This window comes from Lonchura striata, chromosome 2 (assembly GCF_050655825.1).
Source record: "Lonchura striata isolate lonStrDom1 chromosome 2, ASM5065582v1, whole genome shotgun sequence".
Classification (NCBI taxonomy): Eukaryota; Metazoa; Chordata; class Aves; order Passeriformes; family Estrildidae; genus Lonchura; species Lonchura striata.
In genome coordinates, this window is record NC_140704.1 from 87810951 (window position 1) to 87955129 (window position 144179).

Genomic DNA, 144179 nt, shown 5'->3' on the forward strand with positions numbered 1-144179 from the left:
TTGCTTTGTATGGGGGAGTCACAGAATGTTAAGCAAAGAGGCCATGATTATATAATAAAACATATCTAATAAGACATAATGGCAATGTTAGTCTATTTAGCAGCTATTACACAACAAGGAAGCTGAAAGAAATTCATAAGAATCAAAGTGGTAACAAATTCTTTTTGAGTTTAAGAATATTGCTTATTCTGTAAAATCAAATTTTATTTAGTGATGCTGAATAGTAACTGTAAAGTAGAAGACTTTTCAGCAAGAGAGGATGAATAGTACAGCTTCAAGAAGGTATTGATTACTTCAGTGACAGGAGAGGTTGTACCAGTGCAACTGTGATATGTTTATTCTTCTGAATCCAAATAATGGGATTGTGTGGGATAGCCTCTCTGGGAGGCTATTTGAGCCCAAGTAACATTTTCTAATGTGTCTGGATCATCTTCAAACATGTATGGCATAAATAAACAGTTTCCCTATGCTGTACATATAGAATTAAAAGGCAGGCTAGATTAAGAGTTTTGCTCAAGAGCATAGAGGAAGACCAAATCCAACCATTGTTCTTGTCAACTGGTGCAGCATTTATGAGGTTGTTGATTAAGTGGAGGGTCCTACATTTTATTATTGGTGATGCTGGTCTGACAAGGAGTCCTGGTAAGGTGGCATACAAATGAACCTTGTTAATTTACATACCATTAGAAACACAAGACAGAAGGAAGAAAATCAATTCTTTGTTTTATAGTAAAGAAAAAATCAATGAGGAAAGAAATGGTGATTCCTAGGATTTCAGGAAATGTTTTGGGCTATGGGGAGTAGTTAGAGGGAATTAAAACCATTTAATACAAGTTGCCAATGTCCTTTTTGAGAACAATGATCTAGAGCTATCATTTTGTAACAAAAACATGAGTAAAACCCAGAAGTTCAAAATTGTGAAAATGAAGAAATATCGAAAAGATATTTCTGTTGTTCTTTTTAAATTTTAAAATAAACTGGCAGCCAGCTGCATTGAATACATGAAAACTGACTAAAATGTCTTATAAATAAAATTTTAAAACAAATCTGTGCAGCAAATGAGAGGCTACATGTAATCACAAAACCCACAAGACAAGTTTACCTAAGAGAACTGCCAGAGATCCATTTCTAGTTTTGTTTTTCTGTCTCTTACAGTAGCATATAAAGGATTGCTAGGGGAAAAATGTGAAAACAGGCCAAAAATTGAATAAAGTTTTCATGGTGTTGACTCTTGCTCTTGGCAGTCTTCAGTTTAGAGACACCCTGAACCAGAAGTTGCATCAGGACCATCCTATTTAATAGTCTCTGACATTACTTTTATAATTTTTAACTGTTCTTTAAATATAATACTCTGATAAAAAAAAAAGTCAAAACAGAAAACCACCATTTAAGTATGTATAATATTAAAAATCAGTAGGTTTGTTTTGCTTTAAACTTGTTTATTTTCCATTGGGTATCCTTGCTTCCTATAGCACAACAAATGCTGAAAAATTGTTCCCCTAACCCTTTCCTCAGTTATTTTTGCAGTTCACAGATACACAGAATCACAGAACTACAGAATTACAGAATAAGCTGAGTTGAAAGGGACCCACAAGGGTCATTGAAGTCCAACTCCTGGCCCTGTGTTGTTCAAACACTTCTTGGGCTCTGTCAGGCTGGTGCTGTGACCACTTCCAGTGCCCAGACATTCTCCGGGTGAAGAACCTTTGTTTAATATCCTCCCCTGGCACAACTTTGAGCCATTCCCTCAGGTCACCACCACCAGAGAAGAGATCAGTGCCTGCCCCTCCTCCTCCCTCACAAGGTAGGCTGCAGTGAGGTCTCCCCTCAGTCTCCTCCAGGCTGAACAGACCAAGTGACCTCAGCCACTCCTCATACAGCTTCCTCTCCAGTCCCTTCATCATCTTCGTAGCCCTCCTTTGGATATTCTCCAACAGTTTAATGCCTATTGTGGCACCTAAAACTGCCCCCAGCACTCGAGATGAGGCCTCCCCAGCTCAGAGCAGAGCAGGACAATCTCTTCCCTTGCCTGGCTGGTGATGCTGTGCCTGATGCTCCCTGGACACACCTGGGTCCTCCTGGCTGCCAGGGCACTGCTGGCTCAGGGTCAACTTGCCACCAACCAGACCCCCTGGTCCCTTTCCCTGGCACTGCTTTCCAACATCTCATTCCCCAGCCTGTACATTCATCCAGGGCTGTTCCATGCCAGGTGTAGAATACACACCCTTATCAAATATGGTTGCTGATTGCCCAGATCTCTGATTTTTCTAGTTTATCCAACAGATTTCTGTTTCCTCTTGCTCCCTGTGCCCAAAAGCAATTTCTCTCTTAAACTGTTTTGGCCTTTGATATTTATTTTATCTGAAATACAAATAATTTAATAACTAAAAAATTTGTGCTGTTATGATTATCATTATAGGTACATTTTGTACCATAATGATATTTGAGGTATGAATTTATGCCGTGTCATAAGGATGGTCTCTCTTTGTTTTCTCTTTCTTCCTAACAGTTCTTAATAGTTCTCTTTTCCTTTTTACTTCCAGTGAGATTTGTAGAGTAGATTTTGAATGCCTACCAACAGTGCCTCAGGAATCTGTCCTAAGTGATAATATGCACCAAGATGAGACCGTCAGTTGTTTGCCTTTTTTTTTTAATGTTGCTTGTCACATTATATGAAATTTTGTCACTTCTTTTTTCACCTCTTCTCCAAATCTCTCATATTATGGTGAAAAAGAGAAATTAGTTGGCCCTAGGGAATGTTTCCACTCCTGTCTATGTTGCTCCCTGCCTTTTAGCTAATTTCCTGTACACAAGCAGATCTTTCTCCTGTACCGCACTTTATTTTTTGGCACCTTCTGGTAAAGAACTTTGTCTAAGTTTTTATGGAAAACTGTAATTTAGTATACTTCACCAGCTAGATTATTCTTTATAATGTTTCTATTGACTTTTTTTTTAATTTTAAGAAATTTGTGAGGCATGATTTATTCCTCATTAGAATATATCTGTTTGTACATCCATAAATGCATTAAGATCTCACATGATTTAAGCATTGGAAATAACAAAAGTGATTATCCATAAGTACTTTTGGATACCTTTTAAAAATAATGTAACTGGCATTCTAAAATATCTTTTATTTCTCTGACAACAAGACCAACAGAAGTGGTATACTGAACACAGTACTTAACTTCTAGTAACTTCACATTTAAATTCTCTTACAATTCATGGAATTCCACTGGAAATCTTAGAACCCTGTTCTGATTTTTTTTTTTTTAATTTTATTTATTCATTTCCAAGGCTGTTTTGCTGGTGTTTCAGTTTGGGCCATAGTATCACAAATTAGCATCCTGTAAAGAAGGATTCTGGTACAGGAATCTACCTAAGTCATTTGCCCCCTAACTACTGCCATTGTATCTCATTATCTGTTTGGCATGTTAATAGTTTTTCTTTTTCCTAATGTTTTGAAAAACATCCTTCAAGATTTGAATTTTTTATCAAGTGTTCCTCAAAAAATATTTTTTAATCTGTCCTGTTCTAGGTTTACATTTAACATGATGGCTTTGTATTTTTGTATTTCATAACACCTCTGTGTATGTATATTATATAAATATATTTTGTTCATATATCCCTATAAAACATTCTGTGTTGCATAGAACTTATTTTAGATTTTATTGAAGTTCTATATTTATACCATCAGTTTCATAGTCCCTCCATCTGAGCACATTTTCAGATATTGAAGAATCTACTGTCAACCTTCTGTACTGTACTATTAAAAGTATGCCATCTTTTTCTTGTCCTTCTAGCAATTTCTTCTCAAGATGTAATCTTGACTTAGTCTGGCCCATCAAAAAGGGGTCTCTAAACAGTTATCCTGACAACAAAAAGTATTTTAGCCTTTTCTGTCCAATAGCTATTTACTTAATTCTCTTTTTTGAACCTGAATGATATGTAGGGAATATTTTAGGCTTTTAACTATGGCAACAAGGTGGATCATTGTCAGATACACATTTACCAGGTTCTTTGTTGCTTGGGATTAAATTTTGCATTTGTAAATTCTTATTGTTCCAACAATAATGTCTAACATAATGCCATTGTAATGTTAAAAATTTAAGTATTTTCATCACTTTTTCTTTTAAAATATAACCAAATAATTACCACTGAGAATAAGTGAGTTCTACTACTATTAAATATTTTATGTTACAATATATGTAATTGCTTTCAGTACTACAGTCTTTATCATTGTCCTGGTTGAGCGGTCAATTATACCTTATGTAACACCTTTAATATATATTGATTACATCTAGGGAATTTTAATATGCAATAATTCTGTATTATCAAAGTCCCCTGACTCTTTAATGTTTTAACTGTATTCTTTTGTTCCATTGCACTGTGGGATTTTTTTTTTTCTTTTCCTATATTTAAGAAAACCAGTCCTAAAAGGCATATCATTCTTCTTCTTGGAGATCTATCACAATCTCTCTCCAGATTTACCTAGGCTAAAGTTGGTCAGAAGCAGTAGTCAAGCTTTCAAAAATAGCTTGAAAAATTGCAAAAGGTGTGAACTGACACATCCAGGTACCCAAGCATGGCTGAAATGTAAACAGTAGATTTATCTGGTGACCTCACTAACAACGCTGGGCGGCACAGGGACACGGGCTTTGCTTGGCTTAGCTCATCCTACAGAGGCAGGGGGTTCACTGCCTGCCTCACTGGAACAAAAGGCTTTGGGCATGCCTGAGAGTGTTTTGTGTTATGTGTTATGAGTGTGTGTTATGAGTGTGTTATGTGTTATCTCTCCATGGGAATTCTTCTAAAAACAGGCAACACGAGGCATAATAAATGGAATTTTCCCATACTGACATTTTCAGCATTCCCAGCTGCGAGGTCACTTTGAATTAATGTATTCTCTGCTCCTTGACAAATCTTTCAGTTTTCACCCTTTTCTCCCAGCACAATGACAGACATTACTACATGGCTGAATGCTGTAAGCCTGTCTGAGACAATCCTAAAATCATTGATCATGGGAAATATGACAAGACCGTATATTGAAGAAAATTGTAGATGAAGTACTGCAATTTGCCAGAAATTGCATTGAAACCAGAAGTCACCCAACACTCAACACAAGATTAACTTCTGAGGAACTAGATACTTTTGGGGCAAAAAGTTCAAAATATGTAGAATGATTCTTGGGCCACTTCATTGGTCTTCTGAAGGAGATGAGGACACACAACCCGTGAAGAATGCATTAAAAATTTGCAAAACCAGCTGTTATATGATAGATTAAAATTCCAAAGTTGGTTATTTTCCCTCTGAAAGGGGACAGCAGTTAGCAACAAGGAGACAATAGAGCCAACACACATTATAGTTGTGCATCTGTCTAAGTGAATTTGCTTCCTGAACCCATTTCCATCAGCAAGGTCTTTTAACAATCAATTTCACTGTTCATTATGGAAAGTATGGTCAAAATATGTGTTCATCTGCTTCCTTCCAGTTCTGATATTATGACAAAATTGAAACATCATTCTATATTCAACTTCTTTATTTCTCTCCTGACTATCATATTTTCATAGAGTCATGTCTTTTATAAATTGCAGTGTATGTAGAGCATCTCCTTGTTGGTTGAGCAGATGGTTCCTGCTTGTCCTGTTCCTTTTCTCAGTCAACCACATTCATTAGGAGATGATGGGGATCCAAACTGTGTGTATGGCAGGTCTCTATGTTTTTGAAGAGGATGCCTAACATCCTAGTCCCTGTTTGATTAGCCTCAACCTGATATTGCCTTAGGTCTATTGATTATAACTCCAAAATCTCTTTCCTGAGCGGTAGCAGCTGCTTTACAGCTCATCATTAGGGACCTCCTGGGATTTTTTTTCCCCTCACTACTTTCCTTTACTAATGCAGAATTTATTCTGCTTTTTTATTGGTGATCTTTTTTATTACAAGAAATCCTCTGCAATGGTTTTCAATCAGCTTCTCTTTTTACACTTCACACCATTTTCTTTGTATCCAATCACTTTCTAGATCACTTTTGAATGCACTAGAGTCAAGATATCCCAGCATAAATATCTACTTCTTTCATTTTGAAAACTAATGCTTTTTTCATTCCTTTTTGTTTTGTCCTATGCTTTAGTCCATTATTAGTTCATGAGAAAGCCTTCCTTTTTACCCATGTCAATTCAAGTCTTTTGGAAAAGACTTTTAAAGCCTTCACCCCTGTAGATTAGTGTCATTAGCTGGATCATATTCATCTACACCCTTCTCAGTTTCCTCCAACAGATTTGTGGGGCACAAATATCTTGCTTGACTCTCCCATAGTGTATTATTTTTCTTATATGCCTATTATTTTTGTTCTTCAGTATTGGTTTAGCCAGTATATTATTCCGTTTTTCTTTTACAGACTTTCACATCATGTCAGGCTTTTCTGGTAAGTCATATCTCTGGGACTCCATGCAAACCTTAGAGTTAGAATTACAATCTTCTGATAGTGAGAAACTGCACATTGCTGTTAAAGTTCAGTATTAGGCTAAAACTTGTGGCTGAATGAAAAATGGTTGCTGTACTTCTTATCAACTTTGTTCTGAAAAAAGGATATGTTTGAGATACAACCTCTGATGTGCCCCTGTAAAAAAAAAATTCTTTCACAGTGAACAGACACAAAAAAAATTAAATTAACTTCTCTGTTATGGCCTCATTTCCTCCAAGAGCTTCTGATGTAGTTTATTTCAAAAAGATGCCAAGGCTTCTATTTCCACTGCAAAAATAAAATATATCATTTTGGAGCGAGGGGAATCAAGAAATAGAATATACTGGGGGGTCAGTAACTTTTGTATATATATTTTGTATATTTTGTATATATTTTTGTATATTCTGTTCAAGAAATAGAATATACAAAGTTGGTCAGTACCAAGAACATACATGCACTCTTGGCTACCTACATTTGGGACAATGTGCAGGAGAAGGCTGTGGGCATAAAATGGGAAAGATAGGAAGTTTCCTTCTATTCTTGCTTTATACACACACTGCTCAAGCAGTCAAATAAAATCAGTATTACAGCTAAATCCAGACACTCAGAGAAAAACACCCAGTGAAGGAGAAAAAGTCTATCTTGAGCAAGAAACTGAGGAAATTCTTTTCTGCCTTGCAATAGAGTTCTGCACTCTGCCAGATGAAGACTTTTTAATGAGATGTTTTGTCAAACAGTTCTGATTGATTGAGTCAGACTGAATACAGCCATGGAATTGCAGCTGCTTCACTGAGATTTTCATCAGAAGGTATTTGAGTGGCACTAAAATAACTTTCACTCAAGGGTTGTAGCAATTGCACAGGATGCAGGAAATCTTCATGTTTATTCTTTATTGTCCATACAAGTTGCAAGTGAGTCCGTCCCATTAGGTTAACTTTTATTCATGAAGTTCTCTCTCCACACTTAAGTAAATAACCCTTGATAGGGAGAGAGAATGTTTATGTCTATAAATCAGAGATGTGGGTTTGGACAACATGAAAATGCAGCACTGAGAGTGTTACTGAATTGTGGCTTTTGAGAATGAAAACCAGATAATCTGGAGTGCTATGTAGCTCTTTGCCATCAAACAAAATTTAATATGAATTATTTAATTTGATCACAGTCCAAGTTCCTACTTCTTAAAAAGAATTAGAAAATCACTTTACTCTTTATACATCAGTGATCCAGAAACACCACAGAAATATTTCTCAGATGTATTCTCCTTCTTGAACACATGCTTCCATATTCTGCCTTTCATGGTGTGATGGTCTCAAAGAAAACTTTAAATAGAGACAGGAAACCAGAAGATTGGGATAGTTCATTAAACTTTCTAACCATACTTTTATCCGAATTCACATACCTATCAAAAGATTTTTCAAACAGAGTGTGATGATATTCAAGCCCAACCCTTCCAGTTAAACCTGCGCTCTGGTCCTCTGCTGTCTTCTCACTTCCCTGTCTTCCTCTCAGGCAGGCCACTTGCTGCATTGCCAGAGCAATTCTACAGGCTGGGTTGAGACATCTTTTATTTTCCTCTCCAGTGAGGCTTTGCTGTGCAGGGAGGAAGAAGATCAGAGGAAGGCAGAAGATTTATTTATTTTGGCTTTTTTGGGGGCTTGTGAGACTTGATTTAGTTTTAACGTTTAAAATATACAATTCTGGGATGAAATTTTCATGTCTATTTTACAAATTCCTCTTAGATGACTCGAGGTAAAATAATTAGTAATTTCTTTATGCTAGTTCTACTCTGAGTACAAAAAAATCCAAGTTGTGATGCTTTGCCTTTATTACTGCTTCTTTCCCACCATGATGAAGTGTCAATGCAACTGACAAAATATGGCATGTATCTGTGCTGAGAGATTTGACCTGAGGCTTGTCACCAGGTTCCTGCAGGCTTGATGCAATTGACTGTTTGGCTTTGACAAACCTTTCCAGCAATTGTATCAATTGACCCTGGAGACTGAGGCTTCCCCACACCAGCACAATGCTAAATTTCTCCCCTTAGGCAAGAATTTAGTGCATAATCTGAAGCAGGTTTCTTCCCAAATCACCTACTGAAACCTCTGTTTAAGATGAAGAAGCATTGGGGGATCCATGTGCCATAGATCAACACAAATAACAAAACATTTCTAACAATTTTAAGAGCCCTTGACTGTCCAGATGCCAGCTAGCAAGTGAAAAGACGAACAGCTATCCATGCATTTTCTTTTATCATGTGGTGTGTCCAGCAGTCTTGAGTTGCTAAGAATAAGGGCAAAAAGTTATTCCTTAATTTGAACCTGACTTACTGGTAAATTAATCTCTGTCAGATACATATCAAAACAGAGTAATTTTCTCTTTTCTGTTTTTCTCTGGGCACTGCAGCACAAAAAAACCCAGAGAAATTAAATTCCAGATGTGATCTGTGCAATGCAGACTCTAAAAGCAATGTAAATACTAAACCTGGAAACCAAATATATGAACTAAGGCAGCAAAGGAAGTTGTGAATATTTTTGTACTAAATCTTGCCTCTATCAAAAGCCTGAGTCAACATATCAAAGAAATCCCAAAGCAAGAGCCCAGATACAGATCCAGTGAACTACTACTGGATTTTTTGCCTCTGCTTCACAGATTTTTCTTCCATCTACAAATCACTGTGGATTTGTTTAACAGCAGGAACTGTTTGTTTAAAACCACAGGTGTACTTGATATTTTCTTTTTCCAAAATCAATTATAACCTCTATCTTTCTAAAGTAAAATTAATCCCAAGTGAAAAAAAAAAAAGCATTGGAGATAGAAGGTTGCTTTTCCCCCATTTATCTCATTCCATTCTGTTTAATCAAAAAACTAGAAAAGCTCTGGGAGCCTACTCTTATGTTTACTTCTTACTTAAGGCTTGACTTGAAAAAAAAAATTTAAAAATAAACTCAGGCAAAAACTTTTGAGGAGAGTTGAGTTTGTACCATACTCAACCATCTCACTTCTCTTTAAAGAACAAAAGTGTTTTTCACCAGGCTTTCAGCCAAAGATAGCTAGCTCTTATTAATAACATATTCGTACTCTGGGAGAAATCCAGCCTAAGGGTCTGAGCTATAGAGGCACCGGTCACCTGCAGCTCTCATCAGCTTCAATGGGAAGTAGATGTCTCTGTAGATCAGAATTTACTGGAACAGAATTCCAGCCTCAGGATAAAATGAGACTTTTTAAAGAAATTTAATTTGCAGAGAGAAATATGACTGCTTGGGGTGGTTGCAAGCTGCTATGTAAGGATCTCTCTGAAGACCCAGGCTAGAGTTTGATGGAGTTAATGGCAAGGGCATCTCCTTTTGTGGCTTCAACTCATATCGATTGTTGCTCTCCTCAATTTAAAAAAACAACCATCCAACCAAATAAACCCCAAAACAAAACACCCTCACAACTGGAAGTAATTGATTCCAAAAGATACAGGAGGAAAATGAAAACTCCAATGGACTGTCAGGCATAATATTAATAGTATGACAGCTTTAGCACTCCGGAATAACCTAGGCTACAAGTTTCTTGAATGATATTTATGTAGTAGTTACTGGTGTAAAACAAAAATTCTTTTTTGAATGAAATATATAGAATTCATTCCAATAGTAAAAGAAAATTGTATATGTGCACATAAATACCTGTTCTTAAATCTGTCAGGGAAAAGGAACTTAAGTGGAATAAAAGAAAGGCAAAAGATGACATGAAGCAAAATGAACCTAACTTTCAGAAATCAAACAGCTAGCAAAATGAAGTTCATTTCAATGTCAACACCTAGATTACCTTTTCTGAAGATAGCTATTTTGGGGACAACGATGATGGGGGCTCACCGGTGGTTAGAAACTGAGTTTAAAAACAAGGCAGTGCTTATAGGGCATGCTAAATACTAGATTTTCAGAAGTCCCGGACATTCATTTGTTTCTACTGTAAAACTAATCTCCACTCTACTTCTGATTTCTCAAGAGGGTATGGACATACTGTTTTCCACTATTTATATCCTGACTGTTTTTTCTGTCATGTGCCAAGTTATTCACCTTGACTACTTGCAAAATTAACATATAATATCAGTTAAACTACTATTAAGCAAAAATGTTTTGGAAGTATTTTTACATGGACTTTGGAGACTGTTTTCTTTCCCCTGGAACAGATGTCCCTGCTCACAGCAGGGGTGTTGGAACTAGATGATCTTTAAGGTCCGGTCCAAGGTGAGGCTGTTTTCTGATTCCATGATTCTTCAGAGCAGGCTGCTGCCTGGTGGGCTGAGGACCTTTGGCAATCAGGCTTCTTGTTTTTGTAGCTATTTGCTTGGCCTGTCAAAAGTCCTAGCCAGCTAAGTCCTTCCTGAGTCTTGAAGGTACCAGAAGCATTGATCTTCCTTCTCTTCTGTTACTGCTGCTGATCTTAGGCAGAAGCTGATGTATAGCTTTGTATGGAATTACTGCATTGGGTCAGCACCCTGAATTTGCTTTAGAAATCAGTAATTGTGTCAAATCTGCATTAATTTTAATAATGGAGGAAGGAAAGATGCATTTTAAAAGCCTTCAAAGGCAAGAGTTTAACACTGTGAGGATTATCAAGTTAGGGATGGTTGATTCAGGCAAACCAATTCATGGCTGATTTAATATCCTTGTATTTCTCCAACAACCATTTTACCCCTAGAGCAAGATTAAACATCCTTTTTTTTAGCCAAATTTTTTTTGTCAGGTTTTGGTCTATAGCTTCTGCTCTAAAACCAAGTTGAAGAAAAGGCAATGCCAATGTAGGGACTGACAAAATAGAGCACAAGGCCTGTTCACATGAAAATTTATTTGGGTCATGCTTACAGAATATTTTCTGATTAGGATTAGAATTATTAGAAGAAAAAAACATAGACTTACAGAATTACTAAGTTTGGAAAGGCCTCTAGGATCACATGTTGAATCCATCTGTCTCTAAACTCTGAGCAGAGCTGCAGATAGGCATTAAATGAGGTTTGCTCACCTTCTCGTGCTGAAGTTGGTTACCTTGACAGTGGGGATGACTGAGTCCTGGTCAGTCTTTCTCCAAGAGGGATAGAAGAAACTTGTGGTTCTATCTGGTTTTTGGTCCAAATTCACTGTCATTATTGTCACAGGGGATATTTTGTGGGCATTTAGACTGTCAGCTTCTTCACTGAATTGGCAAAGACCTTATTGGAAAAGTCAGTTACTTATCAAGTCCTGTCTGTAATAACTCTCAAGCAGTAATATGAGTAGCAAGGGACATTGTGTTTTCCCCTGTTATCTTCTTCCAACAAATAGTAAACATAACCAGCACAACAAGCTTGCATTCATTATTGCAATTACAAAATACCTCCATTTATTTCATATTAAACTTTGTACCATGGTGCTAGACTACCTTCCTTGCTACACTTGACCTGAAGACATCAGTACATCAAGGCCTGGTGGTAACAACCAAACAAAGCACCAAGATTTTTTGCACAAATGAACTAAATTTTTGTACATATATAAGGGATGTAGTACACCAGCTATGCAGCAGTGCAGTCAATATTCTACTAGGGAAGAGACGCAACATGGACTGGTAAAGATGAAATGGAAAGAGCAGATGAGAGAGAAGAAGGAGTTTTATATAAACTTAGCCCACACCTGCTGTATGAATTCAGGCCATTCATTTCTGTCCTTTTCCTTCTTTCTTGGTCATAGAAGTATAGATAATTCTAGAGATCCCAACCAATTTTTTAGCATTTTTTCAGTGCCTAGATATGGGCACCTAATTTGCATCTGGAGTGTCCCAGTTCTTAGTGAAAACACAATAATTAATGTGCCTTCTGTTTGTTTGCTAATTCAAGTTCTAGCCCAAAGATTGTCTAATCTGACCTTTTTTGCTCTGCTCTGTCAGCTTGAAGCCTAAATCATGAATTTTGAGCCATGTAACTTCTCTCATTAGAGAGAAAACTATCACCAGTCCCTGTGATTTCAGAAGGTCCTGAATGTAATAATCTCCAGTAATTAGATCTAAGGACAGAACACTTGGGAATCTGCAATTCATGAAACATTCAATATGTTACAAATCATAATTTACCCAGCTTTTAAAATGATGACATTATCAAATGTATATGTATTAACTTAAAGGCCTCATTGGGCCTGTAATTTAAGAAAAGCAGCAAAATAATCCATTGCTCACATGGTGCCATATCACAGTAACTTGCTAAGGGACACAGGGACTTCTACAGTAACATAGGGAAGGATAATGACAGGAAAGCAAAAGCATTTGAACATAGTAATTAGCAGAATTTTGTTATAGATTGGTAACTTTAAATCCATTAACTCCAGCATCCAAGGTGCAAACTCAGCATGCCTAATGTGGCCTGGGCACTTCTGTGGGTACTGCTTCCTGTGAAGTCACCAGTGGATATAACAAGGCACATCTTTGGGGACAACCAGTGTAATGTTGTTCCCTGCTATCAATTCACCTCTTTTTGTGAAACTTTGAGAAAGCTCTTCCTTCTACAAGTTTGATTGAGCTTAGAAGCAGGTTCAAAAAAAAGGGAGGACAGTAGGATGTGTATGCATTATGTGAAGTGTCATTGCAAAAGCTTCCATTTTTACAAACTGGGTAGTAATAATGAGGAAAAAAAAGAAGGTAAAGAATGCGAAAAGTCTAAAGATTCTTCTGGAAAGCATATCTCTGAGGCCTCTGTGTCTAGGGGTTTATGCTAAATAAATTTTGGAGAATATCTCTTAAGCTCCATGATGGTTCTCTGAGTCTGCAGACTGTTAAGATATTGGATTCTCTTTTATACTACAGGATCAAGCACCTGTAGGTTGTATTCTAATCCTATAAACTATGGGGAGAAGGGAGGCTTTTGAATAGATATTGTGAATTCCTTATCTTTCCAGTTCTTGATATAGGAAAAAAATTCATTTTTTTAAGGCTTTGTCTTGGTAGGACACAAGAGTTTATAAAAAACAACCTTATAATGAATGGTTTTCCTTTACACTAACAATATTAACAGAGTATTTAAATAAGAGAAATGTGTTTAAACATATTTTTATTTTACATACATACATATTCCAGAAAACACTTATGTTGTTTTTCAAATAGTTAAAGAGAAAGCAAATCTTCCTGTAAGATACATAAGGTGGTTTTTTTTGTTTGTTTGTTTTTGTTTTTTGGTTTGTTTTTTTTTTCCAATTCCATTTGTTCATTAAATTTAGGTCAATGTTTAATACAATAAAAGTCAAGAAATCCTGAGAGAACTGGAGAGAGAACAAAGCTGGTTTTTTGATTTTAGGGGGTTGGTTTTTTTCCAATAAAACTAAAGAGTAATGGAAGGATGAGATCTATTAACTTAAAATGTGGAACAATATAGGAAACAAATTATTTTATAAACCTTATGATTACTGATACTGCCTTTATTGAAGAAATTTACTGTGAACAAAAATGTATCTAGAGAAACTTAAATATTCTAAATAAACAAACCAAGAATTTAACCATAAATAATAAAGGGAAAAGTAATAATGATCTGTAATTTTAGCTAAATTTTAGATTATCTGTGAAGAAACCTAAACACAAGCCTAGGAAACACTTTGTTCACTTTTCCAAAACAATGGCAATGTAAAAACTAAAAACATTGGTAGTGGATTCTTTGGCTTTGCAAAATAAAAGAACAAGGTAAAGTATTAAGACTTCTTTATACAAAAGATTGTGTATTTAAATGTTTCATATTATTTTGTGCATGTCCATGTGTACGTACATGCAAAAATATCTCTCTTTGAGCAAAATGATACAAATACAAAAAAGTCTTCTGAGCCATGATTAACATCCATTTAACCTAGACTACTGAAATTATGGTGAAAATAGTGGCATCAAAATGCATTTAACAATGTTTCTTATGTCCTGTAATTACAAGTACAAAATACTGCACTTTGAATACAAATTTTTTTTTCTCAGAATTAGCCCATATGCACAGGTCCTGAATTGAATTCTCCTTGTTCTCCTAAGGTTTCACTATGCAACTTGAAACATTAGGTAACTATTCTGATTAACATGGTAATAACACTTTTCTGAAGTTTATATTGCCAGAACCTTATTAGAGATGCAACAGTCAAGTAAAAATAGAAAAATTATTAAAAGTAGTGGAACTTGTAGACATCTCATATACAAAAAGGCAGCCGCTAGTTCCCTTGAAGGTGAAATATGTGCATCCAGATCTCTGCAGAGCTTGTAGGACAAAGAAATTGACATTTTCAAAGAGAGATTTTTTTAAACAAAAAAACCAGTCTTCTTTCCAACATTTTGCTTGCATTACAGATACCTTTCATTAGGATATTTTACATTAAATTAAGTATTTTGTTTCTATTTGTCATGGTTTAACTCCAGATGTAATCTCAGCCCTGTGCAGTTGTTTCTTCACTCATTGGTGGGGTGGTGAGGAGAATTGGAAGAGTGAAAGTGATAAAATTAATGAGTTAAGACAAAGACAGTTTAATAGGTAAAGCAAAAGCAGCACATATGCAAAGCAAAGCAATGAATTCACTCACCCCTTCCCATGGGCAGACAGGTGCTCAGCCATTTAAATGGAAGCATGGCTCCATCACACATAATTCTGACTTGGGAAGACAAACACCATCACTTTGGACTTATTCTTCATCACTCTTCATTTTCTTCCCCCAGCTTTACACCCTAGCCATGAAGCCATACAGGATGGTATGGGGTCAGTTGGGATCAGCTGATCTGGCTGCGTCCCCTCCCCGGCCTCCTTGCTGGTGGGATGGGGTGAGAGCCAGAAAAGGTCTTGGCTCTGTGCAAGCACTGCTCAGCTACAATGAAAACTTCCCTGAGTTATCAACAGTTCTCAGTATAATTCAAAACCACTTACTGTGAAGCAAATTAACTGCACCGCAGTTGAAATCAGCACAGCATTAGATTTATATTTTTCCTAATAATGAGACAAATCATAAGCTAAAGGGGAGTTACTAGAACATAAACCAGTAGCAGCAAAAATATTGTTTAAAAGATGTTTTCTAAACCTATGAGCTTTTTTTTTTTTTTATTGCAGGTAATAAGTAAACATAAACCAAAAGTTCAGTATTATTTATTTCCCAGCATGCAAACTGTGACTTACAGAAGTGTAGAAGAGTAGTGAAGATCCTAAACTCTAAATGACAGAGGGGGATTTTAGGTTTTCATGAACACAAAGCAGAAAAAATATTATATCAATATTTGTGAAAAACTAATGAAGACAATTGTAAGTGCAACCTGTGCAATACTGTGTAATACTTCTTCAGTAATTACTTATCAGAACTAAAGAGGCATCAGAAAAGTGAAAAAAGAATGAAGAGGAATGTATCTTGAGTCCTTTGACAAGTGGCATAAAGAAAACAAGAAATAAAAATGAAAAGAAGAAAGCTAACCTACTTTAAAAATAGTTATGAAAGCTTACTCTCCTTTATTTATTTTTTAAGAGTTGTTTAAACTGCTTATTTATAATTGAGCCTTTTAAATATACAACTTGTTAGAGTAATATGTACTTCAGTTTTGTCTCTCTCTGTCTTCAGATTGACTGCTATTTGAAGGCCTTATTTTATATGGCTGGACTAATGCTATTGCACAAATTGCCACCTTTTCAAGGCTGTGATTTCAACCTGCCTGAACAACTGCCACTTTAGCGCCGCAATAAAAAATACCTTTCATATAACAACTCTCTTCCTTTTAGGAAGAATAACAAAACAAACCAAAATAAAAAGGCACAACCATCCCTTTTCCCAGAGGAGTCATGCTTTGGGGACATCTCCTCCCCTCTCACCTTCCAGAGTTCCAGAGCTGCTGCACCGGCAGGGCACTGCAGCACACAGCTGCTGCAGGACTGCTTCCCCCAGCACATCCTGTCCTCCCCCTGGGCTCTGCAGACAGCTGTCACGAAAGCCAACCTCGCCTAAGTCTGGGGTTTTCCAACACCCACTCCCCACTTGCACTGGGGCTCCTTTTCTGCTTCCCCTGCCCAGCTTTTCAGGGTCCCATGGAGCGTCCTCCTCTTTTCTCTCCCCATCTCCTCATGGGAGGCAGGTGACACTTCAGGTGTCAGGTGATGTTCCAGGCGATTCCCTGGAGTGCAGGGTTGCACGTTGCTGGGGTATGTGAATATCCCAGATTTTATCTATATATTAGTCTAAAAGTGGTTGTGTCCAGTACTCTCAGATGTCCAGATCATGTCTGCCTACCTGTGAGGTTTTATGCTGTAATTATCCAGTCAGAGAACTAATTTTAACTTGGCAAAAGATCCTACATTTAAATTCTTGTTGTTCATACAAAAGTCACTCTTAAAAATATCCATCAAAATTTCAGTCCTCCTGACCTACAGGAGTAGATGTTCAATTAAGTATTTTTGAGTAATAGCTAGCTATCTTCAGCATGGATGTCCACTCTCACTATCTTGACTCTGGTCTAAATGAGATGGTCAGCTTAAGTTACTCCTTGCCAGAACAATTTTTATTTCAGCTACTGAGTTCCCTTTTTCTTCCCATTCAATTGCATCCTATAAAATTAGGCTAATTCTTAGTAAAACTAAGCTAAAACAGAGAGAAATGTTTTCTGCACATGACAGCTCTTATTTAAATAATAAGCTATTACAAAGTTCTCATCATGCAGACAAGACCCAAAGAAAAGGAAAGTTTTGAATGGGATGTCGATTTTGATCGTCTTCCAGATACAGAGTTGTCCTTGCTACTGTTGACTTGGGGAGATCAGAGTAGGGAAACTTGGAGGTGTATTTTTATGCTGAGTTTGTTCTGTGAATAAACTGGATTTCAGTCTCCAGGATCTTACATGATACAGCACAAGTATACAATTTCTCATTTAAATACTGTTAGAAGCTGCCTTCAGATGACAGATTTTAATTATTCTCTCTCCCAGTTTAGACTTCACTTCACTGAAGAAAACATCAAACATTTCTTACTTATCTGCTATTTAACCATTTGGACTATAACATATTGCAATTTGATTCCATGACATTAGTGAAGTGGTCAGGTATCAGTTCTGCAAGGGTCCTAATGTCACATACAATTAATCACTTAATATAACTACGAATCTGAATAAACAGAGACTGAAGTCCAATGAGAAATCCTTAAGAAAAATAAAGATGTTTACTTCTTACTTTGCCCAGTAGGCTAGGATGAGCTGCAGTTTGTTGTTACAAAAGTGCTCTGAGGCTTTGCCCTTCTTGCTACAGAGCAGTGTCTTGAACCATCGGCTCCAGCTGATGATACGTGTTCTATGTAAACAGGGCTGGGAGAGGCAGAGCTCCAACAAAGAGAGCCCTGGATGCTGAAGATCTCAGATTTTGTTCCAAAGTTTCACCTGGGAACACATGAAAATGTCAGAAGCATAAATTGCCTTCTCTCTGCTCTTTATCACAGACATAGCATTGCCTTCCCAAGGCCCTTATTTTCTTCTGCCTTGCTCTAGCCACAAGCAGCTGCTGCTGAACAGCAATGCTCACAGCAATGCTCGCCTCCTGAACTCAAAGGTAGGTCCATCATTCAAGTTGCTCTTCTGCAATCAGCAATGGGGTGTATTGGTTGCTCACCCCAAGTAAGGGTTTAAACTACATAAGGTATGAAATGTAGCTTTAGACATGGCAAAGATTAAGTTCTTTACTCAGATGTAATGAGATGGTAGTTTGAAAGGAAGTACTTAATTATTATTAATCAGATAATGAGAAAAGTCTATCTTAACTCCTTAGGAATTTGTCTAGAATTCTAGAATTCTCCTAGCAATTTCGATGACTTCTTCATAGCCTCCAAAACTTAAGTCATGTATTTTGAAGTTTCAGAGCATTATTTAGCTGATGAACATCTGACTGGAAGATATGAGGATTTCAAGAGAAATATTTTTTTTTTTTTTATTAGACAGGAGTCAATATTTTAATAGCAACAACCCAGCAGCCAAGAGTTTAGCACCTGCATCCTCCTGGGGAGCAATTTAGTATCTGGGTTCCCACACTTAACAGGCGCTCATGAAGGTACTTAACTATGAAACATTAGTATCCAGCAGATTTTCATTGCTCTCTTGAGTATTGATATTGCAGTACTACCATTTCAATGGGGAAAAAAAAAAACAAACCAAAACAAACCTGAAAATTATACCTAGCCTAAAAATTTCAGATACAGTGCCAAATACATTGGGACATCCAGCCCTAGTCACGAGTAGGGCACAGCGGATGTTAAAGTGCTACTGTGGCAGAGGGTTAGTGCAGCTGGGACTGTTCTGGAACATCTGTAAAGCAAAATTCAGAAAAGAAGTTTATACTGATATGTGATCTAATGCAGTTTAAAAATAAATAACTACATAAATAAATAACATTTTAGGCTCCAAGCCTTTGCTTAGATCCTGAACAAAAGTAGCTCTAGCTTTTCTTGTGCATTTCTGTCCCAATACTCCTTCAGCAGTCATTTCATAACAGACCGCTCTGTCCTTTTTTCCTTTATGTATCAAAAAAGTATAAAGGAGAAAAACGCAACTACATTTAACTTCAGAACTGTGCATCAGCCGTGCAAAAGCATAAGTAGGTATTTCAACTAGTAAACCACGTACCACTTCGCTGCTAGAGCAGGCTGGCAGGGGAGCGCTAACGCACAGTACTGCGTGATGCTGCGGCTCGGGCAGCATCAGACGGGCACAGCCCGCCGGCTCCGAATAAACGCTGCTCAGCCGCCCCTGCCCGCGCCCGGGGCGGCTCCGCCACCGGCTCCGCAGGTTTGCGCAGCGGTGCCCGCCCGGCCCCGGCGGCGGGGGCACGTCCCGCACCGCGGGGAGAGCCCCATCGCCGCACCGGCCGCAGCGCGCAGCTCGCGTCCCGAGCCGACGCCCCTACCACCGCCGAAAGTTTCGGCCGCCGGCGGGCGGGGCCGGCCCCAACGCGCCCGCCTTGCCCCGCTTTCCCTCCCGGCGGCCGCTCGCCGCTCCCGGAGCGCGGCGCGGCGGAGCCCTGCGGCAGCAGCGGGCTGCCCCCGCCCCGCACACCCTCCGGCGGCGGCAGGGCGGGCAGGGCCGCTGCACTGCCGCCCCCCGGCGGGCACCGAGTCCCCTCCCCGCCGCGCCCTGCCCGGCCCGCACCCGCACCCGCGGCGCGGAGCGAGGCAGGGAGCGAGGCAGGGAGCGCCCGTCCTGCCCCGCCGCCCCCGGGGACGGGGGGCCCGGCCGCCATGTGAGAGCAGCGGGGCCCGTGGCGGAGCCCGTCCCCGGGGCGGCGGGGCCGCACCGGCTGCGGCCGCCGCGCCGCGCTGCGGGCTCGGCGGGTCTGCGGAGCCGAGCGGGCAGAACAAGCGCCGCCGGCCGCCCGCCCGCGGCCCCGCCATGGGAGCCGGACGCGGGGCGACGCTCGCCGCCCCGAGCCGCCGCCGGGGCTGAGCGCGGCGCCAGCGCAGGTACGGCGGGAGGGAGCCGCGGAGGCATCGCGCCGGGCCACGGGGGAGCCGGCCGGGCCGGGGAACGGCTCCCTCACAGTTCCACCGGGAGGGGGTCGGGCGGCGCAGCCCGGCCCTCCGGAAAGTTTGGGCGGGCGGCGCGGAGCCCCGGCTTCCCCGCGGCGGCCGGGCCGGGCAGCGCTGCCGGGCGGGCGGAGCGCGGTGCCCCGCGGTACCAACGCCGAGAGCCGGGCAGGCGAGCGGGCAGAGAGACAGGCTTTCAAATGGCTTTGGGGAGCGGTACCGCGGAGGTGGGTTCGTGCCGGGAGGCTGCAGCGGTATTGCTTGTCGTGGCCGGAGTAGTGTACGTATTTTGGTTTGGGTCTGGTTTGTTGGTGGTTTTTTTCCCCCGATTTGGCGTGCAGTGTTTCAGGGAGAGGAGCCGGGAGCGCTGCCGAACTCCTGAAGGATGTGGGTTAAATGTGCCTCGGCTGCGGAAACTCGGAGCGGCTCTACCTTGTCTTTCGAGCACGGGCGAGGAAGAGGTGGTCTTGTGTGCTGTTTTGGGTAGTTCGGAAGGGAGGTAGTTTGTCTTTGCTCGCCTTAGGGTGCTTGGTTTTACTTGTCTGTTACAGAAACGTGCTCGCTGGTAGGTATTTAAACAGAACCCAAAACAGCGTACTTCAGACTGAATAAGAGGTTAATGAAAATCGTCGTGTATACAGACAGTGAATATCACTCAACTGGATAATTTCTATTCCGGACCCTGCTGGATTTTGGGGAGCTCCATTTAATTCATCGGGCGTCCGTCCTCTTCACATGTTGTCATTCGAAAGTTAAAAATAACCCCCCAAGCGCTCTGAGTTTTGCCTGCACCTGCCTTTGCAAACGCTGACTCCCAGGAGTTTTGCGTGGTGCTCTCTTGGAGCCGACGACGCCCGGTCCGTGTCCAGAGCCCTGCTATTTATAAGACTTGTCAGAGCGGGGGAGGAGGAGGAGGGATGCAGCAGCAGGCTGTTTGCCTTTTGCATAAACTACCAAGGCAGGTTGCATATTGTTTGAGATGTTGCATCGGTGGAGGCGAGGCGGGGTGCGGGGGGGGGGTGCGGGGGGGGGGGGGGGAAAGAAGTACAGAAGCTGAAGTATTCCTAATCCTTCTTTTCCTAGGGACTGTGGCTTTATGAAGCGCTTCCCTCTGATGTGAATGCAGTGTCCCCTGTGGGATGCAGTAGGTGATGCCCAGCTCTACTGCAATGGCAATTGGAGCTTTCTCTAGTTCTCTTCTCGTAACCTGCTGCCTCATGGTTGCCCTCTGTAGCTCCACCGTTCCCGTACAAAAACTGGCCAAGGCTCAAGACAAACAGGAGATAAAGGCGAGCCAGGAAAAGAGGGATCACACGTCTACAAGGGACGGTCAGACAGGTCCAGGGAAAATGAATGAGATCGGCAGGAGCGGGAGGGAGGAGGGTAGCAGAGACTGGAAGAGCAAAGGAAGCAGGAACTACTCGAACAAGGAGTCTTGGACTAAGCAAAAGCAGGCTTGGAGCAGCCAGGGGACAAGCAGTAAATCTGGGAGCATTCAAGTGCAAGAGCAAAGGGATGCTGCCCCTGAGGAACCTCAGGTGGCTGAAGCTTCATCTCTCCCAGCATCTGTTGCGAGCGTCACTCCCGAGCCTCCGGAGGAGTACGCCTACCCGGACTACCGCGGGAAAGGCTGCGTGGACGAGAGCGGCTTCGTCTATGCCATCGGGGAGAAGTTTGCGCCGGGCCCCTCTGCCTGCCCCTGCCTCTGCACCGAGGAGGGCCCGCTATGTATCCAGCCCGAGTGCCCCAGGCTCCACCCTCGCTGCATCCATGTGGACACCACGCAGTGCTGCCCACAGTGCAAGGAGAGGAAGAACTACTGCGAGTTCCGAGGGAAAACCTACCAGACCCTAGAGGAGTTCATGGTAAGGAATTGAGCCAAAAGTCTTTCTGTGGGTTATTCTCTTGTTTAAAGTGGTATTATGATCTTTAACTGTTTTCTCAGAGGGTGTTCTGTGTCTCCCCCTCCTCTTCACATTTTTGTGTTATTATTATTTCTGCAGTCCTGTAAAATATTCCCCTTAAACATGACCTTTCTTGCTGTATGGTACTCTAACATTTTTAAGTGAGGTTGCTGATCTTTATCAATTCCTTTGGTATTTACAGTAAAAAATGCTACTTTGAAGGATGCTACTCAGTGCTGTTACGGATTTTGTGAAAATTTTCAGCAATATATTTGTTTCCTTTTTTAACTATTAACTGTTAAACTTCTGCCTTGCAGGGCTCAAGCAGGGTTTTGTGGGCTGACTTCTATTGTTAGTAATCAGTATGTGATGATCCCTTCTTTTGTAACAGTCATTTCTTTTTTCTTAGTAACTATTTAAGTAGTGCTGCCAAGGTTGAATAATGTTTGCTTTCTGTGAATGACTATAGGTCTACTGTTTAATAATAGCATAGTTTGCAGTCTTGATTGCTGTGATACCTAAAGAAAGGACTTGAAAAGCTTCATGTTCAGGCAAACCCTTTCAGACTAGGGTCTTTTTAGCATTATTGTGCAAGGTTGTTATCATTGAAAATGCAAGATGTTACAGCAGCAGCGCTCAAAAGTTTTGGAGTTGGGGCCAGTTTTCTGGTTGTTTACCTTGTCTTTTTCCATTTAATATTTTATTGCGGTTGAGACCTGTGAGCAGGCTCTAAGAATGGCTTGTGAAATTTCTTGTGAGTGACTCTTAGATACAGGGTTGTTTCAAAACCCATTTCTGAATACACTGGAGAATTTAATGCTGAATATATTGAGGGGAATATGAAATATAATTCAAGATTCTGGAAGGTGAGCCCTTCTCAGAGTGGAGAAATAGAAAGTGTGTTTTTGAAGACTCAAAGTAAGTGGTCACCTTTGCTCTCTGGTATTTGCATGTTGCTGAAAACTTAGCTTTGGTTTATAATGATTTTCCATGTTCTTCAATTTCAGGGAAAATAAATAACAGAGCAGAACTACTTTATCCATAATTAGTTGTCCTTTGCTCTTCTCAGGCAGTAATGTGCAGAGACCACTGGTAAATTGCAAGGTATGGCAGAAAACATTGTATCATCCTCCCTTTTTTCATGTCACCCTCAAGGGCTGCATTCAACTTCAGGGTGGCAATTTTCTACTTAAGAGGAAGCAGCTACCTTAACAACAGCTGGTTGGTGTGATCTTTTCAGAGATGGCCTGTGAGATCCTTTTTTTCCCAGCAAACTTAGTTCTTGAGGGGTGGCCGAAAGATGAAGCTTCTCCTCACTTTCTCCATAGGACAGTGTTTTCAAGGCTTCTCCCTGCTTTTCATTCACACTCTTCTAGAGAGTTCCATTTCTTAGCCTTTTCTTCTGTAGTGGTGTTGTATTAGTGGCTGTAAAGCAAGCCTAAAATACTGTGTTAAATGTGTAGTAAGTGTGGAACCTTAATGTTCCCTGTTACATCTGAATATGGCTGACAGCCTTGGTAAAAATACAGTGTTGAACAGTGACATTTATAGAAATATCCCAAAAAGATTTTGAGTTTCAGCTTTCTTTTTGACTCCATTCAGCTTTTAGCCTTTGTCTTCATATTATCCTCTAATGAAACATTACTGCTTTGTTTTACCCAGCTTTAAAAACACAAGTGAGAAGGGGTGCCTTCTCAGTACAAGCAAGGAAAGTTATTGATGCAATTAGGCAGTGGAACTGCAGCCTGATTATTTTCCTATGTGAGAACTTGTTTTTTAGTTGAGATTCAGTGTTGGTTCCAACATTGGGAGCACAAGCTATAAATGCAGCTGTTTGCCCAGGCCACTGCAATCAGTGGAGTTGTCTGGCAACACAAAGTGCACGTGTAGTCAGGTTGCTGCTGCTCAGTGGAAGCAATTGCAAAGTGCAAGCAACTGCACAATTTCAAAGGTAACTTTGTGAGTTTAAACTTGATGGTCTTAGGTTACTAACATGCTATCTCTTGATTAAGGTCAGGCAAGGAGTTATAAATGGATAGTAATGTGATTTTTCTCTGCATATGCTCCTGCTATTTGTTGCAAAGAGTACCAGACATCACTGAAGGAAGAAAAAGGTGACCTCCTAACATTTAAGTGACATTTTTTGTACAAACATTTATGTATAGATGTGTAATTATGCATGCATGTTTGTAAGTCTGCTTATATAAAATTCCTATGTGGCTTGGCATGCAAAGAATTGCCCTGACTGGAGCCAGAAGTTGAGTGTGCCAGGGAATTTGAGGTTGGATGTGTTTCTTCTTTGAATTGCAGTCCATCCTTCAGGCTTTGCTTGCATGTGAGTGTATGCATGCATTTTTGTGTTTTCAAAAAAGGACATGGATGTCGGCACAAAACACAACTTGGATATAGAGAAAGGATGAAGTCTCATAAAGCTGTGTCCATCAGGACCACTCTGGTCACCTGTAGATAATGTGGGCCAGAATAGCAGTGTGATCACAGCATCCATATTAGTGGGACTGGTAGCAAAATCTTTATTTGGTGAAATGGGTATTAAAATTCTGTACTGAAGCTGGAGATTTCTAAAGTGCATGGTCCAAATCTTCCAAGTAAAATTTGGAAATGAAGGCTGATGTCTTACAAGAATCAGGAATTATCTTCAGAAGTGCAATGTTTTGAAAAAGACCTATAATTTTGAAACCTGTTGCTTTGTGTCTTTTAAAATTTCCTTGCTACCACAAATGGTATTTGTTTTGTGGGTAAGTTATTTGGAAATCTGTAGTCAGCAAATCCAAATGAGTTTTGGAAGATCAGTGGTAATTTGAAGGCACAGAGGAGTAAAAGCACAGCTGTATGTTTATTATTGTCAGTGTAACCCCATTCATGTTCTCCTCAGTTGTGTTGGTGGCAAGAAAATACCAGTAAAAATTACAGCACAAAATAAATAATTTTTGGATTATGATTGATTTTTTTTTTTTATGTAGGTGTTTTCAAGGCTTAAGGAACAAAATGTAGACTGTATATCTGTTATTAATCCATCTTTTTGTTGGTTTTGTTTTAATGTCTTTTTGGTTTGTAATTAAAGGTTGACATGTGGGTGGGGAAAGCTCAAATTACTTTGGACTACAAGTGATGTGTCACTTCTTAATTATGACAATTTACATTAACCTGCTGGATAGACCTACTGCCTTTATTAAGCTACACTTTTCTTCATACCTCACTAGTGGAAAACTTAGCAGTTTACATAGTAGTGCGTTGCCTGCAACTCCTATACCTCTGCTCATAAACTTCCCTTTAAACACTTGTAAAGAACTAGGGGTTTTTTTGCCATCTGTAGTCTATTTTCTACAGGTTTTATGGCTGCCTGGTGAATACACAGGAATTCTGTTGCCTCTTGTTGTCTTCCTGCATTTCTTTTTCATAGGCAGACAGAACTGCTGCTGCTACAGAGTTAACACCATCATCCATGGAGACATGGTATCAATAGTTGTCAGAGAGAAACTGATATTATTTCCAGTCCAGCCTGGTTATGTCAGAAGTGCTGAGTGTGAGCGTTGCTGGGCTGGTCATTCCCCACAGGATCAAGTGGGATGTTCCTTGCAATGACTGCCACTGGGAACGGCACTGCAGGGAATGCACTTGCATTACATAAGTAGAAAGGCGAAATGAAGGACCAAATGTGTCTTTTCATTCTGATTTATTAAGCTGCTGTTACATACAGGCACTGTCTTATTATCTCTCTCTGTAGAGATAATTATGTCTCCAAGTATTAAGTTCCAATAAGGTGCATAAAGTGGGAGATTTCTACAGTTCCTGCTGTATCCTGATGATCAGTAAAAAGCAATGTGCTATTGTTTAGTCCAAGGATGAACAGACTGTGGCTGACACTGATACCATTTTAGCAGCCACTGTGGTTTACTTACATGCCTGAAAAAAGCTTTGTAGAAATAAGCTCATGGAGACCCTTCTTGCTGCTGCCATTGCTCAGGTTGGTGGGTTGTAGAGGTGACAGTACTTACCAAGGGTGTACTGTAAGTATTCCCCTGAAATCCCATGATCTATTACACTAGAAGTGTCTTCATTACTGCCGTATCACATTAACAGTGCACTCTCTTCATGAAAGATGTAGTCTTCAGGTGTATGTGCTGTATAGGACGGAAAACTCTATAATGAATCATCATTATTAGATAAGAATTAGACCAGTTTTGTTTCTCAATCAATAGTAAATGGCTTATTTTTCTGAGAATTTCAGCCTTTGTCAAATTTGGAAATCTAGTAAAACTATATCATTAGAATATGCTTAAATTTTACAGAGGAGAGACTTAGGAACAATATCTATGTGTTGCCTTGTTTTCTGATTGTCATAAGATACTCTAGTTTTTACACCATTTACAATGTTGAATGACACGGCTACTAAGCAGTGTCCTGGACTAAGCAGTGTCTCTGTTGTGGTAACTACTGATCTCATTCAACTTTGATGGTTGGCAAATTTGCATCTTTTCCAAGTCATGGCAAAAAGTATTAAATTTGATTGAAAGCTGTAGGTTTGCCTTCTTGATCCTGATCCTTGGAACTGATTGCTGGTATTATTTTTCAAGTAGGATTATATATTGTATAATATTTTTATATTAAAATTATATTAAAATATCAGTCTTCCTTAAAAAAATATGTTTTTATAATTTAGTAAGTATTATTTCTAAATATAACTCTAGAAGGAAGGATTGTTGTTATTGACTTAATACTTAGGAGCACAGGTTTGCTGACACTCAAAACTTCATGTGTGGTTCAAGTGATTACTTGAAATACCTGAGCCTTTCAACTCTGAGCACTGGATCAGAACCCTCCTCATCTGCTGACACTCCAGCTCTGGAAGTGAATGTGACAGCCTAAAACCAATTACAGAACAAAGCTGTCCCAAAGTCTGCAATAAAAATCTTCTGCCCTGGACTGTCAGCCTCCGTGTGGGATTTCCTAAACATATGTGTGGTGTTATCCTTGATAGAGTGTAAAAACAAAGAGAAAATGCAAAGTGAGTAGCTAGGAAAGGAAACCTGAAATAAATAATAGTAATAAAAGCAGAAAGCAACACAGCAGGAGACCCTGTTTAGGCTTTCTAAGCAGAGGGGAGGGTGTGAAAGATATCTGAGTGCATAAGTGAAAAGCAGCCTTGGCAGGTGGGAAGGGAAGTAGCAAAGCATGAATGAGCATTTAGTTGGAGATGATGCTTTGCAAGCATCAGCATGTTTGAACTTTGGAAGTGAGAAGGATGTGAGAGGCAAGCAAGCAGAGAATGGATTTGAGGAAAAAATGTGATAGGCTGCCTGAAAAATAGGGAGAAGAAGTAGATGATCTGCAAGTTAGACATCTGGGTGATTCTTCAAAGAGAATAATTATTTTCTTTCTTAGATTTTACTTTTTTCTACTCTTGTTGGAGAAGTGAAATGGGGGATTGTCTGCATCAGCTGGGATCTAGAATGAAAAATGGTCCATAAAAAGAAGAGCCTTCTCATTAAGTAAATCAGTAATCTGCACAGATTATATATTTAGAGGATCACTAATAACAACATTCAGCTGCATTTTCATTCTGTGTTCTGAGCATGGGTACCCATGTGGTTTTTTGGAGTGCAGCAATGACATTTACAGTGTAGCATTTATTGCTCTTCAGATCCTTGCTTCCCTCTAGCTTGTCTGGTATGAGGATGTCAGCAATGCAAGTGGAGAACAGCTGGAATTGTACATGTGGCAAGTGCAGACATTTCAAAATCCATTTTTTACTGAAGATAGTCTTGCTACTCTTTTGTTGAGAATTAATTTCTTTGAAGTAGATCTTTCAAGTAACTATCTCATGGTATTCCTATTCTGTAAGAGTTCTTCAAACCCAGTAACATTTCACTAGGTATAAAGGATTACCTCTGTTTTCCTTCACCCCTTTCTTTGAATTTCAATTTCCTTTCAGAAAGCTACGAGTATTAGAAGAATTGTCCAAAAACAATTAACCTATGGGAAATACCTGAATTCAAATGGATGTGGTTTTTTCCTGACTTCTCTTTGAAAAATAAAAATGTAACTTCCTGCTACCAAAATACTTTCAAACCTGAAAAAAATCACAGTAAGGATTTCCATTAAAAGAAGTTTCAAAATTCATTTAGCAAAACTTCTTAAAAAACATTTGTTTTCTCTAAATTATTTTTGAACCCCTAGTAGAACTAAACTAGATTATGACTTAATTTTCAGGAAGTTCGTTAGAAATCTTTGGGTTATTTTTATTAAAATTCTTCACTGTTGTTGTTTTCAACATCCCCCTGACGTTCCCATTTGGTGTATAGGTTCAGAGAAGAACCTGTTTCGTTTTGGCTTTCTTTTCCCTCTGTGGTTCTATAATCTTGCAGGAGTCCAATCTTGCTCTCTGCATTATTTAGGCCAGAAAACCCATTTGTTTGAGAGTGGGCAGGAGAAAGGTGTGAAGAAAAGAACATTTCAGATGAGAAGGGGGCACTGCAGACTCCAGGAGTGCATTAAGTGGAGGAGTTAAAGGGTGACTGGGTTTGTGTTTCAGGTTTCCCCGTGTGAGAGGTGTCGCTGTGAAGCCAATGGCGAGGTGCTGTGCACGGTCTCAGCCTGTCCCCAGACCGAGTGCGTGGATCCCGTCTATGAGCCTGACCAGTGCTGTCCCATCTGCAAAAATGGTGAGTGATGGCTGAAAACTAGGAGGAGGCCTCTGTCAGAGAGATCCATGGTGCTCTGTTCTGCTTCTGGAAAAGGATTCAGATATTTGTCTTTTTCCTCGAATGGAGATGGAGTTGTGTATAGGTGGTGTAATCCTGTTGTGAGGTTCAGATCTCCCTTGATTGGGGTGGACTCAATTATGACCTATGTGGATTTTTGTTACCCAGGAGACAATTAGGATGTTAATACCAGCTGTTCATGTGTGTCTTGGATAGATAATTTGCATGAACTCATTGTGGCTGTGTTTTATCTGAGCACACAAAATGGAACTCAGACTCTTCATATTGTCCACCTTTCAACAGGAGGAGGAAAAGCTACTTTTGTTCTCCATTCATATTTGTTTCCCTTTCAGAAATTCTTCTCCTTTTTTTGGTCTGGAGTTTTTTTTTTTCCTTAAGGCAAATCAAATGTACCTTATTGAGCTCATCTAATTTTCCTAACTAAATGAATTAAACTCCCAAATTTAATTGAATATTTTTTGTAACTAAATTAGACAGAAACTCTCTCTACTCCCAGCAAAGGCTTGCATTAGATCAAAATCTTAGTCTATTTAAACGAAAGAAATTACATGACATACTAGCTCATCACTTATAAAGAAGAAATGATAATTTATTAATAGAAATGAAAGCTGCAAAATCTCAAATGAAATTATATTTAAAATTGAAAAAGACATTTAAAAATACTCAGATAATGTGCACACATCTATTATTTTTCTTGAATAGGTAGGTTTCATTGCATTAACTAAAACAAACTCCTTAAAACTGTGGGAAAGTTGGAGGAGGAAAGAGTGTACAGCATATGGTTTCCACAAATTCAACAGTAGATGATAAGAGATTGTTAATTGCATTGGAGGAGTTTCATTTGTATGGATATAAAAGTAATTGCTTCACATCCCTTAATTGGTTGTTACAACCCTGAAGGAATTTTTTCTCGGCTGTACAGCTAAAGGGCACTGTTGTTTCTGGAGATGAGGACAGGCATTTTTCAAGGCATTTAGGGACAGTTCCTGAGAAGGTCTGAATTTGGAAGCTGGTGATGTCATAGCTTGCTAGTCTGAAGGATCCTTTAGCATTTGTTTGATGGCAAGAACATCTCTGACATTGTGTGTGCCATGCTCTGCTGCAGTTCCCCAGATCAAAGTGACTTTAGCTGGCAAATGGTCTGTTTTCAGTGTCAGGGATGGAGTTACAAGCAGAATAGTTAAGACTCTATAGTCTTTCTCACTGAGTTTGTCTGGTGATTTTAACAGTGTTTGGAGCTGGGTTGACCTTCCATCAGCACACATTCTTCCACAAGCAGCAACATAATTCACAGTGGTAGCAATCTCCCATTGATGGCTCTCTTTTGGATTAAGGTGGTGTAGCAGTTCAGGGCTTGGCTTGGATGTTCACACAGATTCCCTGACACTTTTCCCAGAAGTGAGGAAAAGTTACCAAAAACTGTACATGAAACATACCTTTTGTTGTGAGGAAGCTGCCTTTTCAGAGCTGCTAAAGCTGCATTAGCTGAGTTCTACCAGCAAGAAAAAGATGATCCTGTCCTCAGCCACTGAATCCCCAATATTACTTGTGTATTTCTCCCATATAACTGTGAGCTGGCATCTCTGACCCAGTTTCAGACCAAGGTGACCACAGCTGCCTGTTTCTAGTGAGCTGTACTGTCACTTCTCTGCATGTCAGAGAACCAGCAGTGGCCTTCCTTGTTAGCTTTTAGATGAAGAAGACAACCATTAGCAATAACAACAAGACCAAGAAAGCGCAGAAGCAGCTCAACGTTTCTGGTTCAGCAGTTTCAGTATAATGTCACAAAGAAACTTCTTAGGAAACCTCTCCATCTGGGGAGTGCATTTAAAAAAAAAAAAAAAAAAAAAAAGGACTGTTTGCTTTTAGAACCTATTCTCAAGTGTGTTACACGTGCAGTTCTCTAGGAACTTCAGTGAATTGCTAAATGTTTTTAATTAGATTGGAGCAAAAACCTACTGAGCAGGAAAACCTAGCCTGCCTTATCCTCTCATTTTCAAGCCTGCTGGAACAAATGTGCTGTGGATGTGAGTTGGAGAAGCAATCATTGGGTTGTGCTTCAGGGTTGAACATTACAGTCATGACATCAATGACATCATGTAAGTGACACTAAAGAGCTTTGGGTGATGTACAGGGAGCTCAGCCATTTAACCTGAATGGTGGGAAAGGTGGAGAGCAGTAGAAAGCATCCAAGTGAGGTAACTGTCATCACAACCTGCAGTAGAACAAGAAGGGGTGGGAGGTGAAGTTTGGGTTCTCTGCATTTACTAGCATTTGTGCATTGAAAATGCACACAACCCAACTGATTTCCCTTCCTTTCCTGCCACTTCTTAACATACAACACCTTCCCAACTTCCTGGTGGAAGATTGCTGCCAGTGACCCAGCAGTGAGAGCTAAGTGACTACCTCTGTCACTGGTAAGAACATACACAACTGCCTGATTAAGAAGTATGGAGACCTACTGAAAGCTTGTGATTATTAGAAACTAATTAATTCAGTCTTGACAGGTGTGATACCCTGTGCCTTGTCTCTTGTAGGAACGCAGGTATGTAGCCGACTTCTCTATTTTCACAAATTTGCTGGCACCTCTTATGAGTGTAACTGCACATTGGACTTAGACAACTGCGCATATGTGGAGGTGCAGACCTGCTTTGGATGTAAGCAGAGGTGAATGGAAACTTATGGAATTAAATAGTAGTTGTATGTGTAGTATTTAACAATCTTCTATATCACACCCTGGGTTTCAAAAAGGAGCCTAGATACTTCCACAGCTGAAGACATTATTTTCTCCTTTGTGGGCAGGAACAGAGAGTGTTTTAAAAGAACATTTGCTCTGAAAAGTAGTGTATAGATGAGACAAAAGATAACACCTCACTGAGAAGATCTTGGGATTAGGGGAACCCTCCTGTTTTTTATATCTCAAGTCACTGCAACTGAGGGAGCTGTTTTGTGTTTATCTTATATAAATGGCCTGAAAGGAAGCACGGTGAGGACAGAATAGGATGGAGGAGAGGCTTCATTTTCCTGTGGATTGACATGTTAAGCTTCATGCTTTTGGTAACCATCCACACCAGCCACAAAATAAAAAATAAAAAAAATCCAGAAAGTTGCATTAAGTAAGAGGTGCCTAGTTTGGATCTCCATCCTGCTATACAATATTAGCATTGTGATTACTTTTGTGGAAGACATCCCTGTTCACAGCGATACTTTAGATTCAGGTACAGTCATTTCTACAGTTTGTGCAGAATTAAGGGTAAAGATAATGGGCATACAGTCACCCTTTCATTGGGAAAAATCTGGCTACTTGTCATTGATGCATTTGGGGTGTGAGGGGTAATACTGGTAGTGAATTATCCTTCTCTAGATTAAGTTACCTTGGTTGTGTGTTCCATTTCTATTCCCAGCATTAGATCCCTAGTAGGCATACACAGCTAAATTCTGCTTTGCCTAAGCCTGCAGCTGTGGAGCAGCTGATGGAGTCAAGGGTGGCCCTATTCCTGCTGGTGTGCTTGCTGGAAGATGAGATTAAACCTGTAACCCACGTGGAGCCTGAGGGCGAGTTGTGGTTGCTAGACCAAAAAACATTTTGATCTAAGGTCCCCAAGAGATTTTTATTTCATTATATGGCTGAAAGATTGCCCCAGATAAAATGAAGTGGATCCTGTTGCTCTCCTAGCATTCATCTGTCTGTGTGTCAGTGTTGTTTCTCTGTCTACAGCAGGAAGAGCTGAGCTTCTTCTTTCAGCAAAGGCTCACAGCTGTACAGTCAAAAATAAAAACACTGATGCCTGGACAACCAAGTGTGTTCTCAGGGCTGTAACATTTGCAGGAGATGTCTGTTCTTACTGGCTGTGCAATAGGGAGACTTCACTGATTGCAATCCTTTCAGGTGCCTTAGGTTATTTCAGGACCTTATTTGATATTGTGTTCATAGTTACGGTTGAAATACATGCATCTTTTGGTTGAAATGATTGCTGCTAGTGAGGGGCAGGTGGAATGTGCCACGGAGAGCCTGTGGTGGTGGTTTGGTATCCCTGTGCTGAGGCTGACTCACTGAAACTTGCTTTAGTACTTTTCCATACAATTGCAGTGTTTAGGCCCAAGGTAACTTAAAAGTGCTTCTGAATGGCAACTGGGGACCTCCATCTGAGAGAATGATCTCTCAAGGGAGCAAAACCCTGGTAACAGCTGCCAGAGCTGCTGGCCCCTTTTGCTACCATTGGTAAAATAGGACTTTGTCTCACCTCAGGACTCAGATCTGTTAAACAATGGTGCTGGCTGATGCAGTACTGTTGCCCCTGTCATCCCTCTAAGATCCAGGTGGGGAGAGGTTATGTCTGGCCATAAGAAAGATGAGGATGTTTATTCTGGACCCATGAAGGGAAGTTGCATCTTGGCAGCTCTCATGTGAGCTGGCTGTTTGCTCTGCCCGGCAGCCCCAGCTTTGCTCAAGTACCATGGTGAATCTGACCTGTAACATTTAATGTCCTTCTGCAGTGTGTTTAAATAAAATATAATATGACCTTGACCATAGATGCCTTTATTTCCACAATGAAGAAAGTATCATCATGTTGGTGTCCAAGCAGAGGTCAAGGCAGGATTACTGCAAACATCAGAAATGTAATTGCTGTAAAATTTAAGTAAACAGTGCTTTTGCTTGTCCTCCCTTCCTTTTTCTATTGTCACTTTAAATACTTTTTTCAGTGATGCTTTGGCAGCTGATTTATATATAGCAAATGCGATCCAGAAGTTTTAAAGCCTGAGAGTGGTTTCTTTAATCTACATTACAAGGAGGGGATCAAATGAGGTGGTTATGGAGGCCTCTTCTAGATGTAAAATATAGGTACCATAAAATTATTGTAAATTCTAGATTATAAGATTTAAACAGTATTTCATTTTTTAAAAAATTGAATTAATATTAAAAAGTAATAATCTAATGAACAAAAAATCATTTCAAACTAATCCCAGTTCCACACACACAGTCACCAATGTGATTTGTTCCTTTCTAATGTGTTTACTTGAGGCATTTGAATGCTTGTGTATGCAGGGTAACATTTGCTCCATGTTTCTGTGTTCATGAGTCACTTAGAAAAACTTCTGCATGGACTCTCCACTTTAATAGAGTGTATTTTACAAAATGATTTATAATATGGGACTCCTAACCAAGAAATATTAATGATCTAGGGGGAATGAATGTCTCAGGGAGAAAAACATTATTTAAGTTGCACAAACAGCTGTGTCTGATTAAAATTGCCTACAGATTATGCAGGTAGGTTGAAAAAATGTAGCAGATATTTTGGCAGCCATGTATTGAAGCCATAATTTCATCTCTCCACTTACTTTCTCTCCCCTGTGGGAAAGTCAGTGGCTGCATAGGCCATGTGTGCTTCCTGTGGAGAAATCACAGAATTTTATTCTTGTGCCATTTTTTAGATCCAAAGCTGTTTGAATGGGCATGGATCAGCACTGCAAAGTGGGCTGACCAAAACCTTATGCCAAAACCACGCAGGCCTTGTTGTTTCCAGCTCACATCCATGTGCCTGCATACACATGGATATACAATCCGCTGTTGGCATCACTCAGTGTTCAGCTGGCTAAGTCGTGGTAGATGTGTTGTCTCCTCCAAGGGTGTTTATTTAGCATACAAATAATGTTGAATTCCAGGGTATACATGTTTTCCTAAGTATAGAAACCCATCAGCCCATGAAAAGGATCTGTCTGAAGATATGGCAGAAGTATCCAGTTATACTGAGCCTAGATCAGTTTCAAGGATAAATCAGTTTATATAGTGTCTATGTATTTATTGCAAATAAATACTGTGTGCATTTTTTTCTTTCCAAAGGCCAGGAAGTTCTGCTGTCAAGAGGCAGCTGTAACTCCCCTGAATATATAATGTCCCATCATTTTGCTAAGACACATGAGGACAATCAGAAATTATACTAACCTTGGTATTTAATGTGACACTTTATACTTAAGTAGAAGATTGTAGAAAAGCCTATGAAACTATAAAAGCAGTGTATCCTATAAAGTTTTCAGAACTCACTTTGCAATATTTTTTCATTACAGGCTGTTAAAGTGAGCCTGAAAAGCATTCAGATTTTTGCCTCTTAGTTGATACTGCAGGTTTAAATCATATATCAAAGCTAAATTCTGCTGTATCTGTCCACTTTCATGGCAGCTGCTTGCAGGGATTGTCATTTTACTGTAAGTTGAATCAAAAGTCAATGATGATGTGCCCCAAACTGTTGTTTAGTGGTGGTGGTCCCAGGGGAGTGTGGGAAACAAGCTGCCAGTTCCCCATGGTGGTCAGAACTTCCATGTGTTGCAGCTACCTGGCTTCTTAAAGTGTATTTTGTGTCAGCCTCAGGAGCAGCAAAATAAACATGCTTACTGTGCTGATACAAAAAGAGCAGATGCTGAAATCCAGGGAGGAGACAATTTTCTAGCAACTTCCATGTATTTGGTGTAGCTTACAGTGCTTGTCATGGCAGTTTCACATATCTGCCATCCTGTGTAGTTCTGGATGCTGGTTAGGGTTCAGAGAGGAAGCTGCCTTCGTGCCAGTACCCATCAGAGTATTGGAGTAAACAGTGTGCTCTTTCTTGATTTGTCTTTCCTGACACTTTCTCTGTTACATAAAGGCACATTTGGGCATTTGCTCGGTTTCTAGCAGAGCAGCTAGCCCATACTCCCCAAAATGAAGTCATCAATTGCTTTGGGGTTTTGTTTACTTGTTTGTTTTGTATTTTTAAGTTCTTCATATAAGAATTTTCTGAGTTCATATTGCAGCTTTATTTCCATACACATGGAGATAGGCAAGATGTAAAAAGAGAAAAATGGATCCCAGATCTTACATCATGGGCTCCCCCTGCTCCATACACTTCCCCCGGTGTTAGTTAACATTAAGGGAGTTGCCTTGTCTCCTACATCCAGTATTTCTTTATATGCTTTTCATTAGAGAAAATATTCCCACTGCTAATTTTGCTCCCCCATTCTACAATAGGTTGTCTATTTTTATTTTATATATTCTCTAGCTGAAATTGTGGCAAACATCTGGAGGCCATGTAGGCTTCCATGGTCTGAAACACTTGTGTGCATCTTGCTGTATGCTACATCCTTGGAGTAATATTCCCTATGAAAAGAACACTACACTATTTGATTAAATTGTGAGCTCTTAGGTTCTGAAACCCTGTCTTAGTCCAGATTGAGTTACCACAGGTTAATTCATTATCCAGTGTCAGCTGAGCTACTGTCCATGTGAGCTCTTAGTTGTGTTCTTTGCAGATAATCCTGTTTGTAAATAGAAGCTATTTGCTAGCTAGGTGCTACAGTAATTGGTCTACATGGCTGATTAGTATTCTGTGGTGTGATCAAAAGGAGCAATGAAGAAAGATACACACCTTGTGCATTTTGCTTTATGTTTGCATTTTTTTCATTACTCTTTCATTATGTTCAATGAGGCATCCAAGAGTTTGCTTGACTTTGAGGGGAAATGAAGGCTTATATTAAAGTGCTGTGGTATGTTGGTATATCTCTCATATAAGAACATTTCCTCTCTGATGATCAATGATATAATCAAAGTCTCCTATAGATCTAAATGCAGTGTAATTTTCTCTGCTTTTTTTTTCATAGGAAGTTGAGATTTAGGCATTAAGAAAGATGTGAATTGATCTAAGTGGTTTACTGGTTGATGGAAACAGGGAATTAGCTGATTTAATTAGATTTCATTTCCTTACCACTTTGCTTTTCTGTGGCTGAGCTTTGCAATCACAATAGCCTTTCCACACAGTGTAGGATTGCTAATGCCAGGTTTGTCTTAGCTTGGCATAACTCCTCTCTCTTTTGAGTTTGTTGAAGGTTTACCATGGGCATGACAGTGGTCTCAGAGGTTTTCTTCTAGTCCTTCTGGAACTGTACTTGTAAATGAAGTAAAAATTTGATCAACAACAGGAAATTCTGTTTGCTTTCCTGACATGAGCTTGGCCAGGGGCTGACTGGGACACCTCTGCCAGTGTTTGTAAAAGGGTTCTGAAGGAAAAGGAATGATGAATTCTTAGGAAAAAGGCTAAAAGCTTCTCTTATTTTTTATTAATATTTGTAAAATTGCAGTGCTTGTTTTTCTTGTTGCTTTAAGTAGCATCTTACTGCTTCAAAGTACTGCACTGGGGATCCCTCCCCCGTGTTGTGCACTGTGAGAGTCCTGAATTAAGTCTCTGGCGATTACCTTTGCCCAGCAGGTCAAACATCTTTATCAGCTGGAGACATAAGTACTTTCCTAATTTAAAACTTTGATCTTTAAGATGGAAGGAGCTTTTACTTTGTGAACCTTTGGATTACTTACATAGGGGTAATTATCCATACAGTTTTGTTTCCCTGAGCATGTGCAGCTATAGAGCAGCAGTGATTAAAAAAACCCAAAAACCTAAAAAAAGAAAATAACACACTTTAAGTAATTCCTTACCTCACCAACAGTTACCATAATGATTAGCGTTTCGAAGCTGATAGGCAATCAAAAACTTTGATTGCTATTTTCATTTAGTAATTTTTTTTTTTTTGCTGCCTATGCTAGTGCTTGTTAAATTTTCATTAGAGGAATGGCTTCCTACTGGTAAACATGACTTTGTTCTACATGCCCTGTTCTTTTGCTGAGTCTTCAGCTCTGTTGGGTTATTTCTGTGCTGCTAGCCCTTGGATAGGGGCCCATTAAAGAACTGCATGCATAAATTCTACTCACCTTACCGTGTTGTAGGTGATGAGTGCTTTTTTTCCTGCATCCTTTCTTCTCGCTATTGCACACTGGTTACTGACCACTATTCTTTGAAGTACTTGAGAGCAGCAAGTCACATACTCTTTGTTAGCCATGGAAAAGATAATATATCTTCACTGTGTGCTCACCCAACATGTTATATATGTATTTTTTTTTCCTTTTCAAGTGGAATTGATCAGATGGGACAATGGCAAGAAGAAAACAAGCAATGCATTGTAACAAGATTCAAAATACTATTTGGTGAATAGCATTGAATAAAGAAGATCCCTATCCAAACAATTGTATTTGGGCCTCCTGTGTTTCAAATACTTGCAATGTTGTCTCCTTTCTCAGAGGTAGTTTCACTGAAATGTGATGCTAATTGCTTTTTCCAGAAAAAGTAACTTGTTATGCTCCAAAATTGTTCCTATTCTTTTCTGCTAATAAAATGTCAGACCTTCTTCAACATTTTGAATTCAGAAGGGAAATCACCGATTAAGCTGGACAATTTTGGGGGAGATACACAAATACAAGTCCTGTTAAAGACAGAAAAGGAAGGAGTAGTGACCATTAATAATATCTCATGAAGCCAAACAACAAGGCAGCACAGTGGTAAATGAAATTCAATAAAGCCATAAGTTAAGTAGTGAAATAAATTTATACCAAGTAGTTTTATTTACATAAAATATTGTGAAAATGGTGTAAAATATTGTATATAAACATCTGTCAGGCTTCATTAAAAAAGGCTCATATTTATTAGAAGTACACTATTATTTGAAGACTAGTTCCTCCCACCTGGTTTGTATCATCTTCCACGTTTGCTGAACACTCAGCAAGAAGAGGTTGCAGAAGTACAGAGAAGAGCAGTAAGAAATTGCCCTGAATATTCCCCTGTGAGAACAGATGAGGGCTCTGGTAGTGATACCACATGAATTAAAAATCATGTGATAAAGTATGGTACCAGGGGAGAGGGATAGTACCAATTAAAATCTTCCCTGTGCTCACAAATCAAGGGAGAAGCAAGAAAATAAAAAGGCATCATACATGAGGTCCTTAAAGCACCATGTAATTAACCCATGAACTCACTGCAGGAGATAGAGCTGAAATGCATTTTCCTAGGAGTAGAGTAAAGATCATGTCTTTGATAGAAGAAATAAAATACTTTAACCTAGCAGCCATAATACTGGCTAGGGTGGCATGCTGTAGAGCCTCCCAGAAAACTGCTCATTTTCATGTGAACAGAAATAGAACATTGTTTTCTACTGTCCACATCTTACAATTTCCTTTTTGAACTGGTTTTCTTTTTTTTTTTTTTTAATTACTTTGCAGAAAAAGGGTTGGGCTGTCTTGGCTTTAGCCCAGCCGAACCCATCCTGGATGGGTACTTTCTTGTGAAGGCAAGAAGACAGAGCTAATGAAGACATGTTAAAAACAGCAGCAGTCCTTTTCCTGCACAGCCATTGCACAATCCTTGTGTTGTTTGCTGCGCCACAATAGTGCCTTACTCAGTACTTGTAGATGATGGAGATGAGATCTAATGAGGATGCCTTTTTGGCATGGGCTGCTGTCAGCTATTCCATCAAAATTTCTTTCAATTACCTAAAGGCAAGTCACCCATGAACTGCTTGTGTAATAGCAATCCAGGCTATTAGTCTAAGACTTCTGAGAGTGGTCAAAGGACTCTATTTAATATAGTTTGTGAGTGTTTAATAATCTGCCAAAGAACTAATGGGGGAAAAAAAGGCTCAGAAATAAATAAATTATAACAGTTTATGGAGTTATTATATCAATGTTATCCAGAATGTGCCACCCCACAATGAAAACTAATTATCTTCTGGCCACAGAAGCTTGCTAACCTGATATTTTGTTAATGAATGGATTAGATGGAGCTTTGACAGCCACTAACATGTCTGAGTGATTGTTTTTAAGACCACTTTGTGCTGATGTCCAAGCTGGGTGATGTTTATTACAGTTTAGAGTCAATTCTGTATTCATTATTAAGCCCCTGCCCCCTCTTGCTCTGTCCCCTCCACTCTTCCCTGCCAACCCTCTTAGATAATTAAGTCAAATTATATGTGTACATCTTTGAGCACTTCTACATGCAGCTGGCATACATGAAGAATCTTCATTTACCTACTTTGTAGCCTAGACATTAGATCTGCAATTTGGAGTTTGATTTCCGTGTGTTTAAATAAAGTATGCTTTCCTTCCCACATGACTGTTCTGTGGTGCTGTGATTAGATAAGCTGCTAAGACACTGGAAGAATCATCAAGTCCAAGTGTTGGGGGAAGGAAGATCCAGGTTTGCTGCCAAAGGCTGCCTGGCTTGCTGTCAAGCAGGTGTACCACAGTTTATATGCCTGTGGTACTGAAAAATAAACACTTCCTTGGATTTTCTTGCCTGCAGCTTGTTCAGCAAAGATATTTTAACCATTGTGCGGCCTTCATCATGAGAAGGTGATGTATTTGTCAGTATGAGTGGACTTTTTAATTTCACATCAGCTGAGTGTTTAATCTCCAGTCTTCCTGAAGTTAAGTTTGTTGTGACAGCTGATTCTTTCCAGTCAGAGTGACTGAAGAGTCAAGTCAATTATCTTGATATACATGGGCTTGTGCCTAGGTATGACTGATTAGTTTGGCTCCACACTCTGTTGTGGTGCACGCTTCCTCAGGGCCCTGGGGCTCTCTCCCTGACTGTGCTGCTGTCTGTGCTGTCACCTGGCCATGGTTGTGCACCAGAAGATGCTTCCATAAAAATCCGTGTTATCAGCTAAGTCCAGGTGCAGTCTGGAAACTTTTACAGTCCTTTAAGCAAGCTTTTAGGAAGGCAGAAGTTTTCTAGATTCTGATTTTGAGGACTATACCAGAGACAAATATCTGGGGTAGACACTTGACTGAATGTGAAAATCCCCTGATGCCAGTCATGTAAATGATATACACAGGTTACAACATCTGGACAATGCAAAAGGGAACATTAGAGATTCAGATAATACAAAACCCATTTAAATTTACCCTAAGCTAGAACCACCTCCAAAGGAGGTTCTCACCCTCTGAGGTCCAGCTGGCAGATTTCCAGCCTCCTGGCTAAGTATGTTCTTTCAATGTGTGTGTCTGTACACAGGTGTATATAGACACACAAATACATGGTACAAGGGTGAAAATATTTCCCACTTTGGAAACCCTCTTGAAACAGTTGCCTGCAGTGGTCCATGGCCATCACCCTTTTACTTTGCCTCCCAGACACTGGGGCAAAATTTTGGTTTGGTCTCTTGTGCTAGGACAAAGGGTAAAATGGTTTTCAACTAAAAGGAGATAGATTTAGACTTGATACAAGGAAGAAATTTTTTATGGTGCAGATGTTGTTGATGCTCCATCACTGGAAGCATTCAAGGCTGCATTCTGGAGCAGCTGCTGTCATTTCCTCCCTACTTAAATGAGACGAGGTGGTTGGTGACTTGCTGTAACCTGTGTATCCTTCCATCTGGACTATGTTGCAGTGGGTGTGTGGGGGAAATATTTGCCCCCAAGGGCCTATCACACTTGTCTTGCAGAGAAAGCTGCAGGAGTATTGCTTAAGCTGCAGGGCTGCTTTTGCTGTAGAGCTCTATAGGACAAGTGGTTGCCTTGTTATTATGGTCCCGGAGATGAAAATGACATTTTGGTTATCATCCTGAAGATGTGGGCAGTTGTCTGTCATTAGTTCTGCATAGCTGATTCTGTAATTCATTTGTTACAGCTGTGAGGCTCAAAATCTAGTGTTTCTATTTTGTTGCCATTTCCTCTTTTTAAGAAGTGAAAACAGAGGTTTGGATTTAATCATAATGTTTCTACAGACTGTGGTGAATCACCTTTAATTCACCTGTGACTGTGATAAATGTGAGTTCAGGGTTTCTCCTTGGCTGCACATTCCTTGCAGTGGGGGTAGCTGTGAGTTGGAGCAAGCTCTTCAATTACAGAGAAGCTCAAAGATGTATTCCCAAATGGGCAGGCCCATAAAAAGGTAAATTCCCATGTGTTGTCACTAGAGGTCAGCATTAATTTTAAGATCAAATCTCTTAAAACAGTGAATTCTCTGTAGATTCGAGCTGTGGGTGGTTGTGGCACAGGTGGGACTTGCATAAAATGAATGAAATAGAAAGCTTAAATATTGGGTTGAGTAATTTCATACATTCTTGTTATCTCTCGTTTTGATGGAGTGACTGCTGCTTTCGAGATAAGTAACAAGATTATTTGACTTATCTTCTCTTTTCCCCTCCCTGCTTACTTGCCTACTTTATAATTAAAAATCTGTGTTAAAAATATTTTTAAATTTGTGGGGTAGTTTTTTAGGAGAGTTTGAACTGAATAGCTGTTAACATAATTTTCAGTTAGGGGTTGGGATCAGAAGTTAAATGTACAGACACTCTTATGATTCTGTTGCAATTCACTTTTTTGCAGGACAGAGCTGGATATATAGGAAGTGGTGTCCATGTGTATGAGTGCATCTTGAGTGGAATCAAAGACCTAAAACTTTTTCACCAAAGCCCTGACTCTAAACTTTAGTTTAGATACCTTCAATCTCCTCTGAATACTCCAGCTAAAGAAGCCCTGTTTGTGAAAGGCAGGTATTGCTCTAAATTAAATTAGAATATTTAGTTAGTTTGATTTTTTGAATATGTGTTGTAATAAAATGATTACTATCCCTTGATGCCTAGTTTTTCCTTGTGGAAATTATATAGATCTAAGTCTCAAATAGCAAGATGGATCCATCTGTGCCAGGGCATCCAGTGCATGGCCAAGTGGAGCTGCCTGTCTGTGCTGGGGACGTATTCTTAGTCTGTGTTCATAGAAAGCTTCTGTATACATTAAATTTTTGGCTGCCTGAGAATGTCAGGCCATGTGTGTACAAGAAAAGATGCTGCCAGTTGCTGCAGCTCACTGAGCCAGCCTAATCTCCATGGGAGTGATGAGCCTCTTGAAAAGTTGCAGTTATCTTCTGCCTGTGAACTTGCAAAATTGCTTGTCTTTGGGATTGTGGTGTGTGCTTTGTTCGTAGCAGATTGTGCTTAGCAATAATTGACACTGTGTCTAATTCCTTCTGGTTTAGGAGATGGAAGAGAATTATATGATGTGACAATGCCTGTAAAATAGCAGAGTGAGCCTTGTGTGAATGTGGTTATTCATCAACAAGGGTTTAAACATTATGGTATTCATCAAGGAAGGAAAAACAGAATTGATGGGGAAAGGGTGGAAACCTCCCTGATTTCAGGGAGATCATGGTGTCTCATATGGCCTCAAAACTCTAAAATAATTAATTTATTTTCAAGCACCAGATTATTTGATAATATTTACATTTCTAATTCCAGATAAAATTATGTTATTTAAATGGGTGCCAGCCTTCCATTTATGGAAGGTTAAATTGCATTTGCATTTTCTGATGTTTGAAAGACTCGAGTTCTCCAAAATTGTTTTAGTGTGAGGAACCAGCTTCAGTGATAATTATAGAAAGAATCGCTTAGCATAAATGCATATATATGTGCTTTCATCATTTTCATAGAAAGACAACTGAGTAGCTCCCAGCAGTGAAATCCCAGTGCCTGTTTTCCACAAAGAAAATTGAAGAAATACTGAAAAATGCCCCAAACCAAGTGATTTTTGCCCTCACAAGATGCAGCTGTAGGAACACCAAGCTACTGGGTGAGTCAGTATAGATGGCTTTCCATCTGTACTGACTGTTTAGGAGTTTGGTAAAATGACACAGATTTCTTCAGTCAACCTCTATTTCTGGGTTATTTTTATTAGGAAGGTCAGTGATCTGTCTGAGCCTAATTATCCCATCTGGTGAGTGTGCTTGAGGCACACAAGTTTCCTGCAGTTTGTTTGCATAAAGAAATTATGTGGTTACCACATTATTTAGTCAGCTTTGACTCCTTGGCTGCACAGGAAGGTGTCTGCTGGGAACTGCCTTGCCTGGGATAGCTTTATATGTGATTCTGGAAAAGAGTTGGCCTCTCCAGTTTTATAGGGAGAGCTTGCTCTACTGCTGTGCTATTGGGATTTGCATTTTTACCCCGTAATTTTTCTTTTTACATATTTTTTATTGGTCTCTATTAAAAGCGGTGTGTTGGTTCAGAATTTCTCTTCAGTTTTTCAGAAATTTCTTCCATTCTTCTTGCACCACGGAGCAATTAGGTGGGCATTTCAGAAAGACCTCCAGGTCTTCCAGCTGCATCATCTTACAGCTAGCATTTTCTATTTTAAGTGTTTGTGCAGACTTCCACGAGCACACTATGTAGTCAACCCAACCATCTCCCTTGCAGTTCAGCTACACAATGCCTCTGTAACACACAGAACTAGTGTTGGAGAAGAATCTTGATGGGCCAAGTATCCCACCATGTGCATGAGACATGGACAGAAAAGGAAATTGCTTGTTAACTCTTGGGTTATATCTTAGCCTATGAAATACTAAATCCCTCTGTTCTTTCCTAGGGCATCCATTCAAAATGCAGGCTGAAAGGAATATAGATTGCTGACATGTACTGTCACTGTATTTAAACCTTCACCAAGATTACGCACAAACCCAAAGTCTTTAGAGACATCTTTATTAATGAAGTTTCTCGGTCACAGGCAATGATATAGATATATATTTTAAGACATTAATTTCCATGCTTTTTAATCCTATTTCAGTTCTGAAAAGAATGTAATATAATTCTGGCTGGAAAGTGTTTTAGATAAATCTATTAATTCAGTCAAAACTGTGTGTTCTTCATCTGCTGCTAATCTCTTTCATTAGTGGCTCTTGACAAAACAGTACTATATAGAAGGTGACAGTGAAACTGATAAAAATCCAATTTTCTTTGTTTAACCAGAAACCAGCGTGCTGTCTGTGTATTTTCACTGTCAGCTTAGAGACTGCTGGTGGGATTGAGATAGGTCAGTAGCTATGAGGTTTGAACCTTCAATTCTGTCACTGGCTGTTTTCCCACTGGTATGAGCTATACCTATTTGCAGAGGCACAGAGCAAAGCCATGCCAAACTGTGATAAAGATTATGTGCACGGGAATGAGAAAAGGATAAAAAACCCACACTGATATGAAAAGAACGTGCTGATATGAGGAGATTTCAAAATATGTAATAAGGAGGGGAAAGCTTACATTTTTATTCTTTTCCCCACCTCTGCCTAGAATAATTTCAAACAAGAGTGTGCTAGCCCTTGTACTCTCTGTACCTACTCTCTGTACAAGTCTGCATGTGTACAGGAAGTAAGTAAATGCCTCTCTTCTGGTGTTACAATGAAAATGTGGGCACTTTTTCTTATATCATAATTGAAATGTGAATATTTAAACAAAAGTCATTTTGGTCATTTGTTTGGAATATAGCTCAGAAAAAGTATGGGATATGGAACAAAATGGTATTTTTTTCCTTTCCTGATAAAATTTGATTTGGTGCACTTGTCTGATGTGAATATTTCTTGGTCATCTAAGCTGATCTTTAATTCTGCCAACATCTCAGTTCAAATATCACTTCAGTGAATTAAGGAAAGGAGATGGAAGGTATGAGAATGAGGAAAAAATGAGAGAGAAGGATGAAGAGGAAGAAAGAGAGAAGGAGTTGAAGAAGATGGCAGAGGATGAATTAGAGACACACACTTCAAAAAAAGATTGTATCCTCATAGTGAGGTACACAAGAAGTGCTTTTATTGTAAGTCTGATTCATCTTGTTATCTGTGTTTGGAGGAGAACATACCCAGCCATAGGGCCAAGTCAAAATGTTTGTCCAGTGTAGAATTAGGGAGTGGGAGGCATGGAAAGCAGAGCTATGGTGGCCATATATTCTACACAGACCCAGCGTGCTTGGCTGGCCATAACCCTGAAAGGCAAATGGGCACAAACTGTGTGGTGCATGTGTCTCTGTCTTCCCTGAATCTGTCCTGCCCCAGCTCCAGATGTATTTAATTGTTTAATCATCTTCAACAAAGTCATCCATCACCATCTTAAAACTTTCCTCCAAGCATCATAGGAGCTAAGCAGCCATTATACTGATGAGATTATTGGGATTTTGTATGTGTCTGACAGTGTGACTTTCATCAAACCACAGATCTACTGCTTTGGCAGGAGATTTTTTTATTATTTTTTATGTATGAAACACAGCAGGATTCTTGCACAGCTAAATGTTTATTTTAAAAAAGGAATGTGGTGGTAGGGATCTGTAGTCACACATCCATAGAGGCACTGAGGTATTCAAGAAAATTGATTGGATTTTTTTGTTGGTGATGTGATTTTTTTGATTAGTTATTGCCTTTGGTCATAATAGATTTATCATGACCTTAAAAGTAATTGTGAACAACACAGGAACTTACGAAAAGATTGAGTGATTTCACTTCTGAGTTGTTTTTTTCTGGGTGAACAGACATGATGCTTTTCCTTGTTGGCAAAAGTTTTCCACGATGCATGTTGTAAGATACTATTTCATCTTTTGTAAGTATAAAAATCACAAGGAAATTGTTTTGTGTTTTTAAGAGAGTGTAGCAAAGAGGAGAAAGACTCCCTGTGTTATGAGGTCAATATCATATCCAAATTCTGGGTTAGATATTTTAGGGACTCACTGATTTTTTCAGTTTCTAGGGGAAGCATCCTGAGCATGAAAAACTCAGACTAGGGACCACATGGCTTCACATCCAGTATGAATCCATTATATCCTTATGCTATGTTGTTTGAGGGAAACCCATGATGCCCAATTCTGCTTGTAGCCATCAAAGCTGGCATTGGCTGGGAAAAGGTATTTCAGGTTTTGTGATTTATTTGCTTTTTCTTCCTCTTTCCTTTTAAGGACATGCTATCCATTTCAAACAAGAAGTTCTGAAATCAGCATTTCTGATGTATGGTGGCACCTGTAGCTCATGTGACTTTTTTGGCAATAGTAATGAATTCATTGCTTGCATAAAATTACTCCCTCTTAGCTGCTTTTGGGTGGTTTTATGTTTATTTGCATAACTCAGAAAGGATTTCAAGCACAGATTTATTGACCAGATCAAGCAATGTATTTCAGCATCGCAATGCCTCCTTCCTCACATCACATTGTCAGAAAAGTCTCTTGCTTCGAAAAGCTTCTAGTCTTCGGGAGGCTTTCACTACATTTGCAATTGGTTTGTATTGGCAATAGCACTACAGTTTCTAAATCCATGAGCATTTGTATGAAGAATAAAAAGTAAATCCCTGATTTAACCAATATACAGTCTAAATGCACATTTCTTATAAGGAGTATGTTGTTATTTTCATTATTACGATTCTTAATGTCATAGTCCCCACACTATCATTACTTAAAATATCAATTGCCTATCCTATGCACAGGGTTGTTTTCTCAGTCTGACATGTCATCTTCTATAGCCACAAAACATAGGAGATTTGGATAACACTAAAGGATGTGTATCAAGTATGGAGGGGAAAAATTCCAATCGTTTTTATTACTCATGACCAAAACAGTTCAGTACATTACACTGATAATCCTGTGCCAGTGTAAAGTTTGAAAATATGATAAAAATAGAGAATGGTGTCAATCATTGATCTTGAAGCTTGGCCAGTGAAGGAAGCAAGAAACCTTCAGGAATCTTTTAAAAGTAATTATTATTCATAAACATGCTTGTTCCAGGTTAATAAGCTTGTTTGTTTAACCCTGACTTCAGTTTCTTTAATTGCTTTTATTAAACCACAAAGAAGGTGTACATGTCTAAGTAAATGGGGAACTTTCCACTTCCACACTCAAACCATTTCTTATGAATAAATGTACTCAGGTGTTTATTAGTGCCATCAATACTGCCATGTTGCCCAGTTCCTTTGGAAAAAAAAAAAGTATAAGGACTTATATCTGAATGAAGGTGTAGTGTTTCTCAGGTAGTTTTCTTGGGTTGGTATCATTTTAATTGCCAGCTTTCAAACTATGGTTTGGACCATAGCCAGGTTACATCTGGGTCTTTGCCTATTTATAGTGTTTTCAGAATAGACAGTGCAGGTGTTGATTTATGTGCACTCATAAATTGTTTCCTATGTGCTTCTGCTGTTTGCAGTTGTGCAGAGCAGGAGAATGCAAATTGCCATTGCAACAATTTTACAGACTTTATTTAGCAAAACTGCAAGGAAGGTGTGCCTAGTCCTGGATATAGACATTTAGATACAGCAGCTGAGCTTTTTGGGTTACCCAGTCAGATTTGACTGTGTTGCACAGTTGTGATCTTAACAGACTGAAACTATGATACACTGGAGAAAAGGAAACAAACAAATAAACAAAACATAAAATCCAAAGAAGAAAATAACAAGACAACAGCACTTCAGCAGGATCCTGATCTAGGACAAGGTCTTTTGTTGCTACCTGTAATAAACACCAACAGTTGAATTTCGCCACAGGAAAAAAAAAAAACATTAAGTGGCCCACATATCCATATTGTATGTGTTTTACAGTAAAGACAGAGTTTGGTTATTTTGTATTTTTTAATAACAGAAGAGCATCTGTGAGGTGAGAAAGCAAATGGTCCTTCCTCTGAACAACTCACATCTTAAATAAATAATTGTGCAAGCATGAAGAAAATGGGAAAAAGAACAGAGTGAGTTTGTGCACACATTGTCATAGTGTGTGAAGATGCTGTATAGCACAGTAGTTCTCAGTGCTGAGTGTTCAAGGTGTTGAACTATTCAGATCTCCTTTCCCCTCTGCAGCCTGTGAGTTTAACTCTCTACTGCACTGTTGACCTCTGTGTCAACAGATGACTTGGACTGTGTCTGAGCACAGGAAATTTTCCACAGCAGTCCTGTGTCTCGCAAGCTGTCATGTGGATGGCTTGGAAAGGTTTGACTCAGGAGAGCTCTCTCCACACTTCCTTTGATCAAGGTTTCATGTTACCTGCAGTACTACTTAGTCTTCTCCGAGATCCTTAGACTTCTCTGTTTTTCATATCTTTGGCCAGCAGTTTTCTGCACTTTTCAAGTTCCTGCTCACCCACAAAGGGGCAGGAACGCCTTCCCCCCTCAGCTCTTCACATGTGGATTGTTGCTACTTCCCCTTCTGGCTTGCAGGTGTCCCAGCAAGCAAAACAGAGTTAAACCTTAGTCTCAGTAGTTCATGTAGCATCAAACAACTGGCAGTGGAGAAACCAAGAGATTATCTGATGTGACTGCACAGGGAGTTTGCTGATATGGCTGGAGCTGAAGGAATGAGTGCTGCAGTGCCTCAGGAAGCCGAGCCAGCAGTGCTTGCCAAGGGGCCTCTGTGGCACCAGGAAGCTCTGTAGAGCAGGGTAGAAGCAAATCATCTCTAAACTACCTTGTGGTTTAAAGGATATACATTAGTATGTGGCAGTGTCATAGTCAGGTGTTCCCAGACGAGGCCAGGGAAACTCTGATAAGCAGTGGAAATCAGAACAAAAGCAGCCGCAGAGTTGGAGCATTAGAGTTGTCATTCATTATCTCTTCAAGTCATCTTTGGATTACTGATAATTAGAGGATATGTTGACTCATTTGCTTGTGCTGTGAAGCTGACATTTATTTGAAAAGGAAATAAAGTGACCTCTGAGAGAGGTGGTGCTGGCTGCTCTCAACTGGGGGTTGCCACTGTGAGAATCACGTACCCAGGCATTGCACATCTGTTCTTTGCTGTAGGTTTAATGTGATTTTAAATAAATGGGAAAATTGAAAGGCATGAGACAAAAAGGAAAGTGAAGAGGAAAACTGGATGTCATTTAACTTAAAAAAAACCCCAAACTGTTAGAAAATGCTAGTCTTTGATGTCTTGGTTGTTTAGATCACATAGCATTAAAAATGAGATTAAAAACAAGATTAAAAACATGCTCATTTTATACACCATATCTCCACCATTGTGAGTACTTTCAAGTTGCAGACAGTTGAGCTTTTAATGATAATGATCTAATTATTTTTAAGACTTGGTTGTAAATACATCATGTTGATATTTTAAGGGTTTAAAATAATTATTTCAGTTTTACAACTTGGTAAAAACTACTGTAAGAAATAGTCACGCCATATGAAACTCCATTGGTCAGGCACCCTTAAATCATATCCTATTCCTGGTACATTACAAAACATAAATCAAAATTAGAAGCCTGTGAGTAATTATTTATTTACTTGCTGTTTTTTTTGGAATGGCATTATTATGTTCAAACCCCAGATGGAGGTGGTGGCTGAGGTGTTTTCAACAGCAGTAAATAGTTTGAGTCTTTCAGAGGTGACAATCCACTAACTGGTATTTTCCTATACAGTATGCTGTCACACTTGCACAATTCTTTGTTTTCCTTAATTTTATTATTAGAGTTTTTAAATACTTCCTTAAAAGTGGAGGAGAGAATTAAAATGAATATAATATAATTAGTGGATGATGAACACAGACAATTGTAATTATCTTTGGGGGATGACAGTGATTCTGAAGAAGGGATATTACAGATATTGCCTCTGTAATAATTGCCCATAATTACATGCCTAATAGTAAAAATACTCTGAAGCAGTTTATCCATGTTTTTGAGCTTTGTGGAGAATCCAGCTCTATGCATTGCGGAGATCAGACTCCACTGCTGCCCTTGGCTTCCTGGAACAACAGCCCAAGTTCTGAGCCTCGATCAGACCTTTAAGTTACTTTCTTGAACCAGCTCCTCCAAACAGTTGCAGTTTCTTCTTTAGGCAAAGATTCAAGAGAAGTGGCTTATGACTTAAAGAGTTCATCTGAATTTTCCTCCTGTTTCTTGTGTGCTGTTGTCTTTTGTTCCAGCACAGCACTGTCAAAACAGAGGCACCTATCAGAATGTGGATGAGAGAGGAGTGTGCTAGCTGTGTGGAGAAAGAAGTCTGTGCTTGTGTGCTCATTTATTTTATTTGGTAAGGGAGACTGAGCTCTGTTTTTGTATTTTTTGGATAGCATTATATTGGTTCTAAAAAACAAGCAATAGTTCACAATTAAGCCTATAATTTCAAGTTTCATCTTGCAGAACAAAGACTTTGCCAGTCTTTTTGTGCTTTCCTTTGCTCTGAGTTTGAACCAAGGCTGTTTGCTTCCAGGATCAAGTATTCATCTTGCACTGTGGGCAGGTGAACACTGGTAGAGCTGAGCTCTCTTCAGTAACAGCTTTAAATGACTCATACTGAGCCAGTGGCCTCAACACACTTCCCACAGAGTCTGGTGTTCCTCTTCTGGAGCCGGTTAACAGGCAGCTAGAGTATGTCTTTATCCCTGCAACCTGTATACTGCTTTAGTGTTAGAAAAAAAAAAAATTGTTTCTAAAGCAGCATGGTACAGGAAATATTTCTTACCAAAGAAGAAAATATTGTCACTGACAGGCTCGTGTTTGCTGCTATATTTCAATATTTTAACCAAATATATGTGGGTTTTTTCCTCTCATTTATAATACTAAGTAGAATACTATCTTTCATTTTACACCTTACATGATGCATACAGATGGTGTAGTACATAATAATTGTATATACAATACATTCTATAATAATGTACTATTTAATGCGCACAGTATATAGTTAGTTATGTGTGTGTGTGTGTGTGTGTATGTGTGTGTGTGTGTGTATACACAGGTGTATATGTGCACAGGCATATTCTTTATTTTGAAAACCCTACTCCTGCAAGGGTAGTAGGTTTAGGTGTAATTACAACATCTCATTGACCAGGAGAGAGTGTAAGCTGTGTATAAAATCATCTACTTATAATAAGTTAATAGCAGGATCACAGCTTAGTTCCATTAGTAAATGTCCCTTGGTACATATTCTGTAATTGCTTTAATTGGTCTCTCTCCTAGCTCCCCTGAGCAGAAAATGCCACTGAAAGGCTGCCATAATACATGGAAAATATAACTCAGTCCATGCTTCTAATAGAGCAGGTGTCTCCCCCAGTCTGTTTTAGTCATTGAGTTTCACTGAGAAACTTCAGCTTTATACAGCCTAGGATGATAAATTTTGGGGTTTTCTATTGAATTGTACCTGTCTGTGGATTCTGATTTGGCCCTAATGACCACCTCTTAGTGGTAGCCGGGGAGTAATGAATACATTCTTATTGATGGCTTATGTATACGTATATATATATGTACATATATGTACATATATATATATATATGTATGTGTACATATATAGAGAGAGCATATGCTCTTTCTATATATATAGCATTGCTATATATATAAGCATATATCTACAAGCATATGCTTGCTAGAGACAACCTTACTTAAATTAATTATAAAGAAAAAGTTTAGTACAAGCATCTGCTGATAACATTGAAATACCACAGGAGAACAAAATTATTTCTGTGACTGATTTGGTAAGAAAGGATGGAAATTAATTTCAAAAACCCTGGGCTCCATACATATACTTTGTTGGTCCTGTCAGGAGGTTTTTGCCTTGCAGGAGCTGTCTCCAGCTGCTACTTTGTTCTCCTATTTGCTGGTCCAGTAGATAGTGAGTCAGGTTTTCTTTTGGCAGGGGAGTTTGCAGCGGTGTTAATCGGTAACAGTCATTGTTCTCTTAGGGATGTGGAGGTGGCACATGAATTGCTGGTTTCTTCAAGAGAACAGTGGAAGCACTGTTCATGGATAGGAACTTCTCACAAATACAGAAAGGAGTATATTCCCCAATAAATATTTGTCCAGCTGTGTAGATTTCCCTGTTTTCTTTGCCTGCAAGTGCACTAATTGATTATCACACCAAAAAGACATTTTGAGCTGTTAGTGCTGTGAGGATTTTGAGTCCGTGTATTAACAACATGATTAATCTATGGTTAATTTGTGTTGCATGTTCTAAATTACTGGTGTTCTGGACATGTTAGATCACCAAAAGCCCAAGCACTGTGTGTGCTAACATGGGGACTGGACTGGGTCTGCTAGGTAGGATGAACCACAAGCAAAGTGATTTGTGGTATAAAGGGATTTTGAGAAGGATTTTTTGTCATTGATTAGCTGGAAGAAGAACTCAAAGATGTGGATAAACTTGTTTTGGATCTCCTTTTTGTTATTAGATAAGTTGAGCTAACTTTCCTTGACCCACAGGTTCATGAGCCTTCAAATGCTGATAGTTTTTGACCTCTGTTACTGTAAGCTGCAGATGTTTGCTTCTGTTGTGGTTTAACCCCAGCTGGTAGTGGGGAAGTATCATGCAGCTGCTCACTGACTTCCCTCCCTGCCCCCCACTGGGATGGGGAGGAGAATCAGAAAAAAGCTAAAACCTATAGGTTGAGATTAAAAGAGTTTAATAACTGAAATAAAGTAAAACAATAAGAATAAGTAATAATAGTAATGAAAAGCAATATCTCAGATATTTTCAGATATTAAATATGGGGCCAACATACATCTGTGCTCTGGGATTGTTCAGTACAACATGTCCCACAGGAGTCTTCGACAAGTTCTTTGACAGCCAAAAATCTATGGTATATCTGTGTAAATTCTCAAAGTGAGTATTCTTAAGAGTATTCTTATTCAATAGTATCTCACCTTAATTCAAAGTATTGTCAGAACCTGAAATTGCACTTTGGATACAGATCTGTGCAACTTAAGAATATTCCATGAATTTATGTCCTGTGATGATCTGAAACTTGGATCTTCTGTAGTGTGACTAAGTAGTGTCCCACATGTTTGGAAAACTTTGTTAAGAATGTAGCCGTGCAATAATATGTGACATACTTCAAGCTGCTTTTTTTCTTTTTTTACTTTATGGCAGAAAATCTTTCTTTTTGAGCCAAGTCCCTAGCTGTCAGTAGGAGAGCATGAGGCTGAAGGACACTGGCTCTCAGTACAATTTTTTTTTCCATTGCAAGGAATTCCATTTGTCTGTTGTTGTGAGAGCATGATCAGCACAGAGCAGCAATTTGAGGAGTTACAAGCTGGGACATTTTGGAGACCCAAGAGTGCCAGCTGGGCCTGAGGAGCAGAGTGATCCCTGGTTGTGTTTTCCTGAAAGCGCTTGGACAAGTTCCATGTTGAGAGCAAGATGGACGAAATTCATACATCCAAGAGCAGTCCTTGGGGCACTTTTTAAGTGTGCTCTCCAGCTGTGTTTAATTACACCTCTAGCTGGGTAAAATTTCCCACAAGTTTTAAAAGTCCCTGGCCTGTACCTGGACTCATGCAGCTTAAGGTATGTGATACTGTTTCAGACTTCCTACTATTTGTCTTTTAATCCTTAAAATAATCCTTCTCTTTTAATCCTTCAAACAAACATATTTTCAAAAGCCTTTGTTTTGTTTGTTTATAGTCAGCTGCTAAAGTATTTTGGCATCTTTGCCTTCTTGCATCAGCTATTGAGGGGGCAGGAGCTGAGAAACAAATGCTAGCCCAGCATGTCCAATGATGAGTTCTGAATGATGACTGCTTTTCCACTAAACTCTTGTCTTTGTAGAATGAATGTAATTTCTGCAGTCAGTGTAAAGTTCCAATTGGGGGAGAGGAGTAATTTTTGGGGAAGTTTCTTAAAAAATCATATGGTACATGTTTGGGAGGTTTAGCAGAATATTATTCAAATAATAAAACCAGGGCCTCAGGGGTTTACTATTTCAACACATATGTGCTGGTGAGACAGATATCTCAGATGAGAATTGTCAGCTGTAGATGGTAGAAGAATTATCTGAAAAACCTTTCTGCAGCTGCTGAGGACAGAGCTGAGGTTAGTCAGCCTGCAAGCCGTGCTTGTTTCTGTGTGTGTTCCAAATTGTCCAAATGCTTCCCCACCACTAGGATGCTTTGGAAGGCTCAGTGCTTATCCTGCACTGTTCTGGGCTGTGCAGAAAGATGATAGGGTGCAGAGCTGTTCTCTTGTTTAGTCCCCTTTGCCCTGGGGAATCTCTCTGAGGCCCCTACATGTTTCCCTGCTTTAGTTCAGCTTCCTCTAGCTGTTTGTCTGCCATGAGTTCCACTCTGGCTCTTCCCTTTCGGGAGTGCTGACCACTGGGAAGGACTGGGGGACATTCTTGGCACACAGGGGTCTCTGAAGAGCTTGCAGGCTGGGTCTGGTGCAGATTTATGTTTGAGACAGTTTCAGAAGATGTTCCAGAAACGCTTTTAATCACAGACTTGGTCATCACATGTGTTACCCTGATCCATTTCAAAGGCTCATCCAGTTGTTCTCCCCAAGTTCTAATACAAAAAAGTCTCTCTGCATGAGACATTTCCTGCTGTGCCGGGCTGTGTGTCTGTGCCACACTCCCTGTACTAGTTAGGCATCACTGCACCTAGCAGGCTTATCTCCCTCAGGCTGGACACAGCTTTGCTTCATTGCCATTTGCAAAGGTGTTGGCTATATGCTGAAACATTAGTCTTGCCTTAAAAAAATGCTTACATTATTGCCCCTCATTGATGATGTTATATTTAACTACTTTACAGCAAAGTAGCACTGGTCTGCACTGCCAGCAAGGCCCTATCAATACAAGTCATTCAAGCTTATACTTTCAAGCCCATGGAGCTAATCTGGTGTATTACAGCCATGGATCTGGCTCATTTTTCACATGCTGTGACCACCACTGAACATATTGATAGAAACCTTTGCTTTGCCACAGTTTCCTTGTGACCTTGAAAAAGAGATTTTAGAACTTTCTTATGTTTAAAATTATGAGTATGAAAATCTCTCTTGCCTCTCTTGCCATGTTTTTTTCTTGCTTGAATGTGAATTACAGCAGAACAAGTTTTATTATACAGTAGTGCATTGTATAATGATTAAGGTCTCAGCTGGAGCATTAAATATTACTATTCTACATAATTTTTATTTAGGCAATTGTTCTTGCTCTTCAATTGCCTTCCATGCTGCTCCTCTGTTTATGTGTGTGTGCATAGGTGCTTCATTTCATATTGCAGAGGCAGGTAATACTAAATTTCATAGAAATTTGAGTATGTGTGTCTGTGTGTGTGGCACCCGAACAAAGAATCAACAACAGAAGTTATGTGCATTATCTAAGACCAATCTATTTATTTAACAGATGTTGGGAGAGAGGAAAGTAGTCTTTCTTCAGAGTGGCACTTTTAATTGTGACTCCAATATATTCTTAATTTACAAAGCCTTGGTAGAATTTTATCGACTTGATATATTCTTGCCAAATGAAAGTTTCAAATGCATATGGAAATTATCATAACAAGCACCAGTGTGTGTTCCTATTTTAAATTGATCAGGTTTCTAATGATCTTAGCCATATATAACATTTCTTCTTAGTGAAGATATTTTCATGGTGTGAGTTTGAGAAGCCAGTTTATTCTATTCTCCCATCTTCCCAAGCTCTTTAAAAGAAACACCTTCCCTCTATTTGTCCTGGGTCTTATTTGGCTGAATGTGTAGATTTGTTCTAATTGTGGCATCTCATGTGGTCTTTGGAAAGATCAGCACTGCCCATGCTGCACCAGGGGTCTGCAGAAGGACAGGCTGCTTTACCCACGTGGTGCTGGGGCTCTGACTGATCATATATTTTGATTTCTTATGTGCATTCAATATATATCAAAATAACCTTGAAATATCTCTATTAGAAGTATCTCTATTAGAAGATGACAGGTGTCTGTTTGTCCCTGCCTTGAAAGTTCACAGGCTGCTATTAATTCTCTGAAAGGTGCTTTGGAGTCTGCTTGGCCTGTGATTTCTGCAAGTACCATTATTCTAAAAGCATGAATTAGGGAACATCCAAATAAATATATCTATAATATACTAAAAGCATAGGTTGTAAGTGCCCAAGTGCCCATAATTATTCACTGTGTCTCATGGTTTCATTATTTTTGGGAAAGGAGATTTGATTCTTCCTCAATTCACTGAACTACTTTGGAGTTAATAGTTTATATGAGTGTGTGCACAGGTGCATGAAGACAGCAGTTTCCAGCAATATGACATCAGAGTTTTGGGTTGGAATTGCATATGTAACTTTTTTTTTTCTTAAAACCTGTAGAGAATCTTTAGGTTTTGGATGGTTTAGAAAATTCTGTCAAATGCAGAGGGAAAAAATGAGCAAACATGTGGATGGTCAGCAGCATTCCATGCCTAAATTAGCAGCTCAATCTGTGTAATAACTATAGGGCAAAAAGTCACACAGCAAGGGACCCCCACAACTGTGAAGCAACACAGCATATTGGATGGAGAAAAAGAAACCATTTAAACTTTATTAAGGTATTCAGTATGCTACATATTGGGTAAATCCTTAAAAGAAAAGGTTACTGATTGAAAACAAATTATATGAAGAAGCTCTGCGTTACCCCAGTGCTCTCAATTTAAGTCAATGACTAGCCTGTATTAGAAACATGGAAATTTTCAAGAACCTGAACCTGTCATTAAAAAAAAAAAAAAAAAAAAAAAAAAAAAAAAACCACCAAAAAAACAAGAAGCAATTATTTTTCTAGATTTCTGCTGGGATCTTAATAAGGCTCTTTGATTTCTGCTGGGAAAAAAAAAATGCCCCTCTGAGAGATGCAAACTTATAGCAGCTGTTCAAAAGCACCAAAGTGGTTGCAGTGTTTTTGATCTGCCTCTGCCTTGAATATACCTTAGAATGTTAGGGATAGACAAGATGGTAGGACCAGCTCTTTTATCCATGTTCTGCAGGAGTTCAGGAGATACATGGGTGAATTCATGCAACATGCACTTCTATAATTAAAGCAGTAGCATTCATGAGGAGAAAACAAATCCCTCACCAGGGTGTGGAATTCCTGAAGTGAATGTGCAGCTGGGAATACTTGTGGTGCCTGTCTGAGAGAATGTGATGCTGTGCACCTTTCTGCTCAGGTCTGCTGTCTCTGCTTGAACAGGCAGCATGAAGTGGTGCTGCTGCACAGCAGATGGGATCCTGCGGCTGTCCAGAAATCAGGAGGAGTTTAGGGCAAGAAAGGAAACAAGGTAAATCTGACTGGAGCAGAAGGAGATAGAAAGACTAGAGGTGAAGACAGAAAGGTAAATGGAATGAGAACTGGGAGATCTTTGCTTACCATAATTGTAGCAACTTTAAACTTTGTTAAAAGCTAAGAAAATTGCTTACAGATTGTACTTATCTGTACATGGCAGGTGAGGGACTTAGTAAGAAAAGTAGCGTGCTAAGGGAATGCTGGGGACTGCAGCACATAAAGATTGGCAGTGGGGTGCATTTGAGAAAACTTGTTTAGATGTGATGTGCTCATGCCATGATAGCTGAAGGAAGAGAAAGTGCTTTTAAGTTTCATTTATATTGCATGACCTCTTTTGAAATATTTTTAGTGCCTTGGGCCTGATTTCCTTAACATGGAGTCTTGCACATTTCTGCATGGGAACCTTGCAGATTCTTTCATTTCCTTACTTTCTTATTTTTCCACTATTTTTTGTTATCATTCCCTATTACTCTCTACTACAGTATGGCTAAGTTGCTCTGTTCTCTTAAGTCAATATGCTTAAATGCCCTCTACAGTCTTCCTACAATCCTTTCACACAGCTCACATATGGAAATTGAACACAGAGCAGGACTGTACCTCAAGGGGGAAAAGTAAATGTGGCGAGGGTTGAATCTTTTATTAAAATCTTTCTCTAAACTCTAAGCAAATGAATAAGAAACAAAGCCATAAGTGTTCTGTCTGTGATGGAGTCAAATGTGGTCAAATATGGCTACGTAGGCTGGCTCTCACCTTTAGACATTTTTTCTCACTTTTTAACAGCCTGGAAGTGGAATCTGTCTTTTAACCAGAAACCTGTGTTAGAAATGATCTTTTAAAAGCAATGTCATCTGCAGGAAGAACCCATAACAGATTAGTTATTGGGGAAAAATAAGCAACTGAGTGCTGCTTTTAGGAGTTCCACTTTGAAGAGAAGTGAGAACTAATGAGGGGAAGTACCAAAAAGCAAAGTTTTTCTTCCTATCTTCCATTATAGCTGCCATTTTATCCTATTTTAAGAGTTTACAGCTGTATTCAGTCATTACTTGACAACATGATTATTTTATTTTTATTATTAAGAACAAATATGCCATAATTAGCTGAAATATCAGTCTCATAATTACAGGTATAGAGATGTTTTATTTGATAAGACTTTGTGCCCAGAGGAAAAAAATTACATAATGTGCCAAGAAGGCTTAAAATCTGAAATCTAAATGTATCCATCCGATTATTTAACCATGATGAGGATATTTTTACTTAGTTTCAGTATCCCTTGACAGTTCTGGTGTTTGCAGCACTAGCCAAAGATTAAGATGTATTTAACCAAGGTTTTTATTGCTGGCATTTTGTAGAGATTTTTGAAGGAGATCTGTTTGTGTGATTCCCTCATGGAATCTCGTGTTTGCTACTGTATTATTTTGCTTTGCTGCTAGATGTTTTTACCTGGAGCAGTGTTCCTAATACAGTAGAAATTAACTTAAGGAAACAGACTCCTTGATGTATTCTATTCCTTGTTGTAATGTGCCTGCAATGATACATATTTTGTATGGAAGTTTCCATTCCCAAGTGTTTTAGTCTATTTTGAAGCATTCACATGGTCTTATTCACAGTGTTGTGGTCAAGATTTCCTGTAAAAACTTGTGGAATTTTGGTTTTGTTTTTTGGCTTGGTGACTTTTGGTGACTTTTCTCCTGTTCTGACCAATTTTCTTTCCTCTCTTGAAAGCCCATTCACAGCTTTTGTTCCACAAAGATTCCTTACAGAATTCATTTTTATAGATGTTAATACATGGATTTCAATTGCACATGCATAAATTATATATACACTTGGAATACAGAATCAGAAAATAAATTACTAATGCAGTAATGGTTGCAGACTTTAAAAGTACATATAGTGCTATTAATGGTTATGGTATCAAGTGCAAAGGGGGTAATTGCAAATTAAACCCTAGAGCAAGACAGGAATGAACATCACCTTGCAAAAGGGAATGAATTAGAAGATCTGCTGGTTTCTTCCACTTGGGCTGATATCCCCCTTTGCTAGGACATCAGTTCTTCTGCAGGAAGCATCTCCTTTCCACGTCTCTTAATCTCACGTTTTGCAGCATTCCCATCTATTCTGTAACTAAATTCTGTAATTTAGTTTTGTCTTCTAGGGAGGTTCTTGAAAATAATAACTTCTACTCGGCACAAACTTCTCAAGTCTTCTTGACACTTATGATGTGTATGCAGCAGGTGAGCAGTGATCATTTTTATCACCAGAGAATAGAACAATATCCCCAAAACAGATTGAGTAGCTATCACTGTAATTATACACCAAGTCTTTAATTGTTGGTTGTAGGACATTATGGAATAATAACTTCATTTGAAAAGTAAAATCTAATTTTTAGTTTTACCACTTTTGTATTATTTTATTACTCTTTTTCTAGTGCACTAATCTGAGTTTCAAAAAAATCAGTTCAGAATGCCTTGGGAATAATTTACAGTTTCATAATGCTTTGGTTTTGCCTAGGAAAAAACAAACATAGCTTTCAGATAAACATAAAAGCACCAGCTGTTTTCCTCCAGAACTTTTATTTCCATAATAATTGCCTTTGGAGGTAATTTTACAAGAAGAAGCATATAATATGTGGAAATATTTAAGAATAGGTTTACAATAATTCTATTACTGTAAATACAAAGACTGGTTTTCATGCCTTGGTAACTGCAGAGGTCTTACATGTTAGGGAAAAAAAAGGAAAAGAAAGTTCTAGGAAGCAGCCCAGCTTCCCACTGCCAACTTGGCCATCTTGGGGGCCATTTCTGGAATCCAGTTTTATTTTTTTCAGAGTTTTCTGGGCTATTAATTTAATGAAAGTCCTGATCCGATTTCTTATTTTTCCCTGAGCATCTTTGCAGGAGCTTGATGGCTACTTCTGCGAACAGGAGTCCCAGTAATACTGGTAGTGCTTGCCTCCTCTTGGGCTTAGTGCCTCGACTTAGTGGTTGGGCATTTAAATTGTTCAGTCCCTCGCTGGGAATATCTTGTCTCTCCTTAGAAGAGCAGACGTCTTTGCAATCTGCATTATATGAATTTTTTACTTCTTAGATTGTGAGTTTGCATTGGCTAAAACCAGAGGGCTCTACGTGAACCCTGGTGTTATTTGAAGGTGTCTGTATCCTGCTGTGTGACAGGGATTAGCTGTTGAATCTGCCTAGCCAAAATAGCCCACCCAGTGATGTTAGTGTTGGTGGCTGGGGTTGATACCCCTTAACAAGTCCATGGGAATGTTGAAGGGAGCTTTGAGCTTATCATCCTCACTCTGTGTTTCTTTCACTGTCCAGGAAGCCAGAGATCTGTCTGCTCCAAGGGGGTTTTGCTCTCTGCTGGGCTCTGCCCAATTTCTCACACCTGCGTAATAGGAAGAGCCTGTGCTAACAACATCATGGGAAAAGAGCACTGCACTACCAAATGGTGTTCTTGGCTTTGCAGCACGTGGAAAAATAAATGCTGTTTAAGACTGTAAAAGTGAAGAAGTTGGGTGATGTTACATGGAAGATTTTTTTTTTGGGTAATGTGTGTCCTTTTATGTGTGCCCCTGTGAGTGACATAAAATTTCTGTAGTGCTGCACTTTTCTTGGATGAAAGATTTGTATAACCCACAGAGGCAATCCTTACATTTAACAAAGATGGTTCTCGTATCTTTCATGATTCATGTCTCTCACTTCAAACATCTGTCTTTCCATCTCAACAAAAAAATGATTCCTTAAAATAATTTTGCCAGTCACCCTGCCTGCTTTCTTCCTTTTTCCTTCCTGCTTGAAATCACGCTGATTTGGTTTCTTCCAACACCAGTAGCTTCCTAATCTCTTGCTTTTGCAATGAATCACCCTTCCATCTTCTGGTTTCCCACTCTTCCTACTCCAAAGCATCCCTGTTAGCTAGTTTTTCATTCCTGAGTTGTGTGAGAGTGATGCAAATGGAAATAAGAGGAAATTAACTTCAGGTAGTGATGGATTTTCATGTTACAACTTAATATATTTAGATTTTCATAATACCTGGTTGTATTTCTTAGAAGCTGGCTTTAGATATGGACCTGAGAGGAGTGTGTGAATTCTCCTCAGGAGTGGTATCTCAAATTTTCAGCTCTGACTTGTTGACAGTTTCTAATCGACAGAATAACTGATATTTGACACACCCCTTCCTATCCTATTTCTTCCATCCAAATGATGTTGTTTTAGCATCTCACTCAGTTTTCTGTACAAGACCTTGACAAGATAAGGGAGTGATGCAAGAAAGAGATGTGATGTGAGAATCAGGGCTGAAATGTGAGGAGGATGCTTGTGTGCTGGTGCAGGGCTCAACTGCAGACCAGACTAGTGAACAGCTGGGGCAGCACCTGTCTGCAGGATGTTCAAGGACTTGGCCCCAGAGGTGCCTCTTCCTTTCCCTCTGTATATGGAGTCCGTGGGTGGCTGGCTTAGACCAAATCCCTCGTTTTTAGGTGACAAACTGGGTGCCTATCCCTAGAAATGTGTCTGGCCAGAAGCAGTGTGCTGGAACAGGGATTGATGCCAGACTTTTCCCAGACTGCATCCTGGCCTGCCATGGGAGTAGGGCTGTCAGGGAACACTGCTTGGGGTACCAGGGGCAGGAAAAGCATGCTTTCACAGAGGCATTTTTCTGTGATTTTATATTCAGCTTCCTCCACAGGTACAAAATGCAGTCTTTCCAAAGCAAGCTGTGTCAGGGCTATGTTTCATAACCACCAGGGGAAAATCATTAAAGGGGATGAAAAGCTGGAAGTATTGATTGAGTAGCATAGAGCGCAGAGCATAACCTCTCTTTTGCTCCTAAAAATACTGTGGTTTTTCTCAATTGTGGAGTAACTTAGGTGCATCTTAAAGCTAGCTGATAAGGAATCTTTTCCTTAGGAAACTTAGCTACTCTTTTTTTTTTTTTTACAGGTATATTCACATAGTAATAGTATGACATTAAAATGATTAGCAATTACAACTGTATATTTTGTAAATTTTCACACCTATGGAATGAATATATTAAGACTGTGACTCAACAGGTTCTTAATTTTCCTGTTCTGGTTCCCCTGTATTACACCTGTTTTTCACAATGACAGCTTTTTATTTCAGTCAGTGAAGCTAACAATGTACAGCAAAGGATGTTGTTAGAATAAATTGTATTATAAAACGATGCATGACATGCTGACAGGTGCAGTTCATTCTTTGTCACAGATCCCTGGCACTTATATTCCAGTAAGAAGGGGTACTATTTTTCTGATTTTAGGAGGAAGATTACTGGAAACATTCTAAATGAGAAAGGTAGAAGAGGGAAAGAAGGTGATCGGTCTTCAGTATATATTGAAGAATATTCTTTGTGGAAGTGTTTGGATTTTTTAAATATTTTAAATAAAAGTTATGCTGGTACTGGTCTTGGCTAGATACTTACCTTTTGTAACTCAAAGGAAATGGATAAAATAAGCACAAAATCACAGATACAATCAAGAAAATGCCACAAGGGCCAAAGTATTCAAGTACAAAGCTGAGCAGTTCAGATGTGACAGACCACTTATTTCTGTTACTGCAGAAACTTTATTGCCTTTAAGAGTCTTAACCTCTGTTTCCTTTTTCTGCAGCTGTCAGCTTTGCTTACAGCTGCTGTGTATGAGAGCATTACACAGGTGTCTGAGATCCCAAACTGCAGCTCCTTCAGTGATGACACATTTTTCTTGTTGGTGTGTATCACTTCAGCAGCAAATTACCTAGAGAGAGGCATGTTAGAGACATCTGCACACCTACAACCAGAACAAATTTACTCTAGTGAAGAATGGATAGAAATCTGTCTGTTTATGCAAGCCCCTAAGATCATAATTTAAAAAATAAAAACCCAAAGGATCAGTAATGATAGCACAAAATAGGAAATAACAAGAAGTCAAACCAAGTCTTTATAAAATACCTAAACTTGCAAGGGGACTATGTAATTGGGAGAGTTGTCACTGTCTGCTGTGACAATCTATCAGTACTTGAGTGATACTACATTTAGGATTTTTGTATAAATCATTCTCAATAAGAAAGATAACCTCTGGTTTAACTATATTCAGTGTCTATCTTTGTATTCAGTGTCTGTTCTAAAATGTGGTGAAAAAATGGTTGATGCTTGACTGATGATATTTTATTGGTTCAACTGACTAATTCCTTGTACTAGTAGGTAGCTGCTGGCCATCCTCACATATTGTATTCTCAATACCCAGTGATTTATAGTGACTGGAAAAATACACTGATTTAGATTCTGCTTCATTGGTAAAGCAGAATTATTCTGTATTTTGATACCACTTTAGCTTTTGATTTAGTTGAAATCTTTAGGGATTTTCCCAAAATAATTCTCTAAATCTTATCCTTCATTAGTATCCTGCATTTAGCCTGTGTTTCAGGATATATAAAATCCTGACTGTATGTGCATTTTTGCCTAAATTGCTGACCACTTCTCAGCGACCTAACTAGTCTAACTGATAGACACCACCGCCCACCAGTCCTGAAGTGTTTTGGCTAATCAAAATGTGCTTTTAGTTACAGTGTTTGCAGCAAATCTCTGAAGCCTGTATCATGTGCTTCTGGAAGAGCATAATCTTTTTAAACTTGCATAACAGTTTTTAGGACAACTCGTTGAGAATCTTTCGACAAAGGCATTTCACATGGCTTGTTTAATCTGAAGAGTAAGCTGATGTTTCCCAGCACAAAGAAGATGTCTTAGTGCTGAGCAGATCTTTCACCAGGCCCTCAGTTATCCTGCCAAGCCCAGCAGGGTCACTGGGATGAATAAACAGCTTAAGAAAGGGAAGGATTAGCCCCGTTAACCTCAACAGCAGGGCTTTTAAACTCCCATGCTACAAGGGCTGGGCACAGGCATTTTACTCCACTGCAGCCCACAGACTGCCCCATCACTGCTGCCAGTCCTTGCAATGTCTGGCAATGCTTCTGCAGCTTCTGTAGCAGTGGGAAAAATTAGCAATGACTCAATTTGTTTTCTTAGACATGAATGCCCTCTCTGGGCTTCAGAAGTAATTTCCAAGTAGCCAGTGCTACTCCCACACACTCCCTGGGCTCCACTCCATTGCAAGCATCTCTGCAGAATGCTGCACTGCAGCTTGTGTCCCAGACCAAACCACCCTCCTCTCTTCCAGGCTGACTTTAGCCCGGGCTGGTTCACAGTCCAGTCTGGGTGGTGCAGGGGGAAGCAGCGAGAGAGCTAAGGGAGTGCAGGCATGCCTGGGCCCAGCAGGCAGGGACAATGGTAAGCAGGGTAAAGAGCACCAGCCCCCAGGAGTTCCTGTTTCTCCCACAGCATTCTCCTGGAAAAATTAGCTGCTCATGGCTTGGACTGGTTCACTTGGTAAAAAAACAGCTGGATGACCAGACCCAGTGAGTAGTGGTGAATGGAGCTGCATCCAGCTGGCAGCTGGTCATTGCTGGTGTTCCCAGGGCTCAGCACTGGGGCCACACCTTGAATCCTGTGTCCAGTTCTGGGTCCCTCACTAGAAGGACATTGATGTGCTGGAGCATCAGAGAGGAGCAGTGGAGCTGATGTAGGGAATGCAAGTCCCATGAAGACTGGCTGAGGGAACTGGGGTTGTTTAGCCTGGGGAAAAGGAAGCCTAAGGGGAGACCTTATTGCTCTCTAAAACTACCTGGAAGGAGGTTGCAGCCAGGTGCAGGTCACTTCTCCCAAGTAACAAGTGACAGGATGAGACAAAGTGGCCTCAAGTTGTGTCAGGGGAGATTTAGACTGGATATTTGAAAAACATTCTTTATAGAAAGGGTGGTCAGGCTGCCCAGGGAAACAGTAGAGTCACCATGCCTGAAAGCATTCATCAGGTATGTGGATTCTTGGGGACATGGTTTAGTGGTAGACTTGGTAGTGCTTTGTTAACATATGGACCCAATGAGCTTAGAAATCTTTTCCAACATAAATGTTTCTGTGATTCTTTTTTCTCTCAGGTATCTGACATGATTTTTCTCCATACATTCAAACCTGATGTTTTTAGTTTCTCAATCATCTGCGTTGTGACAGACCTGTAAGCTGAGCCTAAAATCGATATGCAGCTTGCTGGCTTCTAAGTGTTTATATAATTTTCTGTGAGATACCCACAACGTTCAGCTCATGTCTAATTGATGCTGTTCCTGGGTGGAATATAATGTCCTTTTACAAGTAATGAAATAATTTTAAGTAGCCTGTTCAGGTCTTTCTGTATGTTCTCTGTAAAGGAAGTTGTTTGGTGCAGTATATTTTTATGGCAGTCAAACCTTATGTTTAATTTGGCCCTTCTATGCTTCAAGGATTTCTATTTGGCTCATATGGTATTGGATTGTGTGGAGTTCAATGCTTCTTTGCTTCTTTGTATTCAGTACACAAAAAGCTGAAGTGCTGCTCACTGGATACCCCTGAAAATCTAAGGAGACAGCAGCAGTGGCAGGTTAGGCAGAATGTTCCCTTCCTGCAAGCCATTTCTATCTGTGCAAAACTGTGCAGCCCTTTTTGGTACTGGTACAATTGGCATTGTCATTCCAGGGATCACCACCAAGTTCAAGGTGATGGAGAATCAGAGCTGGGAAGAAGCAGTGGTGAAAAGGATCAGTCCAGTGGTTGTGGTGGCATTGTTTCATGTTCATTGGGTCTTTTTGGACACTATTGAAATTTCTAGAATTGGAGCAGAGTAAAATGTTCATCAATAGTGCTGTCACATGTGATAAATGAAATAGTGAAATAATGGAACATGGCCATAAACAGAGCTTGTGAGTCTCATCAGCAGAACATTAAAACCCAACTCTTAAATAGATTATAACTGGTTTATCTTCTGGATTAAAGCACATACACACACACAAGCACACGTAGGCTACAGCAAGTGCCAGAGCTTTGGTACCCACTTTGTCACAGCAGTGCCACTGATAACATGGTCATCCTGTTTAGTTACAGAAGAGCTTCCTTGAACTCTCTTCTATCTGTCCACTCACAGCAGACATTTCTGTACACATCCTTCTAAATAAGTTGGAAAAATGTTATTTTAAATAATTTCTCCTAATCTGTTGTTTCCTTATGCATCTAACAAAAAATGGCCGTAACAGAAGGAGGGGTTCTATTACTCTTAAAATCACCAAAGCTTTCTCTAGCATGAAAAAAATTATGCTTTCATAGAGGGTTGCATATTGCACCCACTGCTTTTTTGTTACTTCCCATAGCAGGTAGGAAAGATCACAAAATGGATATACTTTTATTTTGCTTTTCCTTATCATACATGTATATACACACATTTGCAGGAAGTCTGTTAGGATATCTGCCATGGTTCTCTGGCTATTCTCTGGCTGCCAGTATCCTAAAGCATTGATAAGCTATGGAATTAGTGCTTGATTTTTCAGAGTCTCAAATTGCTTTTAAACTTGGATTCACCTGAATCCTTCTTTTGTTGAAAGCTCTCTTTTGGGCTTGGTTCAGTTGTGTCCAGAGGTACTGAAGCAAGTTAAAGATTTTGATGGATTGGGAGAAGTCAGAATCATGACAGTGACAGGGGTGATGAACTTATTTTTGTGAGAGAATGAGAGTCTGCTGTAATCCTGGTCACAGACTCCTTTTGCCAGCTGCTTTTTGTGCTTTATCTTCTGAGCTGACATTTCACAGGAGACAGATGTATTATATATATACGCACACATCCACATGAGAGGGAAACAAAATCAAGTCAGGGAGATACAGACTCCTTAGAAGAGATTAAAGATTGGAAGGACACAAAGTAGGCACCGATACCATCTCTGGGGAAAGTGATTAGACTTGAGAGGGATGAGGGAGGTAATGCCTGTGTCTCAGTAATCTTTCTGTTGCGGACCTACGTGGCACAGCAGCCTTATTTTGATATCTCACCATGCCACATTAGCACATTTCAAAACTCATCTCAAATAGCTAAGCAGGTGAGAAGGGACTTTGTGCTCCTGTGCACTGTGAGGCAGGCACAGCCAGCATCTGCCTGTGGTTTGGTCCTCAGTTGTCCTAGCTCCTCAGTGTAACATCCAGAACATCCTTGGCTTTGTATTGTGGCATCAGAGGCCATCTATAGCAGTAGACAGCTTGAAATGCAGGTAGGTGGTTGTCTACATTTACCTTAGTCTCCCTGGTATCTGCAATGGAGAAAATCTCAAAATGTCAGAAAGAAGAAAGATCTGAGAGGTGAGAGGGAAGGCTTTGCTTTCTCCAGCATGTTCCTGAAACTACTGGGAAACAAAAACACTTCTGTACATAGAAGACTGTCAAGTAGCATTTCTGGACAGCGAAACTTTCACGTAACACAGGCAGCAGCATATTTTACTTGAGTGGAACAGTACATTTGTTTCTGTAAGATTTCTATCTGATGTAAAATTTGTAAGTGTAATGAAAACATCAGCTCAACTTTTTGATCAGTAATCACAGCAGAAAGGCAAATGTCAGAAAGTAGGAGGAAAATAGGAAACAAAACAGTGAATATCACTGTGCTACTGTACAGGTCCATGGTGTTTGTACAATTTGTGTGCAGTACACAGGCCTGATCCTCACAGCCCCAAAAAGAGGCAGCAGAACTGGGGAATGTGTGGGGAGGTCAGCAGGGACAGTGATGGTGCAGAGCTGGCCTCTTCAACCTGCAGGTGAGGTAATGGGATAGAAGGGAAGCATGATACAGGTCAATAAGATCATGAACAGCATGACAGAAATGGAGATGGTTGTTACCACCTCTTCTGCTAGAGGATTTTGAAATACCAAGTTGAGGTAGTGGGTGGGCAACAAAAGAAAATGGTTCTACCCTGTGCACAGTATCTGTGGACCTCCTTACAACCAAATTCTGTTTATCAGAATTTGGTTCAGCAGGATATTGGAGAGCTTAATCATAAAGTAACCTTTTAACTCCATCCATTAACTCCACTAACACAGCAAGGAGGAGCCATTAACCAAATATCCAGTGCAGACAGTGCTGGAAGCTGGATATGTGTGCTTTCTCTGTCCCTGTTACCTCCCCATGCATCTCCTTCTGCCTCCTGCTGGTGCAGGTGGACCTCTGATCTCACTCAGTCCTGTTCGTTCTTGTATATTGTCATGGTTCTCAACATTACAGGGCAAAGTGTAGGACCTCTCTTCCCATGTTGGAACTGTCTTCATGAAAAAAGAAAAAAAGACTAAATAAAACCAAGGGGGTAAGCCAAATACTGATGTTATATAATTTACAAAGTGCTCTAATACGACATGAATGATTCCAGAATGAATGATGCCAGTAATGAATGCCAGAAAACTGTCAGAGTTTGCTGTCAGGTGCCTTGGAAGTGGCCTGTTTGACTGCTGCAAGGAGCTATTAGAGAGGCAGTTGTGAGAAAGTTTAGTACAAACCAGAGCCCAAAGCAGTCTTACATCAAAGTGTTGCATTACAGTGAGGTTGTCACTGTAGTTTTAATTAGCAAAAATCTGCTGTGACTTATTCTCCAGGCAAGCACATTAACTTTCAGTTGAACAGATTTCTTTGTCCATGATTCGGTTTAACACATGATGAAAACGGTTGATTAAATTGTGATTTACCAAATTGCTGTATCTCATATTTTGTAACTGATTGGAACATGTGCCCATACAAAAGCAAGGACAGGAGGAAGAGGAAACAGGAATAGCTCTGTGACATACAGCTGTGGTTTTGTGGACAGAGGGGAGGAGTAGTTTCAGAGAGGCACTTCTGAGGTTGTCAAGGTTACAGGTACTTCTGTAGGTGAGTGGCTGGGGCATTCTCTGCTGAGAACTGGCATCAGCTGTTTCCATCTGAGATAAAAAATTTGGATTTTAATTAGATTATTGCCTTTGTCAACACTGAAGCATAGCGTGTAAGTAGTTGGAAACTTTCCACAGGACCAGTGGAATTATTTTTTTAAATTACAATAGCAGGATTTACCCCAATAATATTTTGAAACTTTATTAGTTTTTAAGTGTTTCCAAGATGAGGATCTCTTTACAATCACTCAATGAATTAACCACACAGATCTGTCTTCTTAGTTCTTTAGATCCCAGTAAAAATGTTTCTTTGGAAGCTAGGATTCACTGTTTCAGATGCAGGGAAGCCAAGACCTGCATGCCAGTCTGGTGCTCAGTGTGAGAACTGAGGATTTGCACTGAACTTGCTGCTTTGAGACATCGCTGCAATGGCAGCAACAGTGCCTTAGCCCTGGGAAAGAAATCTGTGCTGATACCAGCATGGTATGGCTCGATGGAGTCTGACAGCACCAGTTGTATACTTTAGGAAAACAAACAACGTCGTGGTAGATTTCAAGCTGCGCTCAGAATTGATACAATATGTCATAATGAATTTTCTGCCAGATTTAAGAGTGATATGGCAAGATCTTCATCTGCTGTGAGGAAGTGCAGTACCACTGACTGCCTTAGTGCTATATAAGTGTACGCAGCTGGGGATGGAGCCAGGAGGTTTATATTGCAGAGCAAACAAGCCAGCGCTGCACTGAGCATCTGCCAGGTGCTGAACTTGTGCAGAGTAGTGGTGTAGCCAAAAAGGAGCTCAAAAAGCAGGAAGCCTCCTTTGTAGACCAAGAAGAACAAATTCACTGCTCCTGCAGCAGCAGCATCTAGTGAGAAATACCTCCACTGCTGTGGGGTTGAAACAGCCCCAATTTACTTGGAAATGCTTTTCATGTGCTAAGTCAGGTAATTTTGCAAATTTAAAAACTCAAAATCAGCTTACCTTTTGAAAATTTTGCTAAATCAATGTGAACTGCCCAGTTTTAAGTAAAGCAGTAGTTTTAGCAAGTGCCTTGCCATTGGGGCAGCTTGTCCGCTCTGAATGTGAAGGATCTCCCTCTTCAAAGGAAGACTGAGAAAAGGCATTCAAGCTTTTAAAACTAGCATTTGTGTGCCTACTGCACCTCCAGGCCTTCCCATTGTCAGTTCAACATCTTCTATTCCTCAGTTTCCCTACTGTCCTTTTAGACAAATAGAGAATCCTTAGTGGCTTCATCACTGCTATCCCTTCAAGTGAACTTGATCTTTGTGGGTCTCTTCCATCTTAGACTATTCTGTGATTGTGTGACAGGCAGGGAAGGGCTGCTGGAGGCACAGGAGCAGCCAGAGCAGCCCTTCAGCAAGGGTCCCACCAGTGCTGTTCCGTGTATACCCCATCACTGCAGGTGGGTCTGATCAGTGCAGCCGCGTAAGTCTGTGTTCTGTGTCTGCTCCTCAGAGGAAGAGGAAAGGGATGAGCATTCCCTGCTTGGTGGGAAGGTAGCCACAGGACACCAAGAACCAGGACAAGCTCATACAGCTTCAAAATTGAATGAGGGTTTGGGGTGAAGCTCAGAGTTATTTTCCATAGAAGTCTGAGACTTTGGAGAAATAATAAAAGAAGAGTTGTGAAATTATTTTCCCTTGTTTGGACAGTATATTGCACTGACATTTATGTGCATGATGTTGCAGTAATCCAGTCAGTTCAGCCTGTTCATTCATGACCTTTTCTGTAACATTACCCACAATGTTGTGTGCAATATTGCAGAGAAAAAGGTGAGGGCAAGGATGCCAGCTGACTGCTGATATCAGATTTGCACTTAAAGTAATGATGGGTGCAAATGCAGAACCAGAAAAAGGGCAATTTTCTAAGGAAGAGTTCCATGGTACTAAAACAACATTTGTTGCTGCCATTTATTTTTTTCAAGTCCCTTTCTCAGGTAGATGATTATTGCTTTTCTGTAGATTTACCAAAGCAATGACTTACCCCCATATAAAATAGTTTACTAGTTGAGGTCTAACTTGTTCAGTCTTTACATTAAATAACTTTCTGGTCTAAAAAGGACTCGTCACACATGACCTTAAAGTGTTGCTAATTGTGACTGTAGGCATTTACATTCTGAATCCAAGTGAATTATATTAGATGTGGTGCACCATTTTTACTTTATTCCCCAGTTGTTTTTATAACTAAGTACAACCTATAACATTTGCTTTTCCAGAATAAAATAAATCCTGTACAAGGGATTGACATCACTTTTTTTCCTATGGTGCCTTTTAAGCAGTGTTTAAATTTCAAGTGGTCTTGTAGGTTTCATACAAATTCTCCATGGAAAGTAGATTCTGCTTTTAATATTTTAACTCTTTATATCATATAGCTTTGTAAATTATGCAAAACATTCAGGTATCTTTATGTAATGTGTAGGTGAATTTATTTTTGGATTAAACTTTATTAGTTGCAAGAAGAATACGGTATTTTAGAGAAACAGAATTATACAGATCAGCATTCAAATATTTTAAACAAAGTTCCAACAAGGACAACATGGTTAATTCTGCTTTACTTTTGTTGAAACCCAGGACCCCTCCCAGCATGTAGTGGGGACCCAGGAGCATTTCTTCCACCCCAAAAGTCCTCCCTACAGTGTTTCCAGCTCAGTAATACTTCACATGTACAGATAGAGGGACTGAAAACACAGAAGTATCACAGTAACATTAGGATAGTAAAGCAGGTGATTTTAGATGAGATATGCTGTATTTTGCTACAGTTTCTGTATCCAAATGGGCAGGAAGTTACCCCAAATTGAAGCCACGTTATAGCTAATTGTCAACAGTCAGTTCCATATCTAGAATAGGCTGCCCAGAGAAGTGATGGAAGTGTTCAAAAGGTATGTGGATGTGGCACCAGGGTACATGGTTTAATGGGGAGCACAGTGATGCTGGGTTAACAGCTGGACTCAGTGACCTTAGAGGTGTTTTCCAAGCTTAATGATTCTTTGAAAAAAGTTTGTGATCCTATGAAAACAAAGTATGGGCTTAAATATTCAGAGCATTAAGAAGGAGTACAGCTTGGGGAAGCATATTTCTGCAGGTCTTGCAGGTCTCTTACAAGAGGAAGGAGGCCAGTTTGGCATCTAGTTGTCAGGCTGTTGTGTGCACACGAAGACATAACCTGTTTCAATGAGTTAACTGTTAAAACTGATTTGTGAACTATTAGGCTTGTGCTTTGAAATGCACAGCCCAGGAGGTGGGCTACATTTCTGTAGAAGAAGAAGAAGCCTCTTTGGTGCAGGTCTTGGAGTAAGCCCTCAGCAATGGAAGACTGAGCCCATCTGGGATATATTTACTGGTATGGCAAGCAGGCTGGCAGTCAGCAAGTGTTTTGTACATCCATAGCCTTCAAGAATTTCAGCAGTATCAGGTCAGTGTATCCTGGCCCCTCCTACAAATCCTGCCCTGATGTCAGTGGTGCCAAAGTGCTATGAAGTGGCCAGGCTGTGCCTGAGCAGCTGCTGTGTGTGCTCATTAAATGGAAGAGCTGGTTCCACTGTGGGCATGACAGTGGATAGATACATGGCTGGAGAGTTTAATGCTGCTTTGCAAGAGCATGTGGATTTTCACAGCAGAAATAGACTTTTTTTTGACAGAAATATAGATAATACAGCCTTCTGCTTTTTGAGAGAACCAGATTGGTCTTCTGAACAGTCTGTTGGTGGCTTTTTCTCCTGCCTCATCCTTGGAAATGAAGTTATTTCAGTGTACTATGAAAAGAGGTGTTTGGAGACTTACTGACTTACATAAAATGGAATATTTCATTTTATACATGTAAAGTGTCCTCATTCAGAAGAGGCTGAAGCTATTCCACTCTGCTGGAAATAGACTATTTTCTCATGAAAGGGAAGATAAACTAATTTGATACTGTGATTACTACAGAAACTAAAATGCTTGCTTCCAGTGGGAAAAAATAACAAAATATATAAGCAGCTTAGTTAGCTTACAGTAGCACTGTTGAATTATCAACAGCTGGCATTTTCTGTCTCTTCAGTCTGTGTTCAACTGCACCATCAGGGTGTGCCCAGGCTTCTGGCACAGCTGCATGTTGCACAGGAAGGTTTTATTGCACTTTCCTGCGCAGGGGGCAGGGACAGTCCTCACCAGAAACATCCAGCCACTTTGGCGGGTGGGCTCCTTGTGTTCTTTGCTGGTTTTATGCCTTGTGAGTGATGCCCATGTTTGTTTAATGCACCCAGTGTTACTCACTTTACTGTATGTTTTCTGTGCCCAGGTCTAGGACCGTGCTAGGCTGGATTGCAGTGTGCTGTTGGTGTCATATAATGCTCTCTCTCCTTCTTTCAGGCCCAAACTGCTTTGCAGAAACCCTTGTCATTCCAGCAGGCCGGGAGGTGAAAACTGATGAATGCACTATATGTCACTGTACTTACGAAGAAGGCACTTGGAGGATTGAACGGCAAGCGATGTGCACTAGACATGAATGCAAGCAAATATAGGAGATCTACAAATCTACAGACTTTTTGTGGTTTTTATAAAATATCCCACAGCAGTGAGCACCCGAGATGACCCAGGGAAATTTGAATGAGAAGATTCTGGCGAGGAGCAAGGAATAAAATACTGATATTTTGTTTTTCAGAGTAACATAATACTGCAAGGCAAAGAAGTGCATATATTTAAAACATTTGGACATAAGAATACCTGTCTTAAATGTGTTATTTTCACAGTGAGTACACTTAAATACACTATAAAATATTCTATGTATTTCTATAATACCATTATAGAGCTTAAAAATAAATGTTTTATATAGACAATATGGATTGAAGTACTGTAGCATTGCCTCTCCTCTTGTATACATGCGCCATGGCTAAAACTATGCATTTCTGTTCCAGTTTCACTATATGAAGATTTTCTTGTGTGTTTTTTGGTTTTGTTTTGGGTTTGGAGTTTTTTCCTGTTGCTTATTTTGATTTTGTTGGGGCAGGCAAGAGATAGCACATGACAAAACTGACATTCTCAGTTTTGGAAAAAAGAGGAGAAGAACAGGTTTTCAGAGAGCATGTGTTCATTTATGAACATAAATGGGCTGTAATGTAGAGGTGAGTCAGCTCCATATCTTAGTTTTACTTGTGCTCCTGTCTCCTAATCCACTGCCAAGATAACTTGGAGCAGTGGGTAATGTGAAACTGGTCTCTCATAGCTGCTGCTAAAAATTTATTCATATGAATTCAGTTCTTAATATTAATTTCAGACATAAAATTTATCAGCAGGACAGATATTGCTGTGACATAATATGGCACGCCAAGCTGATGGAAGTGATGGTAAGTAACCACAGGGCATCACTGATGTGATGCATAATGGATATGGAGAAGTGCAACTTGGAAGGACTACAACAGCCAAAAACATGCCTTCACTGATGTGCCTCCACATTGCTAAGCTGTGGGCAGGAGAGCTGGTTAGTAGTGACACCATTCCCTAGCCCTGCTCTTGCCACCTTTTTGGAACCTGGTTTAACATGTTTGGCAGAGTGTACAGAATCTATACACATTCTGTATTAAAGTGGAAGGTTTAACACTCTGTAGTTGAATCCACGAGAGGATTTCTAGCACATACTGACTGCATGGGGGGTGAATTACATCTCCCTGCTTCAGCCACCAACAGCCTTTGCTTAATCATTTCAGTTTTAGTTTAGTTTGTCACCAAATCCAACAATATGTCTGCTGTGGATACCTGTTAAGGCAGTGACTCAAGAAATACAGATTTATTTTTAAGCTTTTGCTGGAGGGAAGATTTAATGAATAAATGTCTGAAACCAGAAGATTATTGTTTAAATTCCCACTTTATCTTTGCTAATTTCTCCTATGGTGTAACTTGGTTACCACATTTGCATTCATACAAAGTATGACTTTCTGCTACTTCTGAACTGTTGCCAGAGACTTCAGTGGATCCCAGTTATCACCTCATGTCATTATTTTGATCATATTTCTATCACCGTGAGTTATTTGGGAGTAAAGGATTGTATGGTTTGTGTAAAACTTCTGACAAAGTATACTGATCCATTTCATAAGAATCAGTAGTCATATGACAGAGAGCTAGCTCCTAAGCCAGTCAGACCCAAGCCTCATGGCTATTGGGCTTCTGCTTACTGAAATCAAGTGTCAGCACAGCTCTGAGAGAGTTCCATGAGTGCCAGTGGTCTTCAGTGTATGACTTCTCAAGACAAGTGGAAGTACCCATGTAGGAAGCAGCCATGAAACTTAAGCAGAGAAGGTGAACGTGCAACTCAGTGTGGGATTGCCAAGGCTGCTTGGTGACTCTAAGAGATGCATGTGTTTCCAGTAAACTGTGAGAAACTCAAAGTTTGTGTCTTTCAATGTATGGCCATAATGAGTAAGTTTTTGGAATTCTCACCTCAGACTGGTCACACTTTGCTGCTTCACTGAAGGTTCTCGTTAAGCCTTGTATCATTTCCAAGGCACATTTCAGTTCTTTTAGGCAGTTCTGTTTGCTGAAGTGGTGAGTACAAAGTTAAAGAATTAGTTTCTAGTGTGCAATATTTTCTATTGCACACTTTTTCAAAAATATTTTTCTGTCTTTCAGTACTACTACCAATATATTAATGTCATTTTAACTGCAGTAATAGGATGGTCCTTTCAGTTGCATGTGTTTGTCTTGACATCCAGCACTGTGAGTGGTTTCTTGAAGGGATTGTATTTTGAATTATATTTTTGTTTGTTTGTTTGTTTTTTGAGAAGCAAATTTCACATATTTTTAGATTTTTTGTTCTTTTTATGGAGTGATGTAAAAGTTGTACTGAGTTTTTGACCTTCTTAATGCTTAGATCACTGGCCACATCCAGTTTTAACCTGTAGTATTACCACAAGAGATCTCTTTGGTTATCCCTGAGATTGGGAAATGGGCTGAGCGACTCTTTCAAGGCAGATCTCACCAGTCTTGCCCATCTGCCACACACTGTGCTGTAGGATAACCCCAGTAGAGAGCTAAGCACCACAAAGCCACTCACACCCCACCTGCCCACCCAGGTGGAATGGTGGAAAATAAAGGAAGAGTAAAAGCAGAAGAACTCATGGGTCAAGGTGAAAATAACTCAATAAAGAGAGAAAGGAGAGAAGAAAGAAGCAACAAAAAAAGCATGGCAATTGCAATCACTCAGCACCTCCGATGGGCAGGCCAGTGGCCTGAGCAAAAGATAGCCAACTTTACCTCAACCTCACTCTCCTTGTTTTACTGCTGAGCAGAGCACTATATGGCATGGAACATCTCTTTGGTTACTTAGTTCAGGTCACCTGCTGGTTGTGAGCCCTCCCAAGCTCTTGTGCTTCTACTCGCAGGGGACGAGTGAGATGCAGAGAAGACCTTGGCACTGTGCACATCCTGTTCAGCAATAGCCAAAACACTCATGTGTTTCAGCATTGCTTTGGTCACAAGCCTAAACCACAGCACCCTACTGCCTGTTATGGAGATTAACTCCATCCCAGCATGTGGTGATTCCACCAGCAACCCCACAGAGGCACAGAGGCAAACACACCAAAAGATCCCAAAACCCAGTGACTGCACCAAGCAGCCATGTGGGCCTTTGGCAAAAGAGTTGGGGAGCTGAGATTTGCAGCCTGATGTATAATGTCACTTCACAGAGCCAGGTTTAAAATTTTCTTGTTATTTGAGTTGATAATGAAAATAGGAAAAAGTAAAATATTTTAAGTTAGCCATTATGGAATGCATTTGGGAACCATTTGCCTTTAAACTAATTTAATCTCAAGGCAATAAAATAACAACCCCAGAACTGCTGTGGTGGCCACATGTACTAATCTAAATGTTATGCTTTGGTTATGTAATATACCTGTTCATGTGTAACCTTAAAAAATAAGAGAAAAGTCATCTGCATCATTTCCAGTGAACTAAACTCCAGAGAATATTGCCTTCCCTACTGAAGCCTAGATACTCAGCTGGGTTTTGCTTCAGTGCAAACAGGATTATGCATCCTGCACATGAGGAGTTCTTCAGCTTTGCAGGTGGGTTGTGCCTATTAAAGCTGAATTTCCAGACACACTAATAACTCATGAATAATTTTGTATTTGAAGGTCTGTTGCTTGGCTAATGAATATTCTTCTCAGATGTTCTCGTGTAGCTGCATTGGCATTAACATGAGATTTCTGCTTCTGCTTCACTGGCTTCTGCTTCACTGGCTTCTGCTTATTTCCCAGTTGAAATCAAGACAATCCATTTCTGTAGAAGTGTATTATACATGAATTTGTCTTCCAACATGTGCAAGCAGGTGCCTGAAGAGATTACATTCTAGATGGTTTCAGGTTATTATAAAATTACACAGTTAGTGTGCAGTAGGATTCTCTATACTACTCATTTAAGCCACAAAAATGGAAGAGCTGATACTCAAATGTTATGTGAGATTTAAAAGGTGAAAGGGGGAAAAGAGAATGTAAGAGAGACAGATGAGCTGGGCATTACAATAAGAATGGCCAAAAAAAAAAAAAAAAAAAATTATATATTTTCAAAGAATATGATAAGAAAAGTAAATGAGAAATGTAAATGAGGAAAGTAAATGAGAAAAGTATTTGGGCACAAATTGAAATACAAAAAATTCTAGTTGGCAATGAAAAAAAAGCCACACAGTAAAGGTGAATGAATACTGGAGGATGCTGCCCAGAGATGTTTTGGAGTCTCCATTTCTGAGGATGGCCAAATTCCTACTAGGCACGGTCCTGAACAGCCTGCTATAGCTGAACCTGCATTCAGCAAGGTATTGGATAGGATGATCTCTAGAGGTGCAAAATTAAAAACCAGGTTCTACGGACACTGAAGTCTTTAATACGTACAAGAAAGAAAAAGATATGATGAAAGATTCCCTCACTTTAAAAAACAGCTGTTCTGTTTCCATAGGTGAAACTGTGCTGTTGTGCTTGTAAAGTATTTCATGTTACTTTTGACAGTAACTTTAATACCTACCTTATCGTAGCTCCATGATTCATGGAAGGCTTTTAAAGGCACACATTATTTAAGAATCTAATGTAATCCAATTAAATACTCCATTTATTCCACTTATCAGGCCATGAGTTTTCTTCAGAGCCTGTGTTAACATGGGTTCCCTCTCTGGAAAAATACAGCTCCCTGCTGCGTTAAAAACCAAACTCAAACTGGTGTGACAGCACTGAATATCACAGACTATTTTCCTGACTATCCAAGAATTCAAAATTTTCATCACTTTTTGGTTAAGGTAAGTACTACTTTAGAAAGTACATAACTTGTTCAGTTTTGACAGCCACTCCTTCCCAGATTTCTCTTTCCTTTGAAAATATATTTAGGCTCAACCACAATGAAAATGAAAATTTGTAGTCTCTTGAAATGTCACATTAAATAACTTCCATAGCAGGCAAAAATAAACAAAATCTAGGATGTTATTTATCTATTTATTTAATATACCTGTAAAAGAAATACAGAAGAACTCCAAACTAGTGTGTCACTCAGTAGTTACAGAGAAGTGGAAATAATTATACAGAATATTAAATTATCAGTAATAGGAAAAAATTATTTTCTGGGCTAAATCAGCATAAAACAAGGGTTTTTCAGAAGCCCCGGTTAACCCTGTTGAAACTGAGATAAGTATTTCTTCCACAGGTAGAAATAATAAAGTCCCTGTATTTGACTACAGTCAGTGAATGAGAGGGAACATTCACAAACCCTGGTGTAAAGTGCCTTTGTTCATAGTAGGTAGAATTAAAGACAAACCTTTATTTATAATAATTTACTTTGCTTTTTCCAGAAAGTCTTAAAGGTTGTGCAAACCTTTGAAAGAAGGTGAATTTCACCTATCAGGAGGACCAATTCCCACTATTTCTGTAGTCTGCTAAAATCCGTAAGCGCGTGCATGGAGAAGAAATCCAGTATTCCAGTGTGTATAATATCCCAGTGAAAAATACATCAGCTTTATTATTCTCTCTCAAAGTATCAATGCAAATCTATGAATGCCTTTAATTGATGAAAGCATCTGCCAACCAGAGCTTTCCATTTCTGATAAAAAGGAAGACAAATTATAAAAATGTCAAAGTGCTGTTTAACCTAAATGGCTGTTTCCATAAATAGCTGCATCCATTTCAGGAGGTAGCTCTCAAATTAGTTTGCTCTCTATACCTCAGTAAGATCCATGTGCTGTATTACTTGTTACGGTTTTGTTTAACAAATCCAGTCTGTATTTTCACAAAAGCAATATTGTATATGATGCTCTCTTGTTAGTCACTGCTAATTCAAATGAATGCTAAGTAATTTAGCACACAAGTGAGTGAGAAATCATGTAAATAACACAGACATGCAGTGCTTCTGCCAAATGTAACAACCCAGTGGTCTGTTCAATTCTGGTTACCACAAGAGAATAGGGAATAGGTGGCCTTTAGTCATTCCAAGTGTTACAGTAAGAGTGAGTTCAGTTTCTTAACTGTCAAACATTTTGTAGTGTTCTTCCCCAGCTATTTATTTTCAAATGGCATTTAATAAAAAGAGCTATTTTATATATTCTGCTAGATATGCCATTTTTACTAATATTTGAGCAGTTAACCGTGTAATTCTGTAGAATGCTAAAAATGTGTTCTTTCCATTTCCTTCCAAGCACCTTAGCTGCCTATGTTTTATACAAAATACTTCATATATACTTAATTCAAACCAGAAATGCAAGTAATAGAGTCTTAGTAGTTGCTTTCAAATGTACTGTTTTCACTTTGGTGCCCTTGAAATCAAAATATAATATATTTAGACCTTCAGGCTCTGTCATGTTAGCAAGATATTAGTGGGAATCTTATAGTATCTTAAGATAATACATCCTATTGAGAAATTATTTCTTAGATGTAGAACCATATTTCTTTTTAGTCCTTTGTTTTTTTCAGAATAGAGTTTTTGAAGACATATTTACCTCTGTGGTCCATATTTGTGCTTGAAAAAACAAATACCTGCAAACCTCATTTTCCAGATATGACAAAGAGGTGAAAATGGTGTCATGGTTTCACCCCAGGCAGCTACCAAGGTCTGTGCATCCATTTGTTCACTGCCCCACCAGCAGGATGAGGGAGAGAATCAGAAGCGTAAAAGCTGGAAAACACATGGGTTGAGATAAAGGCAGTTTAATAGGGAAATCAAAAGCCACACACAAAAGCAAAGCAAAGCAAGGAATTCATTCACTGCTTCCCATGGGCAGGCAAGTGTTCAGCCACCTCCAGGAGAGCAGGGCCACTTCACACAGAAAGGTTACTTGGGAAGACAAACGCCATCACTCCAGATGTTCTGACTTCTTCCTTCTTTCCCCCATCTTTATATACTGAGCATGATGTCAGATGATCTGGATGATCTGGAATATCCCTTTGGTCATCTGGGATCACCTGTCCTGCTTGTGTCTCCTCCCAGCTTCCCAAGCATCCCCCACTTTCTCACCAGCATGGCAGTGTGAGAAGCAGAAAAGGCCCTAGCTCTGTATAAGCCCTGCTCAGCAATAACAAAAGCATCTCCTTATTATCAACCCTTCAGCACAAGTCTAAAACATAGGCCCGTAACAGCCACTGTGAAGAAAATAAATTCTACCCCAGCCAAAACCAGCACAAATGACTTTCACATCTAGCTGATTGTAATACATGAATTAGATGGAAAAGAACTGGAAGAAGATTATAAACTCTGTAATTCTTATGAAAAACAAAGCAATTTGAAAATACAAAACAAATAGTATTTTAAACAGGAGTCCACTAGTGAATACCAACTTAAACAAGGCACTTGGTGAATGATGATTACGAGGAATGCATTGAGTCAACCACTTAATAATTCTGAGCAGCCTGACAAAAGTAAAGAAGATGAGTGTCAAGAAAAGTATCATAGTACTTCATGTAGCTGTTTGTTTTCTCTGGGTAAGAGCAAAAGTCTTGTGCTCAACATGGTCTCTTAAAGCTGCACAGATGACTGACCCAAGTGGATATGTTACATCCTTTGGGAAGAAGTAACCAATGGGTCAGTAGTGATAGTATAATTAACCCTGAAAGAAAGACTTTGGGATGTTTTTGCATCAGAGGCTACATGGCATCATTTATCACTTTTCACATATGCCATGGGCTTCTGACTCTAATCCTCTAAACCAACAACTGAATGGGCAGGGAGTTGAAAACTACAGTACAGACTCCTTACATCAGCCCATCTTTGTTTGAAATAGGTTTCTTAAGCATTCTGAATTGACGATTTAAAAATTGTATATATTTTATACATCATCTATTTCTTAAACCATATTTTCTTCACTTTCTACTCCATTTACATATGGGGGATATGTCCATCAATTGCATTTTAACATGGCCTATATGCAGTAATAGTTTAAATGCACTTCTATAGCTCCTTGTTTAAGTACTACAAGACAAAGCTGAAATTTACACTCTGGTAATTATTAAGAAGCAGTGCAAAAGTAATACATCAAATTAGAAATTGATATATGATGCAGAACAAGTGTTATGAATGATATCTTTTTTTCCTGTTGGCTCATGTTATGTTATAGATAAAGTCTGCACAGTCACCTGCAGAATGACTTCACTGCAGAAGACTAGCTCAGCATTGTGCTCTTGGCAGAAGAAAGGAGGATTTGAGCTATTTGTTTATGACTGTCCTGAATCACACCTTGATTTGTCAATAGTAGCCTTTCTTTGGGATATTTTAATTAACAGCATTAGCATTCAGTATGCAATGAAAATTAAGGCCTTCTTCCCTTTTGCAGAGATGGCGTTTCACTTGTTACGGGTTCTGCCTGTCTCAATGTTGACATCACAGTCACTGCTGAACAAACCTCCAGCAGGATTTTCAGTATTGGTTTGATTTATCTTTGTTTGTTGAGGCTGGCAGGATTCTCTGGATCTCCAGTGGCTGTTATCAACTCACCAAGCATTTTTTTGCCACTCCTGTTGATGGAAGGGGTTTTAGAAGTTATGAAATGTAACAGAGGAGTCCTCTCCAGGTGATGTCAGAACCTTGTCTTTTACTGTACATTATTACAGGCAGACCAAGATGGCTTCATTGGAAAGAGAAAGCTTTACAGGTGCTTAAGGTATTTTCAAACCTTTCTGTCTGGAAAATCCATCATCTTGTGCACCAGAGAGATAATTCCTCTCTTTTTATTGAAGGTTATAGGGATATAACTAGCAAGTCCTTCAGAATTTTCAGTATATTTAATTGTAGGAAGGTGGACTTCTCTTACAATAAAATAAAAAGTTTATTTCTCAGAAGTGTCATCTGCTTGCTATCTATGAGAAAGCATGAAAAACAGAAAGGTGTCAGAATCTGAGGTAAGGACCAGTAGCATACTTAGCCAGCTGCTGGAAACTTTTAACTATTGGGAAACCCCTATTTCTCTATATTTGCTTTGAAAGCATAAAAATCTTTAAAAAAATACCCTTTACAGTGTATTTTACATATTTGCCGCATCACAAACCAAAATGGACACACCCTAATCTGTTCTTGTATCCTATAAACTAAATAGTATTATGCACTTTCTTCTGATTTTTAGGACTGTCTCAATGTTCTTTGTATAATGCTTTTCCTTTTGAACTTTCAAGTTACTATATTTCTGCAATAAATGATCACCATACTGTGAGAAAGAGCTGAAGAAAACCAAATTAGAACTGACTATTCAGTATCCAGTCTACTAAAAATAACACAGAAATCAAGCTCTGCAGCATAAAAATATTTCATTAAGTTACTACAGCATCTCATATCAAATTGTCTCTCCAGAGAAGACCTAAGAAACATATGACATTTTGTACTGTATTAATCCCACAGCTGCATATTATTTATATATATATATTTATAAAGCATACTAATTATGTTTGAAAGTTTTGATGACATGAAAGTGACTCCACTTTTACTTTTAGTAAAATTTAATGTTGGATCAAGCATGTTACCAAAATGTTTAATTAACTCATACTGAAATAACATTATTTAACATAAAACAGGATTTTAAATATAGACAAATGTTAAAATTAATACAAAATTATATTAAGTAATTTGTCAGATGTTTGTGCTTATCAATTCTGTTTATTCAAGACTGATTTACAGAAGCAGAACACTAAATTAAATTACTAATCATTATTAACTCTACATCTTTAAGACATTGCCTCTACAAAACTGCTCAGTAAAGGGTTAGCCTGAGGCTTATCTAGTACTGGATGAACAAAATTTTGATATGTTTTATCACTTGTGTTTTCTGCCAAAAAGATTTCTCAGTAGATACGTATAGCCCACAATGACTAACTGAGATAACACATTTATTAATTCAGAAAGAGATTTAGACTAGAAAACAGGAGTAGAAGTTGAGACAACAGCTCAATGTTTCCAGCCATGTTAGTAGAAAAGTAGAGGTGGAAAACCAAATCAGGTTATTGTTTGATACTGAAGAGCATGAGGCTGATGCATGGAGAAGAAGATGAATGCAAGTTCTGATACAAAGATTTGGATTGGCAGATGATGCAGTAAGTAAAAGGGGTTTGTGTTAGTGCACAGATTGTTTGATGGCAGTGTGAAATAAATGATGCATTGCACAACACTATGCAGGAGCAGAACTACTGAAACACCACGTGGAAAGAGATATTCTAAAAATAATAGAGGAAAGAGAACAGGTGTAACTGAACATCAAGCTATTTTGCTGTATTAAGAAATAAAAATAGAGCAGCCTTGGTTATGAAACCTGCAGAGACTATGCATAGGTTTTTTAATTTTTCCATGCTCTTGGGCCTACTCCATAATCTCTTTCATTCTGTCAGATCCTTATCAAGACATGGAGACTAGAAACAGATGCATTATTCAAAGTTTAATGTACTTTATAAAGTCTGAGTGACATCTGTTTGCATGTTCCAAAGTAGGACTGACCCACAGATGATAATAAGAGGTTTTCAATGTGTCTGTGATGATAGCTTATGACTGGTAAGAAATGTACCATAAACTCTTCAGAAAAGGGAAAAATAAGAAAATAAGAAGTCACAGACCGGCTGATCAGACTTATGCAATATGTAAAGACTTCATGAATGAATGCTGAAAACCTTGCAGGTAAGTGTAAAGCAATGCAATCTGATGTATTTTTTAAATTAAGATAAATATGTAATTAATTTGAAGGCACCTGATATGGCAGTAAATACAAATGTAATTCACTAAAAAAAGACGATGTTTAGAATGAAATTTTAAAAAAAGATTACTGAATGATCCTAAAAGGAAAATGAATGTTAAAGAGAAATTGCTAAAGGGGTTACTCAGGAACTTGCATTTAGACAGACTTACTAACAAAGTCCCAATGGACAACGCTAACAATAAAAGTGTGAGAATCCATGAATAAAGGCAGTGTGTAAGTAGGCAGGAAGAAACAGAATAATTAGAGTGGCCTGTATACTTGTTTGATTAAAGAGGACTGCAGGCACAAACAGTCACAATGGAAAGGGGAAGCGTGTGCTGTTGACATCTTTAGCGAAAGAGGTTTTGTGGACCAAGAGAAAAATACTAATGATGTAAAAGGCACTGGTAAGAGCTCATAAGAAATACCATTTTATAATCTAGTGACCCCTGTGTAAGGATATTAAAATCAAATATGACATGTAGGATACAGGTTGGCTTTCCAGTGGTGAGGATGTGCAGTACAGAGTTTTATTTCCTTGGGAGTCTGTGTAGACTTCTGGAGTTTTTAAAGCTTATGAAGGCTACATCTCTCAGGTATAAATGAAGCTCATATCTTGTCCTGAGGTGGAATGATAAGCAGAGTATGATAAGCAATGTGATTTGGATTCTGGAGAAGGAAATTCCTGATTTTACCAAGACATCAACCAGGGAAACTGGTGTATTTTTGAGCATGCTGACACTCAAAGTATGGGACATCCTCAGCCATGGGAAATAGTAGCAGTCAGGTTTCAGGACTGGCAGTTTCAGATTCTTGGGTTCTTCAGATATGAAAACTTGCCGAAGATGTGTCTGTTGCAATCCCTGCTGAACAGGGATCAGCTCCTTGGTTTGAGGCTGGGGTAGGGCTGTGTAATGTTTCTGTTTAGTGCAGGAGGTAATGCAGCATGGAAGCTAAGAAAACAGTGTTTCTTTTTTGCTACTTATATTAAACAGCCACCAGAGCTAATATGAAAGTTGCGTTTTGAAGAAAAAAGGAATGTAAATTAGCTTAGTCACAAGTGTAATATTCTGAGGGAAAGCCCAAAACTGCAATCCATGCAAAGCAAGTGATCCTAGAAAAACCCTGCTTTTCTAAATTTGATTTTCAAATTTAGATTTATTTTGTAAATTTATACAGAGCAATTATTGTACCTATTATCCTTACTCTATTTAGGTTTGAAGTGGGGCATTTGAATTTGTAACTAGATGAAAGCATTGCATTCTCATGACCCCCTTTATAAATTTAAGAACAAAAATAATTATCTTGTTTGTCTCACTGTAAAAGAGCCCTTGAAGCATACCTTGTCAGATTATAGATTTTATATCCTAATTACAAAAAAACACCATTTCTACTTAGAGGTTTGAACTCAATCTGATTGCTTTTAATTTTAATCAGGCCATAGAAATTTAGGGTCTGTGAAATCTAAATCAACAAGGTCTTATTAAAATTCTAGCTAAGTACTAACCTGATCTAGTGCTTGTTATCTTGACAGGCTTGTCCCCAAACAGTCTGCTATAATAATCTTATGAAGTTAAATACCACAGTACAGAGTCCAATGAGAAAAAAAGCATTACAGTATTTAGTACTTCACATGATAAATTAATTTGGCACTTAAGACAATGGTATGGATGTATTAGAGCATTCATTCCATGGTTATCCCCTAGATACTCCTGGGACAGTAGCAATCAACTCCTGCCATTTGCAGAGTATATTCAGTGTGGTGTATTACAGAGAATAAATCAGGATTTCTCTTCTGACTTCAGGCAGTTCCACAATGAAAAGTTAATCTGTGGCAAGATCTGAAGCCCACCCTCAGAAGACTTGGAGCTTTCCATCTGCATAAATACTATAGTTTATGTCCACTTATATTTCTGAAATACTTGCCACCTTTATTTACTATTTCTGTTCAATAAAGAAAAATGCCAGAAGTCTCTTGAAGCCAAGTTAAATATAGATGATGATGATGGTGATGATATTGATGATAAGGATTAATCAATTAAATATAATAATGGAAGACTAATGCCCTTAGTAAACAATATTTGTACAAATACAAACCTAGATAGGGAAAACATTAATTTCAATCAGATTAGGATCTGCAGCACAGAATCACAGAAATGTTAGGATGTAACCTATTTCATCTATTCCCTCATGCCCATTCTATCTCCCTAGCCAAAGACAATGTTTTAAAAATGCTTTGTTTTCTTATGAATTTTGGACTATTTTTATACACTATTTTCCATTTGAATATTAAAGGTTTAAAGTCATAGCAGTTAAATTTGAAGATGTGACTTCTAACTGGCTAAAATACATGGAAGAGAACAAAAAAAAATTAGCAATCTGACAAAAAATAGCATTAAAATTTGTCAGTGCTTCATATGCACAAAATGTTTTATTTGCATGAAGGGTCTAGTTATATAGAGAGAAAGCTAAGAGGAAAAAGCAAAAAAAAATGCTTTATAAAGCTTACAAGGTTCAGTACACACACAAATTGGCAAAAACAAATTTATTCATGCCCTCTTAACTTCATCCCTTTGTATCAAAAAGTTTCACTTTGGTCATGAGCTTTCCCTACAAATATAGGCTTTTTTCAGTGGATGAAATAGAAGCTGCTTAATGGCTACAATGTAATTTTAGACTCCCTCACCCCTCTGTTGAAATCCCAAAGCACAATAGGTGCTTCTTTTAGGTGTACTTCTTTCTTGCTATTCCCCCATACTTCCCTTCCCTTTTGTACTTTCCCCTCTAAGAATCTTTGAATTATCACTTGGTAAGCAGGACTCTGGCTTCTGGTTCTTCAGTGTAACAGCCAAATGCCCTCAAGCAGCTAAAATTCTGCCCAATCAATAATAAAATTACTTTGAACGTGTGCTATCTTATAAATAACTACCATGCTGTTCTGCAGTGGGAGTGCCTTTCCATCACTTCAAAGTTTCCTGGTTGGCTTGCCACTTTTCAGCCTCTTGATATATATTGATAGTGTGGATCTGCCTTACCCATAATAGCAGTAGAATATTAGCTATTGTAACTGATAAAATTCTGTATCTACTAGGACTTTTCTATCAATTTATTAATTTATAAGCACAGTTTCTTTTTTTTAGCTATTATTCTTTATTGTGAGAGTAGCTTATTATGTTAGGTGCTGTTTTTTTTCTTCCATCTACAGTACCTTGCTTAGTCTCTGAGGTGCATCACAAGCATTCTGCTGAAAAAGGCTGATTTTTTCTCTGTCTAAGGAAACAATTGTAACAAAACATAATCTGATTATAGAAGAACAAAGTCAAATAATTTTTTAATTTACTTGTTTAAGATTCTAGTCAGCTTTGATACAACTATTTAGGAAATCTATCCCTCTAATAAATATCACACATCTACGCCTAATTTTCAGTATACTTAAATATTTAATGGGAACTGTCATTTATTTGCAAATTCTCACGGCAAGGAACTGCATAATTCTGGACTCTCCCCAGATTTATAGAATCAGAATTGCTTAAAAAATAAACTACAGCCTCTCAACTTCCCTGCTATTATGGTTTTATGAAGATTCAGCTTTATGTAACAGTCATACAGGAACCATAACAGTTCCAGCTCCTGGCTGTTTCTGTTGTAGACTTGAGTTTTCCCTCAAGAGCAATCAATCAGGTTACTATCTAGTGCTTTTAAAGACTTTCACTTCTCCAGCCCCCTACACAAATATATCAGTTCTTGAGCCTCCTGCACATCAACCCTGGAATGTCTCTGACACATAAGAACAAAGGGAGATTTCAAGTACAGACTGAAGAAGAAGCATAATTACATTTTAGTTATTCATTTGAATGGCTCCACACTCCTTATCAGCTGGCTGGTACCATCATGTTGTGGTCAAGACCTGGGGAATTATTAACTAAGCTGCTGGACTGCTCTCCAGGACTGACATTAGAGTAAGCTGCCATATTAAGAATTAAATAAATTCTTAGCATTTGAATTTAACTCTTTATATTACAAGCTTTACCTACTTCTGTCATGGAAGTTTTTCTGAAATACCAAATGCTATGTAGAAATCAAAAAGTATTTTCTAAGACTTGGAGTTAGTAAGACCATATAGTTTATGACTGGCTCATATCAAAGTTTGCATTAATCAAAATCTCTCACTGAAGAATTTCTTCTACTAACATTCCAATATTCTATAAAGCCTTCACATTGGCCAAATCTCATTTATATACTCTCAAAAACCTTAGCATTAATCTTAACTATTTATGAGAGGAAGAAGATTTTTCAGGTACATCACTACAATTACAGTTTTCAGAGAAACACAACAGGCTAAATATTTCATTGCTTTAATGAAAAAAAAATGAAGCATAATTGGTGCACTTTGTTCAGAAAGAGATCTTTTCAAATCATATGTCTTAATACATAGTGACTAATCTAATACAACATAGGGAAACAATGGCCTTTTTAGAACCAAAATAATTAGAAACAGTAAGTCCAAGAAAATACTGCAGATATTCTAATGTGCATTCATTCAGCTCAACAATTATAAGTAGCACCTCCTTGGGGTTTAGATATCTCTTAATAACAAAGCACTTAAATGAACTGATTGTGCATTGGAACTCTGTTATAGGTTCCTCCAGAAATCACAGTATAAATGAAAGTTAGTTTTTTTCATGTGATTTCAGTGCTTAGAATAAGGGTTTAAGAACAAATCTCAGGGAGAAAAAACTCTTTTGGATTCACATGGCACTGAGATTTCTGACTTCCACATTTAATGCCTTTAGTGAAAATCTGATAATGAAAATATTTTATAAAAGCAAATTCATGTTGAAGCAATAATGTATTCTTAACAACTTTATCAAAGGAGAATGAGTAACTAAGACACCAAAGGGTCTTCATTTAGGCATAATCTCATTCATATTCAACCACATATATAAATACCTGGATATCAAATATAAAATTTTATAATTATTAAAAAACACAACCACACTCATTAAGAGTCCTTAAATATCCTGTCATTTGCTGACATATTCCCAAGACATCTAATTGCTTGCCATCAAGTCAACTCAATATTTCTGGCAACTCAGTTTTACCCAAGTCTCCTTTAGGCTCCTTTTTTTTTTAAAGAAATGTGAAATTATAACAACTCTCTCTTTGGCTGGTGCCACTTAAAGAAGGAAAAGTATTTAGGTTCATCTTATTCAACTTTAGTTCCTGAAAATCAGACATCCAGGCTTAGTCTGTCATTGGAAAGCTGTTTATAAAGACCAAGGAATATCCATGGAGTGATTCATGCACCTGCTGTCCATGGCTGGATAAAGGTCATCAGGACAATTAAAGAATGCACTGTATCATTTTCCTTCCTGTGTTACTGTGCAACAAAGGACATTATAATGGTTTATGATATAAAATTAAAAAGCATCTTGATCTATTCACAGCTATAAGTTCTAAAGCTATTTGAAATAATATCAAATATGCACTTTTGAGTAGATCAACTATCCTTTTGCTATTGACGCAAATTTTCACATTCAATATTTGGAAGTACTTTTGCAATTGAGAAACTTTATTATTAAATCTTTACAATATTTTCTGCATGGAAGCAGTAAATACTGTTAAAAAGAAAAATTCTAATGATGCTTGTAAAGTAAGGCAGATTTTTACCTGAAGATGTAAAATTCTGTAGACCTCCTTGCATTTTTACATGATAGCAAGTTGACTTAATTAATGGCTACTCACAAAGATGAGAAATGACTTTCCTTAGTACAAGAAGCAATACTTCCTCAAAAGTGTTATGGAAACTCTTGCAGGGGGTTGTTTGATACCAGGCTATGAACTCATGGTAATTTTTAGATTCAAGAAAAATAGGGGAAGATGATGAGGAACAGATATAAAATCAAAAGAAGAAAAGTATTTGCATATTTGAAGATAAAATTTCCAGTTTTAATCCTCAATGTATAAACAAAACTTATTTTGCATCCATACAGAATTTTAAATGATTAAATAGCATATGCTGGGCCAGTTGGAAACACTAAAGAGATTTTTACAATTCAACATTCTTGTTTACATCCATAAGTCTTACTCTTTGTTATTTTAATTTTTTTTTTAAGGTTTTAAACTAACAGAAGATTACAATCAGGAATATGAATTCTAAGATTAGGAAGCATAGAAAATACACTTCAGTATGTGGCACAATATTTAATCTCATATTTTGGCCAGTTATAATACATATTTTTAGTCAACTATCAAACTATTTTCAAGGGCATAAAAAACTGAATCCTCTTCCTAAGAAAGCAGGAAGATGAGCTACTAGATGAACTAATAGATGAACAGAAATTCCTTCTCCATGAGCAACTGAAAGAGTTTCTGTACAGGTAAGAAATTTACTTCTATGGATTGATAGGCTATTTCACATGTACTGTGAAGCTAAATGCACAGCTGAGCATATTTTACAAATAATCCTATGTACATGTATATTTTTTTAATTATTTCACGATACTTATCCAAAGTCTCTACTTATCCAAAACTGAAGACCAACAGAATGTTGGATAGAAAATAGGAATAAAGAAATGAAGAAGAGGTATCGTGGTGTGGGTACAGTCATAAAAATGAGAAGAGGTAGAAAAGAAGAAAGAAGGAATAGAAACAAATAAGCTAAAAGGAGAAATAGAACACCAAAAATATAGTACCAAATTAAGGCAGTTTATCAGCATATTTCAGACTATTTTTTTTTTTTTTAATATAGGTGAACTGTAACTTTTCTATCAAAACTGTTTCAAATAAACCTTTTTCCTATCCTGTTCTGTCAAGGAAGCCAGGTGCTAAAATCATGATTATTCTGAATGAAGGCTACATTACTAAATTTTGAACTTCCTCAGAGGTTCACTGAAGTTATTGGGCTGTACTGTGTTTCTAAATGACCACTGGTATGCATTGTAAATTCAAGAAAATATATAGTTCCTCTTGAGGGCAATAGGAGCTCTTGCCTACATCTCCCCAAGAACAAAATATCCTTTAAAGAAGAAAATAAGAGCTAGTAATTAATAAATAATGTTACCTTTACAGTCTTCCATTTTATCAGAACTTTTTACATGCTGACAGAAGAAAATGTAATCAGAGCAGGAAAAAATAAGAGACTAATATTACCTAATTAAATTATATGTTCTTTAGAAACACAATCAGATAATAATCAAGGCATTAACATGTCTGAAATGAATTCATATGGCTGTGCTAAAATGAATCTCCTAAAGAGTAACTGTTTAAAATTATAGTATTTTAATGTTATTAAGGATTACTGCCTATTCAATTTGTTACATTTAATGTTTTATTTTTCTATTTTTAGGCAAGACCTGTATCATAAGTTTCTAAGTCAGCCACAGAGCTTCACTTAAGGCTCTGTAAATGGCATTAAATGAACTGCCTGAAAATGACTAATATTAAAAACTATTTCCCAGAGAAACAGAATGTTCTTATCTCTCTGTATAAAGTGCTAAATAAGTCCATTTATTTTAAATTAGCAAGACATTTTAAAAAGTAAAACTTCTTCAAGGCAAGACCACCCCACTTACTGGACTGATAATTCAGTATCAGTAAAGTAGTTTATTATGAGGGTTGTATAAGTTTTCACTGGTCTGGGTTGACACTGGGTTGTCCATGCATGTGGGTCACTTGGTGACATTTGATGGGTCCTTTCCTCAAAAGTCTTCAGGCAGTAAGTTACAATAAAGGGTTAATAATAATGATATTCAGCCCATCTTGCTGTTGAAAAAAGCTTGTATTAGTCTATATTAGAATCAAATGTAATAGTTTTCAAGGTAAAATTCTCACTTTCATAAAATATTTTGAAAAAAATATTTTGTTTCCATTTTCAGACCAAAACGCCCCCAAGACTTTTAACAATCTAAATAATTTAGACCTTTTATGTAGACACTGCAAGCTCAGACAGCTAGTGTAGTGCAAAAGCAGTGTATTTTTAGACTGAAAAATAATCAATATCTGTATTACACATATCTTAGGGCTTTTACTTCAGACTAGTCCTAATCTACTTCAGACCAGCTTTACAGGCTGAGCACATATTTTTTGAAGCAAACCTCTCCAATAAGCTTCTTCCAAAATGGTTCCAGTTTGTGCACACAAGAAACCAGACAATGATCCATACAAAGTGTGGTAAGTGGGTACAATAAAGCAATTCTCTTCAAAGTCACACTCCTATTCAACACAACATGTTACTGTAGACACATGCTGGTTTTCTTGGTTTGTGATTGTAAGAAAGATATTGAGGAATAAAAATAACACAATTGAAGTGCATCTCTTGACATACTTTGCAGGAGGATATAGGACAACTTTGTTCCACTATGATTTTGTTTTGTTATATAGATGATTGTGTTTTAAAAATTTTAAGTGCTAGTAAAAAGGAGCACTATTAAGAAAATGCAAGTTCTTTGGCAAGAATGGTTTGGGATACCACATTTGCCTAGGCTCTTACAATAATGGTGCATTGTCCCTCATTTTTTGGATGATGGTTTGGTTCTTAGCCTGGGAACTAGACATCATTTTCTCTTGTGTGCTGCAACAGCTAAGAGACAGATTCTCATTGTCAGAAAAACAGTGCACATTTAAGAACTACATGTAGTTCTTATCTTTGACATATGCAACTGTTCTGTGTGGGCCAAAAGCAAGAACACTGTTAGTTGACTGATGGCTGGAACACCTGAAAGATGTGTCAAGGACAGCTTTGCTATACTTATGTTGCTGAACTGCAAAAATGGCAAGTCTGCAAAAGACAAAGCTTGGAAATCCAGTGAAGGGATGAGAAATATTTTTTAAAAGTACATCAGCAGCAATGGAAAAGTAAAGTGTTCTTCTGATGGACTGAGTCCCTGAGTTTATCGCAGAGTTTTTATCCTACCTAGAACAGTGAATGCTTCATATACCAGAAAAGATCAGAATTTCTACATGGGAACCATTAATTATTTTAATGGTATGTCTGAGTGTAAGGGATCTCCTTTCAGATCATGCAATTGTGAGCCTGTTATATTGTTGGTTTATGTGTTTTTTTCCCCCCCAGTTCTATAAAAGAAACCAGACCTAAAATGCCTTACTCCATGGGATTATTTAAATGAATATTACTTACTGAGCTGAATTTGGGTTCACATACAGAGAGTTATTTTTAAATCAAATTTTTTTAAGTGACTAAGGTATCTTCCCTTCCCTGAAATCTAGCATTTCTTTCATCTTACTTCTCTGCAATAGGTTCAGTAAGACAAGTGAGCAGATTTGTGATGTGAATATTGATTAATCAATATGTTTGATGGCAAGTTGAACATGAGCCAGCAATGCCCTGGCAGCCAGAAGGATCCAGGTGTGTCCTGGGGTGCATCAGGCACAGCATCACACTGGGCAAGGGAGGGGATTGTCCTGCTCTGCTCTGCATGAGGGTGGTCTCACCTCAGGTCCTGTGTGCAGTTTTGGGTGACACAATATAAAAAAGACATTGAGCTATTAGAGAGTGTCCAAAGGAGAGGAGCAAAGGTCATGAAAGGCCTTGAGGCAAAGCCTTATGAGGAGCAGCTGCGGTCATTTGGTCTGTTCAGCCTGGAGGAGACTGAAGGGAGATCTCATTGCAGTTACAGCTTCCTCATGAGGGGAAGAGGAAGGACAGGCACTAATCTCTTCTATGTGGTGACCAGTGACAGGACCTGAGGGGATGGTTTGAAGCTGAGTATAGGAGGTTTAGGCTGGATATTGGAGAAAAGTTCTTCACCCAGAAGTGGCTGGGCACTGGAACAGGCTGCCCAGGGCAGTGGCTGATGCACCAGCCTGACAGAGTTCAAGAAGCATTTGGACAAAGCTCTCAGGAACGTGGCATGACTCTTGGGGATCATGCTGTGCAGAACCAGGAGCTGGACTTTATTATCCTTGGGGGTCAGTTCCAACTGACTTATTCTGAGATTCTGTGATGCTGTTAAATGTAAAATTAATGAAGAAGGGAGTTAAGTAAACAAATTTTCAGCATTTATTTTGCTATAGAAAACAGGGGTACCCACTGAAAAGTAAACAAAGCTAAAGCAAACCAAACCCACTGTTGTTTAGTATTATACAATTGTGAGAGGTTTGTTTTGTTAGTTTGGTTTGTTTGGGTTTTTTGGTTGGTTGGTTCTTGTTGTTTTGTTGTTATTTTTGTTAGAGTTTTGTATTTAAAAACAGTTAAAAATTATAAAAGTAATGTCAGAGACTAATGTCACAGACTTTGGTTCAGGTTTGCCTCTAAACTGCAGACTGCCAAGAGCAAGAACCAACACTATGAAAACTTTATTCCATTTTTGGTCTGTTGTTACATTTTCCCCCTAGCAATTCTTTATGTACTACTCTAAGTGACAGAAAAACAAAACTAGAAATGGACCTCTGGCAGTTGTCTTAGGTAAACCTGTCTTGTGGATTTTGGGGTTACATGTAGCCTCTCATTTGCTGTAGATGTCAGGAAAAGGTTCTTCACCTGGAGAATGGTCAGGCACTGGAACAGGCTCCCCAGGGAAGTGGTCACAGCACCGGGCATGACAGAGCTCAAGAAACATTTGGACAATGGTGTCAGGCACACGGTGTGATTCTTGTCAAAGAATCACATCAAAGATGGACCTGGTGATCCTTGTGGGTCCCTTCCAACTCAGATTATTCTGTGATTCTGTGATTCTTTGAGTATGTCTCTATTACACAGGATGCTTTTCACGTGCACTATGGACCAAAAGCAAATCCAGAGATTCCCTGGAGTTAATGGAAATTTACGTTTTAAAACTGAAATTCTTTTTAAATTAATGATAAGAGAGGGAGCTAGACCATTTTCCAGGACCCTCCGGAATTAGAAAGATGCAAAGCAGAGCTATTTCTGTGAGAACTATGTTATGGATTCTAAATCCCACTAAAAAGTATGAATGATGTATCAAGCAAGGTTTATGAATCCCTTAACTTCATATAATTTTATTTAAAGATAATGTTCCTCTTTTTCATTTCTTGGTTTACTTAATTTAAAACCAACAGATTGATTCTTCTTCCAGTTCTTTCAGTGTAAAAAATGAAGTTACTCCCCATCCTTTCACCTCATCTCTCACTGAGACCAGTTTTACAGTAGATTGACTTCTGTATTTTGAAATTATACAATAAGAACAAAATTATATCAACAACAGAATCATGCTGATGGGCTTTTCAGAATTAGAATTTTCAGACATTTAGAAACAGCTGTCAATCCAAAACAAATTAAGATTAACTACTGTGCATGCTCAAATTTAAATAATTAATATATAAAGATGTCCAAATAGGGAAATTCAGTGATTATTCATGTACAGAAACAAAAGGCAATATATATAGTTATGCATGTACATCTAAAACTTATGTGTGTGTATATATATCTGTACAGATCTACATATATAATAAACTTGAGTTAAGTGAAAAGCTTCTTAGGAATGAAACACACTGTTTTTTAGGACTCTGACAGTCTTATCAGGAAATACCTCATGTACCATTTATAAAGATAAAATGACTATACAGATAGACACATCTACTATAAGCTCTTTCATATTTTCTCTGATTCTCTTTTGTTTCTTATCCACAGAAGAACTGTTTTATATACCAATAGAAGGTTTTAGAATTTCTGGGGTTTAGCCTGTATTTGAGAGGCTGACTGCAAGTATTTAATTTCTCAGTTAATCTCTTGCTTTGTTTTACAAAATTTTAGGATGCTCTTTTTTTAAGTATGAAAGGACAGTCACAATCTTGCCACACATATATTCCTTCTATGCATATATTAGGAAGTGATGTGTATGAAAAGCAGTTATTTTCCTGTAAATCTAAATTCCTATGTTCATTTTCTCCCAATTGGAACAAGCCTATTCCAATGTTTGCATTTGGAAATAAAAATTGAAACATTATCTTTTTCTTTGTTCTATTTGGGCTGCTTAGAACAACAAAAATTCTGGTTAATGCAGTAAAACTCTAAGATCCTGAACTTAAGAAGCAATTATTTTGAAGAGTTGTTTCCTCCATTCAAAGTATATTTTAAAAACCTCTTATTCTCAGCCAGCCCAATAGCTGCTCAAAAACTTCAAAGCACAATTTCCAGATCTCAGTACAAAAGATCCACTATGCTAGCTGAAGAAAAATGGTTTGCTAATTTTAAAGTTGTAGTGATTTTAAATTAATTTTCGTGCAGTATTTAATTTTTCATAACTCTATATGTGGATTGGAACAATATGTGAACAAAGCTACTTGTTCAAAAAACAACTGGGTTTTAATTCTGCAGAAAGTAAAGTGTTTATTGCACTTTCTGGGCTTTTACTGTAGTCATCATATTGAATGCATGTAGCTAAAAAGACTTTTGGGGCACAAAACACCTTCTTAGGGAGTGTATGTGTCAAGAGCTAATGTGTCTGAAAGAGAATTTGGTTGTTCTAACTCTGACAGATAGTGCAATGAAAGATAGGCTCTCTTCCTGCAGATGTTATGCTTAAACAATTGCATTTATTTATTTTAAAGCATCCCAAGAAGGGGAATTTTATTAGTCTTTCCTAAAACTTGATTCATAATTAATAATTTCCAGTTTTTCTTTCCTACTACCACACTGAAAATGAAATTATGTACCCAGCAAAGTTTATTAATCCTAATTTCTCACTGTAATGGAGACTTGCTATGACAGGTATTAGAAGACTCAGTAGTCACACAAAAACCCAGGTATTTTTTACTGTGTAGAGAGGATTATACCCATTGTTAAAGAGGGCCATATGATCATATTCTTTTTACACAGCAAACATTTAATGAGCTAGAAAGTTTAAATAGCTTTCTGTCTGTTTATATTTTCTTTGAATAATTTAAAAAATATATCAAAGCTCTAAAATAAGGAGTGTCTCCATCATATTTACCAGGTTGTGGTGACTGAAGATGAAGTCCTTTGATTGCCATTTTTAAAAAATACTTTTTCCCAAACCTAACTCATCCCTGTACAAAGTTAAATCAAGGAATCATAAGTTTTCTTCTCTTACTGAAATGGTCTTTGCCCTCCTGCTGCTGACTGCAGTACACCTGAAGTTGCCACAGAGCCAAGAATCCCTGTAACCAGTCTTTTTTTGCTGCTGAACCAAGGTTGGCATAGTAACTTGGGATACTACTCTAGCAATCTGCCCTAAGGGATTTAACCCTGTCAACTGGAAGAAGTCTGAGGTCTCCATGGTTTTCTGTCCTACACCGATGAAACTGCAGTTTGAGTAAACAGAAGCCAGAGGAGTGAAATGGGCAATTTTTGTTAATTGTGAATCAGAGGTTTTCTTCTGTCAGATCAGATGAGGTTCAGTGCATAGATACATGACAACACTCCTGACTGTGTCTGTCATGCATCACAGACTGGGCATCAAAATATATCAGTTACACTGCAGGGCACTCAGGTAACCTGAATATATGCATCCAAAGGGAGATTAGCAGCTTCAACTACAAGGACATTGCCCACAGCCTTAAATATAAACAAAACCATTTTGAGGCAAAGAATGTTAAAAATTCAGAGGGCAAAGTCCATCATCAGATTGAGAGCAAAAACACAGGGCAGTACTAGATAAAAATTACATAAATGAGAGATACTCTACCATGAAGGTTGGCATGTAAAGGATTAAGAATGAAGAACCACTATGATATAAATAGTATTTCAGATTGTGTAATAGAAAAATATCAAACCAAGGACAGATTGCTGATGCTAGTATAGACTAAGAGAAAAGCAAATAGAATAGGATTTGCCTTGTAAAAGGATTAATGTTCACAATCATGACTGTCTTCTTATTCTTTGTAAAAAATGAAATTACACTAAAGGGTAATTGAGACATACATAAAAGGAAACAAAAAAGCAAAACTTGGGTTCCCTGCTCAGACTTCAAAATATATTGTTGATGAGCCAGTCATGATCTCTAAGCAATCCTTATTATTTGAGAAAAACAACAAATATGCAAGCAAGCCAACATACTCCATGTAGAAACAATGATATGAGGTTTTCATGCCATACTAGATTATTCAGACAATGACATCATTAGAGGCATCTTTCTGAAAAGGAATTTTGATATTCTTAAAATCAATAGGCCATCCTAGCTAATAGTCAGATTTTTTACTATACCATATAATGCAGAAAACATCATACTATACATTTCCAGTTGTACAATACTATATCATGGAAATAAATGCCATTTACAGGTTTCCATTTCTAACCTTGAACCATGAAAACTGCTAGGAATTCTACATGTTAATGCATTTGCCAATCTGATTAGTCATTTTCAAATGTAAATTTTTAATACTTTTTCTCAAATTTTACTAACTAGCAGGTTTATTAGTAGTTTACTGGGGCAAAATTTTATATGTTGCACGTGTTTCCCTCTTCACATTTTTTTAATTTCCTCAAAGTCACTTTGTTCTCTCTGGATCAGTGGGAAAAAAGCCCTATGCATCTGCAAGTAACAAAATTATCATGTTATTATCATCATAACCTGCCAAGGTGGTAAATTCTATCATACCAATGTAAATTTCCATGACATGTTTTGTAAGCATGTATCATGGGATACAGAAGGGCATCTGATAGAAAATGAAGGCTGAAAGAAAATCTGCATATTTTATTTTTCCTTTCAAAATAATTTCTTTCTCTTTAATTGAATTTCTCTGCTATTGTTCTTATTTGTTCATAGTTTCTCCATCATAAAAATATTACCTTAGATTAGATGATGTTCCAAAAAAAGAAGATTAATATCAGATATTTTAAAACTGCAGGATTGGATTTAACCAAATTTTTGTGGGGAAAAAAGAAAAACACACCTTAAAATAAAGATGTTGCCCTGCATCTCAAAAGAGCACAGGAGCCAAGCTTAGTATACTCACTATGTTGTGTACCAGACATAGTGAAAATATTCTTTCTTAATACTAAACTGTTTGGAAACAGAGTTGAGATTAAACATTTAAATCTTACCTTTTATCTTTCAACTTTCACTGAGCCATTCAAGCAGTAGTCATGTTTACAGGTATTAAAGTCAGAAGAGAGAAAAAATACACTAATAACATGAACCTTTATACCACTTAGAGCCATTATTGAGTATTAAATAATATTATAAACTAATAGAAGAAATGTTTAAATTATTTCCCTGAATTTTTTCACCTTTAGAGAAAAATTTAACTCTAAGATTATCCAGTAATTGCTTTTTTAATGAGAAAATAAAGTGGTAACTTTGTAGTCTGAAGTTAGAAGCATGCAACTTAGAAAGAAATACTTTCTTACTTCTTTTTTTTTTTTTTTTTTTTTTTTTTTTTTTTTTTTTAGAATATAACATAACATATTCTTCTCACACAGGAAAACAAACCTTCCTGCTCCACCCTGAGGAGGAATTTACTACAGGCTCAGGTAAACAAACTTTGTGAACATAGCAAGTTAGATGAAGTTGGAATACCTACAGTCGATGAAAGCTGAAAGCAATATTTTGAAGTAAACAGTGCTACAGACAAGTGTAGAGAGACCGTTCTTATTGTTAAAAAAATCACAGAAAATAATTATCTTGTTTTTGTAACAATTATGAGTAAGAATCCAAAGAAATATTTAGAAAACTTTAAAATTCTGTGGGATGACCTAATAAGCATACATCAGTCAGTCCAGAATTGTAATCAATCAAAACACTTAAAATTATTTCAAATTATTCAGTAACAGGGGATTTAATAAAGAAGAGCCTTTGCTTTTAAAAATAATTTCACTGAATTTATTACTTTATATTTAAAGAAAAACAGTGTTAATAAAATATATCCCACTATTTTTAAGCTGTTTTGTCTTGGTGCCACACTTAAAAACTCTTTAAGAGTTCAACTTGGAAGACAGAACAATGGCATCAATACAACTACTTAATTTTTAAGAAAAAACAATCATCATACTGTATGTTAATATACACTCTTTAATAGTTGTTTTCTTCAATGGCTATTCAGTGAATATCTGCTTAATATCTTTGCAACCATGACTCATTGCAGCAAGAAAAAACAAAGCCAAAGACCTAATATCAGAAAAGCACCCTTATTCTAAAAAAAAAAACTTAAGTTTAAATTTAAATATATTCATGTTTTAAAAAGACCTGTCACATTTTAAATTAAGGCTGCCCATAATGAGGAAAAGGGGAATAAACACTGTCTAAAACATGGATAAAATTCAGCTGCCCTGTTACAATGCCCTCAGTCAGCAGGTCAATCCATATATACATCAACCCTCAATGAAGCAATGAACTTGGGTTCTGTCATGACTGTGACCTTCCTAATTTCTTCACGAGATGAAATATAAGGTATTTTATTTCTGCTGTAATTTTTATTTATTTTAAATAGAAATTAAAAACATCCATAAAGATTGCAGAGGTTTGCAAGATGTTCAAAGCTTCCTGAATAAAACTGACATTTAGTTCAGGATGCATTCCAGTACAAGTGAGATCTGGGGTTCTCTGACAGAGTTTCCTGAGGTGCAGAACTGGAGCCAGCAGAAAGATGAGGACAGCTTTCAGCCTCTCAGCATTTTGTGTTCTTTGTCTCCACCTTCTGCTTGGAAAGAATGTGAGTAACAGGGAGTTAAGGCATTGTGATTTCTAATTCGTTTGGAGAAATCTGGGAAAGAAAATAAATTAAAATGGAGGAGAATCTCTCAAATACAAAAGGCAACAATAAAATACTGAACATATCATCAGTAGCAGTTATTTTAAGAAGTCAGGCTAAATAGCTAAATACACCAGATTGGTGCTTGTTGCAAACTTAGATTCAGTAGTCAAAAACTAAAAGCAACAATAGTCACATGAACTGGTTCCAGATTGAGATATTTTCTGGGGACAAGAAGAAATATGGGCTCAAATCACAACTTGTGTTTGATTTATCTTGAGTTAAAGAGTAATTTAAGCAATAATGGGTAATCATTAAGTCACCCCTTATATTACAAAAATTGCAATTATATTTCTCTATAGTGTTGTTATGGAAAACAGAAGCAAGGCAAATTCTCTGGCTCTAAGGACAAGACAATTGGGGTAAGTTAAAAGGACTGTCTGTACTTGTCATTTCAGAATGTCAGCTGAGTATGCCACTGAAGTTACCTAGAAAGTAGGAAGAAATTAAACTTGAGAAGGAAAGAAAATAAAAAGCAACAGAAGATACTGATAAGAGTATCTCACAGGTGGTGGATTTCTGCAATTAACAGTTTAATTTACTTCACAATTTTTTTTTTTTTTGCTATGTATCACTTTCACAACTTTAAGGAGCAAAATATTTCAAATAACTTTATTTTCCCCAAAGACTTCATGGAATAATTAGGGGCTTTTTATTGAAAAATAAAATAGATTGAATTTTTTTCACTGTAATATTTAAGCCTTTTAGAACTCTGCTGCCCTGGCAGAAACAAAATTAATGTTTCATTAAAATTCTGCTCCCAAAAGAACTTGAACAGATTCCCCACTGACAGAAATCAGCATATGTTCTCATTTTAATAAAAGCCTACTAATTTCTAACAAATAACAAAGCCTACCTGAAAAACAGCCTATTTTAAAATTCCATCTGCCATTATTTTCTCTCATGGTCCATAAATATTTTATGAAACTGTCAAATTGATTTATGTATCATAATGGAAAGGGAAAATCATAATCCACCAAAACCAAGTAAGTTGAAAAAAGAAAAATTGAAAATTATATTAAAAAGAGAGTATTCAAAGTTTATCAAAATGCAGCGGTATAAATGTATCTAGAAATATTAAGCACTGCAAACTGATAAGGTATGAGAAGATGTACATTACATAACTTGTAGGAGGTTTAGGTAACGCTTAATGCAATTTTTTTTTTTTTTACAATAACACCTCAAACCCAAAGATGGAGCTCTTGAACCGTTTATTTTAAAAGAACCAGAAAAAGTGAAAGCAATAGTTACCAAAGGAAGATACTATAGAACTCCTGGTATGCTATGTTGGGAGAAAGTTAGTATAAATGCTCTTTCATGTGCATATACATTTCACTTGCATAGCAGCTATTTCACTCTGCAAATCTTCCTGTCCACAGGTGAATTCCAATTCTCAAATACTCCTTTCCTCTCATTTGAGACAGTCTTTCAAAATTTTTTCAAAAGTTTTTTTTTTATATTTCTTACTGGAATTCCTTTGGAATGGTACAGAAAATGAAGTACAAGGGAATTGCTTTAACCACATTTTAAAGTCATTAAATATATTATTCCATCTCTTCTGTCTGAACCCATCCTTAACAAACAGCATGAAAATCCTTTGTTTCAGTACTCTCTGGAAAAAAAAAAAAGCATTTCTGAATTAGCTTCCTAATTAAGTTTTTTAATCAGCCAAATACACTAGAAATACATAGAGTCTGATTCTTCATTGGCTTGTACTTTTTACAGGCATTACACAAAGCATGAATGACAGTTTCTTTTGCAGAAAAACACAAATGAAGAAAAACAGTTTACACAGTGATCAGATACATAGAAGTTTGGGGCAATTCACCCCCAAGACCAGGGTAGTTCAAACTTCGCAGTTTTATATGACCAGGCCCTCAAAAGGAACATTTGACATATAAAGTAGCTGTTGTTTGAGGATTCCTTGCTCAACTTTGAAATCAGACCAAGTTAATTCAACAGCTTTGCTACTAATTTATAACAAGGAAACGGGCCAAAAGAACCTGAAGTGAATTAAATTCAAGTGCAAAATGCTAACATCCTATTCAGTGCATTTAAAATCTGCTTGGGCAGTAGTACAGACACTACTTAAACATGGAGAAATTGAGGTCTGGTATTTCTAAGGGGTTCTGCATATTGGAGAAGAGTCTCAACTCAAGATGAGAAGTAGTAGGTGGATTGTTCCCACACAGGAAAGCAAACCTTCCTGCCCCACCCTGAGGAGGAAGCTACAACAGCCTCAGGTAAAGAGGGGTCTCTTTCCGCTTCTCACCCAAAGGAGGAACCAGGCTATAGTAGACCAAATTAGCATTATTCCTATGCCTATTGAGTTGAAGGGAAATGCCATTCACCCCCTTAAAGTTTGTCATCAAGTACATCCTACTATTTCATAAAATATTTTTTCTGAATCTTTCAGCCTTAAAACAGCATTAGAGCTGCAAAATCAAGTATCTTCACAATAATTTCTCAGAAAATTAAATTTAGTCTGAACCTTGCACTGGCAAGAAACAATTTACAATGAGCCTTAAATAATTAAACAGTTTATTAATTAAGAAAGTCCTCTATTATTATATTATTGTGTTTAATTGCCATTGTTTAAATTCATTTATTTAGAAATCAAAATTCTATAAAGTGGTAGGAAAATATTTAAGTCACGGTTGAGATAGCTTTTGTAAAGAGATTCTGCACCAAAAGATCATATAAATAGCAATTCTATTTACCTAAATTATTTTTCTCATTCATGCTAACAGTGAAGATTGGTTTTCTAGATCCAAGTATTTTAATGACAGCTGCCATTTCTAAACTGCCTATTCATGGTAAGTGCTGTGCAGAAATATGGCCATTTCTATAATACGTTGTTTTAAAGTCATACAGGAGAAATAATTTCAGTTTCTAATCTGTCTAATTTAAGCGTAACCCTTTAGACAAAAAGCCTGCAAGATATAAACTTTATTATGTTTTGCAAGTGGATCTTTATATTTTCTTTCTGACAACTACACCACTCATATGTTTCCTAAGTTCAAAAAGAAACTTCTTTATCATATAGCATGCCGATGTTAAAAATGCAGTATCTGTTCAGTAAGACCAAAACTTCCTTTAGAAGGCTCAGAAAACTCAACTGTAATTAAGACACCTCAAGAAACATGCTCCACATTGTCCTCAAAATTTTTAATTAATCAGTTAAATCAGTTAGGGTAAAATATAGTGCCAAAACTGTCAACATTAGTAAGTAAGGGAAAAAAAAAAAAAAAAAAAAAAAAACACAAAAAACAAAAACAAGAAAAACAAAAACCAAAAACAAAAATAACCCAGAAAAAAACAACATTTAGTGACTATGTACTAAAATACTGCATACTCACTTTTTTGTTAGGGAGTAGAACTTTGAATTCATCTCTGATCACAACCAGATGGTTGAATAAGAAGATCCAGCATCTATGTACACTAATTAAATAACCTAGTTTAATACTACCAGAAAGCTGAAGCAATTTACTATGTTCCAGTTTCAAAACCTGACTAGGAAGCAGAGACTGTTCCCCCCACCCTGGCATGCAACTTCTTTGGCACATGGGAAGGCGAAACACCCCCCTCTCCAGCACCCTCTGCTCATTTTTGTGCAGTAAAGGAATCAAATTAAATAATCCTTTAGCTTTCCTGCATCCATCTGCAAATTCATACACGGATGGAGGTTCAGTCCCACTGGGTGATCATAGGTGGGTGAAGCGCTGGCAAGTGCAAAACAAAACCCACAGGGGAAAGCTCCTGTATTATGGAACAGTGTCCTAGGCAGCAACACCAGCTTAAAACTACCAGGCTGGGACGAAGATGCTCCCAAATAACCAGCGACAGGACCAGAAGAAATGGCATCTAGCTGCGCCAGGGGAGGTTTAGACGGGATGGCAGGGAAAATGCCTTCACTGAAAGGGCTGTCAGGCGTTGGAGCAGGCTGTGTGTATTGCCTGCAGGAGGGTGGGCAGGAGGAGGAGGTGAAGGAGCAGGAGGTGGCCCGGGAGGTGGCCGCAGCCCCGCTGGCACCTCAGGGCAGGCACAGCGTCCTTCCCTCCCTGAGCTGCCCGGGCGGAGGCGGCCGCGGGGCTTTCCCGGCCGCAGCGCCCAGCTCTGCGCGGCACCTCTGGCCAAACAGGGAAGGGAGGGGAGCACAGCAGAGGCTTTCACATCCTCAAACCCCGGGGAAACATCTGCCGCTGCTGGCGCCGCGGTGCCGTCCGAAATTGTCCCGCCGCTGGGCTTCGTTAACTTATCCCAGCCCATCCCCGCTCCAGGGGCAGCTCCTCTGGAGCAGCCGGGCTTGCGGCAGCCCCGACACTGCGCTCCCTGCAGCTCTTCCTTAAAACAGTAGAAACCAAGGAAGTTCTGTCTGCGGAGCTGAAGAACTAAAGTGCTAAACCAGACACTGTCCTGGGCATCCATTGCTGTACTGCTCCGCCTTCGTTGCACTACTACAAAAAGACGATTAAAGTGGGCATTTGCATGCTCCTGAGGCATTCGAGTATTTCCAATCTGTGCTGCAGTAGAGAAGGGATTTTCTGAAAGACGAGGGAAGGAAAAGAGGGGACAGACACGAGGAATTCTGTGGGGAGTAAATAATGTCTGACATTATTTAAATAACATTTCATTGGAAGATTTGGTATATTGTTACTTTTCCAGAGAATGAAAGTGGTTGTTTATGTCAAAGCCTCAAGAATGATCCACAGGAATCCTGAAGCAAAGTAAAACACAGACTTAGCAGAGAGGACTAGCCTAGACACAAAACCAATTCATCCATGTGCTTCTTTAGGCATGGATAACTTCACAATGTTGACAGCAGAAATAATTCAGCCTTCCTTTGCAAATTCACTTACCAGGATAAACAGGAGAGAATCCCTGTCAATAAAATCCAAGACAGCTTAAGTGTCATTTCATTTTACAAGACGAATGCAACAAAATAAGAATCATCCTTATGATGTATTCCATCCTGTGCCTTACCTAGGTCCCATGTCTTTACCTCTCCTGTCATCTCTTTTTAAAGCTTTCCATGAGGAGGTAAGAAGGTAGGGAGGAAAAATTCAGTCTGCACCACTGAATGTAATTTCTAGTGTGAAACTGATTATATTTTATATGGGAATTACTGAGACTCAGTAAATATAGACACCAATATGGCATTTTAAAAGCTTGTTACTGTAGAAGTCAAGGTTTGGAAGCTTTCTTTCACTCAGATAACTGTATAGAGACTGGACACAGTATGTATCAGACAGAGTTCAGTGTTTTCAGTGTGTTGGCTTAGCCTTACAGTGCCCACACTGCATATAAAACATTCTTAGCTGTCACTACAATCTGTTGTGTGTGTCCCCTTGAAGGAGTACATTACAATGGTAGGCATGAACTAAGTTTAACACTAGGAGAAATTTCATTATGAGGTGTTTTTCATCATTACCAAGCAACAGAAAAAAGCTGAGCATGCAATGGACATACCCTTCCTGTGCCATACTTGATAAAACTCTTTTCAGGAAAAAATTCAGTACCTGAACACTGCCATGCTCTTCTATACACTTTTTTTTCCCCACAGAATGGCCTCTGCTTTTATTGTGATTTATTGGCTGGGACTTGAGAATCTTGGAGAAACAGGATCAAATTGCACCTTTTAAGTTTGCTGCACACAAGGAAAATAGAAGAGAATGACTGTTTTCTGATGGATCTGAAAGTCAAGAAAGTGCCTTTGGAAAGTTCTCAAAGGCCTTGCCAGTTGAACCAATTTACAGGATGATCACCAATGGTATCCAAGTCTGTTGAAGAAGATGTGTATGTCTGTTATGAGGGGTCTTGAGAGCAATCATAGTTCTGCCAGCTTTGAAGAGAGAACAGTAATTATTTCCTTAAATTCTATCTAGAACAGTAATTATTTCCTTAAATTCTATCTATTGCCCCTCCAGTAGGGGCAAATTAGCCTTTATTTCTACCAGGATACTGTGCCTTTAATAGATCCCTGCTCAGGTTTTGTGAGTCCAGCAGCAGGTGCTGAACATCAGCCCGGAGTTGGAAGAGCTATTGAATCCCTGGCAGACTGCAGTGATAGGAAACCTCAGCAGCATTCCCACCACATGTGAAAGAGTCCAGCCTGACCACAGGAGACCTCCTGGAGGAAACCAGCCAGGACAGAAGAGGCAAGTCCAGGGTATGACTCAGAGATAAAGTAAACTATTTTTTTAATCATCAGAGAAACTGGTGGAGCTTAACAAATAAATAAAATGAGTTTCTGAACTCCATTCCCCTGGGTCCTAAAGGAACAATCTTGTAAAATTCGTTTGTCCTGGATATTTGAACTAAAAACAACAACTTCAGTAGACTGTTTGTATGACTCATTGTTCCTGCTGTAGCAAAGAAGTACCAGTCAGCAATTTCTAATGAGAATTCTCTTGCTAAAAAAACCCCAAATAATTTCGAAGGTAATTACTATTTTTTAAAAAATCTATTTATGTAAAATGTGAAGTTATTTACCATAGTTCTAATGAACACCTACTTTAATGCAAACTAAAAAACCCAAATCACTCCAAAGTTAGAAAATCCGCTGGATATTTCTGTGTACTTTAGTATTTCCTGACAAGTTGCAGTGCAGTGTACTTAAAGACTTATTCCACTATCTGGTTAATCAGAGAACAGAAGTTTTTGAAGACTGGCATCACATATTGGTCGAAGTACCACATTACCCTCTTATATCAGTGTCTTACAGATAAATTTGAGTCTGATTATTTTGTAGTGATTGTAGCACCAAAATGGAAATTCACTCCTTATAAAGTAAAATTGTCTTGATGGTTTCAGAATTTTCTGATAAAAATTGTGGAAAGCAGAAATACCTACCCAGGACTTATAAAGATAGACATAATTAACAATAAGCAATATGTTTGAAGTTAATTTCAGTGACTTTCATAGAGAAATGCTCATTGCAGCTAGAACAAAATTTTATGGTATCTCACTCTACATGCTCATAGATGAGGGGAGGCGTTTCTTAGAACATGGTAGCTAAATGTAAATTAACTCCTAGTTCCATGTTGCTATGAAATAGTGCAGTTACTGCACAGTTAACAATACTTTATGCATGTTATTGTCATCAAAAGGTCTCTAAGTACTATAAATTCTGGCAGTGGTTTTGGTTCCCGGTTTCTGTCTTCAAACTTTGCATTTTAAATCACTTCTTGCTTACTTGCAGCCATATAAAAGAACTATAAGGAACCCAAGAAACCACAAGGGATAAAAAATAAACTACATAATTTTTCTTTTTCTTTTTTCTTGCCCATACCATGTAATTTTCACTCTTTTTCATTTACTGTTTTCTTCATTTACATATGAAAATTAGACCACAGACATCAGTCAGAAAAGTTCAGCTGCTTTTTCCACAAGCCTCTGGAAAAGTCAAGGGGAAAGAAGATTTGAGATAAGCAATTTTATCTGCCCCATAATTTTTCCAATGCAAAGAAAACCAGGCAGAGAGAGAGACATACTCTGGCACATAGAGACACACCTGAAATGAACACAGACAAAAGCTGAAACTGAACGATATCAAGTCCGTAATCTGGGTTACAGTCGAGAAAGTGTTCTGAAATGGGTGACTTTCTGATGTTACTTTCTTCGGGAAAGTTCACTATTAAATTAAAATGCTGACTCTGCTGAAGTCAAACTGAGCTCAGGGATAAACCTTGAAACAGATATAGTGCAGCATAAATTTCTTAAGGAAGTGGTGTAAGTGTTCTTCCAAACCTAGTATTCATTTACAAGTTTTTCTGTGATGCTGAGGTATTAACTTCAAATGTGTATATATTGATATAAAAAGTAGATTAATTTTTAGGTACAATTTTTAATGAGACTGCATAAACAAATTCCAGATTTTAGTTTATGATTCAGAGCCAAACTACCAGCCTCCAGGCATGTGATCTAAGTTGCTAACCTTTCTAGATACCAGTCCCAAGACATTCCACAGCTAAGTCATTTGGGGAAGTTGTGCTGAAAGAGAGATCAGTCAGGCATTTTGTAAGCAAATTCTACAGTCACTTTCTCCACTGTGTCTGGGATGAACATAAAGAAAAGGAGAGAGAAGCAGCCTTTGAGACAGATGAGCTGTGGTATATAAAACATCTGCAGCAGACAGGAGTTCTCTATTGTGAGAAGATGTAGCGCTGTGGCTTTGACAGTCCACAACTTTAAACTTCTCTAGCAGTTTTTGCATCTACTGAGCAAAGCAAACTCTGAAGCTCTGTAATAGCAATGCAAATGTGAGAAGCTGATGAAGAATCAGAGAAAGGACAACAGCTGAGGAACTATTCTCCATGTATTCTCAGTCCATACAGGGGAGGTGCTCTGTGCTAGTAGACCAGGCCACAAGAGCGTTTGCCTGTGGAGTCCCCTTCTCTCACTCATATGACAACAGAATTTTCTAGCCTTTTCTCTGTGGTCTCAAGTTTTCATTGCAGTGATTAGGAGGAGGATGACCTCAGAATTTGACCATACAAGTGTTGTACTGGGGACTGAGTGATGAAGTTTGTAAATATTGTTCTATTTGTAGGCCTTAACACAGAGGTTTTGGGGACTGCAGAATAAACCAGGTTATCTGACAAATCTGATAAATAGCAGAGATGATTTCTTGCCCCTGCTGGAAGCTAACACATCTGAAGACACAGTTTTCTCCAAAGCTGGGAAATGAGAAATAGGAAATACTACAGTTAACTTATAGACTTGGTAGTTACCATTTTTTAAATAAATAAATAGTTTAGTCATGTTGCTACTAGATTTTTGAATTTCTCCAAAAGCCAGCGTAGTCCAGCATTTCATCCAAGACTGTGGATAGTAAAGTCATCATCCTTCCTCCAAATATTTTCCAATCATGCAATGATTTGTTGATCAGGGATTCATGACCAGGAAACTGTGTTTTAATAGACATGGATTCACAGATTTATCTTCATGAACATATACATTTGCTATTTGAGAACATCACTTACATTCCAACTCCCTACTTACAGCTAATTTGTGAATATGTTAGGCAAAAATATCCTAGGCCCAAATGGGTTATCTGGAGGTCTCTCTACCAGTGGTCTCTACCCATCTGGAAAACTGCTTATTTATGCCTTCCTTCTATCTGTGGTCTTCTAACCAATTATTTATCCATGAGAAGATCTTTTCTTTCTTCTACTGTATCTTTAAGAAGCTCAGTTAGAGAATTCCATGCAGAGCTTCCTGAAATAGTTGTGATCACATTCTATTAATTTCCCTGTGGCCCTTGTATAGGAAGAGTTCCTTTCCCAGTGATTCCTCTGCTGAAGCAGTAAGCATTTTCACCACAGTAATCATTACTCTGGAGAAGTAATCACCACATTGACTGAGAGGTATCTCAAGGTAGGATTCCAGCCTCTTTCACATTTCAAATATTGATAGAAAATTACCTTAGGCAGTATTTAGGTACTTAGTAAGTTAAAAGTTTTGACTGCCTGTAGAAAAAGAAGGAAGAAAGTTTAATCAGAAGCAAAAAAACGTAAAGTGAAAAGAAATGTGCAACTTGAAAAACACCAAATGAACTATTTACGGACATTCAGACCTTGACAAATTAGATGTCTGAGCAATGACCAGCCAAATGAAGTTCAACAAGGGGAAGTGATGGAATCTGCACTCTGGCTGTATGAACAGACTGGGAATGAGAAGCTGGAAAGCAGTGCCATGGAAAGGAACCTGGGGGTCCTGTTTAATGGCAAGCTGACCATGAGCCAGCAGTGCCCTGGCAGCCAGGAGGGTCAGGAGTGTCCTGGGGGGCATCAGGCACAGCATCACCAGCTGGGCAAGGGAGGGGATTGTCCTGCTCTGCTCTGCTCTGCACAGAGGTGACCTCCCCTTAAATGCTGGGGGCAGTTTTGGGAGCAACAGTATAAAAAAAAATATAAAAAAGACATTAGACTATTAGAGAGTGTCCAAAGGAGGACAAGAAAGATGGTGAAAGGTCTGGAGGGGAAGCTGTATGAGGAGCTGCTGAGGTCATTTGGTCTGTTCAGCCTGGAGGAGACTGAAGGGAGACCTCATTGCAGTTACAGCTTCCTCATGAGGGGAAGAGGAAGGGCAGGCACTAATCTCTTCTCTGGTGACCAGTGAGAGGACCTGAGGCAATGGCCTGGAGGTGTGTCAGGGGAGGTTTAGGTTGGATATTTGACAAAGGTTCTTCACCCAGAGGGTGACTGGGCAGTGGAACAGGCTCCCCAGGGACGTTATCACAGCACCAAGCCTGAGAGAGTTCAAGAAGTCTTTGGACAGCGTTCTCAGGCATATGGTGTGACTCTTGGGTATGGTCCTGTAGAGGGCCAAGAATTGGACTCGATGATCCTTGAGGATTCTTCCAAGTCAGATTATTTTGTGATTCTGTAAAAAATGACCTACAGCATACTCAAAAATATCTGTGCTAATACATAACCATAAAACAATGAAATGTATGATAGCATACTGCCTAATAAGCTAATAGGTCATCTGGAAATAATGTAAAAAACTTGAAATAATCTCTTTAAGGATGATTGCCATTGAATAAAACAACTGTGGTTTCCCGAAGGGTTAGATTATTTATTATGCCTACAGTTACGTATTTCACTTTGCATTTGTTTTTCCTTGCCCAATAACAGAATTATTTCATTGTTAATTCAACAACTCTAGGGGTTTTCTTTTGTTGCTTATTTTCCCATGCATGTCCTCTCCAATATAAACTGGTGGGGTTTATGCTTAGTTACAAGTAGTTTTCAGGAAGTCATAAAAATGTAATATGTTATCTTTATATTCCGTATATAAAGAGAAATATAATAATTAACCAAAGAATTAAGTAAAGGAATCTGGAAGAGTTATTTGAAGATCTTTTACTTGTCATTATCTGTTGCTAGGCCCACTAGAGTTAGTACTCCTAATTTTAAAATATAAGGGGTCAAAAACAATGTACAATGCCTACAAGTCAAATACTAACAGTGAGCTATCATTTCTTTTTAAAACAGTTTCTGCTTTTGTTTTACTTCATTTTATCTTCTTTTTGCTACTAAAGAAGCAAAAATGCTAGCAGAACATATAAGACTACAAAAAATATCCTAGCAATCAGAATTTCTGCTGTTTAATGGTATTTAGCATAGGATTAATCTCATGAACTTTAGTTATCTAGAAGCTTGTATCCAGTCTGTGCCTTTCACTCCACTTCTCCTGTAGACAGTGAAGAGAAACTGTAGTTTCCAAAAGGGCATGCTGTACATCTGTCTTCAGTGCCTGTCAGGGGCATGATGTGCCTGCTGTCCAGTCTCTGCTTATGTTTCCTCTCACTTAACTAATTATTCAAGTTCAGACAAAATAAATCTCTTCACCACTGTAAGCTTATTGGGGGATTGGGGGAGAATCTACCTCTTTCACTTAGTGAGTGAGACCATTTAAAAGAAGATAATCCTGTGAAACCATGCAATAACTACTTTTTCTCCAGCAAGCAGCATATAATCCCTGGCTTTTCATTTCCCATTAAAAAAGAAAGAAGTCTATGCTTTTGTTACTTTCTACATCTACATCACATAGTCCTTATTATTTATCTACCAGTGTAATTAATTAATGATTATATGGAAACTTTTTCTCTACTTTTTTTTAAAACTTGTTGATCTAGAACTTATGAAGGAGCTCCTTGGGATAATATATTTTCTTCCAAAATACAGCCTCCAAAATCAACAGGGGAGATGCTGGATTATCCTTTCCCAGTATTTCACAAAAAGAAGATACAATCCCAAACCTAAGATAAGCCAAGTCAGTGAACAATTTCTTTCTAACTGTTTTTAGGTTTGCTAATGAAAGGAAGCCTAAATTTTGTATAGTTCATACACACAAACCCACAAAAATATTTTCAAGTAAAAATAGTCTCAAGTGCACATTAAAGGTCACCACCACATGCCAGTAACTGCCTCATACTATTTCACATTTCATATTTTTTCCCTAGACCTCCCTGTAAATTGATACAGAAGACATGCAACATGCATGCAGAATGTAAGAACAGAGTACAAGAATATTGATGAAAAATTGGTTAAGAATGAAGCTCTACCTTAACAAATCTCACATTGTTAGTTTATGAATTTTAGTTAGTTTATGAATTTTAACTGTAACAATTCTTATCTTTAATAAATTAAAATTCAGTCTTGCTATTGTTTCTGATTGCTGCCTGAAAAATCTATTAAGTCAGATTAATTAGCTAATGAAGCATGTAATTATGATTTTAGGTTGTTGGAGGCTTCTGGAACAGATTTCAATCAAGATCTTTTACCTCTCCACAGAGATCTGGTGATTTGTAAATTTCAGGTTTTGTGAATATTGCAGTTGTCTGAACAGTCCTTTTACGAAGTCTGTGGGCAGTTAATTATCTCAGAGGACTTACATTCAGCAGCATTCTATAACTAGAAAAGTTTATATATTCAGTTAATAACTACATAAAAATATTTTCTGCATGCTTCTCCTGTGAGAGAGTTAAATATAAAATGAAGAACAGAAGAAATGTAAAAGGAATGATTGTCATGATTTCATACATCTGATGTTTGCATTAAGACATGACATCTGTGAAAACACCATGGTAATCATACCCACACACAAACTCAAGGGGGTTTTTGCTGTCTGTCCAAAACAATCATTTCTGCATTAGCATCTTATATATACTCTGTATTTCACCTATTCAAATCTATCTCAGTGAAGCATTTCAGATGAGTCCAGTAAAAGGTCACAGAAATCTTAAAAGGGGTAAAATAAGAGCTAAGTTGAGACAAAGAAAGAAAGTTGTTCAAAGTATGATAGAAAAATAAGAATATGTCTCCCTTCCAACTATGAGCCAGAAGGTTTGCTCAGGCAAACTCAATGGATAGGTGAGTTACTGGGCAGAGTCAGGCATACAGTGGGGGAGACAGGTACCTCAACAGGGTGGAAGAAAAGCACAGATAGATAGATAGATAGATAGATAGATAGATAGATAGATAGATAGATAATGCTATCATGGTTTCTTGAATGATGATCTTTCAAAGCAATATAGTTGTGCACAGTGAGAGTTGCTTGCAGGGACAGACCAAGAGAGAAATTCAGACCTAATTCAGATGTTAAATTTTCCTGTGTTTTCAAGAACTCAATGAAATAAGTGTTGTTTGAAGGGAAGAATTAAATTTTAAAGAAAACTTGCTTATACTGTCTTATGAAATTTACTGAAGTCTTATTATTAGAAGAGGTTAAAAGATAAGATTCTGCCTGGTGAGCTGGTTCATTTAGCATATATGCCAAACTAATAATTCACCACAGTCTTTTACCAAATTCAAATGGCACTGCATTATTCCAAGAGCAAAACTTTGACTTGTCACTACCTGTCTTTCGGGACCTCATAAATATTCTATCAGAATATTCTGTCTGGTGAAAAAAAAAAAAATTATCTATTTTGTATTTAAAAGAGCAAACCAAAGCTCTCAAACCTGTCATATCCCTTTGTATATATAAGTACAGTGTTCCTGGGTTGTTTCAACTTTTTTCATTTTTGATTAAGCCCAAGCAGTCTCACTCTCATTTTCTGAAACAAGAATTGTAGCTGGACTTTGTTATTTAATCTTAAGGTATTTTCTGGTGCCAGAGAAGAGTGTATGCTGAGTCTCCTTTCCTTGTGGGTATCTCCAAATTTTTACCTGAAAACTAGAACTCAGAATCTGTTATGTCCACTTTGTGAGAGTATCCCAGTCTGATCATAAGAATAGCCAAAAGGATGAGAGATGAAATATTTTTATCTTATTTCCTTTTTTCTCCAAGCCTCTCTGAACATATGTATTAGAGCTGTCATTTGTTATGTGCTGCAAGTTCATCAGATGATTGTTTTCATCTTGGGATATGCCAAGCACACAGGGCCATTCATGTCTGTGTTTTTTTCTTGTGGACCATTTTAATAAATAACTAGAATTTTGGAGCATGCAGTGTATAGTTCAGCTGGCTCCACCAGCTGTCTTATGAATAATGTACATATCTTTGATTTACTTTTTATCTGCCGTGTTGGTGCAATAAATTTTGAAGATGGTGCTGGTGTAGACTTAGTCTAACTTAACCATGTTCAGACTTCCAAACTTCACTGCACAAGCACTGCACACTATGTTTCACTTCTTAGCATGATTTTGACACTGCCTCTTGCATTCTTGTTACTTGGGAAAAGGGAAAAATGGAAAAAGTGAAAAATCTGATCTTGAGTGAAAAGAATGGAAACATGTTTGTTTTCAAACTATACCATACTTTCATACTTCAGATATTTCCCATTCTTTCTTATTAATGTTCTGTTGCATGTTTGATAAATAATATGATTTGACTATTGCCATGTCAAAAGTGTGTGATTGTTAACTTTAGTCACTAGATGGCCTTTGAGTGTGCAAAAGCTCCCTGAATGCTATTAGAAGACTATACTTTTAGCTATATCATTCATTTTGAAGATTTTAAGCTATTCCTAAACCTGTCTTTAGTAGCTTGAGCTGCTATTAGGTGCTTATTTGCAAATTTTTAAGAAATAAAAATGGTAAAAGCAATAACTTAATGATAAGAATTAAAATAATAAAACAAAAGAGGAACCAAACTGTTTTTTTAAATTTAAACAGAATTTCTCTTTGCATCAGCCTTTCCTTTACATCAGCATGTGTGTCCTTCAAATGGTCTTCCCCAGTTCACATTAGTGAGAAAAGTACAGAAGAGATACTTCCCTGAGTAAAGAAGAGAGTCAGAAGCTGTAGAAGTATTGCCCTCTCTGTTCTGAAGAAAAGACTTGATGTTGGGTGTAACTCACAGTCAGATCATGCACTAGACACTCCTGGTTGTTGGGAGCTGCCTTGTGTATAGCTGGAAATTTTGAGCTACAACTTAGATATGTTCATTTATGTTTCTTACATCTGTTTTGGGATGAATATATATATCCTTTTGCAGTGCATCAGATGCTGTAACCTGTGTGGAGAACAGCACATCATTCTTCACACAGCAGCAGGTTCACAGTTAAAGTGAGTTGCTAATCATTATAAGGTCATCACATTTGATCCATATTGCTGCAAACAAGCCTATTAATCCCAAGCTTTTATGACCTAATGCACTGTTCTGGTTATTTTATCTCACCTCCTGCACAAGTCATCTGGTTTCTCAGAGCCTGCATCTAACTTTTCTGCTTGAATTATGACAAAAAGAGTTTAAAATGGTTATTGAGAAATGGCTGTGCTTTCAAAATACAGCACATACAGAATAAAATGTAGCACTAAACAGAGATGTCTGGGTTGCGGTGAAGTTATAGAGTAGTTAACCCTTGGTTCTGCCAGGTTGTACTGCTCTTATGGTGGAACTTTGAAGAAGAGAAGCAGATGTGTGCACTCTGCTTCAGGCAGACATCCTTTCTAGGACTATTTGCATCACATGGTATCATGGAAGATTTGTAAGTCTGAGCAAGTGATTCCTGTTTTGCCTTCTCTGAAATGCTGCATCTAATTTTTCTGTTTTTTAGTGAGTGAGGCTATGGATTTCATTGATTTCTGGCAACAGGGAGACCAAGATCTCTGTGATTTGAAAGATTCTGACATCTCAAAGCTCAAAAACACTCAGTTATGAAAAACTCAATTCCATCTGTAAAATTTTATTAATTTTTTCACACTTATTGTCCATCCATGACTGTTGGACATGAAGATTGCTATGATTTTGAGCAGAAGAAAGAAGGAAGTCAGCAGGCATAAAACTTTGCCTATAATTTGTTTTTCTCATTTTGTGTGTTCACCAGTAGTTTTGGAAAGTTGTGTAAAGGCCGTTAAACTCAACCAAAATGCTTGAAAAGTCATCTATATACTTTGGAATGAGAAGCCTAAATATGATTTGCAAGTATAAAGCTCTCTTAGTAAATAGTCACTTTCACTCTCACAGAGTAGCAGTAGCACTTCCTGCTTGCAGCACTTGTGCAACAGCATAAGTGCCTGGGCATTACTCCAGAGTGAGACACTGTTCTTCCCCAAACCATTTAAGAAAGTGGTTGCCATTCAAATTATTAGCAAAGCTGAAAGTAACTAAGAGTCATCTGTCATGTAGCTGCAGAGACAAACAGGAAGAGTGGTGAACCTGGGCATGTTTTTTATGTTAGCCTTGCACCCACCCTCTCTTCCTTTTGGCAGAACAGGAAACCATCTTCTGTTTTTCTTCTTTTTTCTTTAGGAATTAGAAGAAAGATAAAAGTCTTGACCTGTGCTGTAGTTGAGCCTAAAAGCATCTAATACAAGATCAGTGTCGTGAAGAGCTGCTGTGCATATATCCAACACTCTAGATAATATTCTCAAGTCCTTACCATGCAGCTTGGAAGACTTGCAGGTGCAAATCCAGATGCCAAATGATAAAGTCATTCACCAAATTCTTATTGGGAATCTATAGGACAATTAAGAATGAAACTTCACATATCTTGAGCCCAAGCCTATGCTATTTTTTAAAATGAACTCTCATATTTAGGCTTTTAAAATAGTTCTTTGCTCAAACTTGGTTTTGTAATAATTAGGACAAAGTGATGGTCATACTTCTTAAAAATTAGGCTGAAATAAACATGAAAGTTTAAGAATTACAATCATGTGTTACCCAGCTTTTCTCAATGGTTCAGATATGGAATAATTGTGGGAGCTTTCAGCATATTTAAAAAGCCATGTCATAAACATTGTGATCCATCTTAAAGTGCTAGATTTATGAATATGAACTTATTCATAACTGTGTGGGTAATCTGGTGTCAGTCTAGAATGATCAGTGAAAATTGCCCAAAGAGAGCTATGGATGTGCTATTTGGATCAGACTCTTCATCTTTGAATGTGACCAAAAATCCTGGATCATAATTCAGTTCTTCTTCTCTTCCAGGCTTTCATTAAAACCTGTATTTGGGGAAAATCATTAATGGCATAGTCTCTTGAGGTCATTTCAGCCCTGGAATGTAGCATCATTCTTAGTATCCATGGTTTGTATATGCACTCCTGAATTTGCATTAGAATGAACTTGTTGCTCTTTTTCATCCCCAGATATACTGCAATGTACGCCTAAAAACTGGAATCTTCTATCATTTCTTTGCTAAGGGTAGCATGTTTTTTTTGAAAAGTGACAGTCAAAAAATTAGGCAGCTGTTGTGGAAGAGCATTCTGAAAATCTCTCTCTGATGAAGACCTCTTTCACCAAGAGACCTCATAAAAATTTTTATAAAACTTATCATTCCATTGTACAGCTCTATTGGGCTACATTGTCAGAACACATGTGGTGTAGGCTTAAAACTTATCTTTTTATCCCACTAATGAACAAGGTTCCAAGTTGAATGCATTGATACATTTTTGTATTTTCAATGTATGTTGCTTGTGTGATTTTTTAGGTATACTGGATAACAGCTGCCCAGTGGCTCAAGTGACTTTTGTGGGATTTTGAAATGCACCATTTTTTTGGTGCATGTTTTCATTTTCTTCATTTTTCCCCCTACCTTCTCTACTTGTCTTTCAACTGTAAACTCTCTTTTATTTGCATTCTTGTTTTTTCAAACCCATTAAGTGTAAATTCCATTGGAATCAGTGAGTTAAAGATATCTGCTTAACAAGATTTCCTGAACAGGGATAGGATTGAAAATCTGTTCACATATTTTGTAGAACTGAGACCTCTAGGATTTCTTTTACCAGACTTTAATCTCTGAATTGATTGTGTCTGTTTTTCTTGGTTATTTTTGCTTTGTTTCTTAGTAGTTTGATTGTTTAATAATTTCCTTATAATATAAATTTATTTGTGGAAGATGAATGCAACATTTGGCTATATATGTCACATAACTACCCGTATATTGGTTAAATAAGCAAATGAGTGCTAAATGAGTATGTTTTGTGCAGCTAGCCAGGCTTTCAAAAATAGCTCAGCAACCACACATGAAAACCAGAATTCTGAAAGAGCTCACATTCTGAGTGCACGTTGATTGCTAAGCTCCTGTTAAAAGCTGGCCACAAACACCACAATCTGATCTCCTGTGTCTAACTGCTGCTCCAACCCACATATGTACCAGGGACAAGGAGGACAGTCCAAATACTGGAAAAACATTGTGTTTTCAGGGGAAATTGTGCAGCAGAGCTACAGTGACTTCCAGGAAGGCTCAGACTGATAAATTCTCTGAGCACTTTTGAGAGGAGCCATGTTATTAAAAAGTGAAAATAAATAATGACCCAAATAATTGTTTCTTGTTATTAACAACTACTTTGAAATACTGTCTTTCTTATTTAGAAGTGCATTTTGAACTCAACAATTTTGAAAACTGTAGAAAAAACTGCTTTTATCGGATCGTATGGGTTTCCAACATAATCGTCTGCTGTTCTTTTCTTAAAAATATTTATATCCGTATTTTATTTTGTATAACTCTACTTCACTCCTAGCCACCAGCTTTTTTCCTCTGTTGACTTCTTCCCTGATCAGCTACTGAAACAAGGTTATGCTCTATGTAGCATTTTAGATTCTGCAGGTGTTTTAAGAGTCAATGGAAAAAAGCCTCCCACGCTTCGGTGATGGGGATTTCCTCTGTAACATTCAGGGGTTGGGCTCTGGTCTGACAGGCACAAATAACTCTTCTCCCTGCTGTTGTTGGAGCTCCCTTGCACCTTCAGTGAGCTGATAGAACTTAATGTAGTAACAGTGTAGCACATTTAGTGCATTCCAACATATGCAGAAACAGTTCACATTAATCCAGGTTTATTTCCTATATCTGACTTGTGCTTTTCTCTTTAGCATGTCTTTGGTGTTATAACACAACAACTTCATGATTTACTGCAGTGCCTATTGGAATCTGCCCCTTGACATTTGACAAAAGCAGTTAGGACTGTCATTATGTTTTCTTGTTCACAATAAAAGCCTCTGCCTCCCCAATCAAGTAAAAAATGTGGCAGTCACCAGTTTTTCAAAACTTTCTGCTCATTCCTCAGCACTCCTAATTCACAGTAGAGGGCAGTGCTTACACAATGCATGTGCATTCTCACCAAGTGTTAGTTGCATAGTAGCACTTTTGAAACATCAACTAATGCATTGCCAGAACACTGGTAAAACAGGTTGCAATTCTGGTTTTTGACAGGTACAGACTGACAAGGCTGAACTGACCTGTCCAGCGCCAGAGGTGTTGTGTGTGTGAGGAAGACAACAGGATCTTGATTGAAATGGCAAACATGCAATTGCTAGGAAGACAAAGTCCTAAGTGTTTCAAGTCCTGCAGTTCTTGCACAAAGATATTCTCTGAAATTACCCTTTACTCATGGTTTCTGAGGTACATTGAGCAAAATGTTACTATCACACCAGGATATCTGTAGTGGCTTCTCATATTTCTTCAGTGTAGTTATTTTCCAACTGTCTATGTGCATGCATCCCTTGGAAATTCAAGTTATCAGAAACCTCACAGGCCACAATTAGCTGGGAAAAGGACCCTCTGCTGTCTTGCACCTTGCACAGTCATTTCCAAGGGCTGCTGTAGAGCTTTCTCACAAAGATTCTTTCTTCAGAAGCTGACAGCCTGTTTAGTGGTTCACCAGTTTGACTCATTCAGCATGTTGTGGAGGCAACTCTGTGTTGAAATATCCTACTTTGGCATTTTCCCAATGAGATTTTATTGCTGTCTTGAAATGCTTTATCGCGTCTGAAAAATATTACCCCATACTACAAAGGAGGACTAAAAATTCTGAAAGCAGAAAAAAATTGTTTGAAATTGTAGAAGCAAAGTCTTCCTGTTCAACATGATTCAAAATATTTGGGGGAGTTGCCATTTTATGCTTTTTATCTTTTCAGGAGCCCTAAACCCATTTTTAATGGGTGTTCCCTATCCTGCTTTGATGGCTGAAGGAGATTGGTGTGAAATGAAATGCAGAATGCTGTCATGCTGCATTAATGCACTTTGTTTTGTCTTCACAAGCAATCTTAGCTATATTCTTTCACAACACGAGGGAGTGTATGACTTTCCTGACACAGGATCATGCCTGAGACATTTTTACCACAGGTTCTTCTGTTTGGCAAATAGGATCACAGAGGCAAAAAGGATGCAGAAGGGCACGTATGTGTTACATTTGGAAGAGAATTTGAGGTGGACACCAGTTGTGAGCTTTATATACTGTGAGTGAGATCTGAGAGGCCTATTTTATTGTAGCAAAAACCAAAAGAGGCATAATAACTTCATATCGTGATTTAGTTATATTGCATTTATACAGGAGTGTTTATAAGAAAGAGTAAAATGTTAGGAACTCTTGCTTGTAAGTGTTAAGGTAAGAATCTACCAGGTATCTCACTAGATGGAATTTTTACACAAAGACCTTGGATACCACCATTGCTCAAGCTGTAGTGAGAGATTCAAGGTTTTCAAGAATTACAGATTATTTAGAGGAAATTTAGATTTTACTCCCATACAAACAGGTAATGTGGAATTTACATGGCAAACCTGGGCATGCAATACCCTGGAGGCACTCTAGACCATCACTTCCATCTGCTGTTTCTGAACAATATGTATCCCCTGTGAGTCCTGTGTTATAGGGAATAATCTACCTTACACGTCTCAAATACTAGTATGGAGGGCCTGCTAAATTAAGTCCACATTGATCTTCCTGATCATTGCCAGGAAATAAAAATCTACAAAGACATCCCAAGATGGTAAAACTCCACCTCAAATGCACTGTCCAGTTCTGGGCCTCTCACTAAAAGAGGACATTGAGGTGCGGGAGCATGTCCAGAAAAGGGCAGTGGAGCTGGTGAAGGGTCTGGAGCACCAAGTCTTATGAGGAGCAGCTGAGGGAGCTGGGGTTGTTTAACCTGGAGAAAAGGAGACTCAGGGGAAGCCCTATCCCTCTTTACAGCTACCCAAAAGCCAGGTGGGGGTCAGTATCTTCTCCCAGGTAACAAGCAATGGGACAAGAAAATATGGCTGCCCAGGGAAGTGAAGGAGTCACCATCCCTGAAGATATTTGAAGGACATGTAGATGTGGCACTTGTGGACATGGTTTAGGGTAGACTTGGCAGTCTTGGGTTAACAGTGAACTCGATGATCTTAGAGGTCCTTTCCAAACTTAGTGATTCTACGATTCTATGGACATAAAAAGCAGAGGCACACCAATGCAGAGGCAGTCAGAATCATTACAATTCACTTGAAAAATCTTAGTGCCTGCACAGATTCAGCTGCCAACACTATATATTTGTTACTGTTAGGACCAAGAGCTGCTAGGATGATAACAAGGAAGTGTATGAACAAGAAAGATGTCATGGTTACAGAAAGAAAGCTTGATGACGGCAGCATAACCACAGAGGAGTTTTGTGTGTTGCCCAGGGGTAGGCTGGCACTTAGTTGTTTTCTTCAGCAGAAACAATGGGTTAGCAGCTCCTCAGAGAAAGCACACAAGAGCTAGACAGCGTGATCCAAAAAAGCAAAAGCACAAAAACACAAAAGGGTACTTTTTTAACCTATGTTTCTTCTGCTTTATCACCTACATAACCGCAGCATAGTTTTGCATCTTCTCTGCAGGTTCCCAGGAGAGCAGCTGCTCTACTGTAGTGTAATCTTGCTTACTTTCCTGGTACCTTTTAGCTTCTCTCTATTCAGCTCTCTTCTTTTACAGAGCCACATTCATTCCACATATTATGAATGTACCTACATCTGTCAGCTCTTTCTAACAGACAGTCTAGAACAAGTCTTCATCTTGGGTCATTTCTCAGATTGACTTTTGAGTCGCATTTGCCCATTTAAGATGCTTTTGTCCTTTCTTCTACTTTTGCAAGTTTCAAAGGTGAAAAGATTTTATCAATCACATTCCACACAGTTATATGGTTATAATTATATTATTATAATTATAATAATATGACTGTATAATAATGCAGTTGATATACTAATATATAAATATAAATATATAAAATATTAAAACCAGTTTATATTAATATTAAAAATATATAGTTAATACTATACTATAAAATATTATGATTAGTACAGTATAATGATTATGTGATTTAACTTCAAATAGGCTTATAAAATGCTGGAAGCTATTATAGGACTTCTTGTTGTCATCTACTTCATTTTGTGACCCCCGTAGACTTCCAAGGAAATCACTGGAATTTCATGACATGTGGCAGACATATCTTGCTACATGGCCCATTATCAGGCTAATAAAACTGGGTTCACAGTTTGACTGATTCCTTCAGAGTGGTATCAGATGTATTTTCAGTTTTGAATGAACTCATGTGCTTACTGTCACAACATCCCAATATCCACTGTGTCCCTTGGTGGGATCCTGATATACAGAGAGAATTTTCTACAGTCATCTAATGTGCATGTAACCTAACAATTGTTTGCTTTGACATGAGAAAGCTAATTTGAATGCAACCCATTTTGGCCAATTCTGAAAACATGTTCTACTATTGTAAAGACTTTTCAAGCCACTTGTTGCCCCTGCACAGCTGCTGTCAAGACAGAGAGAAAATTTGTTCCTTGCCCAGACAACCACTTAGTGCTTCCCTATAGGCAGCAGCTCCCCAAGTTCTACAAAACCTCTGCACTGATTCTACAAAGCCATCTTCTCTGGAGAGTTGTAGCCTGGAGCCTGGCACAGAGAATGTAGCAGTGTATGAAGGTATGGGTTAGTGCAAGGTTACTCCAAACTGAGACAGAGAATTAGGTGGTCCTTCTGCTAACTATGGGTGCAAGGACTACAACATATACCACCAACGCTCCCATGCCAAATACAGAGTCCTGTGTTATAACTCTGGTAGGTAGATACAGATTTTTGTCACTACATCTACTATTCTGATGAGGAATTTCAGAGCCAAGTTTCTCACTACAAAAGTCAGAGATACAAAGTCTGATAAATTGTATCTCTCATATATGTCCATTTGCGCATCCCATGCTGAACTTGGTTGTAGAGAAGGAACTCATCAGCTGCATGATACTAGTAATACGTGCATGATACTAGTAACTCTATGCACTTAATAATTAAAGAAATTGTTTCTTTTTACACAGAGCTCAGGGAAATGAAGAATACTTGTGAAATTATTTGAAAGGAAGCACTGCTATCAGTTATATGGTGTGAAGAACCACAAATTACTAACAGAGGTGAGGTGTATAATCCCAAATATTTAGTTGATTCAGCAGAAGAAACAGCTTGTTTTAAGTCTTTACCATGTGTATGGTCAATGTGAATGTATATGCATACTTCATGTGTGTCCTATGTTTAACTGTATAATCCAACAGTGTTCTCCTTTGAGATGTCAATAGAGAACAATATCGATGATGTTCTCTGAAAAACTGAGTTGCAAAAAAAGGTACTATATTGAGGTTTTATATAGTTTTATTTCTAATACTCATGGATTATCTGAATTCATATTATTACCTATTTTTTCTTTAATTTTCTCCATCTCTATTTCATCTTGCAACAACTGTTATCAAAATTTTCTTTGTGCTGCTTCAGATAAGTAGAGCTTTTTTTTTTATTCCATATTTTTAAGGAACTCTGCTTTTAATTTTCACATTAAAACAGCATCAGAATTAACAAAAGACTTTCGTTTTCCAAGATGTGGTGCATACTGTCTCAGTTCAGTGGTTCATTCACACTAGGATTTAAGGTGGTATTTCTAAGCAGTGTTGTTAATACTCCCTCTTAATAAATTCTAAGGGAAATTTAGAGAACCTTAGAATAATTTGGGAAATCATTTATGTTTTAACCCATGAGAAATCACACCTGTTGGCTTAAAGTCTGTTATGTAAATTCTATATTTGAAGCTGGAAACTAAATATGAGCTAAATTTCTATCACAATTTTAAAGATTATTTCCTTGCTTTTTGTGCTCTATGCAAACTCTGTAATTAATTTTCTCCTTTGTGATTAAATGTTGCTTCTAATCATGAATAGCATACAAATAATAAACATAAACAGACTGAAGAAAAAAAAATTGTCTTAAGAGCTCACCTTTACAATGTCTAACCAGAGATTTTGGCCCAGATCATCAGCTAGATCACCATAAAATTTTTTCCCCGACCCTAAATAAGCTATGGCAGTTTATACATTCTAAGCACTTCTCATTTTATTATTGAGAGATTTTATAAACCATCTTTGATAAGCCCTATCCATTCTAGAACATATCTATAAGTTATATTTCAAGCCTATAGTCATTTAATTTCTCCATCCCCATCCCCCTTTTAACTGTTTCCTTTAGCACTCCAGATATTCCTGGATACATTGGCAAGGTTCATTGGTCAGCAACTCACCCAGCAAATTCTAATCTTCCATCAACAGCCCCATCAGTAATTGCAGGAATGCATGGGTAGGTATGAGGCATATTTCTCAGCTTGTTCAGAAAAATTACAAAGAAAATCATAATTGCATTTATTTAGTTAAATAACAATTTAATGTTACACATGACATTCTATTGGCTTAAAAAATACAGAACAGTTGGGGTTGGATCCTACCACATTATTTTAATGCTGAAAATCTGAAGTCCTTTTGAGGCTTTAGAATTTTTCTGGAAAATTTTATTGTGTTGGTAAAGTGACTTCTTTTAATAAATGTTTTTGATTTTTTCAAAGAGGCCTGTGTATGTCAAAGTTATCAATTCCCAAAAGAAAACTGTGTGGAGTTTCTCAACTGGTCTCGGCAGACTTAAGCAACAGGTATTTGCTATAAAAAAATGGTTGTTAAAAATGGATGGGTTCAATTAAAAGACAATGAGAAGCAAAGTCATACCATGCCACCACACTGATGTAGCCTGGGACCCTGTGATTTTGAAGTCATTACAGCTCCCTATCACTATCATGGCTGCCTCATGAAGTGAATTAATAATCTTTCTTATTTTTCCATACAAGGCTGGTTAAAACTGGGGGCCAATACAAGTATTTAGATGTCTAACTTGTTGATTTCAAAAGATCTGGGCACTTCAAAATTGCTGAAAAATCCCTTTCCTTTTGTTAGCATGAAGAGCTTCTGATGCTGGCAAATAACTAACTTAACCTTTCTCCGTAATAGCTTACTAACTATTTATTTCTCCTCTCTTCTTTATGTTTTTGTGCTTTAGATTCTGTTTTCTTGTTATCTACGGTGATCTAAGATATGGTGACACTCTTCCAAGTTTCCATGTTTTCCTGAGAAATTTAATTAATTAAACTTCTAATTAAACTTTTAATTTGTCTTAGGACTCTGTTCACAGCACATCACACTTTTTTTCAGCACTGTCAGTGAAAAGTATCCAGAAAAGTCTCGAGGACATTTACAGAGCTGCATGGTTTTTAAAGAGTCCACCTTGTCAGGATTTTCACTGTTTTGATGAATTTCCTGACTTACTTTTCTGCTGCCCTCCATCCAGCCACCTCTGTTCTTTTTCTCTTGTGGTTATACTTGGAAAATAGGCAGTTACCTGCAGTTATGGGCTGTTGTTGACAGGGAATGGAAAGATGCAACAAAGTCCTGAGACTCCATAATCTGAAAAAGCTGAACTCAAAGCAGTCTCATGCAACTCTAAATTGCTTTTAAATGTCTCATACAAATAAAAAAGGCAAATGCATCTTAGCAAAGATCACTGAAAGACTTCATTCGGGTATCAGAATTTAAGAGCAAGAATGAAAGCACCACCGTGATATGAAAAAAACACTTCAGTTACTTCCTTTTACTTTACACAGATGTTACTGTGGGTGTAGTGGGAGGAATTTTCTTCATTTTTAATGTATAGCAAGAACAGGGTTCTCATTCTGTGCTAATGGACACTTTCCAGGATAGAATCTCCTGACCTTTTTGAAGTAGGTTGTGTAGGAATAAACTAGTGAACATAATCACATCCAGAGATTACAGAGCAGGTTTTGCCACCCTTAGCCTGAGCAAATGTACCTATATGGTACATCTCCCTGGGGAGATAGCATCCCTGATAGCAAAATTTTAATAGGTCTATGGTCCTATTTGTGGAGTAGGACCATAGTCCTTAGTGTTCACTGAGCTAAAATGGAACATTCTAGTTCTCCATGGAACTGCTATATATAACTATGATGGAGGCTGAGGATCTCCCCTCAATATTAGTTACCAATGCCCATAAAAGAGACATACTTAACTTGTGATTCCTTCCCTTTATAAAATAAATCTTAAGAATTCCTGCTGATTTCAGGGGTCACAGGTCAAGCTAGACTGTAGTGGAGAGGTGAAGAGAGATTATTCCCGTAATTTGGGGTCAGACAATTCCCTGTACATTTAATCTAGAATATGATCTCATCCTTACCGTTTTTAAAATGGTGGCCCCTTTGTCTCTTTTCTCATTCTCGACAATGGTTGTAATAATTTCTCAGAAAGTATCAAGTGATCGCATATGGTGGATATTTTATAACTGCTGTCTGTGGGAACCCCGGCCTTATTCTGGGTTCCCATGTGGTGGTGAAATTCCTCCTCCAACCCGTGCTTCCAAAGAAAAACTGCGCAGGCTCTTGTTGTTCAGTCTCAAGGCAGTTTATTGTTAGTTATCTAAAAGATTGTCTTCTCGGGCTGTGGCTGTTTGGTCAGCGGCCCGGGCAGACACACACACACACCCTGACACCCTCTCTGTCTGCTGTCTTCTTCTTCTCTCCCCGCCCAGGGCTGCTGCTATCTTTTATATAGTATATTGCCTATTACATGTTTATAGTTTTCCCCCAATACCTACTACCTATATTACAAAGTGCTTTTCTACTCTAAACCAATCTGTGAGTGCCAACATCACCAAGAACATGGAGGTAAGGAAAAAGAAGGAGGAAGAACAGGATCAGCCCACTTTCCTACATCTTAGAACTTCTGACCCCCATGTACAAAGTAAAAACCCCCCTGTACAGATGCTAAAACCTCCCTGTACAATACTAAAAAAATTTCCCCTCTACTTTGTAATTACTTGTACTATACTATCTAACCTTTTGTGACTGCTTGTTCCACCTCCAAAGTTGGTAATTCATTCCATGGCTCAAACTCAAAATCACAGCTGTTTCCAACTGCCTGCCAGGGTCTAGAATGCTCCTGACCAAGGCCTGAAACCTCTAAAAATGTCTGAGAGACATTTTGAGTTCCCACAGCTGTCTACAACATATGATCAATGTCCTGAAGACAACTATAGGTATCAAATGGAATCTCTTGTGTACTGCTAAGCTGGTCTAATAAGTATTCCTGTCAAAAGTATCAGCAATATCAGACAGACCAGGCAGCATGCAACCATTTTTGCATGGCATTTCTATTGCATGGATGTGCAGCAAAATCCTGTACACCAGTGTCAAGTGTTCTGAAGTCAACAGGATTGTGTAGGGTATGAAACAGTATGGTTTTCTCATGTTTGAATATGAATAGTGTTTTTATATGCCAAGCTTTATTGGTGTATTTTTAATCTATTTTTATTTCCAGGTAATCCCAAGGTGAAGACAGAAAATTATGTTTTAAAGTCCCCTTAGTGCATTTAAATTCTGGCAGATTTGTTTAGGTTTTGCATAGGAAGGAATGCTTTATGTGTTGTTTTGTCTTGTGTCCATTGCTACCTGGAAAATACAAATCCAATTGTATCTCAGGTTGCATGGAAACCCATTGGTTTCATCATAATTAATCTAAGATAGTGCTAGATTTTCTTTTGATCATTGAGAGAATAACTTTCTTAATTATTGAGAGGATTGAGAAGCAGCTTTAAGCAAGTTGCTTTGAAGATTTCAAAAGTTATCTCTAGGTCAAAAACGTTTTTATATGTGAAGAGTGAGTGAACAAAAATGTCTGTGGTCAATTCTGTGTCAGCCATGAGAACTGGTTATCTAAAGCAGAGGTGACAGATTTTTAGAAGGCTTGAAAGCCAAATCTCCAGCATGACTTTCGGGTACCACAGGGCCTTATGTGCTTGAGAGCATTTGGCATGATCATGGCAGGTCTGCATGTGTACTGTGCACGTTACTTGTGAAACAGCTGTGTGTGTGAGTGTCTGTGTCTCTCTGTATGTCTTGTCTGTGTGTCTAAAGAAGTTCTTCAGGAAGATTTGCCACCATTGATCTTTAGGGGGCTGATTCTAATATTATGGAATATTGCAAATTATTAATATTCTCTGTGGCCAATGGGCATAAATGTTGGTGAAGAAAGCAGTGAGAGGGAAAAAGAGAGAATTTTTAGGAATATGAGAGCATGTTTTAAAATTCCTTTTTACCCTATATTTATGTGACTGCAAATACATAGCAAAACATAGAAGTTGACTCAGTAGAAGCACTTTTTTCTCAACTCCAGTTAGTCCTCAGATTTCTTTCAAAGCAGAATAAAAAACTATTACAATTTAGAGAATGCCAGTCCCTTTTACCTGGATAAATGAGAGGGTCAGTTTCTGACAGTGAGAAGGAAGGAAATGTAAGAAGATGTGCAGATGCTTTAAATACAGAACAACAACAACAAAAAAAAAGCAGAAGTGGGTGTTTTTGGTAGTCCTTATTGCATTATTCTCATATTTATGACTTACTAACATTGACAGTTAAAACCATATTAAGAACAAGAAGAGACATCATTTAAAGTCTTGAAACTTGTCTGTACTAGATTGCCTCATAAAGTAAGGTTGAAAATGATGCTGTACCTGTTCCATAGATGGAAATGAACATTTGTTGTATGCACACAGACACAAAAATGTAAACACACATATGTGAATGTATTATTAACTACGAAATTATTACAGAGCAGGAGCCCTTCTCAAGTTTTCTGAGTGTGCCTTGCAAAGATGGTTAAATGTCACAGAATGAGATTCTAGCCCTCAACTGTCTTTGTGTGTGTAGTGAATAAAAGGAGACATGTTCCTTGGTTTGGAGGCTAATTAAGAATGTATGCCTTACACCCATGCCTAAATTCTTTTATGCTTAATCTGAATAGGGAAAATCTAAACATGGAAGATGGAGGACCTCTACTTAAGCATTTGTCTTGGTACTGTTTATTTTCTGATGTTGTTTTAGACAACATGAGGAAGGAGCATGACAGAGAAAGAGAAGATCAAATGAAAATTTGTCAGTCAGGAAGTTCTACTGTGCTCCAGGGGACAAAATAGTGCAAATAGTTATTCTAATTCAGACAGCCTTGCAGATTCCTCCACATTTTCTGTCCTGAGGTCTGTGGTATCATCTGAATAATCTATATTTCTTCTCTATTACCTCTAAGTCTTGTTCTTCTCCAGTACAGGCTTCTCCAGTCTTTTAGGTACCTACACGTGTCAACACGTTTGTGGCTTTTTCACAGCCACATAGGGGCTTTCAGTGAAGGATTACAAAGTCCACCAATGGTGAGAGACCCTTTCAGGACTATACTAAAGACTTAATGAAAATCCTGAAAGGTAGGGAGGATAAACCACAGAGCTAAAAGACACAAAATCCTCAGAAGGAACTAACGTTCCTTAACAGAGGGATTAGATCCTCAGCAGCAATAATGGGAACCAAGCATCCAAATCCCTGACATTGCTGTGCAAATCTCAGTCACAGAGTATCCTCAAGCCCCTAGGGAATGTGAGATGAAAGCTAAGAAGATACTAGGGTATACCATTTCCCCAAATAAGACTGTAGAAAGTTGTTTATCCTGAAAAGAATATCAGTTGTTGAAATGTCAGACTTACATAGAAACTTCTACAATTCTAGCTTTCTGTATTTTATTGTGCACAAGTCCCAGATTTTTAAAAGAGATGCTTCTCTATATGCATTAAATTTATACCTAGCTTGTACATGTGCAAAGTTATAGCATATGTTGAGGTGGAGGAAGGTTGAAACATACTTTTGCCTTTTGTTTTTCTCCATTTGGAGCTACACATGTATACAAGCCAGTGAATATTTTAGATGAAAACATAGCCACTTTTGCAAGTTCAGCTTATTATGTCCTATCAAATTATTATGTACCATTTAAAAATATTTGCAGATTTCTTACTGGTTACAAAGGCTGTATTGTTCTGTGCTTCAGAAGGATTCTAATTAAATCTTTCAGATGCCCCATTTGTGTAGTGCAAAGAGTGATGTGATATTAGGTGCAAATACAGGAACTGTCTGTGCAATACAGTGCAGCATCACTGCTGTATCTTGAACAGAAACTTAAAGTCCATTCAAACTAGCTGATGAAAACAGATTACATTTTAAACCAGTACTGGGCTGAGAACACTGACTGCAAATACAGATGCCATTGCTTGAGTAAGTTCAGATTGGTTGCTTTATGTATAAAAACATTTTACACATATCATAATTAATGCACAATCATCTACAAATATGGGAACTATATTTGAAATGTGTGGGCTCTCAATTGGATAACTCAGCATAGTTTCATCTGATTTTATGGATTGATTAAGAGTCAAAAGCTCTGGCTACAATGAGGGGAAGTTGTGTCTTAGAAATCCTCTAGAGAAATACAAATTGTAAAAAAAGTAAGGATGTTTTACACTTCTTCATATTGATAGGTCAAGGTGAGGTCATTTACTAAGAAAAAACCCCAAAACTAAACAATGAAGAGGAGAAGTATTTTTAAAGTTAGCTTCTATTTACTTTCAGTTTCTCTGAACATTTCAGTTAAAAAATGAAAATCTCTAGGACTTAAAGACCGACTGCAAGGGAAATGCTTTTATCCAAACTATAAAGAAATCCCTCAATTCACCTAAAATAAACTAACCTAAACAAAAATAGTCATGTTTACAAATATTTATTTCCCATTAAGAAGTTCTTATGATTATAAAAAATCTATTTTTTCCCTAATGTTAATAGATAGTATTCCCTGAAATCTCAAGGGGGGGAAGTTTTCATTTAGAAGAAGTATCAAAAGTAGTCATTAAAAGAAGTATGTGATACACTCAATATAAGGTCTAGCCCAATTCTACTGGAAGCAATAGCTTTTCTCTTGATAGAAAAGACAGAAGGGGATTCTTGCCATCATGTCCATCCTGTAACTAGCACCAGTTCATTCAATCTGAACCCTTCTATATTCATGAGATTCATGGTATCATAATCTGGTTATTGCTATTTTATAACTTTATAACTCTTCACACTACCCTAATGAGAATTAACCCGCACATCCTCCCCTGCCCTAAATATCCTTTCATTCAATGCTGTAGCATATGATATAAAGTAAAAAAGAAAGCTTATGAAATACAGCTTTTATTAAATAATCTCTTTTCCCTCAAGTGGAAACTAGTGAACAAATACTTTAGTTCATGGGGCAAGTTTTGCTTTCCAGCTGTTAATGCCTTGTTGAATCATAGGTGGTGTTAAACTGTACACAGGGTTCATAAAGCAGTCAAATTTCAAATCACTATAAATGATTTTTGGAACTGTTCCTTTGAGAACAGATCCAAAAATCGACAGCTAGATGAACAGGAACAGAGCTGGCTTCCGGTGTGTAGTAAAACCACTGAAAAACAATGCTGCTGTGAGAGAAATGGTTTCCTGGGTAGAAATTAGCTGGTTTTCCTCCTACAGTCATCTAAAGCCTTCTGAAAGTATAGTGCTCAAAACAGAGGACTTACACCATGTACAAGCACAATTTACATCTTGTTTCACAGAATTTCTCTTTAGAATCAGCAGGCTTTGGAAGTTAAATTATTTGAAGTTGTTTTGTGTAAAGTAGTTGTTAGTATATTGACCATGTTTTTAATATGATCACTTCAATGTGCACAGTAAATAATCATGTCTTAAACTATTCTATTTCTTTCTAAATATCTCTAAATAGTATCTCTCTATATTTTGTATGCATAGCTACTAAACCCTTTCAAATATATTTATGCATTATGCTGAGTGGATTGATCATAAAGAAGCATTTTGCTATGGGAAAATAGGTACAATAGAGCAATTATCATAACTCTAGCTAAAGTTCATATTTTTTAGACTAGATTCTTTTTCCTTTTGTTCCTTTCAGAAATACTCATTTTTAAAAATTGGTTTCCTTTGGTTTGTTTGTTATTTTATTCCTAATGCTTCTCATCTGCCATCTAGTAAAGGTCATAGAAATATTAATGTACTTCCTAAGCAAGAGGACCAAAAAGCTTTGCTTTCGACATAGCTTAGAGTATGGGGATGCAAATTGCAAAAAATCAGTGGCCTGTATCTTCTCACAGATTTATTTAGTAATGAATATACCAAGTGAAAGAGAAATGTCTGTTGGGTAAACAATACACATAAACAACTTCATGGTAGGAAAATTATATAAGAGGCAGTGGTGATCTTAGCCTGAAATCTTGAAAATTACTGGAGAAAATAAGGTACTTATAGAGAAGCCAGAAACCAAGAGCATTTAATAACTGGAAACTTTGGTTTGTTTTATTGTAGATGGATGCTATAGCTACAGTTATAGCTGTAACTGTAGCTACAGTTCAGCTACAGCTAAAGTTCAGTTAAAAGGAGAAAAACATCATAAACATGTAGAGAATTTGTGTTGCTTTCAGAAACTGAGCAACTAAGTACCATTTACTTGGCAAAGTCTGACAAAGCAGAGGAGAAAAAAAGTTAAATTGGGGTTTTCCCCTTCATTGGTGGCTAAAGTCTCCTTGTTTCAGGTTTCAGCATCTCTTAGCCCTTGCTGTCTTTTCTGCCACTCCAGCAATGTGGCGCTCAAGGGGCCTGACTTACACCTTAGAACAGGACTCTACGTTTTCCCCAGTGTGCAGGAATACAAAGCAGCCCTGCAAAGTCTGTATCAAGCCATCCCAGAGGAGACTGCTCCCAAAATACTGAGTGCTTGGGCAGGATGGCTGCTTACTACCTCTTGCATGTCCAATTGCACCTAGAATATGTAATTGATGGCTTTGCAGTAAGAATTGAGGACATCCCTTCTCGTGCAAATACCAGTGTGTGACATTTAATGGTAGTAAGTCAAGACTGTGCCTCACATATTCTCTGAAAAACACCAAGTCTGAGAACAGCTTAAGAAAATAGTCTGTAAAGGCTGAGAAGGGAAATAAATGCCCAAACCATCCCTCACTTACAAAATGTGGCTTTCACTGCAGGCTGCTCAGAGAAATAGGAAGCCAGCCTAGGTGCAGTTGCTTATGGAACCAGATAAAACCATTGCAACTGCTCTGTGCTCATTACTTGGTCTAGAAATTAGTATCTCTGGTAAGTTTATCATATACAGGCCCTAAAAGTCAAAGGCTTTTAAGCATCCACATTCCACTAACTAGTAGTTTTACTTGCTGCAAGAGCAACTTTGGAGCATCACTAATTCAGCAGCTGGTCACACTGGAGTGTCATAAGAGGTGCTCCTTCTGCTTATACTGCAAGCCTCTGGCAGTATCTGTCATATATAGACAATTTGAAGCCATTGAAAAGACAATAATCAGGTTCCATCTTTAGATAAAAGGCATTGGATGGCTCTTGTTGTCATCCTGTATGAAATAAATCTGTATATGTAAATTACATGTACACACATCTTTTTTGTCATGAACTCAGACATTCTCAGAATTGGAATAAATGATGGATGTCTCTCAGCTCATTGCTGGCTCTCAGTTTTAGAACAGCAAACACCTTGCTGAATCTTGTAGTGTAAACCTTCTCATCGATATTTATGACCTCTAAAAACTCCATAGAACATTCGCTCTACATCATCTAGGCTAGTGGACTGTTTTGTTGTTAGTATGAAATCTAACATTCAAATATTACAGTTATTCAGTAAAGTAAGAATGCATTAAATCCATTAATTTCCTTCAACAAGAACCCTTGAGTGGTCAGTGAGTCCACTTCTTTTAGGTTAAAAAATCATTATTAGACTTTCTCAAAAACTGTACCAAGTTTCTTACAGAACCTTTATATTTTTGAAGAAAGAATGTACAGAGTATTCTGCATGAAGTAAAGGTAAAGCTCTCTGCTGAAAACAAATTATTACAGCTTTCTGTCATGTTTAGTTCACCAGTGACAGCCAATCAATTCAGGATAAAAAGCCTACCAAAGATCAGAGAGAAGCCCTGTCCAGTTAACCAGGCACAGACCTAATTTCCAATTTACCTACATCATGCTCTCAGTTCTCTTAATTTTCATCTGCTACACACACTCCTTTAGTATGGGATAAGAGAGCCTTGCTTTGTAAAAAAGTAAGAAAATCAAGGAGGAAAAGGGATAGACAAGACCTAAGTGCTCCTAATATTTTTTTAATGGAAATTAAAATGTGAGCTATTTTTTTTTTCCTGCAGGCTCCAAGTTGCTCTTGCTATTTCTCTGTCTAATTCTAGCCCTAACCTGAAGAGCTATTACTGTGAAATCTCATAGAATTTCCTAGGCTCATTTACATTTTTTTTTTTCTGACAGCCTTGCATAGACAATTAAATAATTTGGGTAAGCAGTCACCCCAATCAAAATATTTTCCAGTTAATTAACAGATCAGATATCAGTGAAAAAAAGCATATAATTGTATTAGCCATAATCAGTTTGAAAGAGTAACTATGCTAGTATGTACACATCTCAAATAATGACACAGACAGCAGGCTGTAGATCAAATTAATTTACATTTAAAATAATTAAAGAATAAAGGAGAAACGATTGAAATTACAGAAGATTTTGTAGCAGGCAAGCCACAACACAAATGCAAGTGATTAAAAAGAAAAGCTTTAATGACAGTGTCCAATGGCTTCAATGCTATGTAAATCAGGCTGCAGCTTTCCAATGCCTAAAAATTCAGTGCATGGAAGGCAAAATATGCCTAAACCAGAAATCATATGGGATTTAATTATTCAAATAAAAAACTGAGGTTAATTCTCCTCCCCACAATATACATCAAGCTGCACAACTGCCAGTACATTCTGAAGCTGCCCCTTTGGCCTGAAAGTTGCCTGAACACTGAGGAAGTGACCACACTGGTGAATTAAAATACATCAAGAGACATGTGATGGCATTTGGGTCAATGAATAGACAATATCCATACTGTTGACAAGACTCCAAAACAAAGGTGCCACAGATAAGAAGAGCTGATAGTTTCTGTATATTTTGAAATTTATGTCTGAGAAATTTTTGTGAAGAATGCTGTTCAGCACAGAGCAAAAATATGCCATACACCATGCTAAAAATCTAATAGTATAGCTAGTCTTGCTGTATAGCCAGGAATAGTCTCCAGTGCTGTTTAATTAGCTTATATAGATAAAATGGCAGAAATTTCCTTTAGAGATTGGATAGTGTCCTGGTTTGGACAGATAGTTACCTGATAATGTACATACATAAGCCTGATGAAGTTCCAGAAATGAACAGCAATACAAATACTGTTTCCCCAAGCAGCCTGTCCCTTAAGAATTAGGATATGTCCTTAGGAAAAAGAAATATAGAAACCTCCATCATTGTCTATTCTGTAACCTACTACACCCTCCCATCTGACTCCTTTCCTTCAGCGTAAAGGAACCCAATTCCCAAGTTCTTAGATGATGTGATCCAGCCCCAGAACCACCTCTGTGGCCCTCCTCTGGACACCCCTGTTTGTCAGTACTCACCTCCTTTGTCTCCAGGCATCTTACAGTTCATCCAGTCCACTTGAATCCTTTAAGGCAAAACCCTAATGAACTTCCATACCACATAAAGGAGATGTGAGAAGGGGGGAGGAAAAAAGGGAGAGTAGTTTCCCAGATCCTTTTTTATTAGAAAGACATCTTATAGATGTTTTTTGTTGTTGTTGTTGTAAAGGCTATGCTGCTAGTATAAATAATATGGTTTTATACAGACACGGTAAATCTGCTAATGCACGTGTGTGTGTGTGTGTGCATATTTATGTATAGATATTAATATGTGTCTCTCCCACTGTGTGGGTTAAAGTGGCTACACACCGAGTGCTTCAGACAGCCCAGCTTTAGGTTTTCACCTGCACCTGCCATTCCTCTTTCTCTTTAGTCACCCTTTCCCACATTCTTTTTGTTTAAATTAGGGATGTGGCTTCCCCTATGAGAGGAGGTTACCTCAAAATTTGACCTTCCACTACCTTCAAGGCACTTGGGCACTTTTTATATTTTGGTCCCAGGTGACTGCTCATTATAAGAATTTACTTACATATTGGTTTTTGCACTCTTCTAAGAGGAATATGGTCCTTTACAACCCTCTGCCTTTCTTAGAGGCAATTCTGTCGCATGGATGAGGGGTTTTGTTAGCACAGACAGGGTGTCAGTTGACTTGCAAGAACTAACCTGCCTCCATATAACGCTTGCTGGCAGAGTGCTACAAATTTCCTTTATATCAGCTACTCCTTACTCTAATTTACCTTTCAAGTGTGCTAATGAAATGCATTGCTATAGTCCATCTGTCGTTAAAAATAAAAAAACCAACCCACTACCCCAATTCTACAGCACAGAATAGGAGAGAGAAAGAATCTAATATGACAGAGACAGGCTCCTATCATATTTGTAAAACTTTCCTAGGAAGAGAATCCTGTCAATTTTCAAAAGTTCCTCATCTATCCAGACATTTCATTTAGACCTGTGTTTTTGTGTATAATAAATTGCTTCTAGTTGGCTGAAAATCATTTTTAGCGCTTATCTCTGTGATCGGTTACCCCTGCTGTTCTTTAATGGCCTTCACCTCATTATGCAACTAGTCATTAAAAGCTTAGTATCCAGTACAATAGTAGCTTATGTAAAGTGATCTATGAGAGCTTTATATAGGCTTACCAGCCGCAGCCTTAATTTTACTCATTCGTCTTAATTTTTTGTAATCATTTTTTGTAAAAAGGGTATAATGTCAGGCATGCTTCCCTGCGACTGACAGATCCAATCTAGCAGATAATTACCATAAGGAAATTGATGTTTTAGTGTGCAGGGGAGAATTTAATTTACTCAGACATCCTACAGTACAATGCATTCCAAAAGATATGAGGATTTAAGTTTTTAAGAAATTAAATTTCACTATTTAACATGATTACTTATGTTGAACATCATTAACTAGCTTTTTTTTTAACTGTTTGATATAATTACAAGAGCAGTTATGCGGTCTAAAATCCAAAGTCCTCTTTAAATAAGGGTTAAGGATCCATGAAGTACAGAAAAGAAGGTTGCATTCTTTCTTTCTCCCTCTCCAACACCAGCCTTCCAGCAGCAGGATTAAAAAAATCTATAGAGATTAACTGAGGCAGTGTATGAACTATAGTGCTTTTTCCAATGATGTTTTAATAGATACTTTATTATCAGCCCATTCCACCTCAGCTCCAGCGGTCAGGAAACTCTTTAGTCCTATTCATAAATACAAATTGCTTATAATGTTTCAAAATGATAGAACCATGAAAGAGTTGTGGATATCCCAATTAAACAAGGTGATTAATTTATGTTTAATTTGGGGTATTTGATTACTTTAATTGAAACTCATGTGATTTAGAATTAGATTAATTTAATTAATCTCTATTAAACTGTTTGCTCTTCATGAGAAAGTATTATTTCTAACATAAATTACATAACATTCTAACATAAAGCATGTGTACCTTGCAAGCAGAACACACAAAGCACAACCAGGAAGACCCAAAAGGTTGAGTGTTTCAAAAAATATTTTTTTAATCTTGAAAATCCTTCTCATATGAAGTCCAGAAGATTTGCTTGCTCATTAAACTCCCATATTAGTAATACTTGAACCAGAGAATTAGACCAATGGAATTTCATAAGTCTTCTCTTTTTTCTTATTTGTTTGTTTGAACTTTCTTTGAAGTTTTTACTAAATATTTTAAGACAACTTTTCTGTGTTTTATTTTGTCATGAAGTTGTACAGTCAGAGAACAAAAAATACAAAACTGTCAATAGTGTGTGACAAATACTTGTAAGATGCCAGATCTGCCAATAGAATTTGAATAGCATGTGCACAACTGTTGTACAAACAGAACTAATGCTCATTTGAAATATTTTCTTATGACATTCTTTTCATTCCAAATTGAAGTGTCCTCTCCAAAGATAGGAAGCTCCTATCACATGATATTCTAGGAATTATGCTGGTCAGAACCTTGACTGACACCCTACTAGGGGCACAGTCAGGACGTGGGATCTTCCTCCTGAAACTGAAGAAAACTAATGGGGTTCTAACCACACTTGGTCTGATGGCATGGTACAGAGAACTTCTGCTCAGAGAGCATTTTCTCTTATTCTTTATTTTTTAAATAAAAAACACTAAAGCCAAAGAAATAATTATTTTAGTTTGGATAGAATAAGACCAATCATTGGCACTTCAGAGAATCTACTTGAAAATAGCTTCTATCTGTCTTTCCTTGAAACAGCTTTGTCAAAGCTATGCTTTTTGTATTAGCAGAAGAGAAGATAAGAAACTGCAAATAGAAGGAGGGAATTATGTGACTCAGTATTATTTCTAAAATTAAATGTAAAACTGTGCCATTTTTAGTTGCAACCAGACATACGCAATGTAAAATGGAAAGAGCATAATGTCAGTAATGACATCAGTCCTAACTTCAAATTAGTTATTTTTAGGAAGAAATGTTCTCATAAGAATACCCCAGAATGCAGAGAAGAGACAGTCAATAGCACCAAAAGCAGAGCAGATATGATGACTCTGAAGGGACTGCATGTCACTGAAGTCAACATCTCTCCAGGTCATGGCTTACCTGGGGGTGACAGCAGGGAAGCAAGAGGCAGCAGCAGCAGCTATAGCAGACATTGCCTGCTGGCATGCTGTCTTGAGCAATTTCTTTTTCAAGTGAATAGGTCCACTTACAACGTAAAATATTTTCTCAGTTTTTAACCATGAGCAAGTTTCTGCTAGCAAAATCCTTCTACAGAATTTCTTAGAAAATTAAAACAGAAAAACGATAGTTTAAAGGGAATTATTTTCCTTTCTGAAGCTTGCCAAAGATTCATCAGTTTGTATAAAAATTCTGTCTCTGAAGAGAAAGAAAAGATCTTGCCTGGTAGATATTTGCCTGACCTTCACCTGCCTGTGATTAAGGTGGGGCCTTGGCATCTGAGGAGATGAAGCAGATGGGGAAACTACATTTATCATCTGTGCCAACACAACAAGGCTTTCCTCTCATAGGTGTTTGAAGTCTTTAAGACATCGCAGTCCTAAACTTTCAAAATAAGTGGAGAAAAATTATAAAATTCAATGGGTCCTCAGTCAGTGACCCTGAGAATACTTTCTGAACCATTGCCTACCTTAGGCAGTCTAGACAGGAACTCAGCTGGTGCATGCCAGACATCTCAGCTGTGCCTTTGCCAGGCACTGCATCTCCTTCCCTCAAAACACCTGAGTGGCAGTAAGTATTTTGCAGACTTGCATATACAGTATGTGTATGGAGAACAGTACACACATAATCATGCACATTTTTATTATATGTATGTATAAAACTGTATATAAAAGGATATATAGTGTCAAAAGTATGTACTTTGTACACTACATATATACAAATGCATATAAACCCACATTTCAGCTATTTACTGTAGCATGCAGATGCATGGTGCTGTCAAGTCAACCCAGTGGCCTTTAAGCATAGGCAAAAATATGCTCTTTTACAAGACTTTTTTATAATGGTTTTTTACACCATCCCCAGAGCTGGGAAAAAGCAGTAAAATTTTTTTTCTGTTTCAGGGTGAGATTTGTTTGGGTTTTTTTACACAGAGAAGTGTGCTTTCCTTTGCTCTTATTCTCGGAAGACAGTTTTACCTCATAATTCCAAAAAATTGTTGCTTCATTCAGAGGTCAGGCATGGAAATTTTTACCCTGAAGTGTACAATTTGCATGAGCTGTTCAGGTGGGTGACTGAGAAAAGTGGGTTAGAGTGGAAATTATTGCACAACATTGACAGAGACATGTAGGGGGGCACCACTTCTGTCACAGACTAGTTTATTAATGACAGCATGTAGTAGGATAAGCTGTATCCTTTTGGCATTTAGCAAAAACCCTAGCTTCCACTGAAACATCATCAGAGACCATTTTTTCAACTGGTAGATGGTCTTGTATTTTTTTCTTCCTTTATATTTGTTTTTTTGTTTTTCTTATGAATGAGCAGTTTGATATCACCGTTTTTAGTCAGAGAAGGAAAGATGACATCCCCTACACCTCTGAAGAGCTAGGAAGGGACCACCAGGGATTTCCCTGGGAGATCTGAGCCTCATCGCTCAGGTCTTTGAAGACATGAGTTGTTTGGAAGATATCAGGATAGAGTTCACAAAACAATCCCACAAAATGTAAGCATATGGTCAAGGATACTCTGTGGCTAGAAGTGCATGTGACTGAGCCTGTCACTGCATATTGCAGGCAGCCATGGACATGTCTGAAGGGAGCACTGTTTTGCATGGAAAATGGAGTTTAAATGCAATTTTGAAAACTTTGAGAGAGTTATCTCCCACTCAGGAGAGAAGGCCAGACAGCATCTCATCTTGCTTCTTTATAAGGAGACAACAAATGCGCTGTAGGATAAGTTCCTGGGAATGGCAGCCCCTCCTGCCGTGCCACAGCCATGCATCCCACAGGGCCGTGGCTCCTGGGACAAGCGCAGAGCCCGGCAGTGACCGTGACCTGTAACCCGGGCCAGCACCGCCCGGGCGCTGCGGCCCTGCCCAGCTCTCCCGGGGGCAGCCATTTTGCAGCGGTGACCAACCCTCTGCTGGTAAATCTTTCCCCTCCTCGGGGAGCTCCTGTGAAACGATGTCAGACCACTGACGGCTCTTTGTGGGCTTCGCCCATCGCTGCACCCGCAGCCAGGGCGGTGACCGCGCGGTGGCCGTGCCCTGTGGGCAGCGGGCAGCCCCGGCTGCGCCGTGCCGAGTGCGCGCTGCCTCCGGAGAGCCGCAGGCTCCATCCCAGCAGCACAGCTCTCCCACTGCTCACAGGTACGTGCTCCACGTTGTTGTGGTTTGGTGCGTTGTTTCTAAAGTACGGGTTTGTGGAAAGCTTCCTTGAAAGTTTCTGTTAAGTTAGTCTTAAAAATTATTACCCTGTAACGGATTCTTCCTTAAGGCTTTCTCTAAGTTACATACATTTCAATTCTGGTTTTGTTGACATGAAATAGACGGTTTTGAGTCAATAATTGTGTTTTGTTATAGCTGAGGATGTCTGACATAGCAGAGGGTGGGCTGAGTTTTCCTCCTTGGCCATGAAGCGCGTTTGCTGCCTGGAGCGTCCCGCAGCAGCCTGGGCCGGGAGGCGTCGGGCGGCGCCGCCATGTTCCGGGGCAGCTGGGCCTGCTTCCTGAGCAAGCACACGTGCGCTTGCCTTCGCCACCCTAGAAGTTTCCGTGAATTGCTTCCCCCAGTATATATGTACATAAGCAAGGCTACCAAATGGCTAGATAATCTCTTTTCCAGGTATTTTGACTTTGCTGGAGAGAAAAAGGTCAGGAAAAGGGGTGGCATCAATGAGGCTGCAGGACGGACGGCCTGAGGGAAGGAAGCTTTCCCGAGTGCTGGGGAAGCTCAAGACTGGGACATATTGCTGCTTTCCTTCATGGCATTATCACCACAGCCAGGCTGACAAGCCTTTCCTTGCCATACCATTGTTCAAAAAAAAACCTGTCAAAGTGGAATATTCATCAGAGCCCATATTTGACATAGCCTTTGTATATGAATCAAAGCTAGTTGTCTGTAAGTTCCTTACTCAAGGAAGAAGGGATGATCAAGATTTGGGGAAGTGCAGGAAATGAGCATGCTGACAGCAAGAGAAAGAGTGCAGCTAAAGTGGTCAACATTGACAACTTTGAGAAAGAGGGAGATGAGGCTGGAAAATACAATGACTGGAGGAAGTGGAGATGAGGGTAAAATGACTGGTGACAGCTGCAAGGTAAAGGGAAGGGATAGAGACGTGAATGTGAGTTAAAGGGCAAACTACAAGTATCACTTTGTCAAAGAAAAGAATCAAGTGTCTGGGTGTGTAAATATCTGGGAAAGGATAGGTATATAGGTATAGTATATAAAAGTTTCTTTCTACTAAGGGCAAAGGCAAAATTCCCATGGCTTTATGAACAGATGATCTTGGGTTTGCGTAAAACCAAGAAAATCTGTGGAGAAATTTTGCTACTACTGAATTAATTGAGTAGAGTCAAGCAAATACTGACCACCTGAAAATCCCCCACACATTATCTAGTGACAGCTCTACTGGAAATGCTGAGTGTGTTGTCCATCTCCCCCATCCCCAAACAAAAAGAAAAAGAATAAGAGAACAACCCCAAACTCACTAAGCTGTCTGAAATGCTATGAAGCTAGACATGGGAACTGGTTTGGAGTTTTGTTTTTTGTTTCTGCTTTGGACATTAGCTTCACGAGGTGGAGGAAAAAGATGGCATGCATATGAGGACTAAATCTGGAAGAGAATGCATCTGCACCAGTAACAACCATACTGTTTAGTGTGAACATCTGGAGTAACTTGTGTGTTTACTGTTTTCTGACCTCTGGCAGCTGGAATGAGCAGTAGGTTGAGAACTACCTTGGTATATTTAAGTTTTCTTTATTCTTTTTCATGGAAGTCTGTAAGGAGATGAGTTTTCTTTCAGGTGTGTACTGTACGTAGGAATAATAATTGTTCAGATAAACTGTGTGACTAATGCATAACTTATTTGGATGTAAGGTAGACTTACAATGCTGTGGCCTAAAGCCTGGCCTTTTCTTCCAAAGACATGACTTTAAAATGAAGACAAAAAAAGCCTCCTCAAGAAATATCTGTCTTAATTCAGCATTCTTTCATACTGGTAAATATTCTGATTTATTTGTGTTAGAACTTAATTGTGATATGGCCAACAAGCAGAAAGGCTGTTCCTGACTTCTGTGGGCTTGGAACAGGCCGTTTTGCTGGCAGATAGATGATGTTCTTGAACCATGCCTGCACTGAAAACAGAGCCAAAGGTATAATATCACACTATGGTACCAATTGATAAAGAAGACTGCTGAGCTGGTTTCTCACTAAAGTCACAGAATTCAGGCAGTGAAATCCCTGGAGCATTCAGTCTGCTGCAAGCTGTGCAAGTAAGTGAAAAAAGAATCAAACTAGTGGATTTGTAGCTAGATGCTAGAAAGTAGATAGATAACTGCTTATGATAGTTATTCCATTGAAAACTTAGTTATTTGTAAAGTAAATTCATCCTTGTAACCAAATAAAGAAAAATATAAAAAAAATTACTGAAATCCTCTTTGCTTTCTATTTCTGCTACTACTTCCCTTTTATATGGCAATTCACTCACACTCAATTCATTCACTTTCTTCTGCTTACAGCAGAAATGTAATATACCAGTGATTATCTGCCGTAATTTCAAAGAAGTTTCCCACAAGTGAAGAAATAAAAATGAATCATCATAGTCTTCAGTTTGAAGATGTCTAATAGTACATGAAAATATTTACATTGTGAAATCAAGGCAATATTTTAGAGCTTGATAAGAAAACATCTAGTAGATGTATATATAGACATTTAATATTTAGTAGCCACTGAGATTTCTCTCCAGCTTGGAAGCAGAGGCTTCAAGTTTGGGACACATCTATTGACCCACAGGTATTTCCCTAACCCATT

The 144179-nt window shown here is 38.3% G+C and overlaps 2 protein-coding genes across 3 annotated transcripts; both read left to right on the top strand.

Moving 5' to 3' along the window:
* Nucleotides 1-19739: 19739 nt before the first annotated feature.
* VWC2 (von Willebrand factor C domain containing 2) lies at nt 19740-73758 on the top strand. Of its 2 annotated transcripts, none has more exons than XM_021546859.4 (4): nt 19740-19893; nt 21040-21821; nt 28414-28543; nt 73292-73758. In XM_021546859.4, the coding sequence occupies exons 2-4, from the start codon at nt 21108-21110 to the stop codon at nt 73441-73443; spliced, it is 996 nt and encodes a 331-aa protein (XP_021402534.1). In that variant the 5' UTR covers nt 19740-19893; nt 21040-21107; the 3' UTR covers nt 73444-73758. The 2 variants fall into 2 exon arrangements, with proteins under 2 accessions (XP_021402534.1, XP_085427860.1); XM_085571734.1 differs by lacking the exon at nt 19740-19893 and adding an exon at nt 20059-20236.
* A 32015-nt stretch (nt 73759-105773) lies between these two features.
* Nucleotides 105774-126723, top strand: SPMIP7 (sperm microtubule inner protein 7). Its single transcript, XM_085561460.1, is given in 4 exon segments — nt 105774-105821; nt 106538-106878; nt 107429-107570; nt 124941-126723. Coding segments are annotated over 4 exon segments (690 nt in total). The 3' UTR covers nt 125100-126723.
* Nucleotides 126724-144179: the final 17456 nt, after the last annotated feature.

Coding starts and splice junctions, on each gene's coding strand:
- VWC2 (XM_021546859.4), top strand. CDS start 21,108: ATGCCCAGCTCTACTGCAATGGCAATTGGAGCTTTCTCTAGTTCTCTT. Junction 21,822..28,413: donor AGACCCTAGAGGAGTTCATG/GTAAGGAATTGA, acceptor TTTGTGTTTCAG/GTTTCCCCGTGTGAGAGGTG. Junction 28,544..73,291: donor CTGTCCCATCTGCAAAAATG/GTGAGTGATGGC, acceptor TCCTTCTTTCAG/GCCCAAACTGCTTTGCAGAA.